General features: G+C 47.6%; 6 protein-coding genes across 8 annotated transcripts; 2 read left to right on the top strand and 4 right to left on the bottom strand.

Annotated features, from left to right (window-relative positions):
* Positions 1 to 12,405: 12,405 nt before the first annotated feature.
* On the bottom strand, positions 12,406 to 26,715 carry LDLRAP1 (low density lipoprotein receptor adaptor protein 1). Of its 3 annotated transcripts, none has more exons than XM_088531145.1 (9): positions 26,628 to 26,715; positions 24,019 to 24,161; positions 22,347 to 22,459; positions 19,910 to 20,024; positions 17,854 to 17,926; positions 17,092 to 17,175; positions 15,940 to 16,070; positions 13,763 to 13,797; positions 12,406 to 12,729 (listed from the first exon to the last, which is right to left on the bottom strand). In XM_088531145.1, the coding sequence occupies exons 1-9, from the start codon at positions 26,710 to 26,712 to the stop codon at positions 12,585 to 12,587; spliced, it is 924 nt and encodes a 307-aa protein (XP_088387271.1). In that variant the 5' UTR covers positions 26,713 to 26,715; the 3' UTR covers positions 12,406 to 12,584. The 3 variants fall into 3 exon arrangements, with proteins under 3 accessions (XP_088387271.1, XP_088387269.1, XP_088387270.1); XM_088531143.1 differs by having other exon boundaries at positions 15,940 to 16,067; positions 26,628 to 26,712; XM_088531144.1 differs by lacking the exon at positions 13,763 to 13,797 and having other exon boundaries at positions 12,613 to 12,729; positions 26,628 to 26,712.
* A 28,939-nt stretch (positions 26,716 to 55,654) lies between these two features.
* On the bottom strand, positions 55,655 to 76,669 carry MACO1 (macoilin 1). The gene is made up of 11 exons (XM_088531133.1): positions 76,483 to 76,669; positions 69,006 to 69,147; positions 68,462 to 68,588; positions 67,372 to 67,495; positions 66,321 to 66,499; positions 65,377 to 65,875; positions 59,771 to 59,929; positions 59,371 to 59,550; positions 58,894 to 59,014; positions 57,889 to 58,063; positions 55,655 to 56,851 (listed from the first exon to the last, which is right to left on the bottom strand). The coding sequence occupies exons 1-11, from the start codon at positions 76,560 to 76,562 to the stop codon at positions 56,649 to 56,651; spliced, it is 1,989 nt and encodes a 662-aa protein (XP_088387259.1). The 5' UTR covers positions 76,563 to 76,669; the 3' UTR covers positions 55,655 to 56,648.
* A 2,661-nt stretch (positions 76,670 to 79,330) lies between these two features.
* On the top strand, positions 79,331 to 88,176 carry LOC104581095 (RH-like protein). The gene is made up of 10 exons (XM_010228649.2): positions 79,331 to 79,682; positions 81,121 to 81,304; positions 81,570 to 81,720; positions 82,395 to 82,536; positions 84,588 to 84,748; positions 85,048 to 85,185; positions 85,407 to 85,537; positions 86,357 to 86,436; positions 87,594 to 87,667; positions 88,122 to 88,176. The coding sequence occupies exons 1-10, from the start codon at positions 79,550 to 79,552 to the stop codon at positions 88,146 to 88,148; spliced, it is 1,221 nt and encodes a 406-aa protein (XP_010226951.2). The 5' UTR covers positions 79,331 to 79,549; the 3' UTR covers positions 88,149 to 88,176.
* A 1,143-nt stretch (positions 88,177 to 89,319) lies between these two features.
* TMEM50A (transmembrane protein 50A) lies at positions 89,320 to 92,126 on the bottom strand. Its single transcript, XM_088531153.1, has 7 exons — positions 92,010 to 92,126; positions 91,590 to 91,701; positions 91,092 to 91,204; positions 90,890 to 90,957; positions 90,678 to 90,770; positions 90,072 to 90,132; positions 89,320 to 89,793 (listed from the first exon to the last, which is right to left on the bottom strand). Exons 2-7 carry the CDS (start codon positions 91,680 to 91,682, stop codon positions 89,748 to 89,750), a joined length of 474 nt encoding a protein of 157 aa, XP_088387279.1. The 5' UTR covers positions 91,683 to 91,701; positions 92,010 to 92,126; the 3' UTR covers positions 89,320 to 89,747.
* A 263-nt stretch (positions 92,127 to 92,389) lies between these two features.
* Positions 92,390 to 96,938, top strand: RSRP1 (arginine and serine rich protein 1). The gene is given in 7 exon segments (XM_088531158.1): positions 92,390 to 92,505; positions 92,713 to 92,768; positions 93,987 to 94,399; positions 94,401 to 94,614; positions 94,818 to 94,972; positions 96,097 to 96,180; positions 96,420 to 96,938. Coding segments are annotated over 7 exon segments (1,188 nt in total). The 5' UTR covers positions 92,390 to 92,422; the 3' UTR covers positions 96,603 to 96,938.
* Positions 96,939 to 98,350: 1,412 nt separating this feature from the next.
* Positions 98,351 to 100,228, bottom strand: SYF2 (SYF2 pre-mRNA splicing factor). The gene is made up of 7 exons (XM_088531020.1): positions 100,184 to 100,228; positions 99,994 to 100,110; positions 99,789 to 99,914; positions 99,549 to 99,666; positions 99,367 to 99,457; positions 99,088 to 99,186; positions 98,351 to 98,577 (listed from the first exon to the last, which is right to left on the bottom strand). Exons 1-7 carry the CDS (start codon positions 100,220 to 100,222, stop codon positions 98,412 to 98,414), a joined length of 756 nt encoding a protein of 251 aa, XP_088387146.1. The 5' UTR covers positions 100,223 to 100,228; the 3' UTR covers positions 98,351 to 98,411.
* Positions 100,229 to 108,124: the final 7,896 nt, after the last annotated feature.

Raw genomic sequence — 108,124 nt, 5'->3', positions numbered from 1 at the left:
CCCTTTCCTGGCATATTTGTCCAAGTGGCAAGTGGGATCACACCGTGGCCAGCAAGATTGTGCAAGAGATGTGGAAAAGCCACTTGTATTTCTGCGCCTCAAGCTGGGGAATTTTAGCACACATTTTAAACACAGACCTCTCCCAAGCTACATCAGCCATGCAAGCTGCATGCAGATTAAAAAGGCTCCGACTAGGTGGCCAGGCTGTAAAACAGAAAATATGAACTGGACCAAATAACAAAGAAGGAATTACCAAAAATGCCTGCTCTGTACCAGAAGGGCTCTGGCAGCTATGTGGGAAGGGAAGCTCATGCTTCAGAGCAGTGTCTTCCCATCCCTGCTTTAGAAAGCAAGCAAACTCCAAAGACTTCTTGGTCAAGATGTGCAACTCACCATGACCCCCCACTCAGGACAAACAGCATCCTCCAACCCGGCTGACAGGTTTCGGATGTGGAGCTGCAAGGGAAACAGTCGTGTTGTGAATATTCTCCCCGGTTTTGTGGCTCCTTGGAGCCAAAGTCATTCAGGACAGGCTGGGTTTCCTTGGAGCGCAAGCCCATTGACTGCAAACGCTGCGTGGGACACGGCCTAGCCGGTGCTGACTCCATGTACTTTAAGGATAGTTGTAGGAGTTAACTAGCACCGTAGGGAGCTAGTAATTGCTTATTTTCTGGCTGGCTGGCAGAGGAAAAACCAATGTCACCTACTTTGATCTTGGGAGGTTGCTGCTCTGCGTCTGCTTCAGTTTGTCAAGTGTTTTCACCAGACGTCGCTGACCCAGGCCACCAAGTCCGTGACGGTCCTCAGGGGCAGCCTGTGGGGAGCAGAGGCGGCTCGCAGGCCGCGTCCAACTCAAACCCAACACGAGGCCTGCGCACACGCGGCGCGCCACGACGCCTCGCGCCCCACAGTGCGTTAGTGCCATTAATGGAGCAGCAGACCCAGGAGCATCTCAATTTGGGGCCGGGAAGAAGCCTGCACAGAGCCAGGGAAGCAAGCGTGTACTTGCCAAAGGCAAATTCAGCTCAGGCTTTAATGCTTTGCTAATGGCCTGCTTCCAAAGCCTGCCCTGCTCTTCGCTCAGGGCTCTTTCCATTTCAGCCTATAAACCTCTCCCCCTGGCACTGGCATCAGAAGCCCTGAGAGATGAAAGAGGAGGAAGTTCTGCCCTCGGATAGCCAGTGCTGAAAGTCATCCTGGAGACAGGAGGAAAAGTCGGGGACAGAAGGTCAAATGCTTGATCAGAGAATGCTGATTTACATGGAAAGAGCTCCCCTCAGAACTAATTATCCAGCTGCTTCTTGAAAGGACTTTATTCCCTCTCTACAGAAGTTGGATCCACGAGGAGTTACAGGATTGTATCAGAGGTAGGAAGGCCTTTGAGATATAGGGAGTTCTCCTCCATATCAAGTCTCCAAGAATGGGTCAGTTCTTAAAGGGATCTGGTAACTCAGGTGGGAGTTTGAAGTTCCACGCAGATGTCACCAAGGCCATCCTTGAACCGTAGAAAAGCAGCCCAGCCGATACTTCCCAACGCGGATGAGACACGAGCAGGGCAGCCCACGTTTAAGGACACATCTCACTCCTCGCTTCTGCTGTTGCAGCCACAGCAAGAGACACCTGCAATTACTCCAAGGAAAGGAGGCGAGCAGCTTGCCATCATCAGAACCAATTCACTTTGGCAACTTATGGGCCAGAGAGAGGCTGAAAAGCAGCAGGATCCTCCTGCCAGCTGGGGACGCGGTTGCGTTGCGGGGACATCGGCTACAAAGGACCTCTGGGGTTAATGAGTCCCTTCCCTGCTATCAGAGGCATTGCAGCACAGAACCCTCCTCATTACCACGGAGAGCCCAGCTGCTCCACAGACCTTCATAAATCACGGGCTGTTGCAAAACCGCCCGGGCGGGCGCTCTCGAAAGCTCCGCGGTGTCTGCGCACAGCCGAGCCATGAGGCCGGGGCAGCTGCAGGCACCCGAGGTTCCCCACGGGCTTTTGGTTGAAACACAAACATCTCATATTCCGAATTTTGCTCTGAGGAAGCAATACTTTAAAACTTGTTTGCAGCTGTCTCTGTCATCTGCTGGCTGCTGTGTCAGGTATGAAATAAAAGGATCTAATTTTGAGCTCGGCAGTATTGCACCTTTGCATGCTATCTGGTTAACAAGATGAGGGAGTGCTCGAAACCAAAAAGATCTGTCTGAGCCCGAGCTGGCTCTTGCTTACTGACCCCTAGAGAACCTGCTCTTATTTTGAGAACGTGAAAACCAGAACTGGAGAGACATGTAGCACAAAGGGCAGGGGAAGCACCTGCAAAATATGATCAGTGGGGCTACAGGTTTCTGCTGTCATAGAGTGATTCATGTGCCGGTACCTATCTGAAGTCCTTAAATAACTTTACTAGTAGCTTTTCCTGTTCTCCTGTCACATCAGATCAATATATGAAGCAGGAGGCCACAGAGCAGCAAGTAACCTGCTATCTGACACACTCATCCCAGTAAATAGGCTTGCAGCACTGGCTCTGAAGCAAGCCAAGTGTGTGCTGGACTATGATGTTTTGAGTGAAATGGAGCACCAAGATTCACCCTCCTGTCATCCTCAAAATAAAGGTCTTACCCTCCCAGTGCTGAGTCTTTCCAGACATGGACAATCATGTTCTTCTCATTAGCAGTGCACCCGTTCTGCAGGTCCCAACCTGAAGGGCCGCACAAGCCACGATGCTACCAGCAAAGAACTTGCAGGTCCCTCCAAACTCGCTCCAGAAACATGTTCCTTCAGATCAAATCCAGCCCCTTTTTAAAAAGCAAATCCTGGGTTTGGCAGCACAGGTTCGTCTCGCTGCCCAAGGACATCCCACTGGATGACAGATACTCCAGAGCACCCGAGGGATGCGGTTCCTCGTGTTTAATTACACCAGGAGGTGAGTGCCGTGGTCAGGGATGCCGGGCATCAAAGAGCTCCACCTACGGATTCGGGAACCTTGTGCTAGGCTTTATGTACGACAGCTGGAGAGAAGTGAGGACAGGGGAAACGACAGCTTTAACGCGATGTCTTGTGTCGGAGGGCAGCACCTTATCATCCGCTGAGCTCAACACAAGCAATTCTGACTCCTGCTGGACCCCTGAATTTAATAAAACTATGTGAGAATAAACTGGATTGTCTTCTGCCTCATGGCTCATGAACCACAAAATTATAGGTTGCTGCTATAGAACCTTTATTAAAAGGTGATTTCATGGGAGCCATAAAGGCAAGAGGGTGATTTTCAAACCTGAGCCAGATCTGCAAGTCCAACAGATTTTTTGCATCATTCTCAATCCTCCATCTCTTTACCACCCACCTGCTCTCACTCTTTTTTTTCTCCTTAACTTGCACATGAAACCAGCTTAATGTGAAAGCCACTGACAGACAATACAGCCAATTCCCAGAATAGCATTTGTTGGACATCGATGCCAACCACATCCCAAACCTGAACGCTGCCTCCTTGGGACCTACTTTTCCCATTGATGCAGCACTTACCCCATCTCGCTCACAAAGCAAAACCACCCTCCAAAAACCAACCCGCTTTCTTGTTTTTGAACATTTCTTTTTGGGGGACTGGCCTCTACGAACCACAGCCACTTGTCTGCACATCAACCCTGATTCCACAAAGATTAAATGACAAGCAGTATTTTATACTTTTTTAAAGACTGCCTCATTCCACAGTAATTTGCATGTTCTGCAATATATATCTGTCCTGAATTACAGCCACCTCTGGGGAAAAATGCAGGAAACGACCCAGGAAAAATGACAGTAGGAAACAAAGGAGCCAAAAAGCCATAAAAAGCAAATCTCTGCTATTACTGAGTGCGATAAGATCTCTGCTACAGACAAGCTTTGGTTTAAGATCTCGTTGCTTCTTACGTGGACATTTATTAAGCTTCTGTTCTTTACCCAAGATTTCCAAGAGAGCCTGTAAACATGGTTTACTACCATAATTTCACTTACAGCATAATAATACGCGCGCTTGAAGAAAGGCCACCAGCTGTTTCTTTTCTAATATACAAAGTCTTTCTGGCTGAACACTTTCAACCTACTATTGATCTAGATGATGTGCCTGATTCCTATAATTGAGATCAGAGGGGAAAAAAAGCCCATTTCATCCATCATGTTTCTCTCTCACATTTGATAGCACTTTATATGTATCAACAGGGCTTTTTCATGAATAAGGTGGAGGTTTTTTTTCCCCCCATAGAGGGAAACCATAAGTGCTTTAGACCAAAAGTCACGAAGAAGGCTCAGTTGTACGCACAGGACCTGGATAAAATACAGGTACAGTTTCATACTGATCAGCTTTTACACATCAAGCATCCGCTGAAGCTGCTTTGAGGCAACGATGCCCAAGAACTTTTAAAGAACAAAATACAAATAAGGTAGATTCCAGCCAGTGATCCAACAAGCTAATTCCTGATGCTACAGGCGCAGCAAATCTCTCCTTTCCTGTCGTATTTCCCCCCTGAAAACGTCAGGACAGAATTTACATCGGCTGGACTCGGTGGAAATCCTCCGGTTTTATAAAAGCTAACCAGAAAGCAGCGACTTGAATGAGAAAAAGCCTCGTGTGAAGCAAGGCTTGCAAGAGCAAGCCCGAAACGCTCGCTATCGGGGTAATGAAGCATGCTGCTGGTTATTAGGTTTGGATCTTTCTGTAGGCAGCATATTGATGGGGAAAGCGCTGTGTATACAATTGTTTATTTGCAAAAAGAGCAAAAAAAAATCTATTAAAATCCCCCACCTCTGGGCCTGTCTTTGAAATGCATGTGATGCGACTCTAGTAGAGAAGTGATGATCAGCCTGTAATAATTTAGATGTTCCTGTTGCTATGGATACTTTTTTTTTTTTTAAGTGACGCATACCATTATAATTTAAATTTCCTGTAACAAAAAGGTAGCACATTAAAAGTAAAAAATAAAATAAAATAAAAATGCCAGAAACAGCGGTTTGACTCTTTCCTGTCAGTTTTACTTGTGCTGTGACAGTGCCTAGATGTGAGGAAATTGCCTGATCACCAGTGGCGCTGGGTTTGCGCTCGCTCCCCCTTGCCCAAAAGGGCAACCGTTGCCAAAAGCTTGAGGAAAACCCTCCTGCAGACACGGGGTCCCGTGCAATGGTTTGAAAGACATGAGATTTTAGTGATCCAATACTGTTTGTCTCCAATCCTGCTTTAAAAGACCCACGAGAGGGAGGAAAAGGAGGCAGCGACCCTGCAGACTGCTGTTTTGTCACCGAGGCTGTTCCTCCTTCATCACCACAGGAGTCTTGGTCCGAGTCTGTGGGCCTTAAAGCCAAGATTTGAAAACTCTTATTTTCCTCCCTCTTGTTTCTCCTCCGCAAGCTGCGAGCGGGTGGTTAAGTGCTAAATCCCAGGAGTCAGCAGGGATTTTGGAGCCCAAGAGGCTGCTGCTCCACAGCCTGCCTCTCCACTGATATTTTCTTTTGCGGAGAAGGGAGCAACCCCACGGAGCGACCCCATGGAGCAGTGACGTTGGCCATAATCACAGCTGGAGTCCAGCAGCAAAAGCAGAAAAGAGGAGGGCTGGAAGGTGGCACAATCCTGGGAACCAGCACTCGCACACTGGGTTTGCTGCACGACTCCCCTTCCGTGAGTCCCGGGAGCTCCCAACCAGCTCCTGGAATCACGCAGCAGGGAATAAGGAGCGACACTCACAGCACGTCTTGGCTGTCGTGGCTGAGAGCCCAGCAAAAGCAGGGTTAAGCATGTCCATCATGAGAGGCCAGTAACTCTAAATTAACTGGCACTTGATCACTAATTGCCTTCTATCTGCATGTCTGATTCAGTGCACACCTGCCTCCCTTCTTCCTGCCGCTCGCTCTGTCACTTACTGGCTCTGGATCTCTGGCCCCATTTACCCTCCCATCTCAGAAGACTTCCTCTTTGCGCAGCTTTTAATGACTTGACATCTCTTCTTTTTGTAAGGCCCATATTTCTTCCCTGAGCTGAGCACCAGCTGGAGATGTTTGCTTTTAGCAGGGAGGAAGAATAACAACCATCCCCAAGCAACCCACAACACTGTTTCCTGTTATCCTTCCCCCAGGCATTAGAGGAGAGGTGCTAAATAAATGAAGTAATGCAATATTAAGACTCCCTCTGCCATAAGCCGTATCCACTCCGTCCTGATAAATTGCCTGCACTCCGATGCCAGCTCGCTCCTAGAAGGACTTCCAAGACGAGGGCTGATTTGTGGGGAGGAAGCAGAGGCCCCGCTCCCCTCTCGTTTGCACCACGAAGTATCATCAGGTTCTGCCTGCGCTGAGGGCACCACGAGGAGCAGCAGCGTGAGGAGCCCTATGCACGCAAGGAGCGAGTCTGGGTCCTCCTGAGGCTGCTCCACTCCCGGTGTCCGACATCCCTCGTGCCGCCTCCAGGAGCGCTTCCTTTGCGAGCTTCCTAGCAGGGAACGGGTGCGATGCTGGTGGCTGCTCCCTACGGAATTGGCTTGTGGCTCCACAACCGCCTGCGGAGGGGAACTTTGGACAAAACCCTTTTGCCAACGCTGGCTCCTTTCTCTGGTCTCCTGCTGCGGTCTCGTGTCCTGCATGCTCGGGAAGAGCTCAAAGCCCAAGGAGGGACACGCTTGTGAAACAGCCCCTCAGCACAGCGTGCTGACCCACGGCGAGCTCCTGCCTGCCCTGGATCCCAGCAGGGCTGCCTAAGGGACTTCCAGCAAACCTGGCCTTTGCAAAGCATTTTTTCTGCTTCACCTCCACTTGCCTGCAAAAGGGGAGAATCTCAACGATGTCTGGCAGTTGCCATTGCAGACAGTCACCACGCAGCAGGGGAGCACGAGAGTGAAGTCCAAGCGCAACCAAGACCCGCTGTGTCCCCTCCTGATGCCTCCATGCCACCCTGAGCCAACCTGCACACGTGGTTCTCCACGAGGGAGACGATTCCTGCCCACTCGGCTCGTTTCGGAGCGCAGAGAGCCTTGAAGAGCAGCCCACAGCTCCCAGCACCCTGGGGCTGCCTATAGGAAAAACCATAATACACTACCAGGGTGTTCAGATTAAACGTTGCTCTCTATTTGTATTTAAAAAAACTATAGTCTGTGCAATGGCAGCCCTTCAGCTCTCGCTCAAACTTGGCATGAATTTACACACTGTTGGCACGCTGGGGAGAAGGAAGGGAAGGAGGGAAGAGAAGTTCAGACCCCAGGACCTGCTGCACTCAATGCTTTTGTCCTTAACAGGCCAATGCTTCCTCGTACACCTGCATGACTGCAAACAGCCTGGCACGCTGTGCCTGACACCCCACCTCTGCAAAGCCCCTGGGCACAGCCAGACAAGCTACAGGCATCTGGGAAAAGCAACAGGCAACAGCAAGAGGAAGATGCAGGAGCACAACCCACCTTCCAGCTCCAAGAGGCAGCAGAACCTCCCTGGGACAGTAAAGCAAGACAACAAAACACGGCAGTTCTCTTTGGGGAGACGTTTCCCTCTTTGCTTCAGACTTCTACAAGGGGTTTCTTCAAGGAAATCTCCCTGGCAAAAACCTAGGCTGCTATTTGCAGCAGGCACCAGGAGCGTCCAACCAAGGCACCATTGCAGAACCTGCGTTTTTAGAGCACCCCGAGCACCTGCCTTTCAAAACCCCACGTGGCCGCAGGCCTGCGCTGTGCCTGGCAACGAGCTGCTCCCCACAGGCTGCCCCGGCGCAGGGGGGATACGGGAGCCCCTCGAGCGCGAGGGAAGGGCAGTTCCTCCCCCGCTGGGACGTGTCACCAAAATGCCCCTGCAGCCCTTGGAGGAGCCGGGTCAGGGACACAGTGACTCCTTATCCCGACCCAGCTGGCCAGGAAATCCACCTGCAGGCAGAGGGCAGCTCCCCAGGGTGCCGATTGGGAACACGAGGCAGCTGCTTTGGAAGCAGCTTCCCAAGGCAACGCTCTTGGCAAGCCTGATCCGAGCCAAGCTCCCTTCCCCAAAGCAAGGCTGAAGGGCAGGCCCTCCTGCTCGCATCCTTCACCTGCTTGCTCTGTCCTCATCCATAGAATCATAGAATCCTTAAGGTTGGAAGGGACCTCTAGAGATCATCTAGTCCAACCCCCTGCACATGCAGGGTCACCTAGAGCACGTGGCACAGGGCTGCGTCCAAGCGGGTTTGAAGATCTCCAGAGAAGGAGACTCCACAACCTCTCTGGGCAGCCTGTTCCAGTGCTCTGGCACCCTCACTGTGAAGGAATTTTTCCTTAAGTTCCTGTGGAACTTTTGGTGCTTCAGTTTGTGGCCATTACCTCTAGTTCTGTCGGTGGCCACCACTGAAAAGAGACCAGCACCATCCTCTTCGGGAGCATCCTCGAGCCGGTTCCGTGCGGAGGCGGCGCTGCTGTTTTCCGGCGTCGCTCGACGAGCTACCGCTGCAGCTCGGCAGACGCTGTTGAACGCCGTGACTCTCCCACGCACGTGAGGGAGGCTGCAAAGAGGAAGCAGAGCCCCGAGTCAGCCACTTTTTAATTTCAGAGCTGGCTCTGGCCTTGCTCACATAGCACCGCTATTACTCAAGAGCATCCATTTAATAGACAGGATGCAGGAAAGCTCAATAAAATTAAGATCTAGGTGTAAAACATCCCTGTAACTTGGCAGCAAGAGGGCGAGTTTGGCATTGCAGTTTGGGGGCCAAGGGGGGGTTATTAAGCGAGTTAGACAAGTTACAGTGCCAGCAGCTAAAGAAACGAGCTGCCAGCCCTGGGGCTTCCACTAGCTGCAGTTTTTTTTTACCTAAGCACTTGCTTTGAGGGGGAAAATTGAAGATGGGCTCCCTGGCTCCTGCTGGCCGCCCTTCCTAGCACGGATGGGGTTAGTAAGTCCTACCTACACCCACGCCGGCACAGGCTGGCAGAGCAGCACTTCACAGCCCAGCTACGGCGCTCACCTGAGCCCAGACCATCGCTTCTGCTGCTGGGGCTGCTGAGGGAGAGCAAAAAGGGCACCAAATCACTGCACATCTGCCAGCGAAGCACGGGGCAGGATGAGCACGGGCTGCCCCGGCCAGCGTGAGACAGTGCACAGCTCCTGCCTATTTACCAAGCAGATCTCGGCAGCGCTTCGGGGAGATGCTGGCAGCTTGCAAATGAGCCAGGGAAGGCTCCTGCTCCCCAACGCTCAGTGTATGCTGGACCAAGGGTCTGTACGGGGCTGATATTGGCTTGGACCTGGACCAGAAGGACTGTGCCGAGGTCACTGCGCCCGGCTGGAAGGCGGAGAATATCATAAGGTTATCACGCTTTCAACAGCGACCGTCTTCTAAGAAATGGAAGGGTTTCAATGTTTAAATCCTTAATCTTCAGAGCCAGAAGCTGAGCCCCAGCTATGAATCCTCTGGCCCCAGCTAGAGGTGGAGGTTCAGCCTGTTACCTGGCTCATGGAGAGAGCAGGAAAGTGGCCAGCCCAAGGCACCTGCTTGTCCACGGCACAGCTGGGCATCGGCCTACAGAAGAAGGCAGCAGGGCCAAGGTATCCCTGCAACATCCCCTCCAAACCAGGCCTCCCCACAGCAAGCGCCTTGCCCAGGAGCACGCAGGGATTGGAAACACATGCCCAAAGTTTCTAATCTGGCACTTAAAAAAAGGTCATGTCAAACCTGAGAGATCAATTTGTTCCTCGGCACCCCCATCAGCTAAGATGGAAGCGCAGGCTGTCGGTACTTGCTACTCAATCTGAGACATCACTGTAGACAGGAAAAAGCAATTTAAACATAAAAATGAATTTTACGAAGTTTTTTTTCTGTTAGTGTGGCACTGCTGAAGGAGAAGCATCTCCACAAAGCCCTGTGGCTCTGCCTCTGCCTGCAGCCCGGCTCCCATACGCCCGAAGGGAGCACGGCAGTCCTCGTGTTAAATGTATTTGTCAGCATCCCCAGATGAATTCCTACCTTTGCTTCCCGGACAAGCGGCAGCAGAGTGATTAGACAGTAGCTGCAGGAGCCCAATCTCTCCAGAGCTTGCGGCGAGCAAAGACAGGAATCGGAGGGTGAGGCAGAACACACAGAGAGGTGCAAGGTTCTCTGTGCTGTTTTCATTTAAAAAGCAACTGTACAAATTAAATTCCCCCCGAGGGAGAACTGCTTTGCACAGCGACTCAGAAACTCTATCAATTAAGAGATTTTGTTTTTCTCATGTTACCAGCACCATGTTACCTGCAGACGAGACCTAACCACCGACTTCCTTCTTTCATCTTTCGTTTGCATCCTTACCTAAAGGCTGATTCAGCTGAACACAGGCTCATGCAGGGACAGATTTACTGGAAGAGGCTGCAAACTGTCACCCCTGGCCCCATTAACACGGCACCGTGCAGCTCACGTGAACAGGCGGCTGCTGCACATCCCTCCAGCGCATCCCGCTACATCTGGCCCTGCTAAGTGGTTACTGGAGGCAGCACCACCGAGTGTTGTCTAATTCCAGCCATCATTTTTCCACATGGATAGCCTTGGAAAGAGGCTTCCGACAGTCACGTACCTCCCCTCTCCGGCTGTTGTTCCCAGTCGCTTACTGGCTGCACATCGAGGGAGACAAGAGAACACCACGGGTTAGGAATACAATTGAAAGGCTTCTACATATTGAAAATATCATGGTAAAAATTAAGTGCCCCAACAAAGACATTCCAAAAAAGGTAGAATTTTATTTTCCTCAATACAGATATTCTTTACAGCATAAGGTTTTCTTAAAAAAAACAACTATGTACATACATATATAGTATTGTGCATTTCAGTATATACCCCTAGCTTCTCTAGAAAAGGAGAAAGATCAATGTACAGAGAAGTAAATCCTCACAGTCCATTCCTGCAACACAGGTTCTTTCTTAGAAAGATCACCACTCCCCACAGGGTCAGAGCAAGGTGCTCATTACAACCCCTTCTGTCTCGTGTAGGTGTTGCTTATGCAATAAGTTTGTGTCTCTAGGGTGTGCCTAAGTAGCATGGACAAACTTGGAGCAATTCCTTCAATTGCAAGAGACTGATGCCGTGTATGAGATCAAGTAAGTCCTGGGCACCGTAGTTTAAAGATGTAAAATTGTTTTAAATACAATTTTGCATTGTATTTAAATGCATTATATTTGCATTTTATTAGGAGACATGATGAGTCAACTTCACAAGTCCTCAATACCTTATCACAATAACACTTAGGAAAAAAAACAAATCTAAGTTAGAGTCACTCAGCTGTTTCCTAATAAATTCTTACAGCTGTTAAAGAGGTTTCTTTTTTTTTTTTGCACAGTTTTAAAGAGTTATAAAGAGCTATCTGGGGAACGAATTAGTGTTTCAAAACCAAGTTACAAATCTATAAAACAGATTAGTATACTTCACATAAGGCCACAAACACTGCATACTGTCAGTGTGACTATTTAGGATCATTAAACTTAATCTTTTAATTAGCACGAGCTTTATATCTCCATTACTTATTTTCAATTCCAGGAGGAGAGGAAGACAGTTTTCTACAGCTCACAGGCCATGGGGCTGTCGGGAAAAGACTGCAAGAACATCACCAAAAAGGGACGTTTTGCTAATTGAACATACAGGTATTGGGCTCGCCTGATCCGATACCATTTGAGTCCACTGAGTGGGCAACTACCAAAAGGTTTTGAGACAGTAAAAAGGCATGCCCAGCCAAATCCACTTAGCAGAGCTGAGGATACAAATCTATTGTGCTGGGGGATTCACCCGACCTGCAACTTTCAACGTGCTTTAGGAAATCAAATTGTTACTCCCTGATGTTTTTGCTACTAAGCTTTTGCATTTTGAGCCGTAGCAGAAACAGCGCATGTGAGAGTCAGTTTTAAACAGACCTGCAGCATTACCAGTTTTTTGGGGTAAATAGCTTCTGAAGAGAAATTACAGACACTGCTTACCTTGACATTTCGGACCATTGCTTTCAGTTCAAGTTTTTAAAGTGCAAAACTTCATAGAGTCTTTGGGTAAAAAGCATCAGTTGCCATATGAAGTTGGCAAAGAAGAGGCCAGGCCACATGGGTGACTGACAGCTGTGAAAGCATCACAGACATTCACAACAAAAGCAAGATCTCTGCTCCCGCTTTGATTCTAACACTGTTAGCAGCGGCTGCAAATCTCCTCTTGGCCTATGCAGGTGATTTGCTGCTCAAGAAACAGTGAATTATTAACGGTTGTGCTTGCAATTATTTTGCAGCTGCAGACCTTTGTCTAGAAATACATATACACAGCGACTTTGGTGTTGCATAGTCTTTGTCAGAGAGGAATAGGCACTGCTGAAGGTTCTTCCACTGCTATATTGCCATCTAATACTGTAGATGCTCTCCACGCCTTTCAATAATATATGTAAACTGTAATGGCTACGAATAAATATGTTCAAGAGCATCTCATGGTTTAGGTAAGAGCAAGGTAAAAAAAAAAATCTGTATTAGATTTCTAAAGCTTTGGTCTAAACAGTGCTGTAGTATCATCTGACTTGGTGAAGACCCCCCTCAGAAGAGCTCCTTGCATACAGCACCCAGAACAGCATGAATTCAGTCCATAAACTGTTAGTGGTTACTCTATTGCGAACTGTGAGATGCATCTGACCTCAAAACATGAACAGATCATCCTTCTCGCCTGTCTTTGAATCTATTTTGTTCCAGTCCACAGGTGAGAGCATTTCTGCACTCTGGATGTCTTGAGACGTCAGTCCTGTGTCAAGAACATGAGGGTTTGTCCTCGACTGAGCAAGTCTAAGAGGGGAGACAAAAAAAAAAAAAAGTGAGAATAGGCCCTCACGGTTATAGCCTGGGAGCTCAATGTACCGGCAACGCAGGATCCCAGCAGCATTCCCCACTTCAAAGTCTTCCACTGAAAAGGCATCATTTGATAAAGGGAGAAGCTGGATCAGAGCCTTTGCAGCTCTTGAGTCTGTAACAGCTTTTCTGCTAGTTTATCATAACATTAAACTACCCACACATACACTTTTTTAATAAATAAGAAAAACGACCAGCAATGATATTGCATCAGGAACACTCTTAAATGCATCCTCCTTGGCAGATGTGCAGCCCAAAGACTGAGTCACCAGAAGGCCAGGGGGGAACGGTTCAGCATCCAGCAATGCAAAACAAAAGACCACAACCAACAATGTCAGCTTAATTAAGCTGGGAAAGGAAAATAGATGACATTAAGATGTAAATTCAAGCAGTCCCTTTATCAAACGTGACTTGGGACAGGCCTGCCGTGGAAGTTGTAAATCATTCCCAAGACCCAAACAAGACACGAGGGCTCATTTCCTTAGGGCTGAGCATGCAGTTTTTTGCTCTGCTTTAAACTCTGCCTGGGGTCAGCTGCCCACACAAGTGGCAGTGCTGGGTTAAGCCCTCGATACCTCCCCAGCTCAGTCAGTCCAAACCTCAAGCGAGGAAAGGAAAAGATCCCAGCACAGAACCTGGGCCCAGTCCCTGCTGCTGGCCCAGGGGCTGGACACAGGCAGCCTCCCAGCACGCGCTCAAGCAGGAGCAGACATGCAGGCTGCTTGGGGAATTCAATTCCCTATCACATACAACCTCTCTCTATCCTTAAAAGGTTGTCAAAATATTTGACTTATCAGCCAGCCTCAAAGCCTATCTTTCAATTAGCAGCTGAGGCACCGATGGGGCAGCTGCCTAGGTCAGATCACAGTGGCTGATTAGATTAGAAGCATTATTAAAAACCAGTCACTAGTCAAGTCTCCCGAGCTGGTCCCCGACGGCATGAACTTGTAAAGAGAGTTGTTAGAATTACCTTGAAAATGCTTCGTCGAGACCATCATCCATTTCCTTTGTAAAAGAGATAAAAAGAGAGAGAAGTAGTTGCTAAGTGAATGTACAAAAGTGTAGTTAGAGATCTGGTTCCGCACTGAGCACGACAGACAAAAATATGTTTATGTGCTGGCTTCCAAGTGCCTGGAGCAGCACTCGGATCAGTAACCTCCCTCCTCAGGCAGGTTTTATCTCTCCCTCTGCACAAGCTGCGGGACCAGAGATGTGCAGGGGGCTCCTCAGAGCAGACCCCAGTGCTTGGGTTGGGGATGTCACACTCAGCTCATGGGCCAGGAGAGGTGACCACGGTGGCACCGGGTCCTCTCCCATTGCCCCCAAACCAGACCAGCTCTGCCCCACCACCTGCATGGGCTGGATACAGCCAGGGAGCCGCGCTGCCCTCGGGGATGTGCACAGAGACGCTGCAGGAACCTACCCCGAGCACCCACCCTGCCGCGAGAGGAACCGCTTATCCCACTGATCCGCGTTAACGGGAACGCCAGGAAGGCAGGGAACAGCAGGAACGCCGCAGCCTGGCACCCACAGCCCGTTTTTACGGGGAGCTCTTGCTACATGCTGTGTCTTTACACCTTTAAGCTGAGGAGATTTAACCTTGGGTTTGGAAGCAGCACAAGGACAAAGGCTCCCTGGAGACCTCGGGAAAGCTCTACGTTTTGCCTAGTCCCTCGGAAGGAGCCAACACCGCCAGGCTCCCAGCTTGGAAACTGCCACCTCGTTCCAAGCTCACGCAGATCTTGCTCCAGAGCTCAGGTCTCTGCCAGCCCCGAGCTGCTCTCTGCTCGGTGCGAAGCAGAAGGTGCCGCTCCGACTGAAAGCATCTGCTCACTCTTCGTGCAGAGACACATTTTGGGCAGAGCGGAGAGCGAGCAGCAGGCAGCTACCTAGGGCTGAGCAAGGCAAGACACTGCCCTCGGTTTTCCAGCATCCACCACGCGAGCAGGAGACACCACGGGATTTTGCTAAGATGATGGATCCAGACATGGCTCAGCAAGATGCTCTGGGCATCTCCTGGGGATCTGGTGGGCTCAGGAATCTGGGAGGCAACAGCGTGAGCTGCACCAGGAAAGGATGGACCTGGGTTGCTTGAAAGCAATGCCTGGATCCTTCTTCTCTTGTCTGTCCTTTGATATTTTCCCTTCGAAAGCATTTGAGTTACTAGGGAGAAAGGCTTTCCATGCAGGAGGATGGGCTATCAGAGGGATCTGACACTTCAGCAGGGCTCCTGAAATCTTGGGATACATTCGGAGACTTGGTTTAATATGTAAAGTACAAAAACTCTGCAAGAGGGGAGCTATCAGAGATTGCTGATAAGTCTCTAGGATTTCATATGCCATAAAGTTGATTTTCAGGTTTAACCTGAAAAGCCTCAGGCTCAGACCTGGCAGACTCAAGAAACAGGCTCCAGGCAAAGGCCTTTATCATTCAGCTCTCCAAAATTTAGCAGACAGGGTGTTTCCAGAGAGGGAATGTGGCAGGGACAGTGCCCCAGGCCAGGTGTGGTTCAAAGATCAACCTGGTCTGGTCAGTGATGGAGCATTTTTATATAGAGAAGATTTTGGTATGGATGTGCACCCCGACACATGATCTGGGTCAGTGTTTTTCTATTTATGGCCCATGACACAACTAAGCAGGATGGTTTGGGACATTCTGGAGAAGCCACTCGTGCTCACACGAGCACAACACAGCCACAAACAAGAGCAAGGGGAAAACAAGAGCAACGACAAGCATAAATTTAACCTGGTTTTAGCGAGCGGTAAACAAAAGCCATCAGCATAATGAATTTTTCCCCTGAATGGAGCAGTTAGGTGGTCTCTCAATTAAGTGACAAACCACTGAGAAACACTGTTAGAGAATAAGTAACATTCAATTACCTGACAGTGGCATTTCTCAGACTGGCTTGCAATCTCCTTCTTTTACTTACTGGGCCTAAAAAGGGCACTAGGAGCTTGAACACTAATCGATCATTTCTAGCAGGACACCGAGACCCAGTTTCCTCAGGCATCTCTGAACCCTGCATACCAGCTCGGCAGGCCGAGAGCATCCAGAGGGTTTTGTCCAGCAGAAAAGCCCGGAGAAGAGACCGGAGCAGAGGCAAAAAGGCGGAGGCAGACGGAGAGCATCGCTCCCCGGGGCACCTACCCAGACCACGTTGTTGTTTACAGAGGAGCTGGGCCCAAACGTGCTGTTGTCTAAACGCATGGAGTTTGCGCTGACGGTCAGGGGCAATTTGGCAGAATCTTCTAAATCCAGCAAGTTCCCTGTGGCCACTGCTGTGAACACAGCAGAGAGAGAATTAGGCAGGAAGGGGAAAAACAGAGACAACACAAAAACGATCCTTTTTGCAACAATTGCTTCCCCTCGAGGGGAAAGCCAGGAATAGCACCAAATTCTTTCAGCATGCCCCCGAATTTCAGCATGAAGGAGCCACGCTCACCCCATCTGGGGTTGCAGTTTCAGCCCAAATAACTGGAGATGCTCTAATTAGGCACCCAAAGTCCCCTCACCTGGGATGAAGGGGAGGATGAGCTAGTTCATGCCTCCCTCAGCCATACAGGGAGGCTCCTGGTTACCTGCTGATGCTCAGGATGAGCCAGGATCACCCTGCGCAAATGGACACGGAGCATTCCCAGGTGCTTTACAGCCCAGCACTGGGTGGAAAACAGTAACCACAGGGTGGGAAGCATCAGTGTGTGGCCAGGCAGACATTAGAGCACATTTCCTACATCTGTGGCAGCCCTGGTCCTCAGCAGGGTTTTTATCGCAATCTGCCACCACTTACAACAGATTCCTTCAGTTCTGGGCCTTCAGGTGAAGAAATGAGACATGCCAGTCTGGAAAGAAGCCTGGTTTAATGCTCTTTTTCTCAGTGCCAAATCCTCTTATCTCTGTGGCCAGCATGGAAGAAAGATTAGCCTTTTGTCCCACTTCTTTCTGGCAGCAGCAGATCATGGCCAGGCACTGAATTAGATGGTTCTCACCATCTATTTGTTTTGTTTTCACCTGCCTCTCCTTCCTTAGAGGAGCCATAGGCAGAGTGGCACCTGGATGTCTCCAGATGTGAAACAGGGTGGCATCCAGGTGTGTTTGGAAGATCTCCAGAGAAGGAGACTCCACAACCTCTCTGGGCACAAAACCCTCTCTGGGTTACAGAACTGTTTGTTCTTTGCTGATCTTCAGAGCCTTCCTGGGAGACTCTCCAATTCAGGGAAAATCCCTGCAGGCATCAGGCTGTTCCTCATCAACTCGGGCTCCACCACAGCCAAGAGCAAAGCTCTCCCGTTGGTGACTTACGTGCTGTGGGGCAGGCAGGAGCTTCAGAGTTTGGGCCGCTTGCACCTTCTCCTTCCAGCATGGACCTTTCCCGCTTCTCTTTCTCTGCAGGAGGAGGAAATCCATCACTGCCTGCCAAGCACCTTCCTCCAGGCTCTTGAAAGCATGAGACAGTCTCACCGTGACATGCCTCATCCTCTGGCCATTCCTCCTCCATGTGCAGGAGGAATGAACCTGGCAAGGCCAATTTGCACCTTTGGATAGCAAAGACCTCCCCGGTTTCCTGCAGGGACCTTTGGAGGATGCCTTGGTTTATATCTGGACCTAGAGTGGTCTAGAATGGCACCAAGCCTCCTTCTCTGAACCCTTTTGGTTGGGGTGAGTCCCACAAGGAGCACAGATGTGGCAAGGATGGTTAGGACAGGCCTTGGGGTCTGTTCTGCCCCAATGCACCCAAAGCTCTGCGTGTGTAATACAAATTTGTGCATGACAAATGCAAAAATATCGACGGGGCAGAGGTCTGAAACACCACAAATCAGCACTAGGGCCTCCAAAAGCCACTTGTGAGAACACAGTGCAGCCAAAATCCAGCTGGATTTATGAGGCTGTGTACGGAAATTTGGAAGATGCCTTAAATTATGCCAGAGGTTGGGCCCCTTAACAGCTGCCTGGAAACTTGAAGGGTGACGCAGTGCAGAGGGAGGAAAAAGACACTTGCAAGCTGGATAAACCTCAATTCATCCCTTCAGCTTCCATGAAAAGAGCAGAAAGAAGAAAACTCACCTTCCTTGGATGCTTGCCAGAACTCGAATGCTATTTTGAACGCCTGAGCTACCGTCAAGGTGACTGCTTGGGCCTGCAACGAGAGCGGGTAGGAGGCAGGTTAATAGACAGGCCCTCCTGTAGGTTTGAATCACTCGGAGGTTTTGCTTTGCTGATCCATGTTAACCTGGATCCAACCAGTCCTCTGCTCTGCCCCACCACGCGGCTGGAAAAGCACAAGTGAATATTGATGGGACCTGCGCCTTGTTTTTGCTTTGCAACGGCCTCAAGCTGGCGACACGAGCAGCCCAGAGCAAGGACACTTCCACCTCAGTCCCACCAGCTCTTCCCAAGCCAAGAGCTTGAGTTAACATAAAAAAAACCCAATCTCAAACAGCCAGAGTTGCCCAAGAAATACAAACAGTGATACAGAAGCCAGACTCACTAGAAGAGGACCGAGCTGAGGAGCAGTTTCAAGTGCAAGGAGATAACGAGAAACACTTTGCAAGGCTGACGCCCCGGAGGAGCCTTGGGGCTTCAGTTTGTCTTATAATGTTGCAAGCCAAACAAATCCAGATCCCGGAGCCCGCAACCCTGCTCGTCTCCCCGCGGAGCTCGGAGGATGGGGGGGACCGTGCGGAAGCGCTAACCGGGAAAACGCTTCTCCTAGGAGCCCAACACGCTTCCAGAGCAGGGAGAGAGGACTCGGAGAACCTATCGGCGCCAATTAAGCCTCACAAAGCAGGAGAGCTCATTTGAATGTCGGAGCTATTTACATCTTTGATGGAAGTGCAAACGCTTTATGGCAAAAACTTAAATATGGTAATTAAGTATGAAACTCCTCACAGCTGTTTACAATTTAAGCTGTCACATCTGAATCAAGTTTAATAGACCCAGCTACCGTTGAGAATTACCCATGAACTAAAAATATGGACTAATTATATGGCAGTGAGTGGAAGCTATACATACACACAGGGGCCCTGCCTGTGTGTGGGGACAGTCTGTGGTCTGGATGCAGGGCATCACTTTACCTTCTATCAGCATGACATTCATGCACTTCAGAGACAGACAAAGCAAAAAAAAATCTAGTTTTTGCCACAAAAGGCCTTGCAGAACTTTATTTGGAGGGAGACGCACTGAGCTGATATGCCACTGAGATAATTCTTTTAGCACTGGAGAGATTTAAATTTTAATTTGCAGAGGGAGGCTTATCTTCGCCGTGCAAGGATGGCAGCGCGCTACAAAAAGGAGAGACAACTTGTAGCTTCCATTATTCTCTCCCCAGAAAAAAACTGAGAGCTGGGAGAAGGAGAGAATATTAACGGAGCTGCAGGGCAGCTCAGGGAGTGGGAATGGCCACGTGGGCCTGGACCAGAGCCACCACCTGGGAATGGCCCTTACAGCCTCTTGGACGGGCATTTTCCCTGCTTAGGGAGGAAGAAAACGGACCCTGGAGATCCAGTTCTTTGCCTAGGCCACCCAGCAGGCAAATTGGGTCCCTTTGGGCAGGGATTTCTGTGGTGGAAGAGGTCTGACCTGTCCTTCTCCTCCCCTAAATCTCTTCCTCCCACTTGTTCTTACAGGGAGGGACCTCAGTGACCCCCAGGGAGAGACGCACGGGCTCTCCTTGCAGCTCGTGCCCAGTGACCCCCTTGTCTCCTGCACCAGCTCTTCAGGGCTGGGTCTCTGCCGTGACCAGCCTGGAGCCTCCTCTCCACGAGATGCACTGAATCAGCACAAAAAAACCCAGAAACGGGTCTGAAGCAAGAGCCAGGACTATGTTACACACACGTCTCTGTGCCCTGGTCCTCGGCACACAGCGAGGTCGCGGGCCCTGCGTCACACGTGTCACACCACACACCAGTCCCTGCCAAGAGGACACGGCTACATGAGCAAAGATGCCGTGAAAACTGCCCCGGGAGCTTCCCCAGAGGAAAATGCACCAAAGCCAGGGTGAGAACGGAGGTGAGCCCGGAGCCACGGAGCCGGGGCCGCCCCAGGGCTCCTCAGCCCCAGCCCAGCCCCTCTCTGCTTCCTCCTCCTAGAGCCGCATCCCAACCTCTTCCTCTGGACTGACCATTTTCCGTTTGGTACAGAGGAAGGCATGGCACTCCAGGTTCTCATTGAGCTGGTTCTGGGCAATGTAGGCAAACACTTTATCGTGGATCTTGTCTGCCGTGCAGTAGGATATCCTGAAAGACAGAACGAAACGTCTTGTCCAGGGCTCTGCACACAAGGGACATCAACCAAGCCCTCGGAGCTGCCAGCAGACGCCGCCGTCAAGGCTTGGAGCCCCTGGGATGAGCAGGGAAGGAGGAGGGAGCGCAGGAGCGTTACCAAGCTTTGACACACGCTTCCCAGAGCCAAGAGCGGAGGAGCCAGCGCCGCTGCCGTGAGCGAGAGGGGCCCGGAGCACCCCCTGGTCGGGACCTTAGCAAACACGAACCACGTGCATCACACACAGAGGCGAGAGAGGAGAAAATCTGTCTTGTGGGAAAGGAGAGGTTAGAGAAAGTGAGGAAAGACTCTGCATCATGTCAGGCTGGGACTATGTCTACAAAACACTCTGCCTTCAGGAGAGACGACGGAAGATTTCCCTTGGGGGAACAGCTTGCAAGGAGACAGAAGGACCTGTTCCGAGGCTACAATTTCATCCTGAAGCTCCCTTGTGCTTTCTCAAAGTGGGGAAGGAACTGGATATAGGAGTACCCAGGAGGAGCTGAGCAGCTCCCAGATCCTCAGGTGCAGACACAGAGGGATGCAGGCAGCCTCCCTCGGAGGAGCATCCCGTCCTCCAGCCCCCAGGGAATTGCTTTCAAAATGCTTTGGAAGAGCAACAGGCCAATCTGTTTGGAGACTCCGCTCCCTCCTGCGGGGTGGCGGGTTCCTCGGCATCGGCTGCTGCCATCCGCCCTCTCCCTCCCTGGGTCCGTCGCGTCGCAGCCACTGGCCGGAGACAGGAGGATGAAGGAAAAAGCGGGACACTTTGGTGAAAGTTCTCCCATTGCCCTGCATCACCCGTGCAGCTCCGTCTTTTCCTACACAGGAGACTTCCCAGGGAAGGGAAAGGAACGTCCCGGTTCCCAGAAGATGTTGGGACTTAAAAAGCCACATCCAAAATTTATTTACACTGCGTTAGTTCCTTCCTGTGCGCGGGGACGCCTCTGCACAGCGGCCTATATTTTGTCTCGCAGCGCTGCGCTGTACTCGGGATTAAAGAGGCACGGAGAAGTTGCCTCCTTTTTCCCCGTTTCTTCTCAAAGGAGCAAGGCTGGACTTTTAATACCAGCGACAGCAGGCAAGGGTCACCCCCAGGGACACGCGTCCAGCCAGCCCCGCGCTCACTCAACGCGCGGTGGCCGCTAATTTACAGGGCCAGTTTAATTGCCACCTGCTTCTGCAGCGAAGCAGCAACGTGTCCTCTGATGGAGGCTGCATTTTAAACACGGCCACCCCGTCCTGCCGCCTGCCCAGGACCCGGTGCTGGAGGTTTCAGGGCAAACCTCCCAAAACGCCACTTGTGGAGCGCGTTCCTGGAGCCGGGCAGGAACGGATGCGCTGGGAGAGGAGCCCTCCGCGCTCCCTCTCACTAAAAGCATCTGCATTTCCAGCCCTGGTGCTAACAGCCTCTTCAGGATGTGCTCACTTCAGTCAGCTCAATGCCTGTGTATGAGCACTGATGGGAAGGGACAGCTTTACAGCCTACACTTAAAATGTCCCGGCACAATTTAAGGCAGCATCTAAACACCTGGAGCCCAAGGCTTGGCCCGCACCAGGCTTCCCACAAGCTCAGCAGGACCGAATTCACCACGATCGTGCCCCTGTTCACAGCTCCCTCACTTAGTCCTGCACTTTAGCAGCTGTGTTTTCTCCTAGGGAGGGTGGGAACCTCAAGTCTGGTGGCTTTAAGCATCTGCTCAAGCAACGGGAATAAAGTGAGCAGGTTAGTAGCCCTGTTAGAGAGACAGTGCCTCGAACCAGAGCTCCCCATCCTGTGTTTAGTGAAGACAGATGATGCAGCAGGGTGAAGGAGAGGAAGCAAAGCATGTTCAGGGTAAGGAGAGAGGGGACACACAACATGGCAACAGCAGATTCGAGCTTAGCGCTGCTTCTCCAGGCCTCTATCTGCCTCCAACAGAATAGAAATATTGAAAGAAATACTTGCAAAAGCTACAGTAGTGGATATGGGATAAGCCAGCCTTGTCTTCCCCTCCCCACACTAGTCCAAGTCCTTGAACAAGTCCTCGCGGTTGTGCAAGTCCTGCCCTTTGGAGACTTCAGGAGCGAACGGCAGCGCTCGGAGCAGCCAGCGAGGGCAGGGCAGCCCAGACTCCTTCCCCAGCTTTGCTTCCCTTTAAGACACGACAGCCAAAAAGCTGTTGGCTCAGGCCTGAGTAAAGATCAGAGATTAACTTGCCCCGGCAAGGGTCCCAAACCCAGCAGAAATCAGCCCAACACCTTGAAGAAAAGCAGATGAGGAAGGTGCAGGATACGTAGCACAGCCCAGAACGTACCTGTATATGGAGATGTTTTCTATCAGCTCATTCGTTCCGCTATCATTTAACACGATCCCTCTGGGAGAGACTTTCAGAGTAACTTTCTGCAGCTTCTTTCCACTTGCTTTAGCCTTTGGAAGGAAAAGGGTGAGGAGGAAAGTTATGGGCTTTTAACAGTGCTGCATCCAAAGCAGCAGAGCAGATCAGTTACTCTAGATATATCCCATCTAATAGACATATTAATAGCACTCATTAGTACTAGACTGAATTTACGACCAGGTGTGATAAGGCACTTGTTAAAACTTCACCATCCCTGAAGCACTGATTTACACTGGCAATAGCAAGATAAGGACGTGCACCCTCCACCCCATACAGCACATAGCTAATTCACATCTTGTGTCTCCACGAAGAGGATTTCACCATAGCAATCAGCCCAAGGAAGAGGCTGGGCAAGGCCATCAATGTTTGCTGAAACACGGCAGTTTTGTCTTTCAGACCAGGGTGAAATCCCCCTTCCAAGGCAGCCGGGTCGTGAGCAGGACGGTCCCGTGGGAGCTGGTTTCACGGAACGGCAGCTTGCAGCTCCCAGGGCAGCGTCACAGCCCCACACCAACTCCATCTTGCCAAGACAGCAGGGCAAAACAGGCTGGGTGAAGCCCCTACATCAGGCAGACAGTTCTGCAGAATTGCCCCTAATTTTTCAGCCTTTGGCACAAATCCAGTAAAAGCTGGAAATGCCACTGTAGACCGAGATTGTCCATCCTGCTCTCCTGGACCGCACTTGAGCCGCGTCCAGCTCGGCCGGGTGTCAGCCCTGCCCCTCCGAGGCTGCATTTACTCCAAGGCTCCGTCCTGGGTCGTTCCGAGCAGACGTGCAGGGCTCCAGCAGCAGCTCCTGTTCCCTGCAAGCCGCTCGCCGCCCCGCTAGCTTAGCACGTGCCAGGAAAGGATCCTTCATTATCCAATGCAGTTCACCACCCCATTGAGTTTTATGATGGTTAACTGTACAACTGGGTCTCTGCCTCGTTCAGTTTTATAAGGGCTTAAAGAAGCATTAATTTTACTCAGAGAGCCTGGAGAAGGGCTCCAGGGAGGCCCCGGCTTGGAGGATGGCTGCCCATCGCTCCCTCCTGCATCAGGGGTGACGGCAGAGCTCGGGTCTATATTGGCTGGGAACTGAAGCAAATGTCCCAGTTCCTTCCCCTCTTAACTCTCTAAATCCTGGGAAGAAAAAACAAAACCAGAAACACAAGCCAGGGCACAAGCCTGGGACTCGGTTGTGTGCTGGTACAAAACACGGGCACTGTCCTGTCTGTGAAGAGACAGCCAAAGGGAGGCTGATTTCACCAGCTCGGATGCTGCTTCCAGGGCCAAACCAGCTTATCAAGGGGAGCAGAGCTCAGAGATGTCATATCACCTTTCTGCAGCCTGGCCATCGGATGCGCTAGCCCCACATTTTCTTGATACCGCGGTCTGTGGGTCTGTCCTGCCAGCCGCACGAAGGGGCCCTGTCACCTCTGAAAGGGCCAGTCCTCGTGCTCATCCTGCCAAGGCTGCGGTCAGGTGGCATTTCCTGCACCCCTACAGCTTGAAAACCTGCCCCTGCTGCCGGCCTTGTCCGAGTGGGACGAGGCTGCGGCTCCGCGCGGGGAGGAGCCCGCGGGACGGGCGGCCCCGCACGGATACTCACCGTGGCCACGATCCTTTTGACAGCGGCAGCAGAGAGCTCCTCTCCCTTGGGCTGCTCCACCAGCGTCATGCCCATGTACTTGAGCCTGAAGAGCATCCCCTCCAGCAGCGTCTCGCGGGTATCGGTCCAGTTCTCCGGGAGCTCTAAAGAGGCAATAAAAAACACCTTAGATCCTCAAACGTGCAAGGATTCCCCCTTGGAGTCCCCAAAAAGCTTCTCCATACGTAGCTTGGGTGATGCTCTGTCACACGTTCACCTGCAGGAGGTGACAGGTTGCAGCCTCCCTCCCATGACAGCCGGTTGGCATCATGTCTAAGGAAAGAGTTTGCAAGCGAAGCGAGTACCTGCCCTTTGCATCTGAGCCCCGATGCCCGTCTACACCCTCCTGTTGTGTCCGGGCGATTCCCAGCCACACTCAGCAGCTCCTGCTCCGCCTGCTCACCGAAGCGCTGAGGAGATAAGAGCTGAACCTCCTGCCACGTCCTCCTGCACCATCCTGCGTGTTTCGGGATGATTAACAAGTGCAAACACCTGGGTGTCGACGGCTCCGAGCGCAGCGAGGCCCCGCGCCGGCAGCTCGCGCCGGGCCGCGACGGAAACGCCGCTGGTTTCAGCTCAGCCGCTGAAGTGCTCTCAGAAGGGAACTGGGGACCCCGAGCGTCCCCGGGGACGCACCGCGGAGCCGGGTTTCTGCTCGCAGCCAGCGCTGCAGGAGCCAGGGGAGGGTGATAAAACCAGAGCTCACCGCCCAGGGCGAGAGGAAACCACAGGGCTGCTCAGATCGCAGCCTTTGGGCTCAAACGGCGTAAACAGAGCCGAGGAGCTCGCACAGGCTCCTCCGCACATCCTGCTCCGCAGGACTCATCCCCGCTTTATCCCCCTGCACTTAATGCAGGCAAATGCACTTAGCCTCCTCCGAAGCACAGCTTAGGCCACCAAGGCCACCCAGGTGGCACCAGGGACGGCCAGGCCTGCAAGGCTGCTCGTGACACGGAGCACGAGCAGGCCCGGGAGGCCCGAACCGAGAGCAGTCACCAAGCAGCACATCCGTCAGGCGTCCCGCAAGGCCACCTGCCCCACGCACGTGTCCCCGCGCGGACACCGAGCGGTGGAGCCGGCTCCCGCGTCTGCAGAAAAACCCCACAACTCCAGGATTTCAGGCCCTGCAGCCACTGGCCTCCTAATCCTTACAGAAAGGCACAAAGATCCGGGATAAATCTCATCAGGAGATTAGTAAAATCAAGAAGTTGGATCCCAGGCACTAAGGTCTCGCAGCATGGGCACTTTCTGCCCGCTGCGACATCCGGACGGGACCGCAAGGTTTCCATGAGCAGCCAGAGCGCACGGAGCTCGTCACATCCTTCTAGCAACCCCACTGCTCCTCGGAGCACCCAAACCGCCCCAGAGCCCAGCAGAAAAGCGGGATTAGCGGGACAAGGCGCGAGCTACAGCGGGGAAAAATCGTTTTTCTCCCAGCTCTCGCCAACGATGGGGCGGAAGGTACCAGGGAGCTGCCTGCGCCGCGGTCACAGCCGCTGCCCAAAGCCCCTAAGGAATGCGGCACAGGCTGCGCGGGAGGCCTGATCCGGACACCGCGGATTCAGCCACGGAGAGCGCTGCCCTGTGTCCCGCATACCGAGAAAGTTGCTCGTGTCCGGGCCAGCAAATAAGAGCAAAATTGCAGACAGTCTCGACGGGACGGCCCGGCGTGGACGCTGGGAAGCTGGGCACAACCTCTCCCGCATTCCCGTGTCCTCGGCGGCACCAAGGGCCAGCGCAGCCCGGGCCCCGGCCGGAACGCGCTGGGCTGCACATGCGCTATCACATGCCGGAGCAAGCCGTGGAATGAGGCCAGGAAATGCCTGCCGGGCGCTTCGGGCTCCATCCCTCTCGCTCTCGGTACCTGCCTCGCTCGGAGGCCTCCCGAGAGGCGAGGACAGCGACAACGAAACAGCAAGACACGGGCAGGACGGCGCCGCGGGACAGAGCGGGTGCCGCGAAGGGGCCGTGTCGAGGACGGAGGCAGGAAGCGTCCGGCAATCCCAAATCCCTTCCTTCTTTCCACCCCGGGGAGGGATTTCCAAAGCACCAGGTTGGCCCAGGGTCACTTTGCAGTTTGTCCCCTGCCACTGCAGCCCCCAATGTCCCCCCCAGTGCCCTCCCTCCCCCACACTGGACCCACCGAGCCGGGGGGCAGAGGGGGAGGTGGGTTAGGGGGTGCAATGGGGGGGTGGGAACATGGGGTAAAGCCGGGCGGGAAAAAGGGCTGCAAAAAGAGGGGAAAAAAGGAATAAAGCCGGGAAGGACACGGGGGTGCATGGGGGGCCCATGGGAAAGGGAATGCAGGAGTGGGGGAAAGGAAGCGCAAGGGGGGACTTGGTGGAGGAAACCAGGGGACAAAAAGCAGCAGCGACAAGGAGGGGGGGGTTCAGGGGCGCAGCGAGCAAAGGCGGGGGTGAAAACCGGCTGCGAGGGGGAGAAAACGGAACTGGGAAAGAGGCTGGAAAACAGAAGGATAGAGCCGGGGCGGGGGAGGAAAACAGCGGGGAAAGCGGGGCAGAAAGGGGCAGGGACGGGGGTTAGAGCGGCGGGGGGCGCGGGAGCCTCACTGTGGTGGCGGCCGCCGGCCCAGGGCGCCTTGGCCGCGCTGGGGCTCCGCAGCAGCGCCCGCCCCGCCGACTTGAGCGCGTCCATCCCGGCCCCAACTCCGCAAACTTTTCCTGGCGCCGCCCTCGGCGAGGGATGATCGCGTGTGTGGGAAGGGGGAGGCGATAACTATGTAAATGCGGCCGCCCGGGGCCGTGACGTCCCGGCCCGCCTCGCGCCCGCCGGGCCCGGGGCTCGAACCCGCGGCCGCCCGCGCGGCCCCCGTTGTAATTGGGGGCCTAATGAAGGGGCACGCGCGGGGGGTGCCCCGTGCCCAGGATGCTCTTAACGCCGCCCGAACAGGAGCGCGGGGACGATTAAGGCCTCAAAGGCTTTTTTTGAAATTAAAGGGATAATAACCAGGAGGTTAAACCCCCTATTTGAGATTTGTAGAATAATGCCTTGCAAAGCCTATTATTCGCAGAAACTTTTTGTGTGTTGTGTGTAATTGAATATTTCTTTTTAGTTAAATTTTAACATTTCTCCCTCCCAGCTGCAACTCCGAGCCCTGAGCTACGGTGAGAGTCAAGAAGGCAAAATGCCAAGACCAACCATCCACCAAAGGAGCGGGACAAGAGCCAAGCAGGCAGCGCGGATAGCGGGAAGGTTTAAGAAACTTTTTGCTAGAGCTGTTCAAGGAAGTTGCTAGAGAATAGCCTGCAGACACCGAAAAGCTTGGAAATCCCTTGTGTCGGGAGCAAGTTTTAGGCACATGCATAGATCCATCTCTGTGCAATTTGCCTAAGCATCTGTGCTTACTTTTAAGCAGATGCTTAGACCTAATTGAAGTCCAGGGTTCTAAGCACACGCTTAAACGTTCCACTAAATCATTGATGAAGCTCAGCTCCCACCGGCAGCCTGCGTCTCACTGGAGGGCTTCCCGCCTGCCAATATCCAGTGAGCTAAGGCAGACACCTTCGCAATTAATTCTTTGATAAAACAGCCCGAGAAGGCCGCACAGCAGCTATTTGACACGCCAGTGATTTATTTTCCTATTTCTGCCTCTTGCACCAGCATTGACTAAATCCATGGCCAAGCTCCTCTTAGCTCGGGCAGCAGCCCTGCACTTGCGAGCCGCTTCCTTCCCACCGTTTCGTCCGCAGCGATTCCACAGGCCCTTATCCCACCAGGAAGGCTCCAGCTCCTGCATCACCAATCTCTCCAGCCTCATCCTAGGCGCTCACCGCGTGTCCCCGAGCACAGGAGCTCCACTATTTGGCCCCAAGGGGCTGATTCTGCGAAGAGGAGCGTCTTCCCCTGCTGATTTTTCCCAGTGAATCCGGGCTGGAGTGTCGCTTTTCCCCTCGCTTTGCCGACTGCTGCATGGGAGCAGCCGAACACGTTTCTTCAAGCGTGGCAGCGGTTGGAGAGCGAAGGACCATGACAGCAGCCTGCGACAGAGCCATAATCAAATCAAGGTCTCTAGCGCAGCGATGCCATCTGAGCCAGCCTGAAAGTCATAATTTGAGTTTAAAACACCCCTGCAACGGTGAGAAATTACTGGTGTCATCTCCCCCAGGCAGGCAGGGCCGCCAGCGTGTTAAAATTGCAGCCCCAGCTGAAATTGTACCTGCCGCCGCCGAGCGGCCCGGGCGAGCGGAGACGGCTCCTGCAGGCCAGGGGAGCAAAGTCAAACCTATTAATCCATGTCCGAGCGCTGAGGATGTCACAGCAGAGGTTTTTGGAAGACTTCTCGCGTTCTCACGAGCTGTGAGCGCGGCGTGGTGACCTCCCCGGCCCCCGCCGTGCTCGGCCGATCACCACGCATCCATCTGCGCCTTAACTGTCCTCGCTCCTGAGCGGCCACCAGCTCCTTCGGCACGGGCTTTTTCAAGGTTATTTTCAGTTCCGCAGCATCACCAAAATACACAAGTCTGTGTCTAGAGTATTGCAGCAATGGGGCTGCTCTTCACCAATTTCTGCTCCTCTGTCCACAAGACACACAGGAGTTGTCACCAGTGTCACCTCTTCAAGGCTCTGTTATTTTTGTCAGCCACAGCACGTCCGCCCATGAATTTTAGTGACACAAATGCAGCTTTTCACCAGGGAAACAACTGCATTTTTCTGTAGTGACGATGCTTTTTCCAGGCTGGAGAGGCCATGGCCAAGTGAACCGTCCTGAATTTTTTTGGCACTGCTCTACGAGACACACACACAACCCTAGACATAAGTTCATTGACCATAATGACATGTTACCACACGAGTGGATGTTCATTTGCTCCCTACCCTCGTTAACGCAGCCAGCGAACCCGCTCCTGTTTCACCCAGTTGGGGACAGTGCCCGATCACGAGGTTTTAGTCATTCCTGCCATCGTCTTCTCATTTATAGCAAAGTGCATTTACAGCAAGTTACCATATTAGCTGGTTAAAAGGTGATCACTAATGGGAATCTGAGCTCCTGCCACTCTGTCCAGCCCTCCTGAGGTTTGCCTGGTAATAAATGGGCACATTCACCGAGGAGGCCTGCGCCTAGCCGCGCGCGTGATCGAAACCCAATTGCTGACATTTGCTGCTGTTTTCCCTCCCTTTGACATTTCATTAAGGAGCAAATAACAAGAGCGGCTACAAATTTGCTGTCATTGGCGTTTGCTGGCCATGCTGCTGTGGGCTCCCCTGGTTAAGTGAGCAGCTCCAAGGGAGACGCATCCCATTTCCAGGGATGCAGAAAGCCGCGCGCTCGGCCGGCCTGCGGTGGGTTTGTGTTTTTACACGGTTTCCATCATGCTGCTCCCTGGGGTTTTGCAGCTTATAGCCCTGCCAGGGGGATTACACCTAACGAGGCCGGCCCTTAAACAGCGCTTTTCACGCGCTAATCTCCAAGGGCTTTTGCAGAACTTGGCCTCCTTATGCCCTGCTGCTGTGGGGCTGACCCCAAACTAACCTGGACCTTGGGGTGACATTTTACTCCACCAGCAACAGTGCTAATTTATGGAAGTGCTTAAGATTTAAATTAATCCAGTCATTACCACTTTGTTAATGAGTCAATTAACACGCTTTGAGACATGTGGAGAAAGGGCAGTATAAAAGTATACAGTATAAATATTGCAAAGCCAAACAATATCTGACTGTACCAGTATCCAGTGTGGAGCGGCTGTTGATCGCAGCGGTTGTATTTCCTCACTCCGTCCCTTCCTTCAGCTGCAGCAGTTGCACTTTGGCTCAGGACCATCTGGAGCATCACTGTGCATCCCCTCAACCCCAAGGGACCCAGGATCAGCCCTGGTCGCTCCAGAAAGTGGCATCAGGCTGAAGATTTAAAATAAATTTGTCATGAAACACATTTGTTTCGGTGACAGCTGAATCCCTGAGTTGCTGCTCTTAGGCTGGAGCCACAACCCAGCCAGCTCCTAACCAGCCCTAGCAAGATCTTCCCATGCTTTCCCTAAACTTTATAACCCCAATTTTCTTTTCTTTTCTTTTTTTTGATACCTCTTTAGTATCATGTTCTCAAGCTATTCTCCCATCTTTGTAGCCTGTCTCCTTTTGCCCGGATCACAGATAAAATCAGGCAGACAGCTGATCCCACTCAGCTGCCAATGCTGATGGAAAGACAGCCCAGGGCAATCAGCAACAGCAACTTAATTGCAATCAAGGCCTGTCAGCCTCAAGAACGTGCCCGAGTGGCGGCATCTGAAGTGGCTTTGGGGAAGGTTGCATGGAAAGTCGGGCATTCCCGGCCCTCTCAAGGCGCACGGACCATCTGTACAGGTCCTGCTTCCAGCGGCGCTCGCTGCAGCGTGGCTCAGGAAATCTCCTAATCCCTAGTAATTAGAGGCTGGCTTAAACCTCGCAGCATAAGACTTAATGTCTCTTCCCAGATTTTGTATGTTAATTAGCCCAGTTCTCTACATGCTTGAGCGCCAAGAAGATCTTCATTCTTTTTGCAGCCCTGCACAGGGCAGCCCAGCCCACAGCTTAGCTGCTCTCTGTGGCCAGTGCTGCCACATGTGGATAATTCAGCTAAAATTTGACACCGAGAGAGCCCTCATGTCTTGCCCTGGCAGCAAACTAACCTGCAAACGAGGCAGGAGCTCGTTAGAGGAGCAACCTCCCTCCTCTGGTGCTCGTGGTGGAGGCAGCAGTTGCTTTGTACACACTGTCCCTGAAACACATCCCTCTTCTTCTTCCAAGGGGAAATAAAGGCTTCCCTGATCAAGGAGGATGTTGAGCTGGGGAATTGAGAAATTCAAGGGTGAGGGATGGAAAAATCCACATCAGTGCTGCTATTGTCCAGGGAAATCGCCCTATTGCTTGTTCTAAGCACGTGTGTGTGTTTGTGCTTTGTCTCCCTGCAGACTCTCAACTGCGGCCCACAGAAATGGCTGTTTCTGCACCCCTGCGCCCTGTCCTCCTTCCTTCAGGTGACACGAGTGCTGTGACTCCAGGTCCGTGCTGCAGAAACCAAGTTTGCCATGGACAGGGGGACGCGATTTCGGGAGCGGGTATTTTGAGTCCCTTCTGGGCCCTCTTTGCTCTCTGTTTGCCGGCCGGGGAGCAGACGCGGCGGCTGCAGCACCACGGGGCCGAGCGGCACCGCTGCATCCCGGAGCTGACGTGGGCCCGCGTTGACCCCGTGCTCAGACCACCAGCACGGCCGAGGCTCCCCGGCCCTCCTGCAGATGTGGGCAGCTGCTGCAGATGTTGGCAGCTGCTGCGGCAGCCTCAGCCAGCACAAAGCGGCCGGGGATCCGGGCTCAAAACCGCAGAGCGGCGGCTCCATCCTGCTGCCTGGATGTCTGAGCTACCTACCCGGCCTCCCTGCAGCTAAGGGAGCCAGGACCAGCTCCAGGGAGTGAACAGATCCCGGGGGAGATGAACAGTCCTTGGAGGGGCCCAAGCTCTTCCTACTGACCATGGACCAAGGAAAAGCCCTGGGCTCACGTGAGATCTCGCTGCAGAGGGCACCAAGGGGAACCCGATTCCCCCTTCCAAAGCCCTCCTCAAAACCGAGGAGCCGGCTCCTAAAATTTCCCATTTTCCGTGGTTTGTTTGACCAAACTGATTTGGTAAATGCAAATCTAATTCATGAATAGTTTAGTTCCACGGGATATGTCTTATTTCATGGTGAATTTACTATTCACTGAAAAGATTGCTCTGCTTTAATGCAGGCGGAGAGGAAAAGTTATCCCTTGTGCTGCTTCTCCAGTGGCTTCACCGGGTTCAAAGCTTTTAGCAGGATAAAACCGCTGGGTACAACTTACCCTGGCAGACACTGAGGACACAGCTGAGAGAGATAGTTAGCTGATATTGATTTTAATTAGAGTTTCCCAGTGTAAAGACAGTGGGACCAGGCCCTCTTTGAGGAATTTAGTCATTTATGTACATTAATTATACTTTAAAGCACAAGCAATACAGTGCTAGTCTTAGGCTTGTGGTAAACTGGATTAGCTTTAGTGACAGTGCTAGAGCTCTGGGATTGGCACCAGGATAGCTTAGTTATATAATGCATCAAAGATAAAAATATATCAGGCATAAAATATCAACTGTTAGAGGAAATAAGCAGAGCACCCACACATTTAATGCCTTCCGAAGAACTGGGGAGAGCAATCACATTACTGTAATGCACTGATTTCTGGGGCATCTTTTATCAGAGGATATCAAAGCACTTTACAAATCATTACTTATTTAAGCCTTGTCACATGCTGGTCACAAAAGAGGACAATGTTGGAAGCAGGGCATGAACCCAGGAGGCAGCAGCGGAGACAAAGAAATATTTAAACTGAAGAGTTTTCTAGTAGGAAATGCTGTTTCACGGAAATTGAAACATTTTGCAGGAGCACGTGGATTTCGATAAAGTTCCTGGCAGAACAATTTCAAAGCAATTCCACATCAGAACGGGATCTTGTGCAAGAATATCTGGGAGAGGCGCTGGGGTTTTTATTCCAACAGTAGCTTTCCTGGGTCATGTGCATATTCCATTTAACAGCTGTGGCCGACCTTAGCTACATGTTTCTTTGTAGCCTGCATGTTTCTGAAAACGATCATTTCGAGCATTAATTCTGTGGTTGGGGAAGGGCGCTGTGAATTTTTAACCTGATGTGGGAAAAACAGACGTATTTTGCAATATCAGAACACACTGTCTGTTGGAGGAGATGATCCTCCCTATATCCCCCTCAAAAGGCTCCCTATTAACCCTCTGCAAGTCTTAGTAACCTCAGCACGAAACTTTGGTTGCTCAAATGAAGACTCCAGACTCTAACTCAAGCAGTAGAAGCTGAGATGAAGTTTCCAGTGTGTTCCATCCATGTGCTGACAATTTACTCTCTTAGACTGCTGTTTTTGAGGGCCTGAACCAATACTCGGAAATAGATGAGGCACTTTGCAGGGGCAGGGGGAGAAGGGATGCTGCACAAAAAGCAGTGGCGTTTTCCCAGAAATCAGGTTTGATTGTCAAGACTAGTTTGTTCCCACTGTCAAACAAATCCAAACCAAGCCGCATCCTGGGAATGCTTTTATTTCTCCTTCCCTGATGTATTTCTGGCTTCCACTTGCCGGGAATATGGTTTGAATCTGCCTCTTCCTCTGCCAAAGGGGAAGCAGGGGCTTCCACGGCCCCGAGCCGAGGACAGGCTGCAGGGGGTCTGCAAGCGCTGGGTGATTTATATCCAGCCCATGAGGGTTTTGCTAGATTAAAGACATCAGAACGTGACTCGGGCTGAGAGAGGCAAGTGACAGATTAAAACTGGGCGGTCGGAGCTGCCGCCGCGCTCACCCATCCGCTCTGTCCCTCCGACAGGGATTGCTGCTGCCGCGGGGACCACCGCATCCCCCGTGAACGCCACGTCCCTCCGCGTGGCAAGGGCTGTTTGCAGGACAGGGCACAGGCTGGTGGCTCCTCACAGCCCTCTGTTTGTCCCGTTTTAATCTGCTGCTGCACATCTGCCAGGAGCCTCCGTGAGGCCGGCATAAATCAGCAGCGTAAATCAGCACCGTTCGCTGGAAGGCAAAGCGAAGCTGGGCTGATTTACAGGGCTCAAAGTGTCTCTGTTCTGTGAGCCTTGGTCCTATCAGGTGAGGAAAGCTCACTGCAATCAGCAGGGAAGCTGATTATCACCTTGCCAGGGAAACAGCCTTTGTAATTGCTTAATTAGAGTCGAAAACGGTCAGGTGGAGACATAGGATAGGAGACACGGGATCTATTTCTGTCCCTGTCCCTTACCTGCAAGGTGATCTTGCTCAAGTCACTTGAACTGTTTGTTTTGCTGCTGCTTGTTGGGTCTGCAAACAGGAACATGCTGATAACAGTCCAGACTGAGCTGAAGCATCGATCATTTTCCCAAACTCAATTCGGGTTCACACAGGTTTTCAGTCACTTTTGAAAGAAAAAAAAAAAAAAAAAAAGGCAAAAACCAACAACAACAAAACAAACAAAAACCACAGTTAATTCAGAACACTTTTTTTTTTTTCCTTTAGGCTATTTAAGCTTTTTAGTGCTTTAAAATTACTGGTATCAAAGCAAAAAAACTTTTTGAGAGAACTCTTTGAACTGCCCTGCTTAAATAAAACATCAAAACGAACCCTTCTCGCAGGAAAATCCCCCACTCTTTCCAGCTGAATCCTTCCCCCCAGCTGGACCCGAGTGCCGTGGTGTGACTGCGCCCTGCGTGACGCTGTGACGCCGTTCGGGTTGTGCCTCCTGACTCATCCCCGGGGTTTGGCACCCTGGCACCGTGGCCACGTACCGCGGGGCGGGAGCGCGTCCTGCCGCGGCTCCGTGCCGGCCGGGAGAGCGGGGCAGGGTCCGAAGTGCGGCCGGAATCGCGGCGAGGCCGGAATCACGGGCCTCGCAGAGGGCGTCACAATATTACGAGTCATCTCTTCCTGTCTAGAAAGAATTAGAATCTAGAAAGAATTGGGTATAATGAGCTGGGGAGCAGTGACGAAGCCGCGTTGACTTGTGGACTTGCCCACACACACGTACCCGCAACCCGGCCAAACGGTGCTGTGCCCAGCACCCTTCCCTCTCCAAGGTAAATTCCCTCTAGGAAACAGCTCCATGGCTCAGAAGATTCCTTAGGAGAGAACTGCTGAAATGCATCCCGTGATTTTCACATATTTACTTTTTTAAATGATTTCATCCTCCTGCCACCTCCAGAGCAGGTTTCTGGAAGAGTTTCCCCTCTCCTCATCTCCCATCCCCTTCCCAGTGTGGCAGCCCAGAGCAATGTCTCCCTACCAGGTTATGGCCTACCCAGATAAGGGATTTATACTGCAAATGCCCAAGGAGTTAATTGGAACTATGTTCTCACTTATAACCTTTTTTAAATTAAAAAAAAATAAATAAAATTTTTCCTTAAGAAAAGCCTGCATTGCCTTTTGTTTTTCCCCAGAAATACTGCCTGTCCTCTCATGGGTTATGTTACTGCACTGGAGATGCCCTTTCCCTCTCTCCAAGGGTTTTTCCAGGGCCTTCCTTCTCCAGCTCCACCACCAGAGCATCAGACTTTGCAGGTGCTGGGGTTGCTTTAAGTTCGGGTTGTACCAGAACATCCAATTTTATATGCAGCGAGGAACAAAATCATTGAGGCAGTGTGGACGTAAAACAACAGATGGGCAGTGCCCTGCTGCTCTGGCTGTGAAGATTTGGAAGCTAATAATAATTGTAAACATCTCTTTTCATCTTGTTTAATCCATATAATCTCCTTACCCTCCAGCCCAGCTTGTTGTTTTTCCTGCGTGCCGAGACCATTCCCTGCAGCCAGGATGTTTCTGTCAGACCTATATGCACTGCATGCAGCCTTTGGGGAGTTCCCAGCCATCCAGGCCTCGGCTTTAGCTGGAATTACTATCCTAACAAAATATCCTTCATCCTTCTCAGGAAGAAAGGGCTGGCAGCGTCGCAACAGTCTGAAAGATGCCAATAAGTTAAAAATAAAAAAGAAACAAGCAGTTTGCAATGAACACTTCAATAGAATAGAGTGGAGGGGTCACATTTTATTCTGGGTTTTGCTCTGGATTTGCTTAGTGACTTTTGGAGCAAGCAGTTCTTGGCCTTTTACACAGGGCCCCTAGGGTTATGCTATCAAATTACAAGTCTTCATCTCCGTTAAAGAATGAGGTTTCTAGATATTAACAGAGGCTAAAAATCCAGAAGGCAAGCCCAGAATCCTGAGGTTTTTTGTTTGTTTGTTTTAATCTTAGGCTCAGGGGAGGAGCTGACTCTGGGATTTTGAGCTTTTAATAGTAATCCTGGAATCTGGTCACGCGGGCAGGGAGCTTGGCCCTCCCCAAGCCGAGTGCTCCGGTCTCAGCCGACCGCAGTGGGAACAGCAGCCACTGACCCTTTGGAGGAGCCAGGTCCTCTGTGAATCCTCTTCTGGAAAATAACCCTGGCCTTTGCTGGCTTCTCATATTTTTTCGTTGTTGCAAAACAAAGTTGTTTGGTGCTTTTGAAGCACTTTGAGATCCCTTCTCTTTCCCCAAAGCAGACTTGGTAATTGAATGAAGTGCCACGGACTCCGCCGGGTGCAAATTTAACCATTCTGTACCTGCAGTGCAGCATTAACGGGTCCAAAAGGTTGATCAGAAGATGCTCTTCAACCTAGGAGACAAAGGGTTCATATCCAGTGAGTGGAAGATGAAGCCAAATGAATTTGACTCAGGATAAGTTGAAAAGGGGAATTAATCCAGACAGGTCCCATGGCTTGTACTGACCAACCCAGCCTTCCCTTCCGACCTTGGCCGGCGCCGATCCGTATTCCAGCTGGATGCCGGCTGGCATTCTGCTCTTGTTTATACCAAATCGATTACATTTCTTTCAAAATCCATTTACTCTGAACCCTGCTAGACGGTATGAGTAACCAGAATATGGGTATTGATAACTTCATCTTAATAACTTGAAAGAAGAAAGATAATTGTCTCTGAGCAAAGACTGAAGACGTTACAATAATGATGTCCCCCGGGCAGGGATTAGCATGTTTTTCAGGAGCATCTTTGCACCAGGGAGGGGTCCCGGGTCTGGTGGGAACAGGCCCTGGCTGCTGCTTGCGGCTCCATCCCGCTCCGGATGGTCCCGGCTCCCTGCACAGCCGCTCGGCCACCCGGGATGGGGCCGGAGACCTCGGCCCTGGCTGGGAGGATCTGAGCCGTTCGGGGCAGCGAACGCACGCGGCAAGCCCTGCTGCTATTTATGGTGCTGTTTCTAGGAGAGATAATAATAATATCATCTGACGAGTGTGTGACCACCCCAACAGCACATGTGGGTTTTGATTTGCAGCTTTAATTTGAGAGCGGCTGCTTCCCCGTGCTGGCTCTTCGCATTCTGCTGTGCTGAGGCTGCCCGACTCGGACAGCCCGGGGATGCAGCAAGGAGCAGGAGCGCAGGGAGGGCTGAACGGGCGCTGTGGGGCCAGCCCCAGCCCTGCTCTCACCTCCCCGCACGCCAGGTTCCTCCTCCTGCCTTCCTTCCCTGCAGCCTGTCCCACAGCGTGGGCTGCACGGCTCCTCGTCACCAAAAGCAGATTATTTCTGCTGTACTGTACACAAAAGCCAGCTATATTTTTATAAAACTCCATTTCTTTTGCTACAAGCTCCAGATCCTCCTTCCCACAGCACCCCCCTTCCCGGCTTTTACACCATATCTGAGCATAAAAATAAGAGAATGAAGGAAGGTTACCTGGCAAAGGAAAGGAAGGAAGGGCCAAGGAAGGTGGCAGTCCCATAGCAATAAGAGGTTGCTAATTAATCAGATGCAAATTGGGATGCAGTGTAAAGGAAGAACTAAATGCAGCAGGGTGCTGGTAGCTGGGAGAGGTGCCCCCCACAGAGGGGAGGAGGAGGATGTGGGAGCTGAGCCTTGGCTCTCTTCTCCTCTCCATCCACCAGCCTGAGCTTGCAGCAATGAATGAGTCGATTGCCGCTCTCCAGCCTAGAAGACTTTTTTTTTTATGGTATATTTTCAGGACCTTTTTCCATATGACATGGCAGCTGTCTTGTAAGGAATGCTTGGCCTCTCCCCTCAGGATGAGCTTGAGCAGAGAGCAGTTTAGGGAGTGGGCAATAAGCCTAGGGACAGCAGAGGGAAAGAGGCATCTGCAGCAGGAACCACATTGCACTCAGAACAGGAGGAGGCCGTGGACTTCTGCCTGCAACAAAAGCACCAGGTCTGAGCCCTACATTGGTATCCCCAAGTGACGGAGTAACCCCCAAAGCAGCACAGCCAGCCTGGGAGATTCCCCAGCTGATTTCCCCAGGGAAGTGGTCGAGGGGCCCATTGGCAGGAGCCCTGCAGGCTCCTTTCTCCAAGACTATTAGTCAGGAACCTTTTGCTGGTGTTGCATTAAAGTCCAAACAAGTCTCACCATGTTCAAAAGAAACGTCCTCAGCATTCCCAGAGGAACCTGGTGCAGGCGACAGGAGTGCTTGATCCGCCTCCCTCCGAAGGCCTGTGGCGTTTTACGGCTTCTGAATGTGGCATTCCACTTGTCAGGAGCTAGAAGTTCAGTAACGCGGCTCCATCCAGGCTGTCAAAACCCCCCGACCTGCCTGCCTGTTTGGGAAGAGATCATAAAATATTGATTATTCTCAGCACACTTCTGTCCTCCAGACATTTAGCAGCTCGCTTCCCACAGCCAACAGCAAAGCAACAGCAAAGCAAAAACCTCTGCTCCTGAGCAAATCCTTGCTCAGTGAATGGAAGGGCAGAGGTAGGAGCTCGATGAATGCAAGAACAGGAAGGGCTTTGAAACACGCAGGTTTGGGTGTTTTAATTTTAATGAGGAAAGAAATAGAGCAGCCAAGAAGCTCATAGGCACTGGGCAGCTGACGGGGGGATGCAGTATTCACAGAGCAGCAAAGTACCTCATCAGCTTGAAACCAGGACCAGATAAAGTGCTGCTAACCCAGCACATTAACCCCTGTCTGCACATTCTTTGCAGTAATACTGCTTGCATCAATTCCCTAATTGTCGGTTTGTGTGTAAAGCAAGGGATGCACAGAGCTGGGCCATGTGTGCCACAGGCTCTGACAGCTCAGCACTAGCCCAGCTGCAAGAGGCCTTTTCTCTTTAAGCAGTCTGCATCCAACAGTGAGGCAAAGAGGCTGTTCAGCCCTTTTTCCTGCTGGAACCAGCCCAGAATTAAAGCATTGGGGTTGGTTTTAACGGGTTTGCCCAGCTGCTGATATCCAGCAGAAGGGCAGTTCCTGGGAGAGGTGCCTCTCCAGCCGTTTTCTGCCACATCAGGAATGACTGTGTCCCTGTGCCTCCTTTCCTCACAGTCTCCCAGGGGTATCCGACACCCACTCATGTAGGTGGTAAAAGCAAAGTGACTTGTCCTGGCCTGCCAGACACGCTGAGAAAGTGTCACCTGAATTGCATCTTCTGCTCTAACTCTTGGGCATTTTTACCTTGTGCATCGTACAGATCTGCCCTCTATTTCCAAATAAATGGGTCAAAAAGTCAGCCTAAGCCTTCCAGAGAAGCCCAGGCAGGAGCTGGCGGGAGCCGTGGCACTGCAGACGAGGGGATCCTCTTGCCCTGGCCGCTCCCTGCGCCGTCTTTGCTCTCTGTGGTGCTCTCTGGCTCCCGGCTCCTGTTGCAGGTTTTCCTTCTCCACACACAGAGGTTGTGTTACCAGCGAGCAGCTCCGGCCAAGCAATTTATACTCCCCAGGGAACTTCAGAGTATCCCATTGAAGGTAGAGAAGAAGGAAAGTATGACTGCAAAACAGGAAAAAGAGCTCAAAGCACCTGCAGACAAGACAACGAGGCATCGCTCCGTTTCCTTTCTCCACCCTGCGAACCGCTGCGTAAGAAGTGCCTGGAAATGCTACTGTAAAATGGGTCCCAGCGGTGCTTTGAAAGCTTGTGGCTTGGCTACAAGCAGGAGCATCAGCAGAAGTTATTGGGAATCCCAGACGGATAGAAAACGTGTTTACTTCTGCCAAGGAGTTTGCTCTCTGCATTAATCCTGCAGGAAGAGGCAGCGAGACAAGAGGAGAGCACGTTCAGCGGCGGCCTGGCAGATCCAGCGTGGTGTTTCTTCCTGCTCCAGCCTCCTTCCTGCTGTGCAGCTTTTCATCTGCAAAATACCCGATGCTGCTGCCAAAAGGGAAACCCTAAAATCATGGGCAGGAGAACATGCATCAGCAGCAGAGAACTTGTTTCACACCGCAGGAAGCGGCTGTGCCGCCAGGCTCTGGGCTTTTTCCTCGGCTCCTTTGGAGACTCCCGCTTCTGTGGGAGGTGTCGGGATCAGGGCATGGAGCAGAAGCACCGTGCAGGGTGAGCAGGAATAGGGAGAGGAAAATAGGAAAATAGGGGGTAAATCCTGAAAAGGGCAGTGGGAGAAGGGCTTGTTCAGGCCCTTTTTAACAGGCAGTTAATGTAGCCGGGCTGGGATATCCTGCAGAAGGTATTTGGAGACATAGCACCTGCCCCAGCAGGCTCCCAAGCTAATCCCTAGGTGTGATCATGACTAATAAATGAGATAGCAACATGGTAGAAAGATGACGAAAGACCAAAGGAGACAGCAGTAACCCTGCTGAGCTGCTCAGCTCTGATGTAAGCTCATTTTGACAATTCAATTATAATGTGATGCTAATTACTGAGCTGATGATATTGAGCGTCAAGGCAGAAGGGCACTACAGGAAAGGGATATTGATAGAGAAGGGTGGCAGCAATAGCACTTCTCGCCCAGAGAGATGCCAAACTGCATCAAGGGAACCCAGAAAAGGAGGCAGCTCTGGGGTGGAGTGCAGCAGGGAACAGTAACGTCAGATGACAGCTCAGAAAGGGAGCGATAATGAATGTGATCATTGGTTGAAACAGAGGCTGATCTTGCACAGGCAAAATGCAATTAGCCAGGAGAGTATTTTGGACCCAGGCCTGGCATGGATGTCTTTCCACTAACAGATCTTTAAAAATCTGCGGCTGGTTTTCTCCCCTGTCTGGCTCCATCCAGCTCCTGGATGGACACAGTTACCTTGTCCTTCATCAGGTGAAAGCCCCTGAGGGGTTAAAGTCACTCTGCTGCATATCCAGTCCCATTGCTTCCTACAATACCCAGGATGGAGCCTTCCCTGAAAACAAGGTCATCAACACACTCAATTTGTCTAATTCCATACTTAAGATATGGCTTCTGAATCAAAGATGTGCTATTACCCACGAAGCAGCTTAAATTGTCCCTTAGATTTAAATACAGCCTGTTGCATAAAACATCTTTTTATCAATTTCACTTAGGGCTGACAAGCACTTCCCCACGCACATCCTTTTAATAACGTCAGCGCGCTTCGCAGAGCCCTTAAGTGCATTCCTTTGGGACGCAAATACCCTTAAGGGCAGCTTTTGTCATTGTTCGTTTTCTCCAGTTGCTGGAGAGGGATCGCACGGAGAAGCGCTCGGGCTCTTACTGCATCATGTCTCGTTTCTGGAATGCCGCTCCGAGTGCGCTTTCCAGGAGGTGGGTGGAGGGTGCCAGTCTAGAAGAAACACCCTTAGCTACTGAGCAGGGCATAAGAAGGGATAAACATCCCTTGCGCTGCAGCCCATGTCACCAGTGTGAAATTCACATCTAGTCAGTGCCTGAGATCAGCGAACAAAATTTAGAGTATTGCCATGGTGAACAAGAACACGCAAACAGGAGCGTGATTGGTGATGTTCCAGCCCCTGAGGAAGATAGGAGAGGCAGGAAGGTTTGATCTGTCAGGGCAAAAACAAAGGGAAAGTTCACAAAGCCAAGGAACTCGGGTGGCCGGGGTCTATCCCCCATGGAGCACCTGATATCTAATAGCACAGCTGTTTGACTCGCAGTCTTTTTCCTCCCTGGGAGCATGAATTATGATCCCTCCTATTCAGCTGCTGACCACTGTGGAGCTCATGGGGCTCAAACACTTCGGAGGCCTCTATACATTTGACAATCAGTTTGTCAGCAGCTTCAAAAGTTAGGTGACCACGGTGAAAATACAATCACCTTCGCCTTGTTTCCTTAGGAACTGAGGATAAAGCTCCTGGGACAAGCGAACCTGCCTTTGGACAGACCAGTTGTCACAGTTGCCCATTCTTGGCAGAGAGGTACCAAATCCCCTGCCCTGGGCTGCAGCTGCTTTGGCTCTGCTGGTGCTGTTACTCCTCAGACATCAAGCCCTGTGTTTTCTTCCCAGAGTTTTTGCACAGAGTTTTGAGGTAAGTTGAGAAATCATCTGGGATTCAGTTGATTGTAGCACTTTAACCCTTCAGGAGGGATCAAAGGGAGGAATAATACTGATTTTATCAAGTCCTACAGGAAGAGCTGGATGGAAGGGGTGTTACCTTATGTTTTAAGGGCTGGACTGCGATTCAGGAGACTCTGGTTATATTTTGGCCTCTGCAGACTGTCTTGATGGATGAATAACAGGTCAAAACGTTGCTCCTTCCCATTTTAGCTTCTCCACCTGCCAACCAGAGAAAACAAGGCAAATGAATCAATGGAGAACACAGAACAGGAGAGAGATCAGGTGGTTAATTAATAACGGGAGGAGTTCAGGTACGGATTTCCCTGACGTGTTCTCTCAAGCTGCAGGACTCTCCTCATCGGCAGCTCGTCCTGCCTTGCAGCAAACCCGCGTTGTGAGCAGACCCGAGCACAGCGCTGCAGGGCCACAAGAAAAGGCATCGCCCACTCACGCTATTAAAAACTCCTTGCTGCTGCCTCTGCAAACTCGTGTGGCATCCGGACATTGAATTGGATTTACTTCTCAGCAGCTGCTGTACATTAAGGTCAGAGATTGAAGTGATAGGAAACGCAGGAACTTTTTTTAAACTCAAATGAACAGAGGCAGTCTTTTTTTTTTTTTTAAACTGATTATTTTTAAAAACACATCAAAAATGTACCAGGATGTCTGTATTTCCTGCTGTTCAACTAAATGACCCCAACCTTCTCATTAGCTGCTAAAACGTGGTTTACCCCCGACCAAAAAAAAAAAAAAAAGGCTAGTGTGCTTCTGTAGAATAATTGCTCTTGTATTAATGAGAGGATCTCATTGCCAAGGAGCTGTTTGCTCCCATCAATCTTGACCATCAGTGCCCGTTTTGGTGCTTTGGGGCTTTTTTCCCCCCCTTTCCTGAGCTTCAGTAAACCGGACATTTGCTCTTTAGGATGAGGAGGTAACTGCCTTCATCAGTACCCCCGCTCTCACACACAGCCTCACGTGGTCTTGCTGTCCCCGAGCACAAGTGCCAGGTAGAGCCCAAAGACACTGCTGGACTGTCAGGGAAACCCACTTGCAAAGTCCCCCAACCCACGTGCCAGAGACTCCACAGAACCATCCTGTTCTCCTGCCAGCCATGAAACCCGGGGGCAGTGAAAATCCAGGGAGCAGCATCCCAGCTCTCTCCTGGACAGGGACTGAGGCTCAGCAGGGGAATTAGGCCAGCTTTGAGAAATCAATTTTTCATTCTCTTCTCCTTTATGAGCAGAATTTCAAAGGCTCTGTGGGTTTTTCTCTGTTTCCTGCCCCAGCCAATGCTGCCTGCCTTTCTCCCTCTTAAATCAGCACCCTCCTGATGATCACTCCACAGGTGTGGAGTCCACACAGCAGGAACATAAGACAGACAGATTGGGGTTAGCACCAGCTACAGTGCCTAAGTGGACTGACGGATGCTTTTAATAACTGCAAATGCTATTCTTAGTGCTGATGATTTAGCAGTTATCATAAGATACAGAGGGAATTAAAATGAACCCAAGGAGAGTACTTACTTTTCAACTATGCCTGCCTGCTGCCCGCTGTCTTGGCTTTGGCTTGCGCTATAACTGCAGAGATATCACTGCCATTCAGTGGAAGAATCAAATCCACAATTGCTCGATTTAGCAGGTGGACTATTGTAATTCTCCTTCTGCATGTGGTCATCAAAAGGCACTGAAAACCACTGTAAGAACTTACATTTTGATTTACATTTTGGCCTAGAATAAATCTTCTTCTCAGAAGCCAACGACACAAAACTCGTGCTGAGATTCGTTATGTCGTTAGTTGCTCGGTTCAAATGTATTTTTGAGTAAATTAATTTGAAAATGAATGATTTCATCAAACATTTTTTTTTCTCGTGTGGGTAGCAGTGCTTTTTTTTTTTTTTAAATTCCAAAAAAGATTTTAAAGCCTATCACAAGCAGTGGAGCAACCACCGGAGCTGGGTGTAAAACCCAGGGACACAATTCCTTTCCTGCAAGTGCCCGACAGCCACTGGCCGCTTCCCAAACGATGATTCCATGGAGTGAAACTTGCTGTGTTCAGTGCTAGCAACTGGAGGTCTCCATGCACATCCAGTAAACCTGCAGAAATCCTCACAGTGAAAGTTTCAGCTAGTAGAGAGAAATATCCATCCATCCATCCATCCCCACATGTACACAGGATCACAGAGCAGTGAATACAGCGCAGAAATATAGCAAGGAAACTATACTAGGAAACTAATATAGCAAGGCAACTAACTATAGCAAGGAAAACCCCAAAACCAAGGGCTGCAAAAATTAAGAGATTGGGCAACTGCAAGAGAACAAATGCGAAGTGAGAGACTAACTGCACAATCAAAATAAAGGAAATGCAACTCTGAAGGCAGAAAGAGTTTGCTCACAGGACAAGCGCAGCCAGAAGAGGAGAAATTTCGTATCTCTATATTCGTAACTGCTATTAGCCCCTGAAAAGGGTGCAGGACACTTGCTTGTAGATCATCACATTTCAGTGCTTCCATCAGCCCATCCATGGGGCCTATCCATGGTGCAACAGTAAGATACAATAGATTGGCGACAATAGATTATTCTTCTATATTCACTACTGCTAGCTAATGTGCACCAAAACTGCAAGCTCTTGGGGCAAATCAGGCAAGAAAAGGTTTATTAAAATGAGGTAGGCTAAAAGGTCACTTTTTTGTGCATGTAAGTGACTGAAAGGGACAGGGAGAATGCAGCTTCCAGGCATTTACTATTGTATCTTGCACTGCTCTACAATCATTTGAATTTTTGCATTTATTAAATCAGCATTGTTAATTCTCAAGATTACTGCTCGCCTCATTTCCTCTCTCACGAAAGATCCCAATTTATTCCATTCAAATCCTTGGAGATGGCTTCCTGCATCCCTACCCTACCCTCTTCTAACGCTTAACTCTCCTGCCCGTACACCGCAGCCCTCCCAAGGAGGGGGGGTTACAGCACTTGCCTCCCACCCTACAAATCCCTGGCCCTCACATCCCTGATTGGGAAAAAAACAAGCAATTCCCTAATCTCCAGGCTGCCCTGTGCTGGGCTCCTGGATTTGCTTCTCCACCTGCCGTCCCCTAGTCCCCTTCCCTGCTGCTGAGGCACAAATCTGATCCCTTGGCTCTAGAAAGAGGGAGTCAAATTTTGCAGATTAGGGAATACAGCCCCATTCCCACCCCCGCTGGGGTGTTTATTTTGGAGAGAAGGGGAATTGCAGTTTGGAGCTCCAAAAGCAAAACCGAGGTGACATTGTCGCTGCCGGTGCTCCCATGGCAACCTGCGTTTGTTTCTCAGGGCTGTTGCACAATAATTAATGCGCCGCTTCCACGCACACGGCCCGTGGTCGCGGCACACGCAACGCTGCGCTCCGGGGGTTTTCCCGGATCCTCTGAAATGTTTACACTGGGGAACCAGAAGGAACTTTGCGGCCGTGTTGTGGCCAGCAGGGACGCAGGGGACACCCCAGCGGGACACATTTGCAGACAGAGCCGGCACCAACATCCCCCCAGGCCACGACGGGGTGGCCCTGGTGATCCCCCCTCCGGAGGCTCTGCTGCCTCCGGACTACAGTCCTGCTGGAAGGGGCTCCCAGCCCGCAGGATGGGGCAGGATCACCCAGGACAACCCAGGTGCTGCCAGCCGTGGCTGCAAAGATTCCACAGGTAGCGCTGCCAAGTCTCAGCCCCAGCACAAAGCCAAGGGGCACAACCTGCTCCAGCAACTCCAGCCTTCCAGGGAAGACCAAAACAACTGGATGGACCCAGTGTAGCTATCAGATACCTACTGGCACTCTTCAGCAGAGGAGGAGGCTGAGCCTTGGGGTCCTGGCTGGATTCCAGGTTAGATAATTGCATTCTGCCAACCTTCATTCTCTCTGCAGCTTCAGCTGGATAAGGGATTTGGAGGCTTTTCTCCATCAAGGTATTTTTCTGGCTTTTTTTCCTGCTAACTAGATTATTAAAATAAAAACAACAACACACACTCATCCCCATTCCCTGCCACAAAGTCTGGCCTGCACCCCATCATCATCCATCTGGGAAGAAAAATCTTCTCCCCAAGCTCAGGGAATAGCTCTGCATTGCACAGGGATGTCACTCACATCCGAAGGCTGGGTCCTGCTCTGGCACTTGTCCATATCCTTCCATAAACAAGCAGCTCTGCTCTAGACAGCTGAAAAGTGCTGACCTGTTTCCCAGTAAAACATTGAACCCCTTCACCAGGCGCTGCAGAGATCACAAGTGATCTGCAAGAGACGTTTCCTCCCCAAAATGCCCAGCCCAGAACTGGGTTTTCTCTTGCTGACCCTTCTGCTGAGCAAAATGCTCAGTGGGACATCAGGTGATCACCAACTTGTGTAAATTAAGGCAGTGAGAAGGAAAGACAACCTCCAGGAGCTGTACCTTGGTATTAAACAGGCTTGAGAAGCTTGAATGTAGGAGAAACTGGATAGGCAGATACAGGCTGCTTCACTCCGAGCTTGCTGTAATCACAACTACGAGGAAGAACTGCCCCAGCTACCAGAGTCAAACTGCTACTCACTGATAATATTGTGGCAACCAAAACATCCCTGTGTCCCTATGAATTATGGTGAGAAAAAAGGAAAGAGTTGATAAATCTCAACTGGCAGAACATGCAAACCCCGAGGTCCCGGTCAGCGTGTGTGCAGTTTCTTGCTGCTTTGGCTCCTGTTTTCAGAACCTGTTAGGATGTTCCTGTCCATATTCAGCTATGGTGAGAGCACAGGCAGCTTGGACTCTACTCCATTCACTTGCAGTGGCTCCTTCAAAGCTGCAAATCAAGGGTCCCAAATCCCAAGGGGCTAGAGAGGCTCCTTTGAGCTCACCTGCGAATATCAAAGAGGTTAAATGAAGACATCCCCAAAAAAGCTGCAACAAATTGCAGATAGTCCAGCAAGTGCAAGAACCTTCCTAGATCAAAAGGTTATTTTTTTTTCTCCATTCTCCCCTGCTTAATGATCTCCCAGTTCTTTATCAGGTTGATATGGCCTCTTCTAATGTCACAAGTCAAGAGAAATATCTCAAAAACCCTCATCTCCTTCCTCCTGAGGAACAGTGCTTTATAACAAGCACCTCCAAGGCCTTTGGCAGTGTTGAATGGTAAGGTAGCAGCTTTGATTTCTTCATGTCAGCAACTGCCCTTTCCAGGTCTGGTTTTACACACTGTCTTGTCTAGTATAAAGAAGGTTCATATGTCGTGTTCCTTCTTCACTTCAGTTGTAGTCACACAGAAAAAGTATTTGGCTTCTCCCCAGTTTTATTTTATTTTTTTCCTTGTCACTTCTGGCTTTTATCTCCTAGCTTATGTTTCCTCTCTTATTAGGCTTCCTTTTGCAAAACGTACTAGTTTCACCCTTCTGATGAAGCAATGAGTGAGGGAGTGTCTGCAAGGACTTGCAACATTATTAATGCTCAAAACCCAGCAGCTAAATGCAATGCCTTCCTCAAAAGAGGATTTTGTTTTAAATTGTAAAGTTAAACATCCGTTCTCCTAACAACTACGGGACTTGGCAGCACTGTAGTAACGCCCTTCCTACGAGGCTCCCAAGGGTTTTTCTGGAGGTTGCACATTATCATCCTCATTTTGAATAGGAAGAAGTTCAAAGCGCAGCCAGGTTAAATGATTTGCTTGAAACCACAAAGGAAGTGAGTGCCGGGGTCGGGAAAACCTGAGGTGTCTGCCCACCCTTAGCACTATCAGTCACCATTTCTGGGAAATCAAAAGGTTGAGCCGGGTTCCTGATGTCTTTTGCAATTAACTTTCAGTAGATGAAAGTTGTCAAAGCACAGGCCTGAGAGCTGAAATGTCAGCATGGAGATCACATCAGAAAGGCCCAACAGCATCCCCTGGACCCAAAATTAACAGAGAAGCCAGTTCTTCAGCCAAAGTAATGGATATTCCCCCTCTTCAGGGAAGATTCCTCCTAGTGTCACAAAATCCAGTTACACTTGAATATCCTATATGGGCAACTGCACACAGAGCTTTTGGGATGTCCCTTCTGCCCCAGTCACACCGCAGCCTGGATCACTGCAAGGTGCTGGGGGCTGCAGGTCACTGCAGTACAAACCATGGGTTAAAGGAGCAGCCCCTCGTTCCCTTCCGTGTTAAATGAAGGTCGTAGGAAGCTGTGCAAAACCCTCTGGTGCAGACATTCACCTTCAGGTAGGAATATGCAATGAGGCCACCTCATTCTCAGCAGCAGATGTGTTGCTCCCTCCTAATTAAAAAGGGTGACCTTTTGGTTGCAGATGTCCTATGGCAAAACAGCTCTTCCTGCAGGCTCGTTGCTCAGGGTGGTCGGGTGGAGCGTGGCAGGGAGCACCAGTGCATATCATGAAGAGAAGGTAATTGGGCCTTCACCTATTAGAGGGACAGGTTTTCCACTCAGCCTTGCAGATGACCTTCTCCAATCAAACATTAACTTTGCAGCAAACAATCATTAGGGAGCAATTGCAGCCTTTAATAATTAATGCTTTTATTAATCCACCGACTGCATTTTAAGCAACAGGTGCTCCAAAATTAATTCTGTTGCCATTTAGAGGAGAAAGAAATGAATGCCATTTCAAAGCAGAAAAAAGGGATTTAGATTCTGCTACTCTTTCGAAAGGTACTGGATCTGCTCCTAGAACTGTAATTATGTAACTTATTAGCTGAACTGCCAAACATAAGGCTAAACAACTTCTGAAGGCTGAGTTTTGAGAAACTGTATTACCAGCAGCCATGCAATCCAAAATCCAGTCAAGAAAGATCACAAACTTTCAGTGGGCTGAAACTCCATCAGCTACTATTAGCCACAAAAAGCAAGGGAGACAAAAACCCTCCCAGTAAGACCAGGATCTTACCTGGTTTGCCCTGTCATCACGTCGACCACCCTGTTACATCAAGTAATATGACCATCAAGTCGCTTGTTTCTCCCACAAGTCTTTTGACTCTTCCCTACACTTTTCCTACCTGTAGATCTCACTCCATGAGCTTGCATGTCTCAGCCTTTAAATCCCTGGCACGCTTCTTCCGTACGGCCCAAAGGGATCCCCTCCAGTGAAAAGGAGGCTAAAGGATCCTGTTATCGGAAATGGAATCAATGGGTCAATTCTAAAGCCTGAAATAGCAGCCTAATAATTTCTGGATGCTGTTGGATAATGATGAAGTGAGTTAAGAAAAAATAAAATAAATTTTCCAATCGGATATACAAGTTGGGGAGAACTCGACAGTATTTCTTACCTTTGCTTTTCTCATGGCTGCGGATCACCAGCTATTTGAGAATGGGACAGGCACACCATGGGAACAACTGGAATACAAAAATAAAATAGCAAAACAAACTGTTAACTACGAGCAGAGGGATTCAACAGGTCTGGTTAATGCAAGTTAAGCTACTATTAAATATGTCACACTGAAAAAACAATAAACAAGTGATGAGAAGTCTCCTGTTTAATCCTTCTCCTGCCTGTATCTTCTCGTTACCTCTCCAGATGCATTTCTGTGGGACAAGAAGATACCTTATTATTGCTCTGTAAAAAACCTTTGTACATCAGGTCCCAATGGCAGGGCTAGGATCAGAACATAGACGTGCTCCGGGGCCGCAGAGCTCCCTTAGCACCCCTGGATAACGCTCCCTCCGGAGGGTTTGGAGCACACGGGATAACGGAGCGCTGGGCCGGCTGCCTTTGTGTGCGAACACTCGAGGAGCATTTTGACTTCCTAAGCGCTGCTGCCTTTCAGAAACACAGCGTGAGAACCAGGCCGTTAATGTATGACTTCATGACATAAAATATAGCAAAGCTCATGGTTTCAATTCCTCCAGCTTCTCCCCTGTCAATACATAAGTGGGAATCCTGCTGCTTTTTTCTACTGCATTACTACATTTCCTTCCTTTTTTCTTTAACCATGGCAAATCAGAACTTTTTTTTTTTAAAGAGAGACCAGAAGGTATCAGACTCTTTTGTTAATAATATGCATATATTTAAATTTTTTCTTCTGTTTCTATGGGCAAGGCAAAGACATAGGAGGAAGACAAATATTTTCTATTTCTATCTCACAGTGAAATTCCCACCCAAATACACATCTGTATCATGGTATTTCCGAGTCCAGTGAAGTCCCTCTCAGCAATAGTGGGCATTTTAATAAGGCTTTAAATGCCGGAAGCAAAAACAAATGGTGTGATCTTTAAAATATTTCCCTGAGTAGTCAAGAAATAAAAATCCCATTTTACAGACGAGTAAACATAGAGAAGTTAAATAAATTCCTCCAAAACACAAGGAGGATGGTGTTAAAGTTGGCACTTTAACGGTTCCTTGACATAATTCAAAATTGACTGTGCCCTCTAAATCCCAAGCACGAAATGAAGTTTTTGTAGAAAATCAGAGTAGAATAAATCTTGTATATCTTTTACTGCTAATTTTCTGCGGTATTTAACTGAAATTGGCCAATAGTTTAAAAAGATAAGATGATGCTCATAGACAGCATAGCAATTTACTGATATTTTCACACGAAGACCAGGTAAAGGAGAATAGGAAACACACTTTCAGATTTCAGATACACAAAATAAAGCCAGACCCCTCTAATGGAACTGCATATTTCCAGTGCATATGTGAGTTACCATTACTAGCACCCAAAACAAGTTAAAAAGAGTACACTAGCAAATGTTTTTAATGGAGTGGTGAAATATAGGTGAACGATGCACAACTAAATTCAGAAAATTCCAACAGGTAGATGTAAAAAAAAGTCCTTGCTTAATATTAGAGGGATCGTTCATAGCTTCTACTCAGCCTCTGGGTGCACTTTGAGGCAAAAAGTCCTCTTCATTCCACATGTACATACAACTCGAAGCACAAAATCCTGATTTTGGTCTAGACTGCTTATAGATTACTGATGTAAGCAATAATAGGAGGGAGGAAAAAAGGGAAAGCAGATTCATTCCATAATCCTCCTCATCTTCTTAAAGGAAGAACCTCCCCACCACTCGCGCCCTGACCCAGGTTTTCTGTGTAGCTGCCTCCTAAAGTCTACTCGACACTCAAAGTGAGACAAACCAGAGATTTTACACGTGTAAGGATGGAGTAATTAATTGCCTTTAAATTAGGAAGCCAAAGCAACAACACAGCTTACACACAGTCAGCTCCAATGAAGCCACAAAAATAGGGTGTCAGTTGTGCCTACCATAGCACCAGGGTTTTCTTTTTTTCCAATGTTATAATTTAAGGCATTCAGCTGTGTAAAAGAGAATTTATAACCTCAAGAGTACAAAAAAAATGAAAAAAATAAAAAAGTAATTCATCTCAACAGAAATGTAAAACAGTTCCTCCAAGCAAATAAAGATGCACGCTGCTCTTCTGCAAATAAAGGAGAATTTCAGCAACATGGTTTTTAGCCCTAAGGAGCCAGACACTGGATTATTAACCAGACACTGGGCCATGATTAAATATTGTGCAAAGTTTACTGTATTTACATCAAACTTCAACCAAGGATCTGTATCGCCTCCATTTTTACAGCAGAAAAGCTTCTGAATATGGAGAAAAAAAGGGTGAAAAAATCCTTTCTCTTATTGTTTCAATCTCTATTTAGCCTTGTATGGAGAGAATGTTTACATATTGATTATACTTCTCTTATCATAGAAATCAATGCATTTCTCAGCTCCCTGGGCTTCCCATGATGAATTTCATATTCTTTCACATACTGGGCTTGAGATATGACATTCGGATGCCTGTTTGGAAAAAAAAAAAAAACACGAGTTTTTTTCTCCCCAGTATTTTAATCACTGACTAATGTCCGTGACTTGCTCTCACCAGGGCCTGGATGACTGCAGCTATTCTGGGCCCTCTTGTGGTTATTTTAGAGCAGGAACGAAGTCAATTTCCTTTCAGTCAGTTTCATTTTTAGAAAAAATCTCATGACATACTGTTTTATTCTATCAAATCTTGAGCAAATATTTTCATAATCATTGAAAACTGCTATGAACCACAACATTTAGTTTCCAATCCAGATGTACAGATGTACTTGGGATTATTCGGGGCTCTCTGAATTTTTTTAATTTAAGCTACACTCTTAAAAAAAAGCCTTACTCCATTTTTCTTCCCTGCTCTCCCCCCGATCAGAATAATTCAGTATTTTAGAAGATTAAGTGTTAGGGGTGGCTTATAAATAGGTTTCTGTGCAGATGAGGAAACTGAAAAGGAGGGTTTCAAACACCTGACTGCAGAAACTGCTCAAAGCCAGAAATAAAGTCTGCACCACCCTGATTAGCAGCAGCCCTGTGTTTGCATTTTCAGTGACCTGCTCACCTTATTTTTTAAAAAAATAGATGAAAGAGTCTCACTTTAAATGGCTATTTCCTTCTTACAGTATATAACATGCATGGATTTAAGAGTATAAGAAATTACCTGTTAAGATATAGTGATAAATGTTTCAGGAGACAGATAATTGAGAAACTATGGACATTGTAAGATGCTAGTTATTTCAGTTTTCTAAGCAGCCACTGGTTTTAGTGAAGTTTTAACTTGCCTTTAAACCGCTTGCTATGCGTTTTCTGTAAGTATTGCCAGAATATGTCTCCAAAATGGAATGCCATGAAAGCAAGGGATAAGAAAATTCCTGAGGCTGATGCTTTCTGTGTGATCAGGGTACTGCGTTATGGCCATAGCTGCTAAATAAAGGAAATGGTTAAGCTCATGCTTTGGGGTGGAACAAGAAAACCTGCATTCCTCAGAAAAAGAAACTGTGATATTCCTGGAGCGTCTCCAAAAATGTAAGGAGAGCAGAATCCACTTTTGCTAACTGCAGCTATTATCTTATTATAATTGAACCTTTACACAATTTCATGTTAACTACATAAGACCTTTAAACTATGTTAAGTTTAAAAGATTTTCATTGTAAGCAATAAAAAGCAGTATTTTCTGAACGTGGTAACATGCTCTGAAACAGCACAATTATTGCTCAGAGGGATTACAGGTAAATGAACCACTTCCCCTTGAACTTGACTGAAATCAATTCTTTTTTTTTTTCCTTTTCCCCTTGCCTATTCCCCATTATTAGAAATTATTTATTTGAACGTTGCGCAGCATTATTTTAGTAGGTGACAACAGCTGATTCAGTCAAGATTTGGAGGCATCTCAGTGTCCCGTATCAAGGAGATACATTCATCCCACACACACACAGTCCTACGTGTGGAACTGAAATGTCTGTAATATTTGAGCTTATGATTACTAACAAATTTAAAAACAAAACACACCAAACAAGGATTTACTGCTGCAGATGATGAAGCTGCTGCACTGTAGTGGTGCTCAGGGCTGCCAGCACAAACACCTCCTTGCATGAGGTCAAATGTAGATGGTTACTCTGGATAAGGGTCTCTTTCCACTCCTAGATGCTAATCATCCAAACAGGCTTATTCTCAGTAGCAGACACTAGGGGTAAAGGAATCCAGGGTTAAGCTTGTTTTACAGTGTTTTCCATCAAAAGGTATTGGAATGAGTCTGATTATGATTTAAGGGCCAAAAAATGCTGCACACAAACGTCCCCACCTGGAGATGTGGAGCAGCTAGCTCCTTGTCACAAGGAAATGCTAAAAGGCACCTGGTTTGGGGGCCAAGCACCTGCCCTGTCACTCTGGTACAAAACCCCAATGCTTTAAGGCAGAGCTAGGGTAAGGATTGACCTTCACGTCTGCTTTAGCAAGTGAGAGAAAATCAGACAAAAAATATCCCCAAAGCAACAAAACCAAAAGGTTTGTTCTTCTCATTAAACACACTGGAGGAAATAGCTGCTTTAAGGTAGATGGAAATGCACCTTCCTTCCTACAGCGAAGTCTTGCACCTGCAGCTGACAGGAGAGCAGCAATTTTTGCCTTCGAGCAACTATTTGATGAAGCAAGACTCAATTCAATACACACAATTAAGTACTTCCTTCCCCTCACCGTGAAATAAGATAGAAAGTGGGAGCGTGAGGAAAGCTAATTCATCTCAGCCCAGGTAGAGAATGGAATTTATGAACAAAAGAGCATTTCTTTAGATATTCAAAGTAAAATTGCATAGTGCTATCTGCTCTATTGAAAAATTTAATAAGGATAGATCCTGAGGTGTTCAAAAACATTACATATAATGTCTTTTCTCATTACCTGTTCTTCCTAGACTTATGTTGGCTGGAAAAAGTTTTGAATACTTCAGCTTCTTTAGCAGATCTCTCCACAGTATCTATTCGTCACTACAGAAAAATCAAAATACTCCATGTAAACTCTCTGCAGTCTTATATTTTAGGTTCCTCCTATATTAACGTTACAAGTACAATTTATGATGAGTCATTAAAATATTTCCCATGTCAGACATTTAAAGATGAAAGGGTTGGCTCGTTTAAGTTACCTCCTTCTATTTGCATCACTTATCCTGCACAGGAGACTGGTACCCGCAAACAATTTCACGTTTTCTAAGCAAGGATATAACTTAACTGAGGAGGGAATTTCTTGGCACCCAAAACAAACATTTTACTTGGAGGCCAAAGCACTGAGGGGCCGAGCAGAAGTGGGAATAGGCAGAGAGGAGCATCCAGGTTAGGAGCAGCTATGGCAGTAGCTCAAGCCAGAGAGCTCACTTACCCTGAAGACGACAAATACAGCTGCAGAATTGGCAACAAAAATATTTTACAGAAGAAGCTGGAGGAACTAAGAGAATTAAGCAGATCTACTGAAAATCAGGGACTGGCAGTTCTTTCTTTTTGTCTAGACAATGCTAAAAATCTCCAAACCGTCCATCTCGGCTTCGCCTTTGCAGTGAAGAGAAGGGCTGAAAAGGAACAGAGGCCAAACTTAAAAACAGACTGTTGCAATTCTCAAGAAATTATTATTTTTTTAAGCCCACAGATGGGGTAACTTGCTAAGTTTGTACATGGAATAGAAGGAGCATCTGTTCTTCCTTCTGTTTCAGGAAAGTAAAATTCTGCTGCAAAAGGGAAAGACTTACCTGGAATAACAGGAAAAATACATACAAAAGGCTAACTTTTTTTTTTTTTTAAAGGTGCTTTTTAAACAAAATGCATTCTTTATACCAGGCTTAAACAGGTCAGTTAAAAAGGCAATTTTTAATCTGCAAGAAAATGTTTATTCTTCATAAACCCCACAGAAAAAAGAATGCAGCCAAGACCAAGTATTTAACGAAAATAGTGCCAAAATAGGCAGCCGAATGGGGGAACCTCAACACAAAAAGTCAGTGACAATGTTTCATGTTTTGCACAAAGATGAAAAACCTATGACATTTCTGAATAACACTTTCATGGTGACAATTACACAAGATGATTCAAAAATGCAAATGACAGCAACATGCACACCTGGCTAAAGCTAGAAGTTTTATCCCAAAAGAATATCTGTGATTAAAATGATGAATCTTTAATACTTCTATTGTATCGATTTGTGTCCTACTTCATTTTTTTTCTCCAAATGAGGCATAAGGCCAATTAACATGAAGGTTTTTTTTTTTTTCAAAAAAAAAAAAAATCTTTTAAGAACGTTGTCCTTTCAGAGTCCACTGCAGGTTTGCAAAATCATAAGATTGGGTTTTAATTTTGCTCATTTTAATACAATTTTGCATCCCACCCCTTCAATTCTGCCCCCCCCCCAAAAAAAAAAAAAGTCTTAAACACTTCAGAAGTTGCCAGTGCAAACACTTTCTACCAATGTATAATATACATTTGAACTTAAGCCTTTGTGCAATTTATGAGTTTCTTTTAAAACTCTTTAAAAACTCCTTGGCACAACAGCTGAAACAATATTCAGCTCCATTTAAGCTGTCAAACACAAGGTGATATAAAGTGTAAATCACAGTTGAATAAAATAAAAAACCCAGAACTGCAGCTTTTATTAGCCAGCTTTACAGTCTCTTGTATACAGTACATTGCACAGTTCCGCCTTCACAATAACGCTTCCTCTAGTAATATTGTGCCTTCCACGATGCAGTATAATCAAGGCAAGTTACAGAACACTGCTGAGTTTATATCAAAATAAACAGAAGATGTAACCTTGGTTTATAATAAACATCCAAATTACCATGTACAATTTGCAGTAGACTCTGTAATGAGCTTGATATATAAGCTAGATGACAGTGAAGGGGGAAAAATAGTTTAAACTATCAAGTTTCCTCTTGAAATGTCTTTTCCCAAGGCACTGTGAACAAGACTGTTAGCAATTCTCAATGACTAAAAACACCAATGGGAATATAAATATTTCACACGACAACCACCGTCACATCATCATCTATTCTCTTATTCTTTCCCTTAAAGAATGCCCCTGAAAATTTGTTTGGTCCTTTGAGGGGTAACCAAATTATTTTCTGCAACATCACATATTTGTATTTAATACATCTAGAAATCAAAGCTTTGTTAGATTGATCAACCCTTTCATTCTAAAAACTAAAGGTCTTTCCTCACTCTTCCTTAGTAACTCGGATTTGCAAATTCAACTTGATTAAAAAAAAAAAAAGAAAAAAAAAGAAAGGGTTCAAAATCAAGCAAAGCCCTGTATTTTTTTCAAGAGGAAACCATGCAAGAGTACATAAAAAGGCAAAATTGGCTACTTGAAAACCAAGAATTGTTTTTAATGCATTGGCCAAGGAAAATAAATTGCAAAGTTCTGTGAGGTTTTCTAAAAATTTACAAGAAAAACTGATGGGAAGTTCTAGTCAATCCAGATGTTCTTTTTTTTTCTCCTGTTTTAAATGACAACAAATACAGTCTCACACAATACAATTTCATCTTGACTGCAAGAGACACTCCTGTGTGATGCCTTCAGCATGACAAATTTACTGGGCAAAAAGAAAATTGGCATTCATTTCTTCAAGGGCTGATAAACAGAGGCATTGGGATCAAGTCCAGAAGGGCTGGTCTCCACAAATTTGGAAGAGTAATGTGGGGAAACAGGACTCAGAGTGCTGGTGGCTGCCGTGTACGTTATGCTGGGCATTACTGCCATGACTTCTGCTATCTTCTGTTTTAGGTCCTTGATTTCCTGATCTTTTTGAATGATTTGCCCTGAAACAGCAAATAGCATCTCTTAAAATCAGTGGTGTATTTACACCCTCCACCCATAATCCACAGTGATAAGAGCTGTTGAAGTGAAACACCCAGAAGACTTCCAGCTTCCTAGGGCATGAGCAACAGCACAATCCACGCGACTTCCCATTTATGTTGATGAACTGTGTTTAATTATCTCTAGTTACCAAATAGGCCCATTAGATTTTGCAATTGCTTGGTATAGCTGCCCTGTACCATAATATTATTTTCACAGCTCAGTTTTTTCTGCACTTTTCAGTTCACATTTTACAAGCACCTTGCAGGAGTCCAAGAGTTTACTTATTAAATGCACTACTTATTTCTAAAGCTGGCCTGTTGTCAGTAGTTTTCTAAATCCCCTTTGTGCACACTTGAAAAAGTACTATAATAAAGCAAGGTAAAGAGAAACCCCAATAAAGTTGCAACAAAATGAAAATTCTCTCTCTAATCAAAGTTTCCTGCAAGCAAGTAGACTTCCACGAGGAAGGTAAACAGATGTTAGGGCAAAAAGTTATTTCATTTTGTTTCATGGTTTGCACAGCTGAAGAGTTTCTGCTGGTTTAACGCTCCCTCTGGTGGCTGCAACAGCAGCTCAACAAGGACAGCAGCATCAGCTCCTCATCTCACCAAGGTGAGGTTTAAACTGTGGATTTTTAATTACTTCAGGGGTATCACAGCAGTATTACAATTAAGACTTAAGAATGGTGGCTTAAAATAGGGCAATTGTTATTAAATATTGTTTTTTTTTTAATTGTTAAAGAAAAGCTCTAGGGTAACTGCCTGCAAAAACGCAGATCATCATCATAAAGTCATTTAAATATCAGGGAAAATCAGGCTGATCAGATGAGTGTCTACCCTCAGGTTCACAAAGGTAGAAAGGACAAGAAAATCCCATGACACCTGAAGTGCTGGTGAGTTGAGGCTATAACCATTGCCACGTGTGTTGAAAGGCAGGGTGTCCTTTATGTCACGTTTTCACCATTTACTACCAGTTGAATTGAACTACCACACGTTACCTTGGGCAATCTCAAGCTGCCGTTTTGCATCTCCTAACGCAGAGAACAGATCCAGCTTGATTCTTGTCTCTGCACTCAGGCTATTCTCTAAGTGCTGTGTTTTATCCTGCATGGCTGAAAGTGCTGACATTAACACCTCTGTATCCTTCTCATTTTCCTTGTACTTCCGCAGTTCCTGCAGAAATAATTAGGACAAATATTATTCACATAGACTTTACACATGAGATATACTGAGAAGCCTTTCCCTTTCCCCATAGAATGCCGCTGGGCCTGGTATTAATGCTGTAAAATTAAAATGATAGTTAATTAAGGACACTGTAATATTACTGCCAGTAATTATACATGACCATCCTACAAGTGATTAAAGCCATATTGTACAGAGCATAATTACAGTGCAGTGAGCAAATATATTTGTTCTGCTTCCCAGCTCTCTATTGGCATCATTGGAGACTTGCTTCTAGAGATCCTCCTCATCACTTCCAAATGCCATGTAATAAGTTGCATAGTGCTCATTAGACAGTTGAAAGTGACACAAAATAAACATTATTTAAGCTACTACAATTGTTTGACAAGAGGCACTTTTTTAAATCCCATATCAAACCTGATTGTGCTGCAAATCTAGAAACAGAAAACAGAAAAGGAGGAGGTGAAGATTTTGTACCTAAAAGATAAAGTCACATTGTGGTTGGGATGTATATAATACCACTTCAGCTAAGAAATACATCTATAGTTTTAAATCAAGAAACAATAAAACTGTGGGGAAATACTAATGCCTATAACTAAAACAGTTTTTCTAACAGCACTATGTTAAATGATTAAGTAGTGGGGAGCTGAGGCTATTAGCCTTTCTCATACCCACATTCTTACAAGCCCTGATGCAAGACAAACATCCGAGTTGCCCAATTCTTCAAGGTGTTGACTGTCTCTTATGTTGATCCACTAATTTCAGAGGGTTGAAAGCACTCACTGGGATGCCCATCCAAGCCCTTGGTGCTTTCTCATTACCTGCACTTTCATTTCTAGTTCTCGAATCTGATCTTCTTTCAGTTTTATGTCAATTGTTAACTTCTTGCACTCTGTCTCCAGCTCTCGGATGCGATTCCGTAAAGTTTCGGTACATTCTCCTCTGTAAAAGAAATATTGAAGGAAAAGGAGGTGAAATAAGAAAGAGGCTGTAAATCCTGAATTGCTTAAATCGTGAAAATTAATGTAAATGTTGAAGGGGATGCACCTCCTCTTAACTAGAGCATCCACGCATGGTACAGCATCTCAGTATGGGCACTGAGATTCAACCTTATGAAAAGGTTATCTCCATTGCTCAGACACAAATAAGCCTGTATAAACCAAGGTTCCACACTGCAATATACAACATAAACTACTTTAAACAGAGAACAGGGGCATAGAGGAAAAAACAAACAAAAAAACCCTAATGAAAATGAGTTTTAGGGGCAACAGCTACATTTCAGGAGTTGAACTAAGTACCTTGTAGCAGCAAATGCAACAGCACGTGCAGCAGTTGCTTCTTCTAATTTCTTTCTTTTCTTTTCTTCCATTAACTGCTTTTCTACAAAGGCTCGTGCTTCCTGCTCTGCCTTTAGTTTCTTCTCCAACTGGCTGATCATTTGTTTGTCTTTTTGTTTCATTTGTACAGCATTGTGTAATCTGGAAAGTAACAGGTACAGGTTTTAACAGAGGACCTGACCATTAAAAAAATAATAAAGCAAAGCAAACTAAGCAGATTGCTGCTGCTGTATCTGTCCCAAAGGGGTCTGGCTGGATCTGCACGCACAAGCCTCTCCCTGTAGAGTCTCGAGGCAGTATTTCCCTTTACGAAACTACAGTAATTACAAACTAATTCACAGAGCTTTGTAGAAACACCTACTTGTTCTGAAGCAGTTCGTTTTCCTGCCGGAGCTGTCCTATCTCGGAGCGAATTCCCCGTTCTGTGTTAGCCAGCGAGCTGATCTGGCTACGCAGCTCCTGCTCGACCTGCCTGCTTGCTTGCAGGTCAGCCTTTAACTTTTTGATATCCTGTTCCAATCTAAGAAAGAAGAATCGTTTTTAAAAACACTTTCAACTGCATTTCCCAGTTACCCAAGGGTTCAACAGTTCTTAATAAAAATAAGCACAGAATAAACATCCTATCACCTACTCTTAATATTTATGATCCCTGGGCTAGGTATGTATAGCTGTGCAATACTTTACAACCTCCCCTAGGCATTTTACTTTCCTCCAAGTACAGCTTAGTTGCAATATAAATCCTATGGAATTATATTTTTTCCTCTTCAAGCAGAGACAAAACAGATAAGCCCAGATAAGTCCCAGACACTGGCAGGTGCACCCAGGAACCAATTTTACTTTTCTCAACCAATTCACAGTTTGATTTGTTAGTAGTAGGTAAGTTATGGAGCGCACTGCTGAATTCTCACCTATTTTTTCTTAAAGTAGGTGATCTACGTGTTTAATGAACAGTACATGTAAAGTCATTCACAGTTGATGAGTCATGAAATTTAGCTTTAATTTCTCCTAAACAGAGACCATCTGCTATACACTTAATTACAGCCTTAAAAAGTTCTTAAAGACTCAGGCGAGTTAATAATTAAAACATTTGCAACCAAAATTAAGTAAAACAAATTTCTAGAGAGAGGCATATAGCTCATCTTCATTTTCCCTCATATTTTCAAAATAAGATTATCAATTCTCAGAATAAAAAGTCATTATAGGTGAATAAGTTGATCCTCTGTTGTAAGTGCAGTGTTATTTGCTTTCCTATAAATGGGTATAGACAACTGTTATTCACGTGCAATTCATTTGCTCAATCAGGTACCGATTTACAAGTTTTCAAGTATTCAAAAAGTAGTTAAAGATGTTTCCGTGTTTCCTGAGGTTCCATGTAAAATTAACAAAAGCCAAACGTTAAAATTTGGAGGAAAATTAGTTTCAAAAGCCATAAAATAAAGCCACAGGGAACTAATGTTAGTGACGTTCCCTCCTGCAGACTAGAGCGAGCTGTGACAGGGCCTCCCGTCGCGTTCCAACCCAAGGGGCGCAGGCGGCCGGGTAACCACATGGATGCAGAGGAGGGTATTAAATTCATTCCTGTCTAAGTTGTGAAAATAAGACGGTTTTAGGCAGCAAATCAGTCTTGTCTGTAACTGAGATTAGGCCACGCTTGCTCCAGCGCGATACCGCGCTGTGCTCTGGGGATTGGTTAAATCCCAGAGGAGCAGCTCGGAGCAGGTAGAGCGGGAACGCCTTGGAGGTGCTGGCACGGGACATGGGGAATTAGCATTTTTGGCAACTAAGCGTTGACTTTGGTTCCAGCTTCTTAAGCCATCTGGTTCGCGGCACTCCTGCTGCTTTCAGCGAAATCCCTGCGCGAGCAGCGCTCCCGGGCTGCTCCGGACGGCGCTCCGGAGAAAGCCGAAGGCTGCCCCTTCCATAGGGGCACGGGCACGCGAGCGGGAGAGGGGAATAAGCCACGGAAACGCCTGCTTTCCCGGCCAGCAGGAATCACTGGAGCCCCAGAGGCTCCTCCAATGGACAGTGCAAAAACCTCGTGCCAGCAGCATGACTTAGAATTAAATCAGGTTGTGAACTCCAGCCCTCCTCCGGGGCATCAAGTGCTCTGCACGTCACGTTCCCGCTGGTTCCTAACACGAGAACCAGGTAGATAAAGGTCTTGGAAGGAAAGTTAGAACTCAGGGAAGCTGCCGAGAATACTGTTTTATGGAAAAAAAAACAAATCACTCCTATCAGTGCTGAGGATATGACCTAAACGGCCCAAAGATACAGTTACATATTTGAAACATGATCCAGCTACTTCAACTGCAGGATCAACTATTGCAGTGCAATCCCCAGAGGGCCAGAACAGAATTAATAGAGAGAAAAATAACATCTTTCAAGTCAGCAGCAAACAAAACCATAGGAAATTTGTCTACTGATAATTTCTGAACAAGCTCATCAGTTTAAAATAATGTTTATCAGATTGCAATTAATCCTTTTCGTTATGCTGTAGTCTCTGCTATAGCTTTAAATACCACAGCAGAAGTTTTCTGAAACTGAATACTCCTTAGTGCCTAAAAAAGTCATCTTCCTGAGAGTCTGCAAGAGGAACACTCAACCACAGAAGACAGAAATTAAAATTGCTATCAGATAGGCACAAGTTTACATTAAAACTCCCCAATCTCTCTCTGCAGGTAACAGCAAGTTTTGGGAAAGCAAAGTAAGATGTGGCAGACTATTCTTTGCTCCACAGATATTTTCCTTATTCCAATTGCTGGAAGCAATCAGAGCTATCTGTGAGATTAATTAGTACATAAGACAGCTTGTTTCAACACCTCGTGTGCCAAAAGGAAAGATTTCTGTGGATACAAAGAGTTTTGCCAAGCTGCACTGCCAGATTTTTTCATTTTTAAGGGCACAAATAGCTGGAAGCAGGACATGATTATTACTGCCTAATACATAACACGGAGAAGGAAAGTTTCTGCTGTGACCACGGCCTGGGCTTGTTTCATCCACCAGGTCCCTAAACCACGAACAAAATCCCGTTACGGACCAGGAGCGACACGAGGGGTCGGCCGGCTCGGGGAGCCATCGGGAGCGCTGTTGGAATAACGAGTTTAGGACTCCGGCGGCCCAGTTAAGCAGTGTTGGGAAACGCACGACAGCCGAGGGTGCTGATTAAGAGTTGACAAATGCACAGAGCCAAACTCAGCATCTCGCCCAAGGGCAACCAGTTCCACTCGTAGGAAGGAGCTACCCCCAGGGCCAAGAGCCTCCCCTCGAGGCTCATCAGCGGGACAGGGCCTCGGCATCCCTCTCCTCTAGCCACCAAGACGGCAAGAACCTAAAACTGTGAACGAAATACATAAAATGGGCATCAGTGATGTCCTCGCCAGAAAACTAAGCACATGAGGATAGTTAAAAACAGTAAAGACTGTCAAAATGTGTTTCACGGGCAACATTTTCACTTTCATCTCAGTAAAGTTAAATATTTAAAGATTCTTCTGAAATACTACCTAAACACACACGCACTAACCATTTAGCGAGTAGAAGAAAAACACTTGTTTCACTTAACTCTTTTTCTTGAATAGTTGATATAACACATCATAGCCAAAAGGGTACTGCTACATAATTTAGGAGTAATATATAAACAAAGCATACACTTAAAAAAAAGCACATGAGATTGCCTTGTTCAAAAAGAAAAAAAGAAAGACCTACAATATTGATTGTCTCAAATAACCACTGCTATTCCTTAGTCCCAAGCAGCCGTAAGACATACTTTACATTTAATACTGTTAGTCAGCTCAGGGAAACCGTTTGTGCACACCAAGGGAAAGCAGCCTGGCTTCGACATCCCACAGCGAGTCTGCTGGACAAGAAGTTATAAAAAGCATCTTTATTTGGAAGCTGAGCAGCTGAGAGCTGAAGACACACACACACACGCAGGGCTTCGCAGGGCCCTTTTCGGAGTGCAGTCTCAGGGCAGACTAAAGGTTTAATAACGGGGATGAGTAACGACACTGGGAGCAGGGAAGAACAAACGTTCTGCAGCCCGGGGACAGCAGAAATGACAAGTGAAAAAAGGAAACGTGACATTTAAGGGCATTGCATCCCGTCCAGTTTGTCGGATAAGTTTATGTCTCCCAAGCAGCTGTTTTGGTGCGTGTATTTAGAAACACATCTATTAATGTAGAGGTTCTTGGGCAGATGAGAAGCAGGATTTCATGAAGGTTTTCACTTATCTACTTTTATAAGAAACGGCGTGAGTGGCAGCAAACAAAACCAGGGTTTACGTGCTCATGTCCTGCCTGCACAGGGAAGTGAGGACACAATAAGCAGCTGCATGAATTTACAGCACAACAGCCACATCACAGCCACACAGAGACTGCAAAGAAAGAGCAGAGGGGAGAGGCTGAGCTCCTTAGAGAGCAGAACACGGCCCTGCGGTGCAGGGCACCGACCGGAGCCACCACGATCCCACCAGGGAATCGCTAGGGAAACCTCCCAGATCTGCGATTTCAACAGCAGCCTGAGCTAAGCTCTGAGGAGCAGGATTTCCCACCTCCGAGGAACAGCACATGGAAGTCTCGATGCACAGCTTAAAGCCTAAACCGCACGTGGAACAAAATTCCCATTCCGGCAGGCGATCCCGTGAAGCGCCTCCCTGCTCTCTTCCGAGGATTCACAAACAACCCCATTTGCTCTGCTGCAGCGAGCAAATAAACCAGCAGAAACAAAGATCCCCAGCTCAAACTTGTAACACACCAACCAAGCAGCCCTATGTGGCATTATTTAGGTGCAGCTTTGCTGAAGACAAGGCCATCTGCACACCATTAATCTAAGACCAAATTTGGTTCACAGATGAGATTAACGAGCTGGTCCTTATTTGCTTCATGCAAGTCTCCTACAGACATTAGGTATCAATTAGTCTGGATATTTAATTGCCAGAGGTGTGTCAGGGGAGCAAACAATGGTTTTATTGAAGTAGTTATACTTGTGTAGCACAAATCCTCAGAGATAGACCAGATTCAGAAGTCCAATTATTGAAATGTACCACAAGGAAAGCGAGCCTGATCTGCCACTTATGCTGGCCAGGAAGGATTTGCTAAAACATAATCAAGGAGTGTTCAGTGCACAAGGAAAAGGGAAACAGGTGTCAAAAGCAGCTGAAACAACCCTTAATTGTGCAACAATTTGTTCTGGGCACTTCTCTATGCCCATTTTGGACAGTTGCACATTATTTCCTTACAAGTACTTGTTTTGGTCATGAATAGCAACACGAATGTCCCAGGACTCATGCCTAAGGATACAAAGTATTCAGAGCAGGTGTTAAAAGACTAAAAACTACCATAAAGCTATGACTAAAAAGGAAAAAGCTATAAAGCTTGTACGTGATGGAATAAAGTACCCCTCTGCACAGACTGACTGCTGACCTTCACGCCAGCTAATACCTTGAATCCATTTTTTGTAAGTTGAGGGATAAAGCAAAAACAACCACCTCTACCACACTACCAAGAAAGGAAAATAAATAAGCCAGCAAAACCCCCAAACTTTTCAGGTACCATCACCTACTGAACTGCCTGGAGCAGTAAGGACAACCCAAAAGGGGAGTAGTAAAGACAACCCAAGGGAGGGAACACATTCACACAGCTCAGCAGGAGGAGTACTCCCTACTTTTCTCATGTCTTCTTGCAACTACCTGTTGGAGCTATTTATTGTGCCTCACAGCCCCCTGTGAGGTAGGTGAGCGTTGCTTTCTGAGGTAGAAAGCAAGCAACTTGCTCAGGGTTGCACAGCAAACCACAGGACCCAAAAGCCTCTGCTGTGATTTATCATTAGACAATTCAGTTTTCCTTATGGGATCATGTCCCACGTTTGTAAAAAAAAAAAAAAAAAAAAAAAAAAAAAAAAAAAAAAAAAGTTGATGTAATTAAATCAAAAAGGATACGAGAAGCAGTCACGCGATGCTCATATCGAACTTACCTTACCAATGCATCTGGTTTGCTTAGCTGGTTATTAGGAATACAATTTTCCATTAAGTCCTTATGTGTGCTTGGGCTCTTGCTAGCACATTTCTGTTTTTTCTCATTTTTAGTTGAGGAGGAAGGGATGCTCCCATTAGTTGCACTGTGACTGCGAGGCGAGGAGTTCACCACTCCACTGACATTTTTGTAATTTTTGGATGAGGCAGTGCATGAGTCCTCTTTTAAGAGGTTTTCTGTACTTCCTACAAGATCATTATTTAATCTTTTACTATTGATATGATTTTCCATGTATTCAATTTCTTGTATTTTAGAGTCTACAGGTTGCAAAATGTTGTTATTTATTCCAAGGTTGTGTTTCTTTGCATCCTTGTCCTTTTCTTTCCCTTTTTCTCTATATTCTAGCTCTGGCAATGTTGCAGATAATTTTTTATTGGCTGGAATGCCTCCATTGTGCTGCAAAAGTATTGAGGAATCCATATCAGATAATCCTTTGGCTGCTGCAATACCAAAAATAAAATATACTTAGTTTATTAAAGTCAATCAATACTGTGACATACAAAGAATCATTAAGTATGCAAAAATCACTGCTGCAAAAAACAATAATTATTGGAGTGTATCTTAGTTTAGGAAAAAAAATGGAAGTCGCATGGCATTTTAAGTCTAGTTTTCTAGGACACAGTAACCAAGGGATTTAGTAATAAATATGTCTTCTTTAAAGCAATAACTGGCTTGATTAATGCAGTTGCTAATCAGGGGACTAACAGAGAATGGAATTATTTCTACTGTTGTGGACAAAATGAAGTTATTTCCAGCTCCTCTAAGTTCACAATACTTTGGCCAAAACAACATTGACTAGGAAAAGCTCTTCCTTAGCAGGCATTTTGTATATTTTTTCTAAATTGCAGATGACAGCAAACCCATTAAGCAATAAGAATAACTTGCCTTCCTCTGCCTCCCTCTCTTGCCTTTGTAGCATCTGCTGTTCCGGGGGCAGAGCTTGCTGGAGAAGCTGCATGTAGAATTCATTCTCCTTCTGCACTTCTTTTTGCTTTCTTAAACGCATTTTGTAGCTGACGTAACTTTTAAAGCCAAAGCCCAAAGTCACAACAGGGTAGCCAATACTAGGAAAACAAAAAAAAAAAAGGAACTGTATTAACCACAGTGTAAACACATCAGAAAACTAATACGATATTTAGCTGTAAGTACAAGTTTTTTTACATGTTCATAAGAAGTGATACATATTTTCTGCCTTTCATGCTTGCAAATGTCCCTGTATAAAAATAAACGCACCTTTGACATATTTGAAGAAAGCACAGTGAAGTTGCATTTTACACACTAAAGGTGCCCCAGATCAGGGAAGACTCCAAATAAAGCTGTTATTAAATGTTGAAGTCTTCTCATCCTTTGCTTAGGAATAGCACTGTACAAACTGGGGTGCTCAAAATGCCACCAGAATGCAGGATTCGTTTGCTTGTGTGTCCGACATCCTCTCTGCCAAGGCTGCTTTTGTCGTACTGCGTAAGGCAGCTGTAGCTACAATTCTGAAGCTCTGATGACAGGCTGAAATGTTTGCATCCAATTCAGCAGCAGAAGGACCTTTCTTCACAGCTCCTAAAGTGCTTTTGTAATCTCTTATAGAATTTAATTAGTGTTTAAGGGATTTATTGCGCAATGTAGACACTATAAATTAAAGTGACAGATGTCTAATTTATTCAAGACTGTATCACAGGGAACTGGACCAAATGACTCCAAGAAAAGTAGGAGCCATTTTGAACCTACTTTCAATGTGTGCCACAGTAAAACTTGATGAATAAAAGTGCCTTTCTTTCAGAAACAGATATTTTCTACTCAAGCCTTTTGCCTGGACTCACTCTTTCACTAATTTCATCCATTTACAAAACCAACCAGCCAAACATTCAACCAAAATAAAAGCCATTAAACATTTATTTTATCTAGTGATATGAATGATAAGAAAGAAGGGAAATCTACTTACCAGTGTGCTGCAAAAGGACGGCAAAGGTCCACATGGAAGTTTTTTAAATCTTTAAATCTAATTGCTGCTTCAATATAAACAAAAAGTATCCACAGTGATACTGTCGGTAGACACACACCCCTCTCTATTGGAAGAAGGGAGAAAAAAAAAATAAAGAAAAAGAAGCCTGAGTAATATATCACAAGAAGCAGATACTTTTAAGCTATTTTTAAAAGCCAAAGGAAATTTTTAGTCAGACATGTATGCAACTGTAAGAGTTTTTGTAAAATAAAGCATTTCAGATATCTTTTTTTAAAAGAGTTCTAAACTTCTGTCTTGCTTTATTACTTTTGCAAGGGCACCAATGAAAAATAACAGACGCGCAGCTAATGAAATAACTTGGCACAAAACCCTATACAGGGAAGAGCACAAATGGAAGAGACTGCAGGAGATGAGGTAATGTTAGAGCGTGTGATCCTTGAATCAGAGCGCTGGCAAGCGTGGACTACTTTTTCTCTCCAAGTTAGGTAAGTATTAGCGCCAGATGTGAGCAAATCAGCTGAGAAAACAGAAGTGAGTAAGCACAAAACTAGCTACTCCATCCAGAGCAGCGCAGACAACGGTCTCCGACCCAAACTCTGCAACAGGGGAACATTCAGGATGCTGCACTGATGCCTCTAACACTGCTGAGGAGAAGGAAAAACAGCAGCCATACAAAAGGAGGGTGTTCATCTGCTTGACCAAGGGAAATTTCTGTTATAATGTTATAAGCATTTAAAGAGATGAATTCACAAGGTTGTAGTGAGTCTTAATAATAGCTCCAGTTTGGGATATATTTGAATTTCAGCAGCAACTGGTTCACGGTCTCTTCCATTAGCTCCCACACTGCCATCATTTTAAATGATTAATTTGTCAGAAAAATGACTGCTTTTACCAACAGGCTGGGAAATGATCTATGCTATCTTAAAAACTTTCTGTGTCTACATTTTATTTAATCTGTAACAAAGTACCTTAAAACACTCACAGCAATAAACAGAACAAGGTTTCTGTATGTTACTAAAAATTGTAAAATCTACATGCAAATCAGTAACTTGTAATTAAAGTGACCTACCTGTGTGCCAGACATACTGTACCCATACATACGTGCTGGCAGCAAAAAACAGCCATTGGATTGGTATGAAGAGCAGACATATTATATTTGATGTGAATGCTACACAAACAAAAAATACTGAAAAGGCCTAGAAGAAAGGGAAAGGAGGAGAGAGAAGAGCATTTCAGTTTACTCCATCAAATATTGCCATTTATTACACTAGGGTGATTTCAACACAGAAAGGCTAAGTCTTAGTTATTATCAGGACAAAGAAAAGGAGCAATCTGAAACAATGATGATACAAAAATACCCAACTAAGAGAGAAATATTTCAGGAATATTTGGTCCTGCCCACTCTTCCAGTGAGTCTCAAAACAGCTGTAATTATCCCCTTGTATTTTGAAGAATTTAATTTACACTGCTGATGTGGTATTGTAACTAAGCCACCCATACTAATTTCAGGAAACGATCAGCAGAAGTACAGGGTTACCCACAGATTATGCCATGTGCCATAAAACCCTATGGGGTTTTTCCACAAAGAAATGGTGATTTTAGGCTGTACTTACCAAACCCTGGTATCTGAAGGAATCGTAAACGCTCCTGATGAAGAGCCAGAATGGCCACAGATATTCAAATCTGAACTCCAGGACAAAATCTGCCAACAGTACGAGTGCCCACACTACGAGGAACTTCAGATACAGAAAAGTACTGTAAAGAGAAAAAGAAAGGAAGCATTAGGTCTGCATTGCTGATAAGGACACAGAAATCACATGAACTGGTGACCCTGCTTGCGGAGGGGTGCTGGACTAGATGATTCTGATCATTTCAGAGCCACAGCCCCTTATCCATAGCCCTACACTTTGAACCACTGACAACCTTTGCAGTGCAGAGCTCAAAACATTTAGAGATAATCACCGATTAAGACAGCAGCCCTCGAGAGAATGGATCAATCTGTTCTGCTGCAGAGGAGGAAGCAAAAATTCTTCCCCAAAACCCAGCACCTGCAGACCTAGTTTGTTACTCTAATTCCCCAAACTGCAAACAGCTCATTACATTGTATTGGCTTATTTAACAACAGTGTTGGTCTTCTTTTTAATTAAGGGCAGTCTTTTCCTATCAGTAACTTTTTCCTTCTGTATCCTACTGCCAGCACCATCAGTGGAACTTTGCCCTGGGATGTTTACTGATAAGTTGCCAAGAATGAGTCTGTGCAAACTCCTGTGAAGGGTGTTACAAACAAGCAGAGGTTTACAAGCAATCCAACTACAACTCAGCAAATTCATTAATGAGGCTTTCCACTTCCTATCACACAGAATACTCTGCTCCATTTAATTAAGATGCCATAAGGTACCATCTCAGGATGATGAAGCAAATTATCACAGGAAGTCATTATAAAGTGTATTTGTATTGGTTTTACTACTAACCTATGACACATCCTTGCCCTGTGCATAATGTAAAGCTATTCTAAGATCTCCTGTTAGGAAGCTCTTAAATTAATCCAGTATTCTCCAAAACCCCTCCAATCTGCAAGTACTTCAGTTATCCTTCAAGTCATAGTGCTTAAATTTTAAACCTTAAGCAAAGAAAAAAAAAAAAAAAAGAAACAAAGACAAAAAAAAAAACCACTATCCATTACAAAAAGAAATTAAATATTCTCTTCACCACTCGCTGGAGGGGCATGGAGTACAGCTGAGTAGGCACGCAACAGCAAATTGCTTCAAGCCCCAGAGTCATCACCTCGTACCCCTGGGGATCAATACAAAATGAGAAAAGTGCCAGAAAGATACACATCCGCAAGTGGATTTTTGTGAAATATCACTCAAATTACTTGCAACATTAGGTCGGCATCCAAGCCACAGGCCTGGGGAAACACACAGCCTCCACTTGGGTTTCTTGTCAAGGCTGGGCTCTCGCAGTTCAGCAGTTACGTTTCTCCACTTTCACTCAAGGCAGTTTTTGAGCTGCTCTAACTCACAACTCTCACCCCAACCCTCCCTTAAAAGGCCACTGCTCACTCAAGTCAACGCTCACTAATGCACTTGCACGAGAACCTGCCTTAAATCACTATGAACTAAAGAAAGACTTGGCTGAAAGTAAGTTCTGTGGTCTATGAAATAAGGAAATATTTCTACAGTTAACCCACCTGTGCATTCCCCCCACCACCACTTTTTGATTGCAAGTGTTTTGTCCATTTATAGCGGAACGTGGAAAACACTGCTCTGCATCTGGATGCCATGCTGATTTTCCTTCCTTTTTAAATTGGAAGAGTAGCAATTCAAAATACATAACGAGGCTTTCACAAGGTCATTAAAGAGCCTACTTCTCAAACACCTGAACTCTAAAGCAATTAAGAGCTTCACAAATATAAGCCTAAGACACGAGACAGTTATTTGCTTTTACAAAGAACTCCATCTACTCACGCTGGCCTCAACAGCAACCTGCTGTTGTGTAATAGATCCTACACATGCGTTGAGCTGCACGAGGCCACACGGCCGGTTTAAATCTACCTCCAGCCTCTCTTTGCAGCACACTGTGGGCTGCAGATGGCAATGATCCCTAGGAGAAGGAAGGAAGGAATGCAGATCCCGATTTCCCTTATTCCACATGGGAATGCCACACAGCAAGATCTACTGTGCTGAAATGCACTATTATCCAATACACAGTTTTATAAATTGATTTGTAAGTGCTTAGTGAGCACACACCTCTTCTGTGAACGCTCAGAATAGGTATAGCTGCAAGAAGGGCGGCCAGAATTTAACCCAAAACAATAGGCCCTAATAGACCTATAGCTTTGACAGGGCAACCACCATTCTGTTGGTTCAATTATTTTATGAATAACATACTGTTCAATTATTTTATGAAGTTACTAATAAAATTTAGCAATAGCCCTGCTTCCTTTTTCTCCTTCGCACCAGCCACTTCTTCGCGTTCTTCATTCCTTCTAGACGCTTCTCTTCACGCTCTGAAGCTCATTGATTTTTCTAGGCACATCCGCACATTCCTCCGGTTCCGACGGCTGCCGGGTCAGCATCCCCACCCTCACATAACGTCCAGGAGACAGGGGGGCTCCCTAACCCAAGCGAGGCTGGATATTAGAAATGCTGAGCTACACTCTACAGTACACATTTTAATTCCAAGTTTGTTCTCAATACAGAAGGAAAAGGACGGTATGCCTAAATTGGTTGCAGATACATAACCTAAATTTTAGGCATTTAATTTTCTGGTCTGATACACATCAAAAAAAAAAATCTGACTTCAGTGATCTGCCCAACGTTTAAGAAGGGCAGAGCTTTCCTATAAACCGGCATATGGCATCTAATCTTGTAGGATAATACAGGATGGAGGGCGGAAGGAAAAAAAACATTCAGGGAAGAAGCAGTGTATAGAACTGGAAGGGCTAGCGATTAGATTACAGTCCTGCAAGCTCTGTGAACATTCATTAATCACTAATATGTACAGAACTTGAAGATTTATTCATAAGTCCACAGTGTCTATTCTCCTCCTTGGAATTTTCAAACAATGTTCCTCCTTAATTTTCCCCTCCCTGCTCCTCCTCCCCAAGTACCAGATGCCATTTCCTCTTTTTTTTTTTTTTTTTTTGGATTTTGTGCTTTGTTCTCCTTTTAGTGCCCTGCACAGTCAGACACTGTGCTTGCTGGAAGGTAAAGCATCCAAGAAACATCCCTGGAAAAAACAACCACATACCCGAGTCCAAAACGGTAGCAAAGCGAGGCTCTATCCTATCCCTTTACTATCAGCAAGTCCCACAGGGAATGTTCCCAGGAGCGAGGACACGTTTCCTTCTGCAGCCTGACTCACAAGGCAGAGGGAGGCTTCAGAACGGTGAAATTTAGCATTAATGTGAAATTGCTGACGAGGCAACGACCAAAATCTCAAGGTTATCCAACCACTGCCAAACAGAATATTTGGGATGCTTAGAGAACGTCAGTAGGGATCTTCAAGTGCAAAGCGTTATAAATCAGGAGATTTGGGTGCATTTATGTTTGCATACACATAAGAGTATTAATAGCAGATATAAAAGCAGTACAGGAGGAGGGCAGCAAGCATGCAAGAGCGAAAACATGACTGCTAGAATGTGGTATGCATAGTGGAAACTATTATGTGGAATATTTGCCAAGTGCATTTTCAAAAAGAAAGAGAAATTTCAAGAATCCCAGGAAACCTCCATGACTGACAAAACAGAAAAGCTATAAATCTCGAACAGTAATTCTGGAAGCAAATGTAATAGACAAGCTGAAGCAGAGGTCTATAATGAGCAATCAGTGTTGCAGCACTAGAACAAGAGGGACTGTTAGACCACTATGGTAACCGGGCCGAAAATACCTGAGTCCAGAGCACATGAACTACAGCGAGGGGAACTGCAGCGTCAGGGAGTGAAAGCGCCTGGCAGAGAGAAGCAATTTCACAGGTGCCACTGGGGCTGACACAGTAGAACACATTTGAATTTGAACTAAATTAGGTTGGAGACCTGCATTCAACTTTAGGTCATAAAAGGTAGCACTGTTGGTTTGTTATTGGCCTCCATGGCAGTCAAGAAAAAAAGTATTTTTCCCAGGATTGGAAGCTATAGAGAAAACGCCAGAATATGTCAGCAGGAAGAATCATTATGGATTAAGAAAAAAAAAAAAGAATCTAAAAAGAGGGCAAATTTCTGGAGTTAGCATGAATTGTTACTTCCCTAAAGCTCATTCAGCTGCTAGCAGAGTGAAAAACAGGGTCCCTGGAAGAAGCCCTGTCAGGACGAGGTGGCACACAATCAAATCCCATCTTATCACGGGATCGGGACACCAAGAGAAGCTGCCCAGGATGTGGGATGCCCAGGACCACAGGCTGCTTCATGACAGGGGCATCTCGGTAACCGCATGGAGATTAGAGCCCCACACACACATCCTGCTAGGTATTTATTTGGCTGCAATCCCAGGTAACACCTGCGATAAAGAGAAATACACAGGGCTAAAAAAATCCTAGCACTAGAGGAAAAATAAAGTGTTTAAGTACTACTGTCAGGAAATTATGCCATGTAGCAAGTCAGCTGACACGGAAATTAAGCCAATTGCAATGATTGCATGGGGAATTCATCTCAAAACTTAATCAGCTGCAAAACTGGTATCAAGTGCCAGTGTGACTGAACAGAGCCAAAACAAGTAGTATCAGCAATAAAGCTGAAGGATTTAAAATACATCAGTGAATACTGCAAAGACTACTATGGACAAGCAGTAACAAGAAAACTTTAATTGCCTACATTTAATGCATGCAATGAGTACCTCAGTTAACAATTAAGGTTTCAATCCCTGCACACTGTCAAAGGTGGAAGTTGTTAACCATGCGAGCATTATAAAATAATAGCAAACGTATCTTAAAAAGTACAAAGGCCAACTTTTAAACATACACTGTGGAAATAATAACTGATTTTGTGATTCCTTCCATCAGTTTGTTGTTTTTGGAGCTTTTTTGGAAACACAGTTATGCTTTCATTACAATAATGTTCTTTCTTAAACTACTGTAAGTATTCTAAACAAGAATATATAATATAATAATACATACTATAAATAATAACATTCTAAATTCTTTATCATGCTTGCAAATAATATTTGAATCATCCAGGGCTTCCCTTGCAGCACACAAGGGCAGAGCTGCTCATGTGCCATGTTGTGCAGCACCTAAATACAGACTCAAACTGCAGATGGAGAGAAGGCTAAAATATAAGGAGAAAAACAGTGGAAAAGAGGATAAAAAGCAGATAGACGGAACAGCAAGAGGGAAAACAACAACAGAAAGAGAAGCAGCTGTTGAAAATGTTATGGGGGGAGCAGGTGAAGGGGAAGATTGGTCAGGAATAACTTTGACATTTTTTTTGAAAGGCTAAAGCCAAACAGCCTGTTTAATTTAGGGAATGAGCTGGAGAGAGTACTGTGAGCAGGAGAGCTGCCTACTTTCAGATTAGAAAGGTTGCAAACCTTTAGAGCAGCTTGTTAAAAAGGACACTGCAGAAATTGGTTAAAAAAACCACACTACCCAGACTACACATTCACATTTTGCAATGCAACCCAAGATTTTGCATTTTTAACAATCCATTCTGTGATTATAAGCCATTTTTCTGCTATTTATCACCAGCTGCTTCAGATTTACACATGTAGTAAATCCTCACCCTCTTGCTCCAGGACAATTCTTTCATTCCTCCAAATGTTCCAAAACACTTAAGCTTTGCAAACCTCCTCTATGCTCACACGGAGTTATTTCTGACAGCTGTGACTAGTTCTGCATTGAAAGATCGAAGAGGAAACAAGGATGGGAAGATTGGGCCTCGTTTAAAAAGCAAACACAAACCCTAGAAGAGTTGAGTATATCAATGGTGCTATTTGTATAGCTTAGCTGCTTGGTTCATACCACTGTGGTATTACCTACTGATAACTGCATTTAGTGGGTTTGTGCAAGCTGATGGTCACAATTAAGATAGGTTAAGTAAATAATGATACTAATTAGAAGAATTTTGAAATCTGTAGTTATATGAGAAGCTACCTGTGGATAAACATAACCTACCAAATTATGCAGGAGTGGAAAAAAAGGAAGAGGGTAGCAAAAGGAACAAGAGATCACAACCCACATGAAAAATATTGGCTTGGTTTACAAAGGGGTTCCATGCTGGTTCCTCTCTTCTTTCTTTGGGAGGGTACTTTGCAATCCATGACTATTGCTGATCAGCAACATGCTGCATGAAACAAAGGCCAAAAAGCCTATTTCTGAATAAAGTGTCCCACAAGAAACTACCACCAGACGGCTCGTGTCTCTGTCAGGCGTACACAGAGCTACAACGGTCGGACAGGCAGCTCTGAGCACGTCCACCTGATGTTCCTCAACTCTTTCATTTCTCCCTGCCTTCTGTCTCCCCCTCTCCAGGCAGCCAGCTCAAAGGTAACGTGCTTTGAAAATCCTTTTGAAAAGCAAGCAATTATATAAGGAATGGCTTAAACTCAAATTATTGTCAGGAAACCAGGCATCTCGAATATTAGCTTCTAAGCAACAGATGGTATTGCTTTGACACTCCAAACACCATTTTCTTAAGAACTGGGATTCTAAAGCAGCAAAATACTCTCTATTCTCTAGCAGAGATTCATTATAACCAGAATAAGCTGCACTTTGTTGCAATTTTGCTGAAATCAAAGCTCACTATTAACTGGTTTCCTTATGCAAAACTAACATCTGCATTGTGTATATTTCCTCCAAGTCTTCAGGCACTGCACAGATGAGCCTCAATTGAAACTAGAAACCGAACAGGGTTATCCTTAGTGTAACCTCCAAAAGTCAGTTTTACAGCCTCTCCCACCACGAACCTCAATCAAAGACAAGAAAATCTTGTATTTGATATTGAACATGGTACATCTACACAGTCAAGGAACAGAAAGCTCGAAAACATTCTTTATAGTGCTCAAAACGTGCCCACATAGAACAAATGCTCAGGCAGCATTTAGGTGTCTTCTACATGTTTAAAAATAAATAAATAAATACAAGCTGCAACCCGTGAATGTATTTGCAGGTGGAGGCACATCTCGCGCCTGAGGAGGAGGATCTCAGCCCCATCACGGTTCTTCTCGTGGAGTAACTCATTTTGGGCCCGTACCGCCGAATAACCCCGTGGGAAGCCGGAACGCGGCTCCCTCCGAGCAGAACCGACCCGCGCGGCGGGTTTGAGCCGCCCGCGCCGCTCCGCACACGGCTCCGCTGCGGGCGCCGCCGCCGCCGCCGCCACGTGAATCCCGCCCCGCGCAGCGGCGCCCGCAGCCTCCGGGCGGCGCCGGCAGCACCTTGGCCAGCAGCTCCCCCCCTTCCTCCCGCGGCGGGGCCTGGTGCGGCCTAGCGGCCCGCGGGGGCCCGGGCGCCATTTCGGGACGCGCTGACAGGGCGCGGGGGGGGGAGGGCGGCGGGAAGGCACCGGGAGGGAAGGGGGGGGGGGCGCGAGGCGCGGGTCGCCGTCCCCCCCCCCGCCCCGCTCCGCACGCGCCCCCCGGGCTCGCCCCTCGGTACCTGCCGTAGATGCCCTCGGTGATGCGGTTGCGCTTGAGCGGCCGCCGCAGTTTGCTGCAGTCCGCGCTCCGCCGCTTCATCCTCCCGGCCGCCGCCTCCGGCCCGGCCCCGCCGCGCTGCCCAGCGCCGCTCACGGCAGCACCATCCGCCCCGCGGCTTTGGGGTTTTTTTTGTCCTTTTTTTTTTTCTTTTTTTTTTCCTTTCTTCTCCTTTATCGATTTTTTTTCTTTCTTTTTTTTTTTTCTCCGGGAAACAAAGAAATAAAAATAATTCCTGGTCCGTCCCTCCCCGCCGCGTCCCCCCGCGCAGCCTCCGCGCGGTGTCCCACCTCCCCCGCTACTGCCCAATCGGGCGGCCGGAAGGGCGAGAATGACGGCGCGTCGGGCCAATCAGCAACAGGGAAACGTAGACGGACGGGCGAGAAGGCCCATGGCGACGTCTATAAGTTGATCCCGCCCCGCACTGCCGGTTCGCCCTCCCGCGCCGTTGATTGACGACCGCGTCCACCCGTCACGGAGGAGCCTTCGTGAATTGACAGCCAGTTGACCAATCATTGAGCAGGCTTTGTTCGTGTCCCGCCCACTATCTGTCCCGTCAGAGTCCGCCCCATGCTGCGATTGACAGCGAGGTAAGCCAATAGGAAAGAGGACTCAGCCTAAAAGGACAGCTCAGCTATCCAGTCGGAAGCGGAAGAAGGCGGGCCTAATTTCCCCTGTCACCCTAGCGCGTAAGTACGGCCCTCGCGCTTAATTGACAGCCCCGCTGGCAAATCGGCAGGTAGGGAAGGGAAAACGCGGAGTCTGGGTGCAAAGGTAAGGGCTGGTCGCAGCCTTGTCCTTCCCCACAACGCAGCCCTACCCCGACGGCCCCAGGAACAGCGTAAAATAAAATACCCGTCGCGTGACAGGGAGTATTTTCCACCAATGAGCGAAGGACATGGCAGACTGACAGAAAGGCAGCCCAATCCGCATGCAGGAAACAGGAGGGGGCGGGGCGAGCGTGCCCCTCTTTCCCCGATCGGCCCAAAGACGGACGGTAGCTGGACACGGGCCAATCAGAGGCCACGGGGGAGCTGCGTCTCGGCCAATGGGAGGCCAGTCCCTAAGGGAGGCCCGTTGGGAGGGGGCGGGTGCTCAGCCAATGGGAAGGGGGCGGGCGGGGCCTCCGCAGCGCCGGAGCTGCCGAGTCACGGCCCCCTCCTCCCCTTCCCCCCCCCACCGCTCCCCCGCGGCGCTCGGGCCCTTCCCGGGCCGGTCGCTCACGCGGCGCCTTTGGAATCATAAAATTGGAATCATAAAATCGCAGAATCGTTAATGTTGGAAAAGCCCTTCAAGATCAAAGAGCCCATCCCCACCGTGCCTGCTAGACCATGTCCCCAAGCGCCTCGTCTGCGCGTTTCCTGAACGCTGCCGGGGACGGCTACTCCACCGCTTCCCTGGGCAGCCTGTTCTGAGGCTTCACCGCTCCTTCCATGTGGAAAACTTTTCCTAATATCAAACGTGAACCTCGCCTGCCACAACTTGAGGCCATTTCCTTTTGTCCTATCCATAGTTACTCTGGAGAAGGGACGGACTCTGTCTCACTACAACCTCCTTCCAGGTAGTTGTGGTAGCTGTGGAGGGCGATGCAGTCTCTCCAGAGCCACCTCTTCTCCAGACTCAATGACCCCGGCTCCCTCAGCCGCCCCTTGCAGGGTCTGTGCTCCAGCCCTGTTTCTGGACACATTCCAGCACCTCAGTGTCTTAATCCCTAATGTCTCCAGGTCTCAGTGTCTTCACTGGATATTGGATGTGAGGTAAGTGCAAAATACCACCTTAAACACAAACTTTTCGTGGGTGGCATTGTGCCATGTAGCCTGGGTTTGCAAGGCAAGTCCTTCCTCCACTTCTGAGCTGAAAGGAGTTTCAGGAAACTCAGTTTAAATAACACCTCCGGGTGGTTATTTAGTGCACGCTTTCAATACTATATTACAAATTATATCACAAACTCCACTTCCTTTCTCTCTTCTCCTTTTCCAGGTGCAAATTCTTGACCTTTTTCTCTCACCGCTTCCTGTTTCCATATTATTTTGTTGGGGCTTCCCTATATCTGGGTTTTCCTAACACTGTAAATATGGCTATCAGGAGATCTTTGAAGAATGTACAAGCTTTTCGGGGCAGTAGGTAGATTAGTTACAGAATAGGAGGGAACTGGAATTATTTTGCATACTTTTTTTTTGTCTGATATATGTATTTCTTTCACCAGTAGGTGGCTTTCTATCCATTTGTTTGCAGTGAGACTGTCTCAGAGGCCAGCACACAAGCCCTCAAATTGAGTTGGCCTCAAAGTAGAAAGATTGAGGGTGTTCTTATCAAACCAGCTGAACAGAGAAAATTTGAGTTTACTAAAAGCACAATGAGCATTAAGATTAAAGAAAGAATTGAGAATATGTGGGTCTGTGGTTTGGTTCTTAGTTCAAAGCCTGCAGCCTGGCTGCACCCAAGCCCTCTAGGCCCCAGTTATAGCAGGAAGATGTAGAATAACCCGTTCACTCCCTTGATTTGGGGGTTGGCAGCTCACTTGGGCTATCACAAACACATATGGCTCCGAATGGAGCGGCCTGTTTGCTATTCCAAGGCTTGGGAATGCCGTGGTCTCCCGGAGCGTTCACATAGCTGCTCCCGTGGCCAGGCCCTCGAGCAATAACCAACCTTTGGCACCATAGAGGCATCTTGCTTTATCTCTACATGCCCAGAGCATCCAACTGTTACTCGTTCACATTCTTTATGCAGCTGTGCTGATCTTTAAGTAGCTTGTGCACAGTATGGATAGTGTCCCGGAGCATTAGAGGATTGACATTTCGCTATGTTCATGAGTACTTTTGACTTCAGTCCATGTCAGCTGGGCTAAGCGGGAGCTCCTGACCTGCCACAGATAAGCAGCTATTCCTTGCTGACGCCTTTGGGGCTTTTTATCTCTCGGAGTTTTTATTCTCCTTGCCCCATTTGCATTGGTTTGAGGTTACTGGCACATTCTTATAGAAGAAAAGTATTAATGCACTTGTGCTTAATGTACTGCCTGGTGCACAATGTCTTCTAAATACCGGAATTTCCGAAACAGTGTGCCCTGGCTAATCCTTGTTTGGGAAGTTGTTTTTATCATCCTCTTCTACTTTCTCTTCTCAGGTGTTGTTTTAATCACACCAGACTTCATCGACCCTGGTAAGCTCGCTAGCCTCGCTGTCCGAGCAGGGCTTTCATTGCAGTGTGCTGTGATTCGGCTTGTGCATTTGTTACTCTCCTTTACGTGATGCCTGTAGTCATTAATATCAAGGCAAGCACAGTGGGCATGGATATGTGTGACATTAACTTGCATTGCTGATGTCTTTTCTAGCCTCTTTGCTCTATCTGGACTCAGATGTACATTATAACCTGTCCCTGTTAAGTGCCTGTCCCTGCAAGCTCTTGGTGTGTAAAGGAGCTGCTGTGCTGCAAAATAAGAATTGAGGGCAGCAGTGTTTTCCCTTTGGATCCTTAATGAAAATAAATGAAGTCAATGCATTGGAATTAAGGGTTAAAATACGGTCTTTTATGCACTGATAAAGGAATGTATTAGCAGATTATTCTACAGCCATAGTAACATGTTTAGAGAGCTGTGAAAAAATGTCCCAAGGGGCATTTCCAAGCCTACAAGAGCTTATATGTTGAACAGCCTCTTCCTTTAATGCAGTGGTTTCCATGTTGAACTCCTTGTGCTGGTATCTCTGCCCATTTTCTCCTACCCCAATGGGAACATCATAAAAACGTCTCCTCCTAACTCATTTCTTCCCTGGAGCCTGCAAGGAATGAATCCGCAGTAACTCACAATAACTCTTCGTGAAAAGTCCAGCTTAAACTCTTTAAATTGATGGCTCAGGAGAAATGGATGTTCTAATTTTATTGCTATAACCTCATTCTTCATTTCTCTCCTTCTGCTGTTTGACTCCTCAGCTCCCTCTCTGTCCCCTCCACGCGCCATCCCATGGCATCCTCTCTGAAGTAGGTTTGTAAAATTCAATTCAAGGTGAGGGTATTGCCTTTCTGGTTGCTCACGGATCAGAAGGAAAGCTTTGGCATGCTTTAAACGTGCTAAACTAACAGCATGAGAAGAACCACTTATACCCCCAATCAAGCAATCACACATACTAGATCTGGGAATAATCTTCAAGGCTTTGACACGGAGAGATAGATTTTTTCCAGAAGTTCTCAGATGTTTTTGCTAAGATCATTGGTATTTTACACCGTGTAAAACCCAGTGTGTGCTTTGCTTTTAGCAATAGCTTTTAATTAGTGTATCACATAAACCAGACTGCTTCTGGCTAGACGTGCCCTGAGTGTGGCTGCGTGCGGGAGAGATTTGGGGTTTAGAAGCAAAGCAGAGCACGGGCATTGGCCGTGTTTCGGGATAGAGCCTTGAATGATGCGGAATGCTGGAATGTTTCCTAGCAGAAGGAGTTGCAGGTGGAAGTGGTTCTGCATAATGGAATATTACCTTGCAGGCCGCTTATCCCCTCTTGACAGGGTTCCCTAAGAGGGAAAATGTCAGGGGTTTTTAAGAGGGAAGAGGGCAAAAAGCTGCTGTGATGACTTCCCTGCTGCCTTGTTCTTCTCTGCCACGCAGCCTTTCAAGATGTCAGCCACATGGTGGTTTTTGGACTCGGCTTTTTCCTGTCATTCCTGAAAAGATACCAACTTAGTGGCATTGGATTCAATCTCCTGATCGTTGCATTTGGTGTCCAATGGTCTGTGCTGATAGAAGGTTTTATTCTCTTGTACCACGATGAAATGGAGGATAATCTGAGAAGGTAAATACTCCCTTTAGAAACAGGAATAGTCTAGAGATGCTGTTTTTTGTGTTGTTGTTGTGTTTTTTCCTCGTGTTTTGTCAAGGATAATGCCTTCTGATACTGATCTTTTTGCACATTAGCACAGTCATTTTGTCAGCCTTTGTGGAGGGCTTTGGAGATTTAAGTACATTTTGCTGTCTCTCATTCTCATGATCATTCTCATGATCATTCTCATGATGCAGACCTGCTCTGGAATATTTTTCTCTTCTTTCTTTTCCTACAGCATAATAAAAGCTGCTATGAGTGTGACTGCTGTAGTCATCTCCTTTGCAGCTATTCTCGGGAAGGCTAATCCTGTCCAACTGGTTGTGATGACAATTGTGGAGATAGCAGCTTTCCATCTGAGCAGATGGATCAATAAGACGTACCTGAAGGTACAGTACCATCATCTTCTCATGGGGAAAGGTTTCACTGGGGATTTGCAAATGCTGCCTTGGGTAAATGCTGCCTTTTGCCACGGCGCTGACGGGAGCATTCCTGTGTATTTCATGGGAATCAAGTTAAATTGTGGCTATGTTTTCACTGGGAATGAAGTGTGACTTTGGGAGCACGCTTGGGCGCTGTGAGCTCCACAAGCTGCAAACTGGACATCTACATAATTGTCTGTTTCTGGGGCTTAAAGGAGGGGCTGATAGATTGGGTTGGATGGCATGCAGCCTTCCCCATGCCTTGTCCATCCTCAACATAAGTGAAGTCCTGACCTAAGCTAAGAACTAACTTTAAACTTTATCCTTTCCTCTTAGTTCCATCTGGAAGATTTCCAGTGCAAGTGGTATATGACCCCAGTCTGGACAGCAGGGTTAGAGCTGCATTTCATTTATAGTGTAGTCATCCCCCAAACCCTTTTGACACAAATCGGGTGTTTTATGAACTGCACTGAGCCTCGATAAATGAGTGTTGTCTTAATGACTTGTGTTGTCTTAATGACTCATGCTTAGACTAAGTGACTGTGGAAACAAATGGAGAGGTTACAGCTATGCCAGGACGTGACACTAAGTGTTCCTGTGGCATGAAATTAGCCACAAATTTGATTATTCTCCTGATAAAGATTACAGACTTCGCCAGTATGATGCATGTTCACCTGTTTGGAGCCTACTTCGGCCTGGCGGTCTCCTGCTCCTTCCCGGTGCTCCGGCCGGGCTTTGAGAAGAACGCGAGTACCCCCCGATCGCGCTTGCTCTCCGTGCTGGGTAAGGCCTTTGCTCCAGCGTCTCGCTGGGGAGGAGGGCTCGCAGCGGGAGCACCAGGGCTGTTCTGGGAAGTTAGCACTGGAATTTGCACATCCCATGTGCAGGCTTCAGAGCAGCGAAGCACAAACTGCTGCTGTCGGCGTGGCCGGCTCGCAGCGCCGAGCTGTGGAGTCCCAGCGCGTGTCCTGCAGGGCACATGGGCCCCTTGTGCCATGTTGGGTTGGGTTCCCCTTGTCAGTCTCAGCAGAGAGGTTGCAGCTCTGCTCCCGCTGCTGCCTGGCGGGGTGCACCCTTTGGCTTGCGTAGGCACCTACACACAGGCACCCATGGGCTGAACTTGATGCCATTTCTTGTATTTCAGAACTACCTAGAGTTTCCATGCACTGGGCCCCAAGCTCAGCTTTGCAAGGTGGTGTACAGAGATATAAAAAGATAGTCCTTGCCTAAGTAGTGTAAATAGAAAGATAAAAGCCCAGTGGAGGGTGGGGAGTACTATACAAACAGGCACACTAAAAGGATCTGCATGATAACAGGCTGACTGCATAAGAGTTCCATTTTTTTGTCAAATAAGCAATATTTTATTATGGCTTGTTACAAAACTGCCACCACTTCAACTAAAACTGCCATGAGCTGGACTAAGAACTTTCTGTGAAGGCCCACATATACACACATAATGTAATTCTCAATCAGTCTTCAACCAGTTTAAGAGAGAAATGTAAATACAGCTCATTTGAGTCCCCAGAGCTCTCCATCTGCTGGAGAATTCCAGGAGATTGGTATTTTAATCCAACTCATCAAGGCACTGTTAAGCCTTCATTATAGTTTTAGTGTGCTTGCTGTACGCAGGTGCTGGCTATCTGGAGTAATTATATCACTATGTCAGGAATAATTCCTTAGGTAACACAGTGAGAAAGGAATGACTGAGCAGGCAAATTCACAAGAGTTCCTTTTCTACATCCTGCCTCTGAAGGCTGCGTGAAGAATGCTGAGGTCTTCACCTTGAAAATGTGGACTCTTAAAGTGAATTTTTAATTTCCATAACTGAGCAGTTATTTGGAAGAACGATTCAGTGAGATTAGTGGAGTGGGTTTTTGTTTGTTTTTGCGACTATGTACCTAGTCAACAGGGATGGAATAGTCTTAGTGTAGATCATTCTACCAGCTCTCATTACTGCCATAGGTTTTGAATGGTCAAAATGGCAATTTTGTCCCCTATCTTGGTTATGACAGACCCATCTCTAGCACTCAGCAGACCTTCCATTTGCTGGTATCAGACTGTGCTGGTGGGGTCGTTTCTTCTGAACACCTCGGGCTGTAGCCTCCAAACTGCTCTGCCTGGAGAGCTTTGCCTGTGGCAGCAGCAGATTTGAGTGCTGAAATGTGTTGTCCAACTGGGACTTAGTGCGAGGACATCTACTTCCCTCTGCTGGTTGGAATCTGACTTGCACACACGTGTACATGTGCACATGCAAGAACACACACTGACAGCAGGTAGCTTGTCTGTAGGCAAGGAGATTCCTGAATGCTGATAATAAGTGCACAGCTTATAGAAGCAGAATAACCTGGGTTTAGCCAGGTTTTTAGCCCGTGTGGCCGATGGAAGTGTGACACTGTCCACGTTTTTTAGAGGAGGAAAGGGAATTGCTCTTTTGAACCTCTGTCCTGGGGAGTAGCTGTTCAGGGGGTGATAATGTGCTTTGCTTTTACGAATAGCAAGACACTTAAGCTATGTACAGCCGAGCTGATGAAGTGCAGTCAGCTTGTGCTGTGTTGTCCCTAGGCTTTAACCCTTCTCTGGAGGAAGGACCAGCAAGATCCCCACGCAGCTGTGCTTGGGCTCTGTGTGTGACTTTGCACAGTACCAAGTTTCTGGGAAGCTTTCCCTAGAGCAGCCAGCTCTCAGGGCTGCTTTGTGAAGAGTTATCCATTGGTCATGATGTGGGTGTTGCAGTGGATGGACAACGCGAGCTGGAACCTTCCAGAAACAGCTTGTGATAGACTCACAGTGTCTGAAAGAGGGTCAATAACAGTCGCTTTGTCTTTATCTCCAAGGTACTCTCTTTCTGTGGGTATTCTGGCCAAGCTTCAATTCTGTATTAGTTGTGGAGAAGAAGAACGATATAATCTACAGCACCTACTTTGCACTTGCAGTGAGTGCTGTAACTGCCTTCGCATTGTCTGTTCTGACCACGAAAGATGGAAAAGTCAGTATGGTAAGATGGTTAGAGAAAACCTTTGCATGAAGAAACTCTATTTTTCTATTACTCTTGTAACATAGTGAAAGAATGATAGCTAGTGAGTAAAAATAAAGCCAAGTCTTTGGCCTGACAGCAATCAAAATTATCTCAGGCAGAAGGCTGAGGATGTACCTTAGAAATTATGTACTCAAAGAGTATAATTCACAGAATGCAGAGGCCCAAATTCCCATTAAGAAGATCCCTCTTGCATGGGAATAGCAGTCTGTGCTGACAGGGGATGACTGATTCTCCCTCCCTGTTTTGTTATTTTACAGGCACATATCCACCACGCAACGCTAGCTGGTGGGGTTACTGTTGGCTGTGCAGCAGACAGCATTCGGTATCCCTGGATTGCAATGATCTTGGGTCTGCTTGCCAGTGTGATCGCCATAGTAGGATCTCACTTTTTACAGGTAATGTTCAAACCTTGAATTTCCTGTTTGTGCAAGATATGCAAGCTTGTAGGATACCTTGGGAGAAAACTTCATTTTGAAGATATCAGAAACTAGGAAACCTGAAGTCTTTTGGCCAGAGTGTGGGATGGCAAGTTAGAAGGCCAGAGTTATTTTTCTGAGCTTGACAATGTGCTATCATCAGTAAAATCAGTATTAACTGAACTTTTTCCTCTTCCCAGAGAAGTCTGCCTCCTGCTATCAAGATTCATGATGTTTCTGGCATTCAGTTCACTTTTGGCTTGCCTGCTGTGCTTGGAGCTCTTGCCTGTACCATCCTTCGTATAATAGAAAAATGGCTTTATTTACCAAGGTACACCACTTCTTGCCATTAAGCAGTAGACTTAGCTAATCGTGAATGTAGTGTGTCCTGAGAAGAATTCTCATGTATACACACAAAGTCCTGCCTACATAAAGAAAGGCTGAAAGTCATCATAGATCAATCCTTTTATAGCAGATAACTACAATGGTCTCTGAAGTCCAAAAAAAAATCTGTAAAAACTCTTTCAGAATCAAGCTGACTTTGAATCAAACTTCTAGTTAGCTCTTGGTGCTGTTTTCTCTCTCCCTTTGTATTTGATATTAAATATGGCAGACATAGGACACAAAGGTTGGGGGTGTGCATCCTTTCAAAGGATCATTTTGGCTTTTGTGACTTGTGTAGCAGGGTTGTATATTAATACAGTGAGGGCAGGGGGAAGTACAAAAATTTTAATTTCTGAATAGCGTATTTGGCAAATGCTTCCTCCTCATTGAAAACCAAAGCTGAAAAGGGCTGAGGCTCTGCTGAACGTCAGAGAGAGCTCTGTGCCCTCAGCATCTCTCTCCAGATGAGGCTTCATGAGTCGGGGACAAGAATACCAATCTGTGCATTACACTTGAGGTCATACTCTTATTGAAATGCACAAGCCTAATGAAGTGTTGGTACCACAATAAGGGTTTGTTAAAATAAAGTCCTTTGAAGCCTGTATTAAATTTCCAGTAAGACCCTTTACAGCTTCTAAATGGAGCTGTATAGAGATTTGAGATGGGATTTAATGGAATTTTGGTATGAGATTTTGATGTAAAGTGCTGTACAGATGTGCCACTTCACAGTCTTAATGCTAAACTCAGCCAACTGTCTCCTTTTCAGCGATAGATATTTTATCATGATAGAAATCGGTACCTTCTGCCTGCCCATCAGCGTGGCCCTGATTTCAGGTTTTATTACAGGTCAGTATGAAAACCACGTTTCAGCAGCATTGGCTTCATTTTCTCAGGGGCAGGGGATGTGCTATCCTGTTAACTTCACCTGCTACCACGCGCCCTTCGCAAAACGAGACCGGTGCAATTAGGACACTAAAGTAAATAACTTGTTTTTGTAAGAGAATCTGGGAGATGTGAATGCAAAGGACTCTGCAGTGGCAGGCTTTGAAGAGGAGGTGTATTAACATAAACAAGCTAGTAGCACCATTCTTTCACTTGTGAAGATTATTTTTAACAGCTGCTTAACAGCAGCTTTCACGTTTCAGACAGGAGACCTGGGAGGATGAAAAGGTTTTTATATTTGGGTATTGTCTTGATGACAGAAAAAAAAAAAGCTATCTGGGGCATTTACCACTTTTTAGGCCAGCTGGTATCAATCTGAGAAGTCCAACTGACATCATTAGCTCACTTACATCAGTCAGACACTAGGCCTTTTATCACTAGTTGTTAGGGAACATGCTGTCCCTCATGTGACAGTTTGTCTCTTTTAAGGCAGCTACATTTTTTTTTTCAGTGGCTATTAATTCTGGTTTGAATAAGGGAGAGATAGCAGATGAGAATTGCTGTGAAATATACCCTAAAATTAACTGTTGTGCTTTAATTTATCTGCAACCTTTGCACTAGCTCACATATCATTAAGAGGCTGAGCCAATCAAGCAGGCTTTTAAGGTATCTACTCCCGTGTCCTGAAAGAAACCACAAATAAACTCTACTAAAATAACCAAACATTCAGGTTTAAGCTAGTTGTTTAATAAGTTAGATATTTCCATCTGAAACCCTGAGTTAGCAATACATACAAACCTGTTTTCTTCAAATGCACAGACCTTTTTCCCATGCAAGAAGTAAATGATTTTTGATGTATATTTAGAATAGACTAGGCTGCTTAATGGGGTTTTAACTAGAGTAATTATTTTTTAGGAACCCAGGTATTGATCCTGGCATGTTTCTTTCTACTTGAAGTCAACTTCAGTCAAGGGGCTGTGCTGAAACATTTAGTTCTGAGTTTGTATTTTGATCTCTGTTGTATTTGGATGTGTTATGCTGAGAAAGCTCCAGCTACGCAGTCTTCCCCTTCCTTGATCCCTATCGGTATTTATATTGGATATATGTATTTTTATAAATAGGTCGTATTTTAAATCTCAGTTTGTTGAAGACTGTCCATGAATCAAAGTACTGTGATGACCAGTCGTACTGGGAGGTAAGTTTCAATGCAAAATTAACTGTATAGGAGCATAAATAGCACCAAGCAGGAAGTGCTAACTCACTGGGATGAAAGACCCTAGCTATTAGAATAATAAATAAAGGATTTTTTAATCTCCCAGCAAGTTTTGAATGTCCTGGATTGGTCATTCTGGGTCCCACGTGTATGTAGACTTCAGCTAGATTGTTAGAGCTGTTCTTGGGCACAGGGCTAAGTCTGAGACTATCTTGTTTTGTTGTAACACTGAATCAGAGGTAGTGACATGCTCTGGGATTGACAGCTTTGGTCTCCCTGCTGCATAAAAAGTATCCCTAAGGAAACCCGAGGACCTGAACTGGGGATTTTTGGAAGCTAGCAAATGGAATAGAAGGTGCTGAAGTTCTCCGGGGCCTGGCTCTTTCATAATATGCATGAAATGTTCTGGCACAAAAACTGCTTTTTGTCTTCACAGTTTCCCCATTCGGCTGTTGGATTTTGAATGGAGGAACCAGAATTAAAGATTAGACCAAAATTTTCCTACTTGTCACTCTATCAAAACTATGATGGGGTAGGTAAAAAATCATTTCTCAGGTTCAAAGAAGACATCTGAATGGACAGAGAAAAAATAACTTTTAGGTACTATTAAAAGAAATTTGGTGCACTAGTTAAGGCCTGCTCTTGCAGAGGATTCTGTGCAATTGAACCACTGTTTTTACATGGAACTCCCATGTGGCTCCTTCTGCTTCAGATAGTTGACACAGAAAAATGCTGTCAAAGTGCTTACATAATAAAAAAGTCAAGATTTTATTCCTTTTTTTTATTCAGCATATTTGTTTAAAAATGAAGTTATGAGAAACACATAATATTGAAGATAAAGGATAAATACTGCATGCTGACCTCAATGCATTTGTCAGGGATAAAGTAGATCTCTGCTTACAACCTTTCTTGCACTTCCCCTAACTGTCATGACTTCTTACAGAGCAGATAGTGCTATCCCAGGCCCCTCTGTTCATTCTCTCTGTGTACACATTTATATGTTGGCATTATCTTACATGTTTAACATGCTACCAACTTTGTCATTTTCTAATCCAGGTTCAACTCATGTATTTCAATTTTTTGCTTTTCAACTGCTTCATTTTGCTTTAAAATTTTTAGTAACCAGTTGAACACAACTTCTGTAACACAAGTTGCTTCTGATGATTTCTAGCAGTTGTGTTTTCATGGAATAGTTTTTTGTTCCCTCCTTTTCCTCCACTTCATCACATCTCTTTCCTCAGCACTTCCTTGAGCAACAAGTTCAAATGGAGGTTTAGAAAGAGGTAGACAGCAATAGTCACTTGAACCGTGAGATACAAGAGCTTCAGAACCAAAATGTTCTGTGATAGTTAGAGTAGGGACGGTCCCTATCAGCTGAAGAGCAAAACTCTTCCCGTGTCTGGCAGTGGTTAAATTAGAGTTTCCACAGCAAGCGTCGTGAAGAGGCTACTTAAATCTAGAGCAGGTTCTGCCTCATTCATCTTACTGCATCTACGCTGTCATCCACAGCTACAGAAAGTTGTTACTTTCCAGAGACTTCTGTAATTTCACTGCAGGCCAGAGAAAATACTGGGAATGGGGGAAGCCCAAAGCAGCGTAATTCTGTGTCATGCAGGAAAAGCCGCACAAGTAAATTTCAAAGTGAAGGAATGTTTAGTGTTCAGGTATAGGAAATATTTAATAAATATATGTTAAAAAGTTGTTTTAAAGCATTTTAGCAACAGTTTTGGATTGTAAATAACATCACAGAAAAAGCTGGTTGAATACATCTTTTCTCCACTATACTATACTTGTAGGAAACTTCGTTATCATAAAAGTGACTTCCATTCTTACTTGTATCAATTTTACATTTGTCAAAAACATTACATTTAAACCAAGATACAAATGTAAGAAAAAAAAGTATTTTAAACAGAATAGAAACTGATTTTTAGTGCTATGATTTAAATTTTCCTTTTTTATCTTTAGACACGATTGAAGGTTACTGTTTACAAAATGGTTTTACAAAATTCTGGGAGTGTGCAGTTAAAAAAATGACATGGCCAATGCACTTCCAGAGGGGTGTTCATTGCCACAAGTCTTCCGTGCGACCAAATTTGAAGACCAGTCCGCTGTTTAAAACAGAACAGAGACACAAAAGTACATCAGGGAACAGATTAGCCTAATATTTTAAATAAATGATATCAGGGAGTAAATTGCAGTATTTGTAAATCTCCATGCTGGCATGAGACCCAGGTAGACCAATCCCAGGGCACTATCAACTTTACCAACTGTCTGTCCACACATATCTCGTTATCTAGTTACAAAATACAGCAATCAGTTACGGAAAGCTTCAATTTTAACCATTAAAAATAAATTTACATAAGAAAGGATGGGAAAATAGGCTTACCCAAAAAAGATGAATGCATTCTGGAAAAACACAGCTATTCCTGGGTACACTACTGCTTTTTCTAAGGAAAAAAAAAAACCAAAACAAAAACACCTTCACCATTTTTTCAGAAGTCCTTTTTCTCTTCAAGAAGAAGAGACCCAGGTAGACCAATCCCAGGGCACTCTGACATATTAGAAGCATTAAATTGCATTATATTAGCAAAGTAACTAGTTTAGTTTGAGAGGAACACTTGGAAAGAGCGTTACATGAACTGAGTAATGCAGAAGGTGAGAAGAATTAATGCATATTCAATCAGTGATTTTTATTCTAGGATTAAGTGTTTATCCAGGGAATTATTCCCATATAACTTAAGCAGTTCAATTATATCAGTACAATTTCCCATGTCGCCTAGAGTTATTTAAAGTTATTTTAAAAGTTATTAAAAAAAAAAATCTTGGTAATAATACATGGAATGGAAAAGAGAACACTCAGGGAACCAAAATACTGAAAGTGGATCTTCACAGAAACAATCTAAAAACAAGTTCTGAAATATTCTAAATGTTTGTTAAACTTTAAAGTGACTTACCCAAAGTGCATAAAGTCCCATTCCACGCTGCATCTTACCTTTGACAACGTAGCCTCCAAAAAGGATCCACATGGAAGCAATCAGAGATCCAAAAGCCATCATAAAACCAATGAATAGCCAAATCCGTGCACCTTAAAAAAGGCATTTTTGTATATGAATGTTATGTGCCTTTGTCTGACTACATATACTTTAATTTTCAACATACTTTAAGAAGCTTTATAGTTTACACTAAAAAATAAAATCAATTTACCTGTTTGTCCTAGACAGCCTTCACTGTAACTGTCGCCCCGAACTTGTCCGTTAGACACTGCATTGATCCTGTATGAGCAAAACAGGAAGAAAATAGATAACACAGGCGTATGTAAATGTCTATAAGCAATAGGAGAGACTTCTCCGAAACAGAACAATTAAGTTCTAGAAGTGAATAGTTCTGATCAAGAAATTACACTTACATCAGGAACGCAATAGTGGCTATAACCCCACAAGCATGGTACGAATGATTGAATTCTTCCACTTCAGGGTATTTTACAGCTGCATCTATGATTATCCACCAACCTGTAAAAAACTATTAAAAAACCCCACAAAAGCTTAAAATACTTTTAGCAGTATGAGTACCCCACCAAAATAACATTAACATATAAAACTATTTTTGCTTCAACTAAGGGACAACCAGTTTTGCTATCAAGTTAATTATGAACAATGTTAAATGCAACGCCTTCGAGGAAGTTTTCTCCAAGGAAACAATATAAAAGAGCTTTCCAAGTTAGTTCTTCGTTCAGAGAAGCGTTCTTTGGATGCAAACATATAGGTCTAGGCTCAAATTCTGCTGCTACCCGCACTAACAACATAGCCCCCTCCTTCCTTTTGCTTCCAAACACCCGGTTTTGGGTTCACTGCCAGCTAATGCCGCTGCCAGAAGCGCGATGCGGTAGGAAGGTGTCTGCACCCACGAGCACTCCTGCGGCAATGGAGGCGATCGTGTTCCGCTTCTCTCCCCAGTCCACGCACTCCGAGCACCTCAGGCTCTCAAGGAAGCCAGACATCTTTCTGCTCTCTGAGGAACTAGGAGGAAAAAAAAAGAAAAGAAAAAAAGGCACTTTTACTTCAAACAGGAATTTTATCGCACACCACAGTGGAGCTGAGCTGCCCCTGTACCACAGACACGGCCGCAGAACGCGGCGTCCAGGAGCCCCTCAAGGGAGGGCGGAGGCAGCGCCCGGCCGCCATGGGCGGCGGCGGGCCTAGGAGCAGCAGCCAGGCCGCAGCGGGAGCCTCTCGCCCGAGGCCGGCGGTGCCCGGCGCTGCTGCGGGCGCCGGTGAAGGCGGCACCGGGACTGCGGCCCTTCCTCCCGCCCGCGGCCGCCTCTTACCTCAGCGCGGGACGCGGGCCCTGCCGGCGGCGCGCGGGCACTGCGCACGCGCGGCCCTCAGCTGATGCGCACCGGCGCGGTCATGAGACCGGGCGGCCGCGCGCATGCGCGCTAGGGCCAGGCACCCGGCGCGTCCCTCTGCGCGTGCGCCGGGAAGGGCGAGGGCAAGGGGGGTGGTGCCACTGTGGTTAACGTGCGCCAAGCTCGCGCTGCGCATGCGCGGAGGACGGCGCCCTGGCGCTCTGCGCATGCGCAGTGACTCCCTGTTATGTAACGGGGAAGGGGGTTCTGGAAGTTTCTGGGCCCGCGTCAGTCGGTGCCAGGAGGCGGGAGCGGCGGGGGCTTCCCCGCGCACTCTGAGGGTTCCGCCGCAGGGCTCCGTGCCACTCGGGTGGGAGGGACTGCGCGTCGCTATGGGGGTGACTCGGGAAGCGGGGCTGTCTCCCCAGGCGTCGCCACAGGAGCAGGACCCGTGCCGGGGTGGTCCGGCCGCTTGGTGAGTCGGAGGGGCCCGGGGCTGGGCGGCGGGGTCGGGCATCCCCCGGGAGCTGCTGTCGCCTGGAGAGGTTGCGGATGAGGGGGGTGGTGGCAGCGGCCGTTGCTCGTCTGCTGCCAGCGGGAGATGGGAGATGGAGGGGTGAAAGGGTTGCGTTTAGGAGGGTGCGGGGAAGCAGCAACTGCCTCACGGCGTCCTCTCTTGCAGGAACACCCAGAACCCTCCGGGGAACCAGCCCTTGGGATGCCCGGCCGCCCCCAGCGGTAAGTGCCCTAGTGAAACACGGTGCCCTGGGTCCCCGCAGGGCTGTTTGTGGCCAGGTGGGTGTGGAGGGTTGTGCTTATACGAGTTGGCAGGTGGGGAGCTATGTGTGAGTCAGGTATGAAGGATGTGGGATGTGCTCCCCTATTGTATGGTACTGAAAGCACTGCTTTTTGGATCGATTAATTGTGTTAGGGGGAGTTAACCCAAAATTAAGAAGTGCTTTGTGTTGTCTTCTCTCTTTAGTGTATGCTCAGAGGTGGGGTTATGAAAAATGCTTACAGTAGTCATGAGAATAGCTCTTGTGGAAGAGTGTATAGCTGCTTTGTGCTCTTGACTCTTGTTTATGGTGAGCTCTGAGCACACCTTTGACTGTAAAGTGGCTTTCCTGAATTGTAAACAGTGACGTTAATTTGGAACTTGCGCAACTGAAATGGGATAGTTATAGGCTGTGATGCAATAACATCTGTATATGCAGAATGGCTGCTGTTAACGAGAGGGGCAGACACTTCATGTATTAATACATCGCTCTAAGTATTCTTTTGTTTTTAATGAGTCATATCCTGTCAGTGATTAGCTGTGTTTCTCAAGTTGTGTAGAGTTGTCTTTGTAACAGTGGCAGGCTATACATACTGCATAGAATGTGTTCGCGTTCTGTGCTGGTTAGAAGTAATTTGTAACATGATAGTCAAGATCTTGAACTGGCAGCCTTCTGACCTGGTTATGTAAATATTTCTATTTGAGGTAGCTACTTAATCTCTGTAGAATTGCAGATGTGAAGTATTGAATTTATACCGACCTTGAAGGCATGTGACTTAGGCACCTGTAGATGTCTTCGTAGTAAGATGCATTTAGAATAGCCTGTCCCAGCCTTAAATATTCTGTTGATGAAAATGCGACTTCATATGCTTTCCATTAAAGCATGCTGATGCTGGGTGAAGAGTATTAAAACTAAAAACTGATGACTCTTCTCAGAATACCAGAGAGCTACTCATGGTTGAAACTGAAGCTTTTTTCTTTCGTATAGAAGACTTCTGGGTGTAGGAGAGGAAATGTTGAAACCAAAATTGTCATAGGTAAAACGTGCTGATAAACCGGGTGAGAATTATTGTTGTTTATTCTTAAACTGTTTGCCTATGTTTGTCATATTTGTGCCTGTGGTATAAATGATCTGGCTGCTTCATTTCTGCTCCTTTTCCCTCCCCACCCCTTCTGAACAGGAACAGAAACTGGCTTTTATAGAATACCAGTAAAAACAGAGCCAACTTCCGGTACCTGTATGGAGAAAATGAAGGTTAGAAAGACTGACGACATGACAAACTTCATGGACGATTTAAGCCTCAGCTCTCCTAAGAAAAGAGATTCCCGTGGGAGGTCCAAAAGAAGTTGTAACAGATCATCAACAAGGTCATCCAGCAGATCATCTTGCAGCTCACAGGCCAGTTCAAGTAGTTCGTCTTCAGCTTCCTCACGGAGCTGGAGCCGGTCTCGGTCCAGATCACGATCGTGGGGTAGAAGAAATGGTACCCGAAGGTACAGAAGAAATTCTCGATCCTATTCCAGAAGCCGGTCGCGATCACGGGGCTACGTGAGGTACCGAGGCAGGTATCGCACTGTGCGCTACCGGAGGTACTAACCGCTCTCCTCCGAGGTACAGATCACGCAGCAGGTCATGGTCTCGTGGGAGATCCTTTTACAGAAGGTCCTATTCAAGAAGCAGGTCGCGTTCAAGAGGCCGAAGATACTATGGATTTGGGCGAACAATATATCCTGAGGCTTACAGGAGCTGGAGGAGCAGGTCGCGAACGAGATCTCGTAGCAGGTCACCTCTGCACTTGAGTGAAAAAGGTACTTTGAGAGTTCCGTTGTTACGTGAGAAAACTTAAGAGTATTTTATTTTAGACTGTAGCTAGACTTTCTAAGCTTTGGTCAGAATTGTTCAGAATTAATGTTCAGATAAGTTCTGTTAGTGTGCCTGCAGCTCCTAGCCTAGTAAGAGTAGGTAAGTGCGGATTTAAACACAAGACAATGACGCTTTCTTTCTCTTGCAGAGAAGAGGGAACTCCTGGAAATTGCAAAAGCTAATGCTGCAAAAGCCTTGGGGACCGATAACGTGATCTTGCCAGCAAGCTTGAAGGTCATCAGTCCTTCCAAAGAGACAAACAATGAAAAACCAAAACATGAGCCTCTTGGAGAGTCAGCTGAGGTAAGTATGAGTTGGAGTATTCCCAGTGAAAAGGTAAACACTTAAAATCTGTGGTCTGCATGAAGAAGCAATAGTTCCAGCTGTCGAGTTTGTGTCTGGGGATTCAAATGCTTGAATTCAAACTTCAGGTTTACCAGAATGCCAAAAAAAACACTGCAAACTTGCTTAGGCTTGATGTGTACCTTGGAAATTTAAAGCGATTGACCTCCTGGGTACATTCAGCCTTTAGTACAGATAAGTTAGGAAAGAGAGATGAATGTAGATTATTCTTTGCAATTAAGAGATTATGGATTACTTTCTTAGCCTAGTCATGTGTTTCTGAGCTAAAACAAGGAATCTGCTTTCAACTGTTCAAAGCTTTTCATGTGCAACAAACTGTTCCCAGAAATTCCATACCCAAGCACACAATGCATTTTACATACTTTATTTCTGTCTTATAGAAATGATGAATATGGTTCCAGACATTGATGAAGAAAATCTGTTGGTAATTAAGGGACTTGTGGGCAGTAGCTACTTGTGAACTTAAGGGAGGGGAAAAAAGTCATTTAAACTGAACTTTAGTTTCAGTCTGTTTTAATGTTTGTGTTGGTAATCTGATTCATGCTGAATACAAAAACTGTTAAATCTATCAGATGCTGCTGCTTCAAATTGAAGTAAATTTACTGAAGGTTTCTTAGACAAAGAAATGGTACAGGTGTCCCTTTCATAATATATGCAATATATTCCAGATGTTGAGAGAGTACAGAAGAAGAGGCCTGCATCACTTGCAGATAAGTTTATTGTCATTATCCAAAGCTCTGCAGGATTGATGTGCAGAACTTAATGCAACTTGCAAACGCTACATTCCATGATACTGCAGTCCCTGTTTAAGTAATTCAAATCCTCTTTAAAACTGCCACTGGGGCTTGGATATCAGGTCACTGTGAATCAACACAATGAGATTAATGAAATACTAAGTGTTTCAAAGTGAGCTCAGTGCTGATATGTTTACATGGTCAGTCGCTCACAGCTACCTTTGATGTAAATACCTGAAACAACCTTCCTGAAAAGTTAATAACTCTGACTGCCTTAACTCACATAGAATAATGTATCCGTCCGCTTAAGCTCTGTGTGCTCTTCTCTAGGAACTGGGAAGACTGACAGAAGATGTAACCAAAAGTGGAATGGAGAGGGCTAACCCTCAGAGAAGCATTTCTTTCAGCCCCAATGTAAGTGCACTTTCCTCAGATGAGTCTGGGATTCCATCCCTCCTGTATTAGGCTTTCTGCAGCATTGAATATTAACAATCATGGAAACAACTTGGATTTAATGGCTTGTTAACTACTTTCCTGGAGAAGCCAGAACAGTACTGCAGCAGTAGCTTGCTGTACCACAGCAACATCTTCAAATGATTGTGACTTCTCTTTCTAGCTTTATTTATTTATTTATCCTTTTTTTGTTTTTGTAGAATACAATGGCAAAACCAATACTGCAGAAGGCAGCAGGCCATGCAGTTAAAGAGATGGTGGTCTCTCCAGGAAGAGAGGATGACAAAAAGGGAAGTCCCTATGGGCAGTGGGTTCCTATCAAGAAGGAGCAGAACAAGTTTTTAAACTTCTCGCCTAAAAGTGCACCATTGCGGGCACGCTAGCATCTTTGCTGTCTCTCAAAAACTGTGTATTATACATACTTCAGTAGTGAGGTCTGAAGTTTTTCTGATTGTTGAAGATTTGTTAATACTGAGTATTTATTTTGACATACTTAATTTCATAATCTTAGGTTTCTCTTTCAGATAGAGCACAGTGACCCAGAAGCCACAGATGGAAATCTTGTGTAAAATTGTAAATATTTTGTATTGATTTAATGGACTAGAACTTTCAGGTGGGTGAATTTTCTAAACAATAGTTCAGTAGCTATTATTTTGAACTCTTGAATTATGTTGTTTAACTGTTTACTCAAGGAAAATAAATTCTAGTTTTGCACTGGCTTCTCTGTGTCAAGTGTTAGACCTGTTTGCAGTAATAAGTTCACATACCCTGTTCATAGTTTCTGTGAAAGTGACTTAATGCAGTTTGAGCTTTCAGTTAGTCACCATCCTATAGAGGCAAAGTGCAATGGAAGATAACTTTTGCATCCACATGAAATTGGGTATTGAAAATAGTAACTGTCTAGGCTGGGGCTAATTCGGGGCCTCTGGAGGAGCTTCCCTAAACCCTCTCCAACAAGTGGAAAGTTCTTGCATTATTTCCTGGCTGCCGTAGGCAAATCTATGGTCACTTCCTCTGGAAGTCACTTTTAATCTTCACTGTGAGTTAATACAGACTTGTATTTTGATTTAGGCGCTTTAAAACCACTTTTAAAAGCCCATTATGTAAAGCAGAAAGCACATACTTGGTATGGTCTGGTGGAGGGGCTATATTAGACTAGCTGTTCCAGGTTAGTACTGGACAGGGCCCTGTAACTGCTCAGAAACTTCCCAATTCAGCATTATCACACACTGGCCTCTTTGCTGCACCAAGACCTCACCTCCATGAAGAGAAGGAAGCAATCAAGTAAACGCTGTATTGCATAATCTTCGGTGATGGTTTGGGGGAGTAATCAGTTAAACTGGATCTTGTGTAAAATAAACTTCTAGTAAATAAACTTGATTTATATACTGCTGTGTGAAAGCTTCAAGAAATTTTATTTGAATAGTGCTCAAGATAGTAATGCTGCCTTCAGAGGCTGGGTCTGCTCCTCTTCCCTGCCTGTTGTGTGCCACACTGTGATGTTCTGTTGGTTGGGTGTTTTAATGGATCAGCTCACTGCTTGTGTCCAAAGGAAATTTCCCTACCTTCAAGCATTTCCAAGCTTTATTTTCAATGGCGTGCAGAGGAGTTAGTGTTGCTGTGTAGAGTGGGAATTGTTGTAGTTGATTAAGAATTGCATTTTCTGCAGAATTGCTTAGACTGCCCTGCCAAACCAGCGTTACAGAATTTGCAGCACTTGTTTCTGTTTATTCCCCTCACTGAAGGAGGGAGACATTTCTGTTTACCTGGAGCAGGGCCCTTCTACACTGTCCAGGAGATGCTGATTGAGGAACTCCCAGCTCAAATACATCCCAAAGAGCTTCATCTGTGTGTTCTTGAAACATTCCTTCACCCTGGTGCTAGAGGTGTTCAGGTACCTCTCAGATAATGTAAAGTAGAGACATCTTTACTCTTAGGCTGAGCAGTAAGAGTTTACTTTTTGTCTTTATTTGAAGTGTTACAGTGGGAGAGCTGGCTACTTCTGCAATTAAAAGCTATATACAGCTGAAGTTGTTACTAGAAAAGCTTTTACACAATCTCCTACTACAGAAGATTTTACACTACTTAATGAGGAATCTACAAAGTTTTTTTCCTGATACTCCTTGAAATCTAGCAAGCTTTAATAGATGTAAAAAAGCTGTAGTATCACAGACATCCCTGGAGAGGGCAGTTCAGACGGCTGTTCCTCTCTCCAAGTTCTGCTTGATTTCGGCCGTGTACTTCCCGTAGAATCTCTCAGCCTTCTGGTTGAACTTGGCGTTCCTCTCATTGATGTAGTCAATATCTGCATCGTCGTTGTACGGGCGTCTCCGGCTGTATTTCTCACGTTTTTCAATTCTACAAGACAAACAGTGTTTGAAGACCTGGGGAATAAACCTGTAGACTTAGGAGTACTGGTCCCTGCCACCCTTTTCAAGCTAGAATTTTTTTCTATAGTTAAATGTTAACTTCTGCTGTTACTTTCAGTGATAATGCTATAAAGCTGTTTTTTAGTCTAGGCCTGAGAATTGTTAAGAAAAATAGTGAAGGAAAGTTACAGTTGCTACTTGCTCTACAATAGAAGTATTCCTAGTTCTATAACTTGTAATTACAAGTAGGGGAATATTGTATCATTATTTCTAATGTTGCCCACTACAATTTTAGAATACTAAGTAAAATTCAAAGAGCACATTCACTGTTCTAAAATACCGTGACAATGAAGACAAGTCTGTCCAGCTCTAGGTCAGGTCTCTGTCCCTTGTTTGGCAACTACTGCTTTACTTTTACTGTATGAGTAACCTGCACTTGGTGTCAGTACAAAGGTGGCTTTTCAGCAGTGTGTTTTCTTAAATCCTATCATTTACTTACTGTTTTTCAAGATCTGCAACCATCCTATCAACCCCTTCTTTGGAGGGCACGTGGCTTCCGTGGAGGAGACTGTCTGAGGTTGGGTAAAGCGCCTCCCCGCTGCAGGAGAGAACAGAGCGGCAGTTTACAACACCCACACTGAACTAAGCCTTTCCTGATATTTTTTATCTTTAAGGCATTTAGGAAGTTGATCCCTCCTGCTGCCAGGAGTTAGTTTTAGGCTCTGGAAGATTCAGGCCTCGGTGTTGGGTGCAGCAGGATGGCTGCAGTCACACTTACTACTGCTCCTTCAGCTTCTCGTACTGCTCCAGGTCGGGTTTGATCTGCCTCGTGAGCCGCTGGTACTGGCGCAGCTGGGCAGCCGCGTAATCTTAGAAGAGACGGAGTCACCGTAAGGGGATTCCACAATTCACTGGTGTGGGAAATACTGGTGAAAGCGACTAAAAACACTTTGTCGTTACCTGAAAACCCAAGATCTGGATTTTTCCTCTTCTTTTTCCTCTCCCACCTTTCCGCGTCCTCGGCGCTGATCTCCAGCAGCTTCACCCGCTCGTAATCCTCCCCCCTGGCAGCACATTCCTAACACGGCACGAGTGGCGTTTTAGCGATGATTAAGCATTAAGGAGAGCTCTACGGACACGGTAGGGAGCATTGTGAGGGCTGGGGTGGCGCTGCCCTCCCCTCCTCCTCCTCTTCCTCACCTTCTTCTTCTCCTGCACGCGCAGCTCCCACTCCAGCCGGGCCTTCTTGGCCTCCCAGTTGGGCGGCAGCTTCATCCTCTTGTCCTCCTCCACCACCTCCTGATGGTTCAGCTTGCGGGCCTCGTTCTGCGGGTGGAACCGGCCGTTGAAGCCCGCTTCCCGCTGCTGCCGGTGCCCCTCCCGCCCGCTCGCCGCCGGGGCCTACCCGCTTCATGTGCAGCTCGCGGAACTTGCGCAGCTGCTGCTCCCGCTTCTCCGCCGCCGCCTCGGCCGCCGCTGCCGCCGCGCAGGACCCCGCCTCGTCCTCCGAGCCCGACGAGCCCTGAAACAGCCCGTGCTCAGGGGACGGGACGGGACGGGACGGGACGGCCCCGTCCCCGCCGCCGCGGCCTCACCCCATCGTCCGGAGCCCCCAGCTCGCCGAGCGCCGCCATCTTCCTCGCCGAGCGCTTCCGCCGCTGCGCGCACTTCCGGCGGGACGGGGCGGGGCGGGAGCGCCCCCTGGCGGGCAGGAGGGCGGGCGGCGGCTCCGGGAGGACCGGGAGGGTCCGGGGGGACCCGAGGGGGTTCGGGAGGGTCCGGGGGGATCCGGAGCCGCCAGCGGCCACGCGAGGCCGGCGCGGCTACCAGGCCCGGGCCCAAACCGGGTTGAGGGGGAACACACCGGGCCTGGGCGCCGTTAACCCCCTCTCGGCGTCATTAACCTCCCGCCGTTAAGTGGCTCCCCCAGGACGGGGGTTTGGGCCGAGCCCCGGCTCTGCCCGGTTGGGCCCGTGCAGGCTCCGTGCTGGTGTCTGCATCACCCCGTGGCACCGGGCAAGGTCAAGGTGCCCGTTGCATTTTAGCGCTTGTGAATGGGATGCAGCAGGGCCCCGGAATCCGCTTTTCCCGCAGGGATTCGCTCGGGATGCTCCGGCGCTTCCCTGTCAGCGGCACCGGAGCAGCCCTCGCTCCTCCCTTTCGGCTGCGCTTTCTGCCGCTGCCAAGCGCCGCGGGGTGATAAAAATATCAAACGGCCCTCGGGTTCCTGTGTTACCCAGCAAGGAGCCAAGCGGGGCAAGAAAACAACCGAAACCAACCCGCGAACTTGGTGACACCAGAAAAGAGCAGCCGCGAGCAGAGAGACGGCTCGGGTTTTATACAGCCGCGCTGGCAGCGCCTCAAAGCAGAGCAGGGGGTTGTCCCGCCGTGCTTTGGCTCCGGGATGTCCCTTGTCACCTGCCCTGGGCCTGTCCCTGCGCCGCGTTGCTGAGCGGAGCTGCAGGGCCGCGGAGCCGGCGGGTTCCCAGTTCTCGTGTGTCCCCAGGGAGCGCTCGGCATTGGCACCATCCTCCTCCCCCTCCTATGGGAGCCTGGGGACAGAACGGGGATTGGGACCGCGGGGACGGACGCGGCCTGGCCCATGTCCCCTGCGCCCAGGGAGTCCCGGGAAGCCGCTGGTGCTCATGGCTTTGTGCGGTACCGGCACCGCAGCCTCCTCGTGGCCTTCGGACAAACCCGGAGGTTTCCCCAGCTCCCCGCGTCCACCTGCGGCTGCGGGGCAGGTGCCGAGAGCCCCTCGTGCCGCAAACCACAAACCGACCAGAAAGAGGCAGGAACGGCCCCAAACCTGCCCCGTGCCGAGCAGCGGGGCCGCTCCTGCGCGGCTGGCAGGGAGGACACACAGAGCTGCTCTTGCTGCCGCTTGCAATGTATTTTTAGATTAAAAAATGTTTTTCTTTCTCGTGCGCGCCGCGTTGGCCCGCGCGGGGTCGGAGCTGCCTCCATTGTCTTCTGCAGCGGAGCCTCCCCTGCGGTGCCAGAATGAGGAATTCCAGTTACATTTTGTACAGGGGCCGGCAGCTCGGAGGAACTGACTCATCCCGGTTATATTTGTCCTTTCAAAGGGGAGACGCCGGCGGGGGAGCAGCCCTGATAATCCGGCATCCCCTGGCGCGGCGGGACCCGCTCCCGGCGGAGCTCCCGGAGCCCCTGGGCCGCGCGGGCAGGGAAACCCTCCCCGGGCCCGGCCGCGTCCCCGGGCCCCGCGAGCCCCTCGCGTGCCGCCGCGGAGCCGCTTCCCCTTCCTGCGCGGCCCCGCTCCAGCTGCGCGCGCCATCCGCTGCCGTGCCGAGCGAGCGGAAGCGCCGGAGCCTGCGGAGCAGCCGGGGACGAGGCCGCGTCCCCCTTCCCGTGCCCAGAGCTGCAGCCATCCCGCTCCTGGAAACCGAATTCCCCAACGCTGCCCCTGTGCTCAATGTCACCCGCACGGAGACGCTTGGAGAGGGGGCACAGCCGTGGCCGGGGTTTTAGGCAGAGGACGAGGCGCTTTCTCGCCGCACGGCCCCTCTCGCGGCGGCCGCTCGCGTCCTGTCGGGTTGCAATTACAATCTTTCAGCTCAGACACATAATCATTGGGCTGGAGAGCAAGAAGTACCTGGGTAATGCGCTTAACACGAATTAACCTGGTTACGCTCTGACTCTATTGAAAATGAGAAAGTGCTGATGGTCAAAATCAATTCCTCGGCAGCCAAATTACTGCAGGGCCGGCTTAGGGTTTCAGCTAAATGGGCACCCCGCAGCAGCCGCCCTAATTGCCCCGGCTGCGGTTGGGGACCCGTCGAGCTGGGCGCGCGCGGGGTCCCAGAGCGGCCGATTCGGGCGGCTTCGGAGCGGCGCCGCTTCCCTGCGCTCGAGGCTGCAGCCTGGTTTGTTTTGTTGTGTTTTTCCCTTAAAAGCCGGAACCTGGCGGAGTTTCCTGCGTGAGAACAACGCGGTCGTTAGCTGGGAATTGCAAATGAAGCAGATTTGCAGGAGGCGGCACCGAAATGCCCGGTCCTTCCTCAGAGCATCGCCCGCGCCGTTGCCCAGGGCTCCTGTGGCCGCTCTCTGCAATGGGCAGAACTGGTGCAATTTGGGAAAACGGCCCCAAATCCTCCCCGGCCTCCTCCGGGCCAGGCCACTGCGGTGAGGACGGCCAAGTCCCCATGCCAGCAGCAGGATAACATCACGTTTCCCCGGATCAATGCGGATTTGGGTTTGGGAGTTATTAGGCCGCTGCCATAAACCATCTCGGAGACCGCAGCGGGCAGTGATGGATCTCCCTGCTCGCCGCCTGCTCCAGAGGCATCCGTTAAATATTGGCCCTGCCAAAGCCCTGGATGCGGCACCAAGGGGAGGAAGGAGGACGGGAATGGGGGCAGGGTCCCTATGAGACGTCCCCAGAGCCAGACGGGGACCAGCGCAGCAGGTGCCACCACCCCGGTTCGGCCCCAAGCGTTGAGTGAGTGCTAAGCCCCATAAAATCCCCCTTTCAGCTACTATTTCTGCACAAAAGGCTCTGGGGCGGCGAGATACGCCAAGGCATCCGATGAAGTAACATGTCTGTTCTCATTTGTGACATTTATTATTAACAGGGAGAAGAAGAAGGAGAAGGAGAGAGGAAAAAAAGCCGCCAGAAAGAACGCCTAATTGAAGGACTATTGTGCCTGGTAACTGCTATTAAATTAATCTGCTGCGTGCCTTTCCACCCACATGCTCGCAAGCTTCCTGGTTATAATTAGAACCATTTACAACCAATTTGACACCGCGAGGAGGCTGCAGTTCAGCTGCTTAATATGGGGACGGGCTGGGGACGGGGGTCTGCGCCCGGCCGGGGCTTCACCCACGACTCCCGGGAGGACCCTGGAGAGGCTGTTTTGGGGAAGGGGACGAGGGGACAGGTCGGTTTTGGGGGGCCCTGCCCAGCACCTGCCCCTGCTCTTTCCCACTTGGCTTTTATTTCTTTTCCTCGCTGCCGTCGTTCGCAGTTTCCAGTCTTCGTCTCCTTGGGTTTCTCCCCTCCTTGTGATCACTCCCCCTTCTTCTGTTCTGGAGCACCGTCAAGCCCCTCAAAATTGAATTTATTTCTGTATCTGCCTAATCGGGTTCCTTTTCTCTTTCCCTCCCTCCCCTCTCTTGCTACTTGGCAATTTTATTCCCAACTTTGGAAGTGCCGCAGAGCTGCAGAGAGGGGGAATGAAAGCAGAAAGCAGCGAGACGGGAGCTTCCCCTCTGCCCCTGGAGCCGGCAGCTCCCCGAGGTTGTCACCCCACGCGGGGACGGTGACACTGCGGCACTTAGATGCCTCCTGGATTCATTATGGCTCTTGGCTTCTCTCCATCGGAGCCGCTCCATTTGGACTATTGATTGGGATTTTAAGCGAGGGAGGGGGGATATCAGGTGTTTTTTTATAGGGGGGTGCTGGTATATCCTTAAATCTCCGCTTCTCATTCATCGCCACCGTCCCCAAGGAGCCGCCGGTCACCCCAGCCTGGAGCCAAAGCCCCTCGGGGCCGGAGCGCGTTGGGATTCAGCCCCGCACCAGGACACGGGTGCCAGGGGAGGCCACACAGCCCTTCCTGGGACATCGGGTGGTTATTTCCCTATATTTTTATTTCTTTCCCCCTCACTGAGCCGTCCTGGAGGCCCCTCAATCATTTCCATCGTGCCTGAGGGCAGCGGGACCACAACCAAAGCAACAAAGCGCCGCGCACCTCGGACCACGTTGCCATTAAATATATATATACGGGAAGAAAAGCAGCGCTAATCAAGGCGAAAGAGAATTGATTAATATTTTAGCAAAACCGTCAAACTGGAGTTTAACAGACTGGTTAAAATCTCAGCTGGAGAAACCACTGTGGTTCTCCACTGCCCGGTAATTTATTTATTTATTTGTTTTCCACAACCCAGGCTGGTTTCCATCGCCCGGCTCTGCCCCGGGGGCCGTCGGAGCGGCCGGGCTCCGGCGGGGGCTGCTGCAGAGCATTAGAGGCTGTTTGCCCTTTATCCGAGCAAATAATTAGCGGCGGTTTAAAAAGGCCCCTTCTTCCCCCTCCCCGCTCCCTTTTATAGGTACAATAATCAGATAAAATATTTCTGGAAGACTATTTACAAACTTCCCCGTGCCCATCAATCTTGCCGTTAAGCCAGAGCGGAGGAAGATCTCTAACCTCAAGAAGCTGCTAATGCAACCGAGCTATTTAATGGTGGGGCAGATTTCTTCTTTCTTTTTTTCCTGCTGCCATTACTATAGAATACATAATAACATCAATAATTAAATATAAATTGGATTTAATATTTTATGCTGGCGACATGTAATTTACACTCTACCCGAGAAATCAAAAGGTCACGTCTGAAGCAAAGGCAAGAAGCTGGGAGAGGCGGGATGGGCCGGCGGCCGCCGCAAGACCCAGGGAGCCAAAGGAGAGGCTGGTTTGGGGTGGAAAAGGGGCGTTTTGGGTCTGTGGTGGCAGTTTTTAGCCTCCGTGGCCCAACCGAACAGGAGCCGCCGCTGCTGCTTCCCCGGCTGCTCCCGGCACCGCAGCCCCAAGAGGTTGAGGCCAAAATAAACAGGAACCCGCGGGGAGGCAGCCCCGGGGCCGCAGCTCCCGACGTCCTTTCGCTCCTGCTGCTGCTTTTCCAGGGCTTGGGGCTCGGCCGGGAGCCGCGCTGCCTGTTCCGCGGGGAGCTGCAGTTTGGGGCAAAACTGCCGAGTTTGGAGGCTTCTTTTTGCATGCACTGGATAACCCTCTGCCTCCCCAAGGAAGGGCCAGTGAATTGCATGAGGACAGGGCTCTACCTGCTTTCTCAGGGCCATGGTTTAGTGGGATCATGCTTTTCTTTGCCAAGGACGCTATGGAAAATCGACACAAATGCCCTGGTCTTGAGGCTACCAGTGCCTCTTGGCTCTGTTTTTTGGCCGTCTCCTCTGATTTTTGAGCCCAGGCAGGTTTTGCAGGCCCCTGTGTTTGCATCGTGGCCCAACAGCTGAGGACCCAGCTTAGCAGCAAGGATCCTGTTCCCACATGTCCCTGTACTGTTAAGAGCAGCCTTGGGGACACCTCCACCCCCCTGCAAATCCAGTGCGACTGGACCAGAATCTCCCCTTTTCTATAAATTTTTCATCTTTCAACACCTTGCAATCTAGAGATATCTTTTGCCCTTCCTCTTTCGGAGGGAGCAACGGCTTGCATTCTTGCACGATTAATACAGCACAGTCGCAGCACTGTCGATATACTATTATTTTCCATCTTGATTCATCCCCAGATGCAGCGGGAAACGACTCCCTCCAGGCCACTCAGTGCTGGAAAACACTTTTAAGAGCTTCGACGGCCGCGCGCTCCGTTTCGCAAGGTGCCGGGTTTACCGTCCGCGAGCGCCGCGCTGAGATCCCTTCGCTGCCGCTCTGCGCGGGCCGGGATGGGTGATGGATGACCGGGATGCTGCTCGACGGACACCTCGGCTGCAACTGGGACCATCTGGATCCATTTTTCAGGCAAATGTCTCCGAAATGCAGCGCTCTGCCCCGGCCGCTGCTTCTTGCAGGGCCGCGATGCCCGTGGGCCACGTTTTCACATTGCATTTCCCTATTTAGACCCATTTTGGGGCATCCCGGTGCCCCGTGGGCTGGTCCTTGGTGGGGATGGCAGTGATGGCAGCGCCCGGTGCTACCGTTTCTCCTCCCCAGCCCGATTTGCCTTGTCACGTCCCATTAACTTCTAATTCGGCACTAATCTCTGCCCTGAAATATATAATGAAAGACATTCAAAATATATCAAAGTGGCAGCAGTATTGATTTATTAATGCTAGGGAATGTTGCCCTAATTGAATTGAGATCCAGGAAGCCAGTTAATGCAGCTGACAGCGATACAGGAATCCAGAGAGGGCTGTTTTTTTTTTCTCTCTCTTTCTCTCTCTCTTTTTGTTGTCAGTCGGATAAATAACAAATCAATTTAAATTTCAACGAGGTCGCTAAAAACAAGACGGCACCTGCACGGGCCAAGGGCCGCGGGGCTCCCCGGGGCTCGCGGGTCTCTCGCTCCTGCCCTGCGCCTCGAGCTTGCGCCTCCCTCGGCACCTCCAAGATGATCCGGGTGGGAATAATCCCAGGAAAGCGTTCGGGATGGCTCCGACCCGACGGAGCTGGAGGCAGCTCCTGCTCTGACACCTGGACCCCTCATGGGGCTGGTGCTGGCCCTGTTGCTCACAGTCTCCCTGGGGTTGTCCCTCTGCTTTGCTTGCTCAGAAATGCCCGTTTTCCCCTTTTTTCCCACACAATCAGAGGTTTCTCCAAGGGAGCCGGGTGCCCTCCACGTTGCCTCTTCTCCCACTGGCAGCCGGAGAGGTGAGAAATCCGGGCTGAGCTCCGGCTGCGGCTTGGCGGGATGTTCCCGGTACCATTCCCGGTTCCACCGGGGCCACCCTCGCCCCAGGGCTGTGTCCCCTCCACGACATCCTAGGCCAAGCTGGGAGCAGAAAACGCAGCATTTGGTGTTCCCAAGACTTGCCTTCAATCCTCATTTTTCCCCAAGCATCCTTGAAATGGTAACAAATCCATCCTAGTGCACATGGAGCACACGGTGGAAGCGGCTCCTTCTGCAGCCCATCCTTGCGCCCGCCAAGACCTGCCCGCCTGGGGACCATCCCGGCCCATGGGCCTCCCCAGCATCTCCCTTCCCTTCCCGAAGGAGCGATGCCCGGGATGGGAGCGCAGCCCTGCAGCGGCGGCTCTGGTCAAGGAGGCAGAGGAGCCGGAGCTAATTAAATCAACAGCTAACGGTGGAGGTTACCCACAAAAGTGAACCTTGGTGCCCCGAAAACCACTGACCAGAGAATGGCTGGAAAAAAAAAAGAGCAAAACCACAGTTGGAGTGAAATGGAAAAAGAAATCTCCAGCTCTATATCACTCCAGCCAGCCACAGGTATCAGCATATTAATTGCTCTTTGACTTGATTTTGTTGTGGGATTAAGGGCGCGCTGTGGCTTGCGCGGATGTGCCGCGAGCCGCGAGGCTGGATGCAGGATCCGTGCGCGGAGCCGGCCTGGGTACCCCCGGCAGCAACCTCCGGAGCAACCTCCGGAGCATCCCGGCAGCCCAGACACCTTTTGGGATGGGATGGGACATGGGGGCGACACTGAGAGAGTCGCCTGGGGCTTTTTCTCCAAGCTAAAAGGAAAAAATCCCGGATGGGAGGCAGGGTGAGGGACCCGACGATAAGTCACGGGATGTCAGAGAAAACCGCGGGCACCAAAACTCCATGGCAGCCACTCGTTTAATTTCCGGGCTGGCAGAGCCGCGGTGACACTAATGGCCGGGGAAGCGGAGGTTGGACGGTCAGCGCAACCCGCGGCGGCGGGGACGGCGGCGGGAGCGTCACGGCGAACAATGAGCCGCTTCATCCGCCGCGCCGCCCGGCCCCGGGCTGCTAATTACAGCAGAAATTACCTCTGCGGCCTTGCCCGAGAGCCGGAGCCTTCGTGGCCGCTAATAACTCTCCTTTTTGTGTTCTCCATCATGCTGGTGCCATTGGCTTTGT

This window comes from Tinamus guttatus, unplaced genomic scaffold (genome assembly GCF_059628265.1).
Source record: "Tinamus guttatus ecotype Peru unplaced genomic scaffold, ASM5962826v1 Tinamus_guttatus_pri_ptg000397l, whole genome shotgun sequence".
Lineage (NCBI taxonomy): Eukaryota > Metazoa > Chordata > Aves > Tinamiformes > Tinamidae > Tinamus > Tinamus guttatus.
Note: the sequence above shows the minus strand (reverse complement) of the source record. Positions and strands in the feature narration are given on the sequence as shown.

Coding starts and splice junctions, on each gene's coding strand:
- MACO1 (XM_088531133.1), bottom strand. CDS start 76,562: ATGAAGCGGCGGAGCGCGGACTGCAGCAAACTGCGGCGGCCGCTCAAG. Junction 59,551..59,770: donor AACGAACTGCTTCAGAACAA/GTAGGTGTTTCT, acceptor GTTACTTTCCAG/ATTACACAATGCTGTACAAA. Junction 58,064..58,893: donor AACTAGAAATGAAAGTGCAG/GTAATGAGAAAG, acceptor TTATTTCTGCAG/GAACTGCGGAAGTACAAGGA.
- LDLRAP1 (XM_088531145.1), bottom strand. CDS start 26,712: ATGGACGCGCTCAAGTCGGCGGGGCGGGCGCTGCTGCGGAGCCCCAGC. Junction 20,025..22,346: donor GAAAACATCTCCATATACAG/GTACGTTCTGGG, acceptor TCTGTCTTTCAG/GATATCCTACTGCACGGCAG. Junction 13,798..15,939: donor TAAACAACAACGTGGTCTGG/GTAGGTGCCCCG, acceptor TCTTTTACAAAG/GAAATGGATGATGGTCTCGA.
- TMEM50A (XM_088531153.1), bottom strand. CDS start 91,682: ATGTCTGGCTTCCTTGAGAGCCTGAGGTGCTCGGAGTGCGTGGACTGG. Junction 90,958..91,091: donor GCCACTATTGCGTTCCTGAT/GTAAGTGTAATT, acceptor TTGCTCATACAG/GATCAATGCAGTGTCTAACG. Junction 89,794..90,071: donor AATGCATTCATCTTTTTTGG/GTAAGCCTATTT, acceptor TGTTTTAAACAG/CGGACTGGTCTTCAAATTTG.
- SYF2 (XM_088531020.1), bottom strand. CDS start 100,222: ATGGCGGCGCTCGGCGAGCTGGGGGCTCCGGACGATGGG. Junction 100,111..100,183: donor TGGGGGCTCCGGACGATGGG/GTGAGGCCGCGG, acceptor GGGCTGTTTCAG/GGCTCGTCGGGCTCGGAGGA. Junction 99,667..99,788: donor GCGTGCAGGAGAAGAAGAAG/GTGAGGAAGAGG, acceptor GTGCCGTGTTAG/GAATGTGCTGCCAGGGGGGA.
- LOC104581095 (XM_010228649.2), top strand. CDS start 79,550: ATGTCTTCTAAATACCGGAATTTCCGAAACAGTGTGCCCTGGCTAATC. Junction 81,305..81,569: donor ATGGAGGATAATCTGAGAAG/GTAAATACTCCC, acceptor CTTTTCCTACAG/CATAATAAAAGCTGCTATGA. Junction 82,537..84,587: donor GCGCTTGCTCTCCGTGCTGG/GTAAGGCCTTTG, acceptor TTTATCTCCAAG/GTACTCTCTTTCTGTGGGTA.